This window comes from Anolis carolinensis, chromosome 5 (genome assembly GCF_035594765.1).
Source record: "Anolis carolinensis isolate JA03-04 chromosome 5, rAnoCar3.1.pri, whole genome shotgun sequence".
Taxonomy (NCBI): Eukaryota; Metazoa; Chordata; class Lepidosauria; order Squamata; family Dactyloidae; genus Anolis; species Anolis carolinensis.
Window position 1 is genome coordinate 184,168,472 of NC_085845.1, and position 144,179 is coordinate 184,312,650.

The window sequence follows — 144,179 nt, forward strand, 5'->3', positions numbered from 1 at the left end:
CCAGGAAGGAGGTGAATCCCACCAGTAACACTTTACTCACTTCTGTTTCATGGGATTAGAGTATTGCTGATCATTATATAAAGATCATCTGAATGCATCTAGGGAATTAATAGTCTGAATTATGGTGTGATATTCCTGCAATATAACATGGAAAGTAGTACATGGATACATATGCAAAGGCAGCTAGGGGAATATTTATTTATTTATTTATTTATTTTATTTAAAGCATTTATATTCCGCCCTTCTCACCCCAAAGGGGACTCAGGGCGGATCACATTACACATATAGGCAAACATTCAATGCCTTTTAACATAGAACAAAGACAAGACAAACATGGATCCGAGCGGGCCTCGAACTCATGACCTCCTGGTCAGAGTGATTCATTGCACTGCGCCACAGCCCGATATCTGTTATCATGGAAATGTCTGGCAGCTCCCTGACTGTCCCATAGGAGAGGGAACCATGTGACCCTCCAGAGATGCAACTCCCATCAAACCAACTAGCATGGTCTATGATGAGAGATGATAGGATTGGTGTCCAGCAATATCTGGAGGGACACATATTTCCACCCCTGAAGGAAAGCTTAGTTCATACTAATTTTTCTTAATGTGAACACACAATAATGTGAATGTATTTGATTGAGGAAACTAGCCAAGAGTTCTGGGTTTGTAATTGGTAAAGTGAGTCAGTGTGTGTTGGACCTGGACAATAAGAAACCAGAGTTCAAATTCCAGTCATCCATGGAAAGATTGCTGGGTGACTTTGGGTGAATCACAGTGTTTCAGTCTCAGAGGAAGGCAAAAGCAAGCCTCCTATGAACAAATCTGACCCAGGTAATCTTATGTTCGGTCTATCTTAGAGTATCTGTAAATCAGAAATGTCTTGAAGGTGCACAACACAGCCTGTAAATGTACATAATCTCCCTAATCTACTATGAATGTAAACTCCAGCAATAAAAGGGGTTTCAATCAAAAGGAGAAAAATGGAATAAGAAATTTTAAATTTTAAAAGGCATCAGAAAATAAGACCCGTCACTGTAAGAACGGACTGTTGATCACGTTCTCTTAAAATCAGTTCTGTTTTCATGATTGGTAGTAATTTTCCAAATTTTAGATAGACTCCTGCTCCAATCTACTGGAAGTATCAAGGAACTAAATTCAGTACTTTTTATCATTGAGTTATACCTCCTCCACTATAGATCAAAAACCAGCAACTAAAAGAATGGCAAATCGGATCTTTCAAAAAAAAATTCAAAATGTGGGCCTGTTCTACAGAACATGAGAAAAAGGAAGTTCTCAGAGCTGAGCACGTAATGTGTCATACAAGAAAAGGTGTTTTAAACATCATGTACTTTCTGCTTGATAAAAGAACAATGAAGGTGAGCTTCCAAAAGATCAAGAGATGAAATAGGCAGACCTGTTCATTACCAGAGGTAAAAAAGGCAAGAGACAATGAGAGGAACCTGCTGGAAGATATTGTTTGGTGGACAAAGTTCAGTTGCAAAATAATGTTTGCAGACATTTCCAGTTTTAAGAGAACATTGTTGTTGTTTTTAAAGAACTGTTTGTGCTTCTGTAGGTGATGAAAACCCTCAGGGTTACATTTCACAAGGGCAATTTCCTTGTGAGAAGAATACTACAGTCTTTTGGCAATGGTAAGAGTTAATAGATGCTTATGTACAAATGTCAAAAGTTGAGAATAAGAGAGCATCCAGAGACACTAGCTGATCTACAAATCTGCTACTGCTAAAGGCTATGTGTGTATATTTTTTTTTTCATTTTTAAAAATAGATATAATTGATGCTGTAACAATACAAGAAGGGAATGGGAGCTAGTGACATAGAATTACCAAAAGTACAGAATAAGACAAGTGATTCTGATTTTATTAGAATAGTATTGATTTAGATTTATAACCTTATAAATGTTTGTGAAATGTAAAGTCAGCCCTGGTAAAGGACACCATTTCACTACACCATTATATATAATAGATTTTTGAATGCACCCCGGATCCTGGAATCAAACTTCAGCAGATAAAAGTAATTTCAACCCCTCTCCTGTCAAACAGCTCTTTCCTGCAGGAAGAACACTGCCAGACTAGGCATTTATTTAATACTAGAGCCATCATTGTGTAGTGGTTTTGAGTACTGGACTAGGACTCTGGAGACAAGTTAAATTTCCACTCAGCCATGGAAACCCACTTGGACAAGTCATAGTCTTTTAGCCTCAGATGAAGGCCAAGACAAATCCCCTTTGAACAAATTCTGCCAAGAAAACCCTGTAATAGGCTCACCTTAGTGTCACCCTAAATTGGACAGGACATGAAGGAACACAAGAATAAACACAATAGGCCTGAATGTGAAAAGCACTTAAATTATTGTAAAAGGAATTTTAAATTCATTTAAATACTTTGGGGCTTAACAAAAGTCTTATTCCCCACATAACTTTTCCATTCAACTTTATGAGTTTGCTAAGATCAATATGCAAGAACAGCACCGGAACAGTCAAAGATGAGTGTATAGGGTTCTACCATTCTTATCATCGACTTGTCTAAATCTTTGAGAATGCTGTTTCAAAAACTGGGTTTAAAATTTGATTGCATTAATCTTATCAGAATTGAGTGAATAAATAATTCAGAGACCTAGAGACACCTAGCTTTGCTTGTAATATATTCATGGTGCTAAAAATGGTACCTTGAAATATTAGAGTTAGAAGGTTTCCATGCAACACTCAGACAGCTGTCTGGATTTTTACCAGTTCTAATTTCCTCATGAAATTTACAGGACGTGAAATGCTGAGCCTTGGAAAGTCAGGGCACGGAGAGAAATAAAGGGAAAGATTATTTTCATAAATGTACATTATTAAATCTTAAAATAAGCATTCTTTAAAAAGACTTGCAGATTCTATTTATATGAATCATAACCTAGCTCATATGTGTTGACTCATTATTAAAACTGCTCATTTATGTTGACTCACAAGATGGAAGTATCTGTGAAATTCACATTAAAACTCTGTATACACTTCTGTTTGAATACACAGAGCTGATATATATTTTCAAGAGCATTCAGGATGAATTCCATGGTCAGAAGGTATAGTGAGAGTAGGGGATTTAAATGCAAAGAACACTGAAATGGATCAATTGAAAGATACTGAAGCAGAATCAAAGAATGAGGCTAAATTCAGCACCCTGGACAGAGCCCAGAAAATGATACCATGTTTCCCCCAAAATAAGACAGTGTCTTATATTAATTTTTGCTCCCAAAGATACACTAGGTCTTATTTTCAGGGGATGTCTTATTTTTCCATGAAGAAGAATTTACATTTATTCTTGAACAAAAAATGAACATTTATTATATACTATGCAGTAGTTGTCATCACAAACCAGCATAACCAGACCAACTGGGAATCTCATCAAGAGTTTCTTGTTACTACCATTATTTCCATATACAACAATCTATGGTACGTATATTTACCGATTCTGCATGCTCTGGTGTTCTGTTCAACGGGTATGTTTCCAAACAAAAACTTTGCTAGGTCTTACTTTCGGGGGAGACCTTATATTTAGCAATTCCGCAAAACCTCTACTAGGTCTTATTTTCAGGGGATGTCTTATTTTCGGGAAAACAGGGTACTAGGTTTTCCAAAGACTGGTGAGTGGGTACTCAATGAGCCCCTTTCTCAACTTTTCACAACCTAGTGCTCTCCAGATGCAGTGGCTTCAACTCATCATTCTCAGACGTGGGTTGGTGGGATAATGGGAGATGGAATGAGACTGTAGTTTGAAATATGTTTTTTGTCTAGAGCACTAAGTAAATTAAAATATTTTGATGCATACACGCATGTATTTTAGAGCATACTCATCACAGAATTAGGTTTTAGTCACAGTTGTGTGAACACAGAGTCCTACATTCAGTTAGCTTTCCTGTAATATGTCAGATGGTCCATCATGCCTGAAAATAGGCTATCAAAGAAGCAGGTTAACTTTTTTGCCTATAGACAAACAATGTCAAGCAGCCTTCACCATCATCAAGTGTTGTTTCATTGATCACAGTTGTTTTAATGTGTTTCCTCTATTATAAATCAATTCTTATTTGAGGTGTGATAATTCAAAATTTTGAATAATTATGGAATTATTAACCTAAATGTACATATATTTGGTGCAATCTGAGGCTCTTACCTCTCCTTCCAGGTAGAGTCCAACAATTCAGATTAAAGACATGCTTATTTAACTTAGGTTTTATAGTTAATGGACAAAATATAAAGCATGATTAGAAAAACAGGTATAAAAGCTTGACATCACCTACTTCCTGAGTTAATTGATGATGATGAGTTAATGAAATCCTTCAATGGATCTTTTAATGCTTCTGCTGATTAAAAACTGAGTGCAAATTAACTATAAAAGGAATCTGATTTCTTTAAATCAACAATCTTCCTTTTATTCAGGTTTTGATTTCTGCTTTCTTTACTGCGACTAAGTTCATTTATCTTCATAGTGTGAAAAGAGGATTTTCTTGATTACTTAACTGATTAGAACATCCATTATCTAAGTGCTCATTTATCTGTTTTACAGACTTATTGCACACAGACAATGTACTAGCCCAAGCTTTGTTTTCCAAAGCTTGGGTGCTAATGTGTTTCTCTAAGATAATTATAGATGCATCTAAACTGTTAAAGTGATGCAGTTTTGGATCTTTTCTCAGCAACCTCAGAGCAGCAGCCTTTTTATCTAATTGCAGCACAGGAACCTTCCATGAGATCTGTTGGGAAACCAGCTTCACTGGGTCCACACTCTTCTTTAGTGTTTTCATTTTTATTCTAGATAGTCATTATGAGAATTACCAACTTTCAGTTGTTAGCCCTTGGCCTATAATGGAGATAGTATGGTATAGTGGTTTTGCATGCTGAACTACAACAGGAGACCAGGGTTCAAATCCCTGCTTTATCATGGAAAACTACTGTGTGATCATCAGCAAGTCATCCTCCAATAGCAAACCTGCTTTGAAAAGATCTTGCCAAGAAAATCCAGTGATTGGGCTCTTTAGGGCAACCATAAATTGGAAATGGCTTGAAGGCACACAGCAGTTTGACTTAAATACGCTAAATGCACCAGATCCTGCCTGATCTTGAAGCAAACTGAGAAACAACCCTGGTTAGAATGGGAGACTGACAGCGAATACCAGGTTATATTTCAGAGGAATGAGCTCACAAAGCCACCTTTGAGTATTCCTAGTTTATGAAATCCATGTGATCATCATAAGTTGACATATGACATGTAGCACATACACAAAACATTGTGCCATTGTGTTGATTGTAGCTAAGCTTCTCTGGCAGTTTTTAAGCTTTAAAAATATGCTTTTGGAAGAAGAAATATGAAGTTGTCTTTTACTCAGCCAGAAACATATTGAAAAGGTTTTGTTTTTGAACAAGAGTTTCAAGAGTCCCTCAGCCAACATGAGTCAAACCACTGGGATGGAAAGCCAACAACTGTCTATATGACAGCAGGGTCTTCAAGGACCCGACAACATGTTTTTCAAGAACTAGGAAATGCCATTTCCATGCCTGAAAATAGCATTTCCCAGTTATTTTCCTAATATCTTTCACTAATAATTCCAGAAAGTCAACCTGGATCCCTGGTGCATACATAAAGTGGTTTTTTTTCTTCCTATCATTGAGCTATTTGCCTAATTTGGTCTCTAATATCAAGCATGAGGTTGCCAGAGCTCAACTCAAATCTGGAAAACTGTCACCTCCCTCGTGAATAGCTGCAAAGATAACCTTTTCAATTCAAGTCGTCATAGGAAATGAGGTCATTACAAGGAAGCTGTTACAAGCATATAGGGAGAAGTGGTAGTTCACCTTGGTACATGGATTGATTATTATTAGTTCTGAAAATGAAGATATCTAGTTCGTCATCTTTATAACCATGAAAAAAGCACATATATGTCTAGAAAATTAGTTAGGCTTTCATGGTATAAATAAGGTTTGGGGTATTTCATGAAAAGAAGCATGAGCATAAGAAAAGTACTGGTTTAATAATGAGGACCCAAATTGAAGAGACCTCTGCTTCAGCACAAATTTTGCAAGGAATAGAAAGCCAGATTTCCTGCCCTCCACCTCTCTGCTGGGAACTAAATTTGGATTTCTGAGATACTTCAGAGAACAATATTCTTTCACTGTAAAACTTTTCTCTACTCCAGTCAGCAAGAGATCCAGCAGTCAGATGATTGTAAAGCAAGAGCTGTCAGGTAGCACATCCAGTCCAGGTCAGTCACAGGTTATCCAACAAGATAAAAGGCAAAACAAGAAGAAAATTGCCAGTCAATCCAGAAGGCATTACAGCAAGTCAATAATCCAAATAAGTGAGGTCCGCAAAGAGTGAAATATCATGCCATCAATTGTGGCAAGTCCAAGATCAAAAGCACACAAACACCAAGAGTACTGCTAGTAACCAAGGCAGAATGGTTGCAAGCAAAAAAGATGCCAGAGAGCTGCTGGGAGATTCTTAGGGGACTGTTTAGCCCTGAAGAAAAAAGCATACTTGCCCCATGTCTTATTAAACAACGTCTTAAATAGTCACATACATCCACTAGAATTCATAACATCTATCCTGTTATGTGGAGATGCACTAATACTGATATATGAGCATACTAATCTGCAATTATCTACACACACATTCCTTTAAAAAAAAATCAGCAGGTAATTAAAAACTAATTGTCACCCATCATCCTGGAGATGGTGTGAGAAGGCAGTGAAGGGAGCAGCACAAGTTGGTAGTGGAACTTATCAAACTTCCAGAAGAGAATGTGGAAGCACTTGTGGTTCTTGTCAGACACTTATATAATTGTCTGCTGGACACAGACGGTATGAACTATCAAATAGAATAACATTGTGATACACTGAAACTTTGGTTCTCTGGATTTCTGCTCACTGTGTGTTCAGTTGTTTCATAAACCAGTTTTTTTCTTTTGAGACAAATTCAATGTTAGCCTTCTTGAATTTCATTACGTAAACTGGTTAATTAAATTGAAAAACAGCAGGAAATGCAGAAGCATCCTGTGAATAATGTGACACGAGTTTTTCCCAGTAAACAAGCATTTGTTTTGCCAGTAAAGGTAGAAATAGCTATATATCTTGGTTTTGGTGCTGATATCCTCTGTGGATAAATCTAGATCACAGAGAAAGCATACAAGAAAAGTTTGTATACACAGTACAGTATTTACTTTACTGAAGTAGAATAGAAACACAAGAGGAAGCCTATAAATTTATATTGATTGAGCGAGTCAAAGCTGATCTTCTCAATTCATACATGGATCTATTTGATGCAATCAGACACAATGCAAGCAGGTTTTTGCTTATATAATGGACTCATCTCTTTTCTAGCACTTAATGTCCCATAAAATCTGCCCCAAAGGCTACCTCAACCCTCCAAAGCTAATTTTGATGGCACAGGAGGGTGTGTAAGTAGAAAGAACAAATTGCTCGCTCCAGCTCTTCTGATGGAAGCCATTCCTTTGGTGGAAAGAAATTGCTTGACTTCACTCATCCCATGTATTCTCAATTTTGGTTTAGATTTCTGTCATATGGTAATCAATTTGGCACAAATGTAAACTGAGGTTTGTTGAGCTTAGCCTGTTACACATCAGAAGTTATGATAGTTATGCTTAAATATTTGAAAGCAGGCTTGTTTTCTGCAGTTCTGGAGGTTAGAACTTGGAGCAATGGGTTCAAATAACAGGAAAGAAGATTCTACCTAAACATTAGGAAGAACTTTCTGACTGTGACAGTTCTTTAGCAGTGAGTGGAACTCTCTGCCTCAGAGTGTAGTGTAAGCTCCTTCCTTAGAAGCTTTTAAAAAGAGGTTGGAGGGCCATCTCTCAGGGGTACTTTGATTGTGATTTTCCAGCATGGCAGAGGGTTGGGCTAGACGGCCCATGCAGTTTCTTCCAACTCTTATTATGCTATGATTCGATGATTCTATGACTACAGCCTGGTTTAGTTTTATTTCATAGAAGTCATGCTGAGCCTTGGTAAGAGAGTCAACTTCCAGCACAAGAAAACAATTTTGCATCATTACTAAAAGAGACCCAGGTTTCATTTTTAGTGAGCTTCTAGGGAACAGTGTACTCCAGGAATGACAATTTGCATTCTTTTACTATCTGACTTTTGTGCAGAACAAAGAGCCCTAACTACATTTGATTTTCCTACTTTATGGATCCCACATGAAGCTCCAAACTCCAGATTTAAACAAACAGTATAACTGGAGATTTATGTTATGGCCACTAAAGTTGCACACCTGTTCCTTCTATCATTGATTCTTGCTTACAGACTGCAGTCTTTTACATCATTTTCCAATGTGTGCTATCACTTGCATGCATGCCAAATCATGGTCTTAGAAAGTTTAGGGTTGTATTAAATAATTGTTACACTAAAAATCACGGGACTGGTCATCTTAAAACAAAGGCAATTGCGAAATGGTGCATTTGGAATCTAGTGGTTGACTGCTCCTCACACCCAAATCTTTTATTAAGAAACCCCCTATTCTCAGTTCTATCACACAGATGGCAAAAGAGCAATTACATGTTTTGCAGAGGTGCCTGAATATTCATTCGTAAAGGAACATCTGTATGCTTTTTACAATGATTACTGTGAAATGTACTGGTTAACATTTTATGTTCTTGGATTAAGTGGAATTACAGTCATTAATTGGGATTTAATAAATTAATAATTCGACACCGCTTTAACTGCCATGGCTCAATGATATGGAATCATGGGAGTTGTAGTTTTACAAGGCCTTTTGCCTTCCTTGCCAAAGAGCGCTGGTGCTTTATCAAACTTCAACCCACAAGATGTCACTGGGAGTACTGACAGGCTGCATAGTTTCCAGCTGTGCCCTGAACCAATGCAGTAGCTACTGTGGAATAAAATGAAGAGTTAATATTATTACATCTTTTGCTAACTATAATGTGAAATAGCCCACACCAAGACTTTATTGTATTTCTACTATCTTCAGATCTAGGGGTGTGAGGGGTTCCAATAAGAGGTACAAGGTAGAGTCAGATATCAGTGTGGAAAGTTGGTACAGAAGGGCTTGCAACAGAATGTTATTGGAGAAGTTAACTTGGCATATAATAGGCACTTTGCATAAATAGTCACATATAAGCAAACCCATCTCAAATCAATCCAGGAATTCCAAGGAGTTTGATAAAGCCATGAGACCTGGCTTGTTTGATGGTGCTTCCTACCTTTTTAAGTTCTCCACTGAGCCACTGGAGAGAACATGAGGCCAGAAAACAACAGCCATGCCAATGAAAGTATAATGTGCTAGAATCAGCATGTGTTATTCATGGCAGTTTCCCATCCAGGTACTAACCAGAGCTCTCAAGATCAGCCAGGATCTGATGCCTTTAAGGCAGGTATGGGAAAACTTTTTTATCTTGGGGCCACATTGCGTGCCCAGCCCGGGAAGGCAGAGCCAGTAGGGATGGGGGCCGGGCACATGCTGGGTGGGGAGAGCCTGGGGGAGAGGGTCCAGGAGAGGGCAGGGCCAGGAGGGGCCAGGGCAGGGCTTGGGTCATCTTCAGGTTGTCCTCCCAGCATAAGGATGGGGCTGCTTGTCCTGTCATGTCGGGAGGAAGGCAGGACATGTGACAACTGCAACAATCCTCCCCCCTCCCCTGATCCCCTTCTCCATCCTCCTCTCCTGATCCTCCGGTTGTCCTCATGGAAGAGGGAATGACAGGCAGTGGTTGAGAGTCCTCCCGAGGGCTCTCAGCCACCGCGTGCCTTCTTCAAGCTGTCCTCCCCAGCAAAAAGATGCCAGGAGGAGGTGGCTGAGAGCACTCCAGAGGGCTTTCAGCTGCTACATGTCTTCCTCCTCCATCTTTTTGTCATAAGGATGCGTCAGGCCAGGAAGATCAGGGAAAATGAGAAGGGCCTTGGCCTTAGTCTGCCCATGCCTGCTTTAGGATATTTAGGCCTCCCCAGTTCTCCACCTATGACATATTTAGTGTTCCAAAAGTTCAACAAGATTTGGCATTAGCTTAAGAAAATAAGTTGAAATGGGATATCATCTATATACTGAACATGAAGCTGAATGCTTACTGTAACATTTTATTTTGTCAGAAATAATATTAAATGTGACTCTCGGGCTTTGCTACAATGTAGAGAGATATTGCTTCCAAATAATATTAACATAAATGTCAACGTTGCTCTTCTGGCAATGCTGCTGCTATTGTCTAAAATGCAGTCACCTCTTATTGCTTTTATTGTTCATGAATATGATCTAGAGTAACCTTTTCATCTTTGTGTGTAATGAAAGTCTACTTTTGCATACTACAGGGTTTTAGTGTTAGAAAAATGGGGACCTCCCCAGAGCTAGGGAAAGTTATTTTTGGGGACTGCAAGTATTCCCCAGCCACAATTATTCCTATAGCTAATTTATGGCTTACTCTCCTGTATTGCACAGATGAAAAACAGGAGGCATCTAACCAGGCAACACCAGAGTAAGGTCAAGATGTTAAACATTATTAATGAAGAGGAGCACACAAACCAGAAGAGAATGGAGCAATTTGCTTTTGCCTGAGTCCAGAGAGAAGGGCTCCTCCTTCTCCTCTTCTCTCCCCCACTGAGTTAATTGAGTGAACACTCATTTTACCCTTTGAACTTAGTTTGCAGCCATTGAGATAAGCTGAGGACAAACGAGGAAAGTTGTAGTATGAGATTAAAACTGGGACTGTTAAAGCAGCTGAAAAAAATGGGACAACAGAGGATTAATTGGGACTTGTCCTATTGAATCAGGACAATTGGCTGAATTATTATGGCCACTGAAGTTTTCTTATACTGAATTGCATTGTTGGTTTATTTCAATCAATACTGTTGACAGTGTCTGGCAGTGCTTGTCTGTGGCTTCTGACAGGGAACTTAACTAGTTCTTTCTTGAGACCGTCAATATTCAGAGCACATCTCCAACACTGAGCTATATCCCAAGCAGAGATCATTCTGTTCTAAAGACTCAAGAAGGATGTTGATCCTGTAGAAATGAATAACAGCAACATTTTAAAATACACACATATATTATTTATTGGGGAAATGTCTTGATGAAATTGCACCACTGAATTATTGGGTCCAGTTAAGGTAAAGAATTATATTTAATCAGAGGTACCTCAAGTCTCTTATGCAGGGGGATGAGAGATGATAATTCTTGTGATGGATTTCGCTCTGCCTTGCAGTGAGCAAGACAAATATTAAGTACTAAAATGATAAACATAAAATACACACAAACCAAAGGGACTTGAATTTAAATTCCAAATTTGCCACCAAGGGGCATTAGTTCATTCCAGATTCCATGAGTTGTCTTTAAAAGGGGTGATGATTGCAACTTAGCCAGTATAAAATCATAGAACAAGGATGGGTGTATCAAAGTAACAAAGATTTCCAACATGCACAGTTCATTCAGCTAACACTGGAAGTAAAGGTTTCTTAAAACCTTGCTTGGTACCAAAAGCCGACACACATCAGTATCATAACCAACATTTCACAGATGAAAACTGGGACACATGTGGCCAAACAGTAGCATGTGATCACAATGACAAAGGCTATGAATGAGGAAATACAGGGAATCTAGGAGATATTGTAGCAGTTTGCTTTTGCCTCAGCCTACTGGGAAGGACAGGACTCCACCGCCACCTCTTCCTTCTGCTGAACTGGGTGCAAACTTTGAACTCAACTTGCAGCAACTGAAGTAGAATGGGAACACAGGGAGACATGGAAGAAGAGAGAAACTTCAAAAACAGCTTAAAAAGATGACAGAAGATGGCAGTACCTTCAAATTGGTACAGTTGGAGCTCATGCCATTGCCTTCTTTTCAGGTTGACAAAATATGATTTCCACAAGATAATCCACTGGGTTTCTGTAGCTAATCCGGGGTTTAAAACCTTATCTCCCATCCTGGATCTACACTGCTTTATCCCAGATTATCTGGCAGTGTAGACTCATGTAATCCAGTTCAAAGCAGATAATATGAAGACAGATCCTGGATTTCCAGGTTTACTCCAGGTTAAAAAAATCCCTAGGAAGGTGCAAAGCTTTAGAGAGGGGAGGGGAGATTTACCTTTTCCCCTCTCCAAAGCTTCTGTCACATCATTTTGATCCTTAAAGTCATGCAAATCGAGGCAGGCCTTTAAGGTAAGTTTAATGAGTAAACAGGGGGCTGGGGGGGCAATACCCCCCCCCCCCCGTCAATCTTTGATTGACCTGCAAGGGTATCTAGCTGACACACTGCCAAAATAGTGGTGTTTTTTTTTCTGCCTGTTTGACTAGAACCCAGCATTTTAAATGCCAATTTCTACCAGGTTTTAGTCTTCTGTGGAAAGGATCTTAGAAAAATATGATAAATTGAGACAGTAATTAAGCTGAATGGTGGTAGCAGAAAGTTGGTAGAGAATCTTCCAAGAAACAAAACAATAGCAATGCTGTACTAAAATTCTGCTTATGCATAAGTCCCCATCTACACTGCCATAAAATGCAGTTCCAGGATACAGTTGAGCTGCATCAAATTGCATAATATGGTATTGTAGACTCATATATGGCTGTGTAGATGGGGCCCAAGATGAACATGGTTTACATCAGTGGAATCTTCCAACAAAGAGTATAAACTGCCCTCCACATTTTGGGGTTTGTCTTTTGAGGATTTAATTATGGTATTCACAGATTTGATTAAAATGTTCCCTCTTGGAATCCCCAGTGCAATGCTATGGCTAGCTTCCAGCAGACATTGATCAAAATCATGCAGGAAGACCTAAAGAGAAGTTATTTCAGGATTTTAAAAAATTGCTGGCTTTTCAATTTCAGGAGAGTCTTGTGTACCTAATCCCTGCAATTGTAGAGAACTGTATTCAGATTTTCTTCTCACATCCATGTAGGTTTTCACTAGGAGGTCTTCCCTACAGGGGACAGTTTAAGAAACTTCTACAAATTCAATCATACTCCATCAGGTCCAGTGACTTGTAAATAAATTCCAGTGATTTCAATAAACCACAATCTTTTTAAAAGTGCTTTTTCTTTGGGGTTTTTTTTTTAGAACTGCATCACAGGCATAAGATACACATTGCTAATTGTTGCTGGTTCTTTTCACTGTGAGTCAGCCCTGCACTTTTAAACATCTGTTTATTACTAAGATTACTTTTAATCTTACGCAATCTTGCTTTTTATTTTGAAAAATTGATTTAATTCTAATACCAATGTTTGCTTGCAGAAGACAAAACAAAACAAGGATTTTTCACCCTTTTTATTACAGATAACAAAATACTTGTCCACCCAAATTTCTTCCCAGCTCTGGGTAATTTAAGAAAATGGCTTAAAAGAGAATCCTTGGCTATTTGGGTTTTGGTGTGGCTCACTTTTAAAGCTGATTCATGACTGTAAGGATGTCAACTAATCAATACATGCTGGGCTGCTCTCCTTTATTATTGCACCAAATGCCCATAAAACACAGGTGATAAAATGTTCTCCTGCACAGATGAAATATTAGAAGCCTACCATTTTCACAGTTTTCATCTGGTTAATACTACAATCACTCTCTTTTGTCTTTCTCTCCTGGATGTTTTATTTAAAACTAGATTCATTTCACAATTTCTAAATGAGGCTATGGTTGTTACACCAGACCTGACACTATCCATTTAGACTCAGCTGTTGGCCCTCTATACCACAGATTCTGTATCTACAGATTCAGCCATCCACTTTTTTATTTTATTTTATATAAGGGATACCATTTTTCTATGCCATTGTATATAATAGGACTTGAGCATTCATAGAGAGTCCTGGAACCAAATCTCAGTGTATACTACGAGCCCACTGTATTCTGGCTGTCACTAGCACATATTTTCTACATGAAGGCAAAGATCATGACCACGCCTCTTGTCCCCATGAAAAAAATCTAAAACCACAGCTTTGTAAGACTCAATATATAGATGTCAAGGACATGGCTGGCATAGATTCCATAGATGTCCCTTGATCTCAGTGAGTCAGGTTCCTGTTTCTTCCTCTGTGGAAACCCACATGAAAAGGACTTCCATGAAAGGAGAACCCTATCTTATCCTAAATACCCAGATTCCTATTAACAACACATGGAGTGTGGTATAGGAATTCATCCAATCCAAATGTCTATCTGCAAATGCAACCATCAAGCTACATCTGAAAGCTCACAAGAAAAGCATAGATGTGGTAGATGAATTCCACTCTTTGTCCATGTTATGTACTATTAAGAGGATATGCATATGCAGACAGTCCCCAAGTTATGAACAAAATAGTGTCTGTAGGTTTGTTCTTAAGTTGAATTTGTATATAAGTTGTAAAAGGTATGTTTTCAGTGTAATTCCAAGCAAAAATATACATATTAGCTTTGGATAACATAGGGAAAGGTTAACACCCCTGTGGTGTTTGTTTTGCTGCCTGTGCCCCTGTTCAGAAGATTTCACCTCACTTTCCCAGTGATATTTGGATTTTGAAAAATTTGGGTCGTTGTGGAAACAAGGATTGGTGATAAAGCTTCAGTGGAGACACCTTTCCACCATGATAACTCTTTCAAAAGTAAATTTCCCTTCCTATGTGTAGATTTCTCTCCATTCCTGTTGCCTTGGTAGTATTAGGAATAACATGGAGAAAACAGAGATAGGTGTGCATGCCTCAAAAAAAAAAAGAAAAGAAAAGCAATTCAAGAGGTTTCTCCAGTCCTCATTCGCCATCTTCTCACTGCCAGTGTAGCTAAGAAACATCCAACTAGACACAAGGCAGGATGCCTAGGCAGGCTTAAAGGAGTTTATTTTAAAGAGAGATAGCTTCTTTGTTAGAGGCTTTGTTAACTGAAGTATGCTGGTATTCTGTGAGCCTCTATTATTATTAGGAGGACTACTTTAGAATTACTATTTGAGGATGGTTCAAAGGATAAGACAAAATTTCAAGCAGTGACAGGAAATGAGAACCATTTAGTTGAAAATATTAAGGGCTCTGCTCATTTTCAGGATGTTTCAGGCATGCACAATGTTTAAGAAGAACCATCAGCAACTGTGCAGCTATAGATATCTGAACATCACCAGAGGTTGAAAAGAACATGCAAATTTCACTCTCTGCGCTTGGTGTTTCTGAATGTCTGATTGATTGTTTTTCTTCTCCTTTTTATTTATCATTTGGGCAGGTCAGGACAGCCTACCATGTATTAGATATTCCACAAAGATTTGTGTTATTTAATATCTGTCCACATGTATCTTGATTCATTCTTTCCAAAGGTTAGTGGCTGAAGGACTGATGAGCTCTGACAAAATGCAATGGACTGGTTGCCCGGTAACAATACTTGTGGAGTATGAAGATTTTGGTTCATTCACGCTTCTTTGAAAAGACAAGATACGGGATGAACTCAATAGAATAATGACATTTAGTAAGGTTTGCCATGACACTCATGCCCAGAGAAGGAGAATGGCAACTAGTCATAGGTAAGTCCACCAAGTCAACCAACTGCACATTTAAAAGTCCACCCTGAAGTGGAAATAAATGTCACAATATTCACAAGGTTCTTGCAAAAAAAAAAAAAAAGGATGCCAATGGTGACTAATTCCCCCCATGCACATAAACAGGAACGCATGCATTCCCCTCTGTAACATTTAGTACAATTGCTGCTGTTTTCTAAGGTAATTTAACAATACATTTTCAGGTCTGAAGTTGTGTGTAATGGACATGCAGAGTGCAGACTTGGAAGTGGTATTGTGCTGCCTTTCTTTGTCCTAATTTCTACACATTCATCAGCTCTGTCCTTATGGTGGGAAACATGGAGTCAGGGACATCCCTTTGGTGCATGGCATTGGCCCAATCTAGCAGCCTTGCCCCTTCCAGCATGAGGGATTGCCAAAGAAGATTCACAGAGTAAACAAGTGCAGATCCCCCGCTTTCAAAATCCCCCCCCCCCACCTCCACCGCCTGGGTTGCCCGGGCAACATGTTCCCCATTTGAGCTGGGAGAACAGAGCACTTCAAAAATGTAGATCAATCGGGATCTAGGTTTTCAAAAGACCTGGAGAAGACATATAGTCCTCTTTCAGTCTTAGCAGGTAGAGTGTTGGCTCTGGATAGACATGTGAAAAAAAGATTATTGATGATAATGATGTTGAGCCAAGACACACCCCCCCCCCCCAGCAAAATCTATGAACTCTGACAGAGTGCTTCATTTGGATCATGCTGGGAAGTCCCAATGGCTTGCTGGAGGAGGACCAAGGAAGACTTGCAGCAACCACCAGTTCCAGAAGACACATTGTCTCCAAACTCCCCTTTATGAATTACAGAGTAACCCTTTAATAAACAGATGTTCCGGTGTCCTTTTGCCCTCATACTTGCTTCACTGTAGCCTTTATTGTCTTTCTTTTTGCATTCCTCTTTACTTTTACAGCCCACCCCAGCTTTTCTCCTTTCTCTTCCCCATTTCTATTGCCCCCTTTGCATGCCCCAATCCTGGGTCAACCTCCATACCTTAAAAACCCAGGCATCTTGAACCATGTGCTCAGTATCTGCGGATTAGGCAATGCTGAGATCCCTTATGTGTATGTTTTAATATTTTATGTTTCGTATTATGAAAGATTTTTGTAGCCCTTAAGCCACCACCATGACCTTGTTGACCTTTCACCAGCACTCCCAGACCTGGAATTCCCCGTGTGTCTTTCTGGTCTTCACATTAACAAAGGACTCAAGCACTCATCATCTTCAGAATCAATCCATCTCTATTGATTCCGGTTTGAACCGACTGCACAAAGGATTACCAGACCCTGAATTGGGCTAACCTTCTTTTGTGTGGCCATATGGACATAAAGGACTCATAATCACCTGGCATCCTTCCTGGAGTTTGGAAGGTCCTGCCACTGTTTTTCCTGAATCCCATCCTGTTTCTCTCTTAATCCCATCATTCTGTACAATATGTTGACATAGCCAGCAATAGACATAAGTGCCATGGATGCCAGACTTACCAATGGGTCAATGACCAAAGCCATAACCCTCAGGGACCTGATAGCCCCGCTTGGTTAGTCTCGAGGTTGAGACACTATAACCCATTCATAGAACTATATTCTCAATTGTTTTTTTCTGACCATCCTGCCCCTTGCCTGCCATTGGAGAACCAGAATCTGCTTCAGAAGTGGGGAAAGCTCTTTAATTGTCTACCAGGGGCCACAGCCCTCCCCTTGAGGGAATCCTCCCAGCTACAAAGCCAGCACCATCTGGGCATGTGCACGAAAGACAAAAGACTAAACTGTATAAAACTATATAAAATGTGTGTTTTATTTGTATAGCGCCTTTGAGTGGTTTACCGCTGGCTGTCATCCTTTCTGGCTGGATCGAATAAATTACCTTGATAGCTTCTGCTTCAACTGGTGAGACCTCTTTGATTGGGGAACATTGGGTTTTAGCTTTAGGTCTCACCGGGCACGGACTCTGGTGCCAGATTTCTCTATCTGCATGTTGGATCTCATTATCCGCATACTGGGTCACTGTCTGCAGTCCAAATCTCACTATCCGCTCATAGATAGATAGATAGATAGATAGATAGATAGATAGATAGATAGACAAATGACAGGCAGGCATATAGACTGGGGGGGGGGGGGAGTCACTGGGCCAGTGAGTCTATCCAAGATGTTTCATTTATTTTTGTGGATAGCTAATCAGTGTGACATCATGACTTCAGTGTTGAACTATGACTCTGAAAACCAGGGTTCAAATCCCCACTCAGCCATGAAAACCCACTGGGTAAGTCACACACTCTTACCCTCAGAAAAACCCATAATAGTTCTTAGAGTCACCATATGCTGGAAAGAACTTGAAGACAGGAGCAATATGAGGGAGGATGGATGGACAGACAGATGGCGAAATGTACCTCCAGTACATCAGCCCTGGAGTTGGAAAATATGGGCTTTAGATTTTCAAAGGTGTGATGTCTCATGGGCCTTGTAGTCCCGTTCCTAGTACTATTGTGGCAGATGAGGAGGAAAACATGGGATTTCCACCGGTTCAGCCAGAATCGGAGCCTCTGCACCTGGAGGATGTTTGCCCTCAAGAAGTCAGCCAAACAAGCCTTGGGCAGAATTCTCCCCCGTTTTCTCATCGGGACAATTATAATAGAGATAGAGGAACTAGGGAGGCGAATCGCCAGAGCGCCAGAATCGAAGCCAAACAATTAGCTGATTAGGTTTGCTTCCCTTGGGAAATTCTAAGGAGTCATGCATCTGGACACAGTTTGGGTTTCACTTCTTGTTCTCCAGGGAAAGTGTTCCTTGGTGGGAAAACAAGATCCTATATAGGTGTTTTGCCGCAAGGGGAACCTTGCGGAGTCAATTCGTCAGCTTGAGGAGTGAGATCGTGTGTGAACTACGCTACTCCAGTTCCTTGTTTCCAGGACCAAGTTCCAAGCCTGCCTTGTTCCCCGGACCTCGCCACGGACCTTGTTCTTGCTTCTTGTTGCCACGTATCAAGTCTTGTTTGCCAAGAATCTAGTTTGTTTTCCAGCCTTGTTGTCAAGCTCCAATTGACTAAAAGACCTTGTCATTTCCCCACACTTTGCTCGGCAAAGTGTGTGTTTCGGTTATTGGATTATAACTTTGGACCTTAATATCACCTTCTGGACATTATTTTCCTGGACTATATTTGACCTTTCCTGAAAGGTCTATTTCTGAACTTTATTCTTCACTTGTTTTTATTGACTTTATAGATTCCTTTAATAAAGATATTAGATAGATTCTGGTCTCTGCGCATGGTTAATGGTGCTCTGCAGCCTGGTTCCTGACAAAAGGAGGCTCTTCTCTCTATTCTACCAACTTCAATGATACTTTGCAAATTGAGTGCTCATGCAATAATGTGTTGTATTGCATTGTATCTATTGGTTATTTTTTTTAGTTGTTGTTTTCAACTTTTAAGAAAATTAATATTCTTCTTTATGTATCCTCTATATATCTATATATTTTCTTCTCTTCACCTCTATGTATCCAAGAAAACATGTCACCTCTAGGAATTTCTATGTCTTCTATGGCGTGCTTTTGACAAAGGTTACCATGGACTCTCCTAGAAGATTTAGAAAATTCCTAGAGATGATGTTGCTTCAGCAATTTTCTAGGTTCTCCAGCAAGTCTCCATAGTAACCTCTGACAAAAATCATTTGTTTCAATAAGGTTCACTACTATCCACAGTTTCACTTCCACAGTAAGTTCAGGAAAGGACCCCCCAGGAATATTTGTACCCTATATTTTAATATATACACACACATATACTCAGAAAACAGCCATCTTGTTTATTTATATTTGTATATGGAAATGAGCTAAGTTTTATTATGGTTTCTATGGTGTTTTTTTAAAATAATACTTTAAATTGTATTGCTAGTTATATACTGTTTTATCTTGACTATTGCATGTTTTAATTATCTATGAATTTATTGCAGTTTTCCGTCTTTGAAAGATCCACTATGGGAACATGGGGAATATGAAAAAAAGTGGTGAATGGACAGAATGTGACTAATTATAAACGTGAATGGACAAAACAGCTATAAAGACCTGGGGGTGGGTAGTAACATGTGCCTTGCATTGATACCATAATATATACATATATGTGGCAGCACTTATGTTTTGGTGCAGGGGAGAATTTGTAAATGCTTTAATTCTTCTTTGAAACCGAAGTTGGTGAGTGTTTCATTCCAATTTTCAAACTAATTTCATTTCCAGGTACAGTATAATGTTTTGTTCTAAAAACTTCCCCACGTCCCACTCCCTTGAGTCTCTTCAATATAAAGAAAGAACAAGCACAGTTTTATTTCCTTGAAAAATGTTGTACTTGTACTTTTTCCAAGTGTGTACTCTTCAGATGTGGCAAACAGATAACATAAGATTTTTCCCATCCCTTTTACTCAAAGCTTGTAACATCTTTAAAGACAATGCCTCAATCAGGAGGAGAGTGTAATCAAAAAGAGTCCTGAGTTTTTTGTTGCTCGAACAGTGAAAGAGTACCAGAGACAATCTTCAAATGATATTGCATATGACCACGAGGCACTCAACAAATCCTATAAAGAATTTGAGGTCACTGATCAAAGTTTTCTAACAAAGATTAGATCCAGATCAGATAATACCTGAAAATATCCTGTTCTCTGTGAACCAGAGTCAAGCAGCTACTACTATGTGCATCTAAAGCGGTGGTTCTCAACCTGTGGGTCCCCAGATATTTTGGCCTTCAACTCTCAGAAATCCTAACAGCTGGTAAACTGGCTGGGATTTCTAGGAGTTGTAGGCCAAAACCCCTGGGGACTCACAGGTTGAGAACCACTGCTCTAGATATTTGTAGGGCATCTAGCTCAGTGGTTCTCAACGTGTGAGTCCCCAGGTGTTTCGGCCTACTACTCCCAGAAATCCCAGCCAGAAACTGAGAAACTGCAAGAACCACTGATCTAAACTATAAACCTGATACGGTTTGACACCATTTTAATGGCTATGACTCAATGCAATGGAATCATGTTTAGCCTTCTCTGTCAACGATTGCTGGTTCTTCACCAAACTACAACTCCCATAACATTGAATCATGGTGGTTGAAATGACATTAATTATACAGTAAAGAAGCAACCAAAGAAGAGGGAGGTTCCTAGAGTCATTTCTTTCAAGGGGACAAAACCTGCATACTGCAAGATGTTGACTGTATGTTCCCCACAACATGTTAGTGTGCTGGTCATTGTTTCTCCCTGGAAAACACCTTCCAGCTTCTGAAGTGCCCCATGAGGTGAAGGTAGAAAAATATAATTTTATTTTCTTATTTATTGTCCACTTTGAAAAAGTACAAATAGATGTCAGGTTTTCAGAAGGTACCAGAACTGAGAAAGGAACTGCAACATCCATGAATAATGGCCACCATAAAAATAATAGTGGGTGGGATAAGAGCAGCATGCATCATTGTTTTCTATGAGGGAGATAATGTGTAATCTACCATCAAGCATATCACAGCAAGTTCTAGCACCACCACGTAATGCTGTTTGTTTTTCTGTATAAAAGATCACAGATTATTTTGATTGCATTAAAAAAAAACAGCTCTAATAGTTACTTTGCTGAAAAGAACAAACAACCTTGCCAAAGTTTATAACAGGTTGCTTCAAGCTGTGGAAATACTTAGTTTTGTTGCTGCTGTTTTCCTTTCTTTGTACTAAAGAATCTCAAAACTGAATCGGATTTATCATCCTGTCAAATAAGATATGACTTCTCATATGGTGACTTGTAAAGGAATCAGCATGAAACAGTGATTTGAGCACTGCCCTATGATGACTTTAGAAACCAGAAATTAAATCCTTGCTCAGCCATAAAACCCACTGGGTGACTTTAGGCAAGTCATACTCTCTCGACTTCAGTGGCAATGGCAAACCTCTTCTGAACCAGAAAACCCTGTGATAGATTCACCTCAGGATTGCCATAGCTTGAGAACACCTTGAAGGCACATAAAAACAAAAATATACTGCAAATCTTAAAGCCATCCTCTAAGGCAGTAATTCTCAACCTGTGGGTCCCCAGATGTTTTGGCCTTTAACTCCCAGAAATTCTAACAGTTGGAAAACTGGCTGGGATTTCCGGGAATTGTAGGCCAAAACACCTGGGACCCACAGGCTGAGAACCACTGCTGTAAGGAGTCTCGGGGGTCTTCTACACAAGCAGAGGAAACTGGGATAAAAGGGGGGGGTGGCTAAATGAAAGTTCACAAAAATGTGTGCTGTTTCAGATTAACAGCTGAAAAACACGTGTTAAAAAGGAACACTTAAAATCCAATATTGTCCGAAAAATGTACATATTCACATGACTGTATATTTCTGCAGTCAAGTAAAACACATGATTTTGTTTGTATATCCTGGTGTGGATTGCCCGACTGCATAGGCACATTTTAAAATTCTGAAACAGCTGATCTGGGCTGTAAACAAATAGAGCCATGGACACACAGATGGCTAAATGGAAAGCAGTTGTAATGAGAACTCTCTGCAACCATTTCTTTGTTCTGATCTGATTCTGAACTTGAATTTACAATAGGGTCAGGAGAGATAATAAGATAATAATAAGATACATTGAGATATCTGCATGAGCACATATGAGATCCAGCGCATCTCGGAGAGTCAATTTGTTAAAAAAGTAAACTTCTGCTAGATGTCCCCTTTCCATCTTGCAAATTTCTAAAATCCACTACAAGCCAAGATGTCAGGATGATGGGGGTCCATCTCTGTTTGCAAGTCTCTGTTTGGACTTGCTGTCAGGTCCCATGAATTTTTGCTCCACTTATTTGAACGCCATTTTGAGGCTGCACAAAAACACCTTCAGGGGTGTAACTACAAGGTATGTAAAATCATTAACTACCAAATAGGACTTCTATTCTCCATCCCAATGAATTTTCCTTCACTTCCAAATTTACCAGCATTGAATGGAGTGATCCCTGAAAATACCCAGAATTCTTACATTTGCTGTATTTGCATTACTGTCACGACCCAGGCTGCAGAGCACCAATAACCTTACACAGAGGCCAGAATCTATCTAATATCTTTATTGAAGGAATATATAAAGTTAATAAAAACAAGTGTAGAAAATAGTCCAGAATTAGACCTTTCAGGAAAGGTCAGAAATAGTCCAAAAAAGCAATGTCCAATAAGAAATATTAAGGTCCAAAGTTGTAATCCAATAACCGAAACACTCACTTTGCCAGGCAAAGTGAGGGGAGATGACAAGGTCCTTTAGTCCATAAAACCGGAGCGAGGCTAGGAAATACTTGATACTTGAAACAAGGCTTGAACGTGGAACAAGGTAACTAAGAACAAGAACAAGGTCCGTGGAATAACTTGATAAAATCCGTGGAACAAGGCAAGGAAGAACAAGGTCCGTGGAATAACTTGATAAAATCCGTGGAACAAGGCAAGGATTGATCCTGGGAAACAAGGCAAGGTCCGTAGATAAACAAAGGCTGGGAAGCAAGGCGAAGGCTGGAAAGCAGGGCTAGGCTTGAGCAGGAGCGAGGCTTGAATCGGAGCGCGCTGTCCAGACACAACTCGCTCCGTAGGCTGACGAATTGACTCCGCGAAGTTACTACGCGGGTAAAACACCTAAATAGAGACTAACTTTCCCGCCGAAGCAGTTCTCTGGGAATCAGAACCGAAAGCTAAACTCTGAGACCAGATGTGAGACTCCCCAAAGATTCTCACGAGAAGCAGACTTAATTGGCCACATTCTTAGCTGCTATCCTCGCACTCCTGCGCGAAGCTGATTCCAAACTTCTCTGTTGTTTACAAAACTCCCGGCGCAAGAACACGGGAGAAGTAGGCTCTGGGGTTGTTTGACATACTTCTGGGAGACAACTTTCTTGCAGGTGCAAGGTTCCCAGATCGGCCTGGGAAAGATCTGGCTGAGAGGAATCCAGATCAGACTGGGAAGGTAAAAAACCCAAGTTTCCATCTTCATCAGGGATTACAATGTCTTGAGCAGGACTACAAGGCCCATGGGTCATCACAATTACTTTGGTAACTTTGTCTACCCATTTTCATTAGACGCCTAAACTGTTTTTCTAATGGCTCAAATTGAAGCTTTGATACAGTAGAGTCTTACTTATCCAACACTCGCTTATCCAACGTTCTGGATTATCCAACGCATTTTTGTAGTCAATGTTTTCAATACAGCGTGATATTTTGGTGCTAAATTCGTAAATACAGTAATTACTACATAGCATTACTGCGTATTGAACTACTTTTTCTGTCAAATTTGTTGTATAACATGATGTTTTGGTGCTTAATTTGTAAAATCATAACCTAATTTGATGTTTAATAGGCTTTTCCTTAATCCCTCCTTATTATCCAACATATTCACTTATCCAATGTTCTGCTGGCCCGTTTATGTTGGATAAGTGAGACTCTAATGTATATCACAATTCTAGCAATTTGGGAACTGAATGGAAATTTAATGGGGGGATTCATATTGCCCTAATTCCCCCCCCCCCCCACAAAAAAGCTACACTTCTATAAAATCCATCTTAGCAATTGTTATGATATAACAAAGCTGCAGAAATATGTTCAGAGGCAAGATAATTTTTTTGTCAACCAAGTGCCTAGCAAAGACAAAAATAAACATTTCCCAAATGGAGAAATTGGGTTTGGATAAATTTCTCCTTGTCCAAAATTCTTTGGAACAACTCTACCGAATCACAAAGTGTTGACAAGTGGCAGAGCTGCAGGGGATAAAAGTGTAGCAGAGAATAACAGTTTTTCACAACAGAGTGGACTGGGGCATGAATTCTAGCCTTATGTTCTTTTATTTGTCATACATTTTCTGCCACTAGCAGCTAAGCCATCACCTCTTTCACTTTATTGCAAAAAGTCATGTTGGGGATCTAACCAAAGGGCAGAATATCCAGGAACAACTCACTCATCCACCTCTGCTGATGTTCTTTTTCTCTGCAAAGTTGCCCAAGAGTCACCAAGGCACAGAATCATAGACCATCAATGCCATCCTGTCCAACCTCATTCTACTATGCAGAAATACACAAACAAAGCACTCCTGACCAATGGTCTTCTTAGGCCAGAAGTCCTTCGTTTCAATATGATTCCCTATCCATGGTTTTGCATATCCATGAGAAGACATGGGAGCTGTATTATACCCTCCCAGCTGACAAAGGTTCACAGAGTATCTGAAAAAGTTGTCCCAGTCTACAAACACTTATGTTACAAGGTGGTACAAGATCTCTTTGCAAACTAGTCTTAGAGCTTCTGTATAGGACAGATATGGGCAAAGTGCAGCTCTAGGGCTCTATGTGCTCCACGAACTATTTTAGCTTTTCAGATTTCCTGGATTACAGGTTGAGTGTCCTTTTTCTGAATTCCAAAAACTGAAATACTCCAAAACCGTCCATATGATTTCTGCTAGTTTGGTGTACACAAACTTTGTTTCATGCATATATATATATATAATATTTCTGCATGAAACAAAGTTTGTATACACCAAACCATCATAAATCACATGAAAGTTTTATACTACACACACACACACACACACACACACACACAGACATATAGTATAAAACTTTCATCAGGCTATATATATAAGGTGTATATGAAGCATAAATGAGTTTATTGTTAAAACATGGGTCCCATCCTTAAGATTGCTCCTTATGTGCATATATGCAAATTATAACTATTCCAAAATCTGAAAAAGTATGAAATTCAAACACTTCTGGTCCCAAGCATTTCAAAGAAGGTCTATACAACTCTACTATATTTTTTCAAAAAAGGGGCAGAAGCCTTAGCAGCAGAAATTCACTTTGCAAAGAGATTGCTTTGTTTAACAATTTAAAAATAGCATTTTAAATGGATTTCTACATATTTTTGGATTTAATTATAACATAGAGGAGTATTCCAAGCACTCTCAACTACTGCTGGAGTCCCATGGGTAGAAATGTGGCCCTTGACCCACCACACTTGTCAATTTCTTGTATAAGAATTATCCAATACAGTAGTACAATACAATCCCTTATTTTCAAACACATACTTTTTGATCCAGAATTTGTACTGAGTGCCCTCTGCTGAAATATATGATGAAGTTTTAATTATTTGGTATCCAAAAGAGAAATCCTTACAAAATATATTACAGCTGATGCTTGAAGGGTAATTTTTATTAAAAGATGAAAGATGTGATGTGTTGGCATTTGCAGTATTTCAAGTGGATAGATATTGACAAAGCAACAACTACCTTCTATAAGAATTGTTGCAGTCCTGACCACTACCAATGATGAATGCATTTGTTAAAATGTTCAATTGTAGGCTGTAGAACACTTTAGAAAATCTAATTCTTATCCACCTTGGAGGCTCTTTTTGTACTACTGGGGTTTTGTTCAATGTGGGATAGGAATTAGTGGGTTGTAGTAACACCAACTATGGATGCTGAGTTCTTTCAAATTGTTTCCAACTTATGATGACCCTAGGGTGACTCTTTCGTGAGTTTTGTGAGGCTAAGAGTGTGTGACTTACTCAAAGTCACCTTGTGACTTTTCAAGGCTGAGAGCAATTCAGATTCTAATCTCCAGCATTGCAGTCCAATGATCAAAACATATTGACAAGTATCACAATATGGATACTGTTTCGTGAATTATGATGGAGTGAATTCAATCTCCACAATTCAATTTATGGTCATTACATCAGTCAGAATTCTATGCAGGTCTATAAAATGAGCCAACAGCAAGCCCACTTAAAAATATCTTCGCCTTGTCACCAGTGCAGCATCATCAACATGGCCATTTCTGTGTTATTGGAGAATAAGGGGGATACATGGGGATGCCTTCATAGAATAATAGAATAACAGAGTCAGAAGAGACCACATAGGCCAACTCCCTGCCATGTAGGAAAAGCACAAACAAAATACTCCTGACAAATGGCCACCCCACCTCTGTTTAAAAGCTTCCAAGGAAGGAGCATCCACCACCTTCAGCTGTACACAACACAGGATAACTGCTGGATACATCCTCACTCTCCACCCATTCTCTAACAACACAAAAATGCCCATGTTGGGGAGAAGAGCAATGTTGGCTACAAGGTGATTCTTTATGTCATTGTGGGAACATAACTATGTGATACACATAACAGTTGCCAATGCAGGATCTCTGCCAAGGAGGAGGGCAACCTGAAATGTACATCTGGATGCTATGCCTCAAAAGCTAGGGAAATAATAGTTAATAGTATCTACTACCTGGTAGATGAATTCTAGCTACTCCTTCCATTCACCAGGGTAAAAATGAGAGGTTACATTTGGACTGTGTGCAAATAAGAATGACCTTCCCAAGTAAGCACATAAAAGCTGGAAGGATCTTTCTCCGGGTTGCTGCTTCCACCACTACCTTGCTGCTTGTGATAACAAGTACTATTTCATACACACTCAAGACAAATTAAGTGCTTTACCCCAGGTTCAATTGCATTGTATGGATTCTTCAGGCTAATGCAATTCCCACAATCCATTACATGGAAGTGTAGATGTGGCCTTAGATTTCTTTGGAGTATATTTTAAATAAACTAAAAAATAGATGTGTGTACAAAAAGGGAGATAATAACATGTAGTAAACAAAACCAAACCTGAATCTGAACTGCAAAACCTCAACATTATTTTCTACAATAATAATTGATTTGGGGGAAACCAACAAAATACCACAGAACAGCACAATCTGGGAAATTGTTGTATACTTTTCTTCCATCTGTCTAATATAAAATGAAAAGGCTACTCTTGCTATTTATTGTAATTATTACCCAGAAAATTAGCCTGCTCTACAACATGACATATAAAGTCTGGATGTTAACAGCTGCCTAAATTATTATTCAAGTATTCATGAATAGCTCCAAGTTAATAAGGTTAAATCATAAAAACATTCTCATTTGCCCTGCAATCAGAAATGCCATGCCTATAAAATTTAGATCTCATGTCTTGTCTCTTGTGACCATGTTGTATTGTGCAGGAGAAGCACTGTGCAGAGCAATGTGACAGACTGATAATCTTCCACTGCTCTTACCTGATGGAATGAAATGTGATGCTTCAACTGGGGGTAAGAAAGGTTCTGCAGATAATAACAGTGCCTTGTGAAGTTGATAGAATCATAGATATGGATGGGGCTGCAGGATGTCCTTTCAGATATTTAAAAATGACTATTTCAGCATTATTATATGGTAGAAGTCAGTAGGAATAGATGGAGGACTGCATTCCAGATGGATAGACTCAACACAGCCTTATGTCTGCAAGAACTGGTGGCAGGGTGACTTGGAGATCAATCATCATAGATCCAAGTTAACCTTAATGGCAGTTATGCCAATGCCCAGTCTTTTTTCCTCTAAGTTCAACCTATTAAGACCTCTAGGGGTTAGTTTTTCAAAGGGCATGGTTGTCAGGCCTTTTATTATTGTGGTCACCCGCTTCTGAACATGCTCTGGATTGACAATATTTTTTTTTCAGATGTGGCATCCAGAACTGGACACAATATTCCAGATGAGGCTTGGCTAAAGCTCAATAGAGTTGTTCTAGTACTGTTCTCAATCTTGGTGCTCCTGTTGATGTAGCCATGAGTCTTCTAGTTCTAGTCTTCTAGTTCTTTTTCACATATACTGTAATCACACCTGGTGTCCCCCATGCAGCATTTATACATAGTTGTCCCTGCACCCCACGGGGCCGGGCTGTGGCACAGGCTGGTGAGCAGCCTGCTGCAATAAATCACTCTGACCATGAGGTCATGAATTTGAGGCCAGCCCGTGGCGGGGTGAGCACCTGTCAGTTTAAAAATTAAAAAATGGCCCCTGCTCATTACTGACCTAGCAACCCGAAAGATAGTTGCATCTATCAAGTAGGAAATAAGATACCACTTATAAAGTGGGGAGGCAAATTTAACTAATTTACGACGTTGGGATGAGGAAGTGCCATCACAGTGGATGATGAAGCAGCTGCTCCCCCCTGTGGCCAGAATTGAACATCCCCTCAGGAGAAGGTTAAATTGCCTCTGCATCCGTCTCTGTCTCAATTCTATGTGTATATGGGCATTGAATGTTTGCCCTATATGTATATAATGTGAGTCCCCTTTGGGGTGAGAAGGGCAGAATATAAATACTGTAAATAAATGAATAAATAAATTTGTTTCAGCCAATTTCTACAAGTTTATCTCTGCATACCTAAACATGAGGTCAAATGTTTCTAGACTTTGAATTTGTGCAGGGGTTGTGCAGGATAATGAAACCTGTTAAAAGCTAATGTCAAATTCTTGGTGTACTTTTATAGTTATAGTGCAGTTATAGTGCAGTTAAGGACAGTCTTGCTCATTTTATTAAATGAAGCCCTGGACTTTTTCCCCAAGGCCCTATCCTTATGGCACCATTTGCTTTTGTCTGTAACAGACATTGACACAGAGTGGCATCAGTGCTCTTCTCTTTTCTCTACCAAATATAGGCAGTTCATAAGACACAGATAATCTATCAACCTGCAGCCATACATAAAGCACAGTCATAATGTATAAAAAGCAAAACAGAACAAAGCTGGTTATTATGTTGAGCAACATACCAAATGAAATTACTGTCAGAAGCAATACATTCAGAAATGATCAGAAAGTTAACGCAAAGCACACCACTGAGAAGTGACAAACCTTGTGAAGAACGTGTTTCCTTGGAATGGTGATGGTTCTCCGGATTTGTTGGATTCCACTTCCGATAAGACCTCAACTTTTTCTATGGTGGCTAGAGCAGATAGAATGTACAGGCAGTCCCCAAGTTACAAACAAGATAGGTTCTGTAGGTTTGTTATTGAGTTTCTATGTAAGTCGGAACAGGTCCATTAATTAAGTGTAACTCCAGCCATAGATAGATAGATAGATAGATAGATAGATAGATAGATAGATAGATAGATAGATAGATAGTTTTGAATAGCATAGGGAAGGGTCACCCCTGTGGTATTTGTTTTGCTGTCTGTACCACTCTTCAGAAGATTTCACCTCACTTTCTGTCCCTATAATAATTGAATTTAGAAAAAAAAATAAGATAGTTGTGGAAACAAGAACTGGTGATAAAGCTTCAATGTAGACACCTTCCTAGGGATAGATTTCTCTCACTTCCTGTTGGCTCACCCCAATTTGTTGTAAGTCAGATGTCTGTAACTCAGGAACTGTCTGTATAAGCCCCCCCCCCAAAAAAAATCATTTTAAAATGTAATGGCTTTTCATTCTGTTTATTGAATTTCAGGTATCAGGATGACATACTAAAATTATAACTATTCGTTTTCTTTAATCAAATTCAATACTTGACCCCCCCCCCCAAATGTCTGTACATTTTTATAAAACCAGAAGAAGAATTGCAATCATAAATAAATAATTAAAAAGACCAGATTTTCCCAGCTGTCCCCTTTTTCTTCCCAAATAGCCCTCTGTAAACGCATTTGCCATACTTTGAAGATTTCAGTGCAAGTAGTTTAAGACAGAATCTTGAAAAACATGTCTTTTGACTTCTAACTCATGTAAATTTTAAAAATTGTGGAAGCATCCTTGCATTTCTCCCATTAACATTGTTTTATGAGTGAGTAGGTCAGAAAATGATTTACAAGAATCTTTATATAATATGACATTGTACAGAGAAATGTATGCAGCATGTGTTTGTTCTTATTAGCATCTCCAGACCATGCAAAATTCAATTTTAAAACCAGGGCCAGGAAAGGGAGTCTTGACTTCTGCTGAAAAGGCTGGAGGATTGGTTGGTGGGGGCCAGGCTATATCTGGCTACTTCCATATGCAGGGTGCCTGACTTTGTGGCAGTAGAGATAATTAAGAAATAATGTCAGTGGACTAGAACAATGTCACAGGATAATGCTGTCCTGCTGCTCCATAAATGTTGTAGAGCAGTTCATTCATCAAGAATAAATGTCAAGGCAAAAAGAAATGAATTTTAAAAACTAGCATAATCCTTTCTTTCACAGTGTTCAGCATTCTCTGTCCATAGCTCTGTCAAAAAGAAATCAGTTTTCATAAGTATGGGTAGAAAGAAAATTGTTCATATTTTGAGGATCACTTGATGGTACAACTGTAAAATAATGCAAACAAGCAATAGTTCTTTGACTCTCAAAGCACAATGGTAATTAGAGTAAACAACAGAAAATCCAGAATGCCCCACAATATCCCCAACACTCAATTGAATGCTTCCATTGAGAATTAGTGATGGGTGCAATTTTTGTCTCACTTCATTTTTCATTAGAATGAACCAAAATCTACAAATTTATTCATATTCAAGATGAAAATAATTTGAGGCTTACAAAAATGCAAGAGAAACAAAACCTAGATTTGTTTATCAAAACCTAGGGCTTTTGAGCAGTTTGAGCAAATATCAGTGTCAAATAAGCATTGCTTTCATCTCCAAGGTCGAGTTGTTTGGATTTTGCACAGAATAAGTTCTGAATTTCATAACCATCTTGAGAGCCACACAATTTGTTATTGTCCTGTTTTGTTCCTGAAACACCTTATAACACAATTAGAAGTAATTTAAAAAGCTTTACTTCGGGAAAAATTAATAATAATAATAATAATAATAATAATAATAATAATAATAATAATAATAATAATACAGTAGAGTCTCACTCATCCAAGCTAAACGGGCCGGCAGAAGCTTGGATAAACGAATAACTTGGATGATAAGGAGGGATTAAGGAAAAGTCTATTAAACATCAAATTAGGTTATGATTTTACAAATTAAGCACCAAAACTTCATGTTATACAACAAATTTGACAGAAAAAGTAGTTCAATATGCAGTGATGTTATGTTGTAATTACTGTATTTACAAATTTAGCACCAAAATATCACGATATATTGAAAACATTGACTACAAAAATGACTTGGATTATCCAGAGGCTTGGATAAGCGAGGCTTGGATTAGTGAGACTCTACTGTAGTAGTAGTAGTAATGCAAACAGCAGTAAAGGAAATGAAAGATAAAGTCCCAAAGCAATGCAACGTCTTACAGCAGGCATGAAACAAAAGTCTTTGACAACAAGTCTTCAGAGCAGACAGGAGCAAGAGTCTTTGGCAAAGAAACTTACAGTATACAGGAACAAGGGTCTTTGGCAAGAGGTCTTTTGCAAAGCCAACACTGGAGGTGTAGCACAGAGACCGTAACACAAACGTACCAAGTAGGTCAGTTGCAGACAGCGCTGACTACTGGCTTCACTGCTAATTTATAGCCCTGAGCTCCCAGCACAGATGTTCCTAGGGTGAGGTCTGATTGCTCAGCACTTTTGTCATAATTCTAACTGACCTTCTTTCTTCTTTTGCCCTGGAATGTATGGACTCGTAGTATATTTTCCTCACCTTCACCTTCCTCCTCAACACGTGGCCTCTTCAGTAGTCCGCAACAGTTATGCATTAAAAATAACTAAGTTCCACTGAAGCAGGAAATCACATCTACACATACGTGTTGTCCTAATACTTTTGGGAAAAACTTAAACAAAATATCCTGCTTATGTGTATATGTACCTGAAGGGCTTTTCCAGCTCCCCACATACCACAAGGTGAGTCCATCAAGAGAAGACAATACCAGTCAGAAAAGTTAATCTTATCAACAGAAACTTCAATCTCCTAAGGGAGATTGCATGGTTACTACATTTAACAAACCCAATTGCTCTCAGGTTAAAGGGCTGTCTGGAACCAACCTGACTGTGTCATCTTTGATTGAGCCTATCTACCTGTCCTTATTCATTTTAGATGAGCTCTGGACTTTTCTTTTGCATCTGAGCATATCAGCAGCTGAATATCCTTTCAGTCTGAAACTAGTTGCATTATTAGATCTAGCACTATTTATTCTTGTTCCTGGCTCTTATATAATTGCGGAGGAGAGCATATTTCTTAACAGAAGGATCTGGTCTGACAGGAGGCTCAATACCAAAGCCCCACTAATCTTTAAAGTTAAGCAGATTCAAGGCCTGATTAGTACTTGGAAGGATAAATGCCAAGTGCCTTAGGCTGTATTCAAAGTAGAGAAATGGCAAACTACCTCCAAGTATTGCTAAGAAAACATTATGAAATTAATAGGGCCACCATAAGTCAACAGGTGACATTGTCTGATATGGGAGTAAAAGGTTTGTCAAGTGTGTGCACAAATGGAAAATACAAGATCCAATAACACAGATTCTAATGGTACAAACCCAGATGCACCTTTGAAATATGGAGTCAGAGAAAGCCTTGTAGGTGAAATAGTTCAACTTCATACTTGATGCACTAAATTCAGAACTCATTCATCCTCAAAGGCGACTGTCCAAGTTTTACTTGAGATGACAATGAAAAAGAATTAACCAACATGTCAAATTGTATCAAAGGTACTTAACCTAAAGTTATCCTAGAAGTGAACACCTGGTTCACTTTTGATCCCAAATATGTTTGACCAGACTCTGATTAAGAATACCAGTTACAAAATAAAAGCCAGTGATCATGCTGGCTGAAGAAATCTGTAAGCTGTAGTGTTTTGAAAGTATTTTTCAAGCTCTGATAAATTATTGTTAAGAAAACTGTGCAATAAAATTATCTTTTAGGAGATCGCAATAATTTTCTATGTTGCCCTAATAAAATCTCAGCTTGATGCTCAACATGGATTCAGAAGTTGTGTATTAGATTAGTTTCACCTGAGGAAACAGCTCTGCTTATCATACATGCTTAAGAAGTATATGATGTATATTTAATCTCTGAATCAACAAATGTACAGTCATCTGCAATTATTAATATTTTCAGTCGGACCTGCATCCTATTACGAATATGGGAGAGAGATAAATTAATTTTATGCTTGAAGATGCCAGATGTGGGCATCTGTGCAAGAAGCATTTTATAGAAAAGAGACAAGACAAGAAGAAATTGTTAACTTATCAAGATCTCCTACAAAATGTACAGAGAGAATACAGGATTAAAGAGAACAATGATTGCAGAGGGTTTTGGTTTTCAGTAGTTTTCTCATTTACAGTTAATGGAGGGATTCAGGTAAGACAAACAATTACCTGGTTTTGAACTGAGTGAGTTGGAATTTGAGGTGCCATTATGTGCTAATAATTAACATTTAATTGCTACAATGTACAAGATGTTATTGAAATGGGAAATGGCAGATGAACAAGTTAGAACACATCACAAAATGGACACAAATGTTGGGCATAATATAATGTTGGACCAATGGGAGAAAATGTGGAACGAGGGATTTAAATGTAAGTTATGTTATAATTTGAACAAGAATTTTTATAAAATGATGTATCGATGCTATATGACTTCTGAAAAGCATAAGGTAATTCAGAAAGTTTTGTGGGAAAATATCCAGTTAAAACCTGATAGTTTTTTATTTGGTCTGACTGAAATAAACTACAATAAACCGTTGCAGTATATGATCACAGCAGCCAAACTGTTCTACATGCAGAAATGAAATAACCAGCAACACCAACAACAGTGCACTGGATGATAAAAATGATGGACTTGGCAGAGATGGACAAATTAATATGACTGGAAACCTTCTATTCACTTTTTGCACAAGAAAGAGAAGGATTTGACAATGTTGAGTTTTGAAGAATTATTTGAGGAAAGTGGGTTGTTTGAGAAAGGAGTAAACATTGGGAGGCATAGGGTGAAGCTTATGTTATTTTCCATTGGCCAGGTGAAGATCAATCAGAGGTCATCTATTTTTTCTTTTATTTTTTCTTTCTTTTTTTTTCTTGGCATTTTTTGTTTTTGTTCTGTATTTCTTTTCTTGATTCACTTTTTTGACTTTTAATATAACTTTTAAAACTTTAAATAAAGTTAATTAAAAATCAACTTGATCAGGCTAAATTAAAATTTCAATAGAGCTACTGAAAAATCTATTGGAAAGAGTTCAGGACAAATTACAAAGGCACTCCCATTGTATCTCCATGTTGGCTGGCTAATAGCCTGTTAAGTTTACTACCATCCTTCATCCATTGCCTTGTACTTTATTTGTTAGAAGCAGGTAAATCTAGGTTTTCCCCCACCTGTACACAGCAGCTGATAGGAATTGTTGTTCTCTAACTTCAAAGTGTTTTTGAATTATAGTGAAACTTAAGGTAAAGCTATCACGGGGTTTTGTTGGAAAGATTTGTTCAGAGGGGTGATTGCCTTTGCCTTCTTCTGAGGCTGAGAGAATGTGGCTTACCCAATGTCACACAGTAGGTTTCCATGGCTACTTGAGGATTCATATCTTGGTCTTCAAAGCTATAATCCAAACCTCACTATACCACACTGATTCTCTGATAACAAGACTATAACAATAAGCTGAATCAAAACAGCTTATCAAAACATACTAGAGTTTTTAGTTGTTTCCTTTCCCTGAAAATTACTACCACCTCTCCTCTAGAGTAGAATAAACCCAAAGCAAAAAGGAGATTGAAGCATGCCAAGAAAAAAGAGCGGTTTTTAAGGAGACCCAGGGAGGATAGCTCCAGGAGGTCATTGTTCTTCCTTACCTGGAAATGGGAAGTCTCCTTAAAATGCCTTGGAAAGAGTGTGTGGTGTGGTGTGGTGCAGGCCCTGGAGAGAAAGTGCACGTGCCTGGTGCAGCGCCTCTCCTCTAGAATAGAAACAGCTTTGAAAAGCCTCCTTAAAACCCTCATGCCTGCCAGCAGGACCTCTCCTCTAGAGTATAAGAAACAGCTTTAAGAAGCCTCCTTAAAGCATGTGTGGCTGCCTACAGCACCTCTCCTTTAGAGTGAAAACAGCTTTAAGAAACAGCTTTAAAATGCCTTGGAAAGAGCATGTGGTGTGGTGCAGGCCAAGGAGAGAAAGTGCTCACACCTGTCTTTATTGCCTGTCCTCTAGAGTAGAAACAGGATATAAGGGCAAAAAATGCCTAAAATGATGGGAGGGGGATCAGATAGAAAATAAATCTTTCATTTTTCCAGATCGAAAACAGATTTCTGTCCTCCCAATTCTGGGTGGCTCCTGAAAAATGGAAACAGGAAAATGGAAACCGAAACAGATCATGGTTTACCCGGATTGCACAAGCCTAAAACACACTGTATTTACTATTTATAACATACGTGTGTACCTTAAAGTTGCCTGCAGACTTATGGCAACCACATGAATTTTCCCATCATTTTAGGCATTGTCTTATGCAAGGAATACTCAAACGTGGTTTTAAACAAGTTTCTTCTACTTAAATATAGCCTTAAATATGCAGTATTCATTGACTTCCTCTGAAATTAGAGATAATGCAGGGTCGTCATAGGTGTCTATGCATTCAAAATTGTTCATCAACTTATAGTGACCCCATGATTTTTCCATGGGGTATTCTTATTATTTTGCCAGTTTCTTCCTCTGAAATATAGTCTACATATAGCACCTGCTACTTGTCTGTCTCCCATCAAAATACTACCTGGGACAAAACCAGCTGCCTTTAGGGTGAACCCATCAATGACTTTTCACATTTTAAATTGCTATGCAAGTTATAGATATATGACTTCAATCATGTTTTGGGTTCCTTGGTCAATCTAGACTCCCATCATATTTTCCATCTCCTTCCATGGACAATTACCTCTCCAGAACCCCCAAGGAATGGGAATTCACCTTTGTTGTTGGGCGCAACCTATATCTACCCACCAAATCCACATCCACTGCACCCACATCCTTTTCTCTTTCTCCTTCAACTCACCCTTGAGGTTTCCTTATTAGGAGATCTTAAGGAGCAATATAATCAGTCTGGGAAATGATTGCTGTCTGTGTCTGGATCAAATTGCTACTACATTTTCAGAAGTGTGTAGATTTGGTCCACTTATGAAGAACATTGCTTTGATTAGGACATCTCCCAAATCGGTTTTAGCCAGCCAATTTGATTCAAGACTCAGCAGAATTCAAAACACAACCTTAAAGATTACTGACCAAAGGCCATTCTCAGTCTTACATAAGGAGGGATATGATAGAGATTTGTCAAATTACGAAAAACTGAAAACAGAGAAGATTAGATTTTCTCTAATAGTAGCATTCAGGCTTGTCCAGTGAAACTTATTTTAGTGGCGATGCAAGACAGACAAAATGAATTTCACACAGTCAGGTAATTAGCTTAAGGAATTTGTAGTGACACAAGTGATACAATAGTTCATACAATATCTATCTATCAACAGCTGCTAGATGTGATGACTATTTACAATCTGAAGTCAGAACATCCATGAACATCAGCTGCTAGATAGTAAATATCTCATCTAGGTGGTTTTCCAAAGCATCAGGCATCTTTGTACAGCAAAGCTGACAAACTTTTTTTTTTAGAGTTGTGCTCTAATTTTCCAAAGCTATGCTTTCCAGAGGCATATGAAAAAGGATCTATTAAACTAGACCAACTTAATTGCTGGTATTTAAATCCAATTCATTCCCTACCATGCTAGAATATTTTAGATAATGTTGTAGAACTGTTGGTCTTTGCAACGGTATGGGTGGTTTTGTTTGTGTTTTTTGTAGAGACTTACCCATATTCCTAGACCAACCTTGTTTACCACAGAAATTACCATTTCTTTGAAGCCACTGGAACAATTAATGTAATGTCTGGAGTTGATTTCCATTTGTAAATTGATGGTTCTTAGTTCTGATTCTCTTTGAGAGGTAAATTGAATATGTTTTCATTTCTCCTGAATGTGGTTTTTGATCTAGAATTGGATGACATGAGGATGGCCTAAATGTGGATGGAATTGTATGTGTCAAGCATTTCTGGTATCAGAGTGGTAGAAATATCAGTTGGTGGCTTCCATTTAAGTAGGATGATGATCTGCTCTGGTTTTTAATCTGAAATTTAAATGATTAGACCCAAAGTGCTGAATGCTGCCCTCAAAATAGGTAGAGGTTTCCCCTGACATTAAGTCTAGTCGTGTCTGACTCTGGGGGTTGGTGCTTATCTCCATTTCTAAACCGAAGAGCCAGCATTGTCTGCAGACACCTCCAAGGTCATGTGGCCAGCATGACTGTATGGGAGCACCATTTTCTTCCCACCAGAGTGGTACGTATTGATCTCACTCACATTTGCATGTTTTCAAACTACTAGCAGGGCCGGCCCAAGGAAATTTTCAAGTGTAAGCGAAACAGGATTTTGGTCTCCCCCCCCCCCCCCCAAAAAAAACCCAATCACCGAGAAATAAAAGGTAGAAGGTAGAGATGAATAGAATGGATAAAAGAGTTTACCTTACAACCAGAAGTTTATTAACAACATTATGTTCATATAGTAACATTACATAGAATTAACACCAATCTTGCATTTTAATAAATAAATATTTTAATAAACTTTGCAACAATTTTAATTTTTTTGTTATTTCTAGTCTACAAGTACTACACAAAGGTTTCCTGGTCATGATATCTCTTCAGAAGAATTTTCAGACTTCGGACTAGCTTCAGATCAGTTTTGTTTGGGAGAACGCAGCCCCAGGAGAATAGACACTTCCTTTCTCAGGAAGTGAACTCTTTTCCTTCAGAAGTGCCACGCCAGCGTGGACCATTGTAATGGGTGTAGCAAAGCAGGGGAAATCCAGTCATGAATCAATCAGGGCCAGCTAACACCACCCAACAAACTATTCCCATCATCAAAGTCTGGTAAATCCTCTGTTTTCCAACGGCCACAGACGGCAGAAGCACATACCATATCGCAAAGAACACCACTCTGAAAACGGGAATTCCAGACAGGAAACAATCAGGGCCAGCTAACACCTCCCAACAAAAAATTCACTCAGAGAGGAAACAGCCTGGCTGTAAATCTGCAAAGCCATTACATCCTTATCATTTTTCCTAATTGCAGCATTCATACTTGCCTCTAACAGACAAAAAAAAACAATCAGAAATATTGTATATTCACAACCTTTAAGAAATAATATCCCCTGATGGCACAGCATGTGAAAGCACTGAGCTGCTGAAATTCTGGACCGAAAGGCTGCAGCAGGTTTGAATTGGGGGACCAGAGTGAGCCCTCACTGTTAGCCCCATGCAGTCATCCCACATGACCTTGGAGGAGTCTACGGACAACGCTGGCTCTTTGGCTTAGAAATGGAGATGAGCACCAAACCCCAGAATCAGACATGACTGGACTTAATGTCAGGAGGAAAACATTTACCCTTTAGGGTTGTTGTATGTCTTTCGGGCTGCGTGGTCATGTTCCAGAAGTATTCTCTCCTTACGTTTCGCCCACATCTATGGCAGGCATCCTCAGAGGTTGTGAGGTCTGTTGGAAACTAAGCAAGAGAGGTTTATATCTGTGGAAGGTCCTGGGTGGGAGAAAGAATTCTTGTCTGTTGGAGGCAAGTGTGAATGTTGCAATTAATCACCTTGATTAGCAGTGAAAAGCTTGCAGCTTCAAGGTCTGGCTGATTCCTACCTGTGGGAATCCTTTGTTGGGAGGTGTTACCTGGTTGTTTCATGTCTGGAATTCCCGTTTTCAGAGTTTGTTTCTTTATTTACTATCCTGATTTTAGAGTTTTAAAATGCTGTTTGCCAGATTTTGTTCATTTTCATGGTTTCCTCCTTTCTGTTGATATTGTCCACTTGCCTCCTCCTTGCCCAATTCTCCCTTCCTGGACGCGGCCGCAGGTCGCCAGGGCGAGCTGCGGCCGCGTCCAGGAACTAAGGGAGGATTGGGCGATCTCTGCTGTGTGCGTGCACACAGCAGAGATCGCCCAATTCTCCCTTCCTGGACGCGGCCGCAGGTCGCCAGGGCGAGCTGTGGCCGCGTCCAGGAACTAAGGGAGGATTGGGCGATCTCTGCTGTGTGCGTGCACACAGCAGAGATCGCCCAATTCTCCCTTCCTGGACGCGGCCGCAGGTCGCCAGGGCGAGCTGTGGCCGCGTCCAGGAACTAAGGGAGGATTGGGCGATCTCTGCTGTGTGCGTGCACACAGCAGAGATCGCCCAATTCTCCCTTCCTGGACGCGGCCGCAGGTCGCCAGGGCGAGCTGTGGCCGCGTCCAGGAACTAAGGGAGGATTGGGCGATCTCTGCTGTGTGCGTGCACACAGCAGAGATCGCCCAATTCTCCCTTCCTAGACGCGGCCGCAGGTCGCCAGGGCGAGCTGCGGCCGCGTCCAGGAACTAAGGGAGGATTGGGCAATCTCTGCTGTGGCGCTACGGGCTGCTGTCGACGCCTCGACAGCGCCCCTAGCGGCCAGCGCCCGAGGCCGCCGCTTCAGCAGCCTCATACGTCCAACCGGCCCTGACTACTAGGTTGGCAGAAGCTGGGGTTAACAGCAGGAGCTCACCCCACTCCCCAGATTCAAGCCACCAACCTTTTGGTCAGGAAGTTCAGTAGCTCAGTGGTTTAACCTGCTGTGTCATCAAAGGCTTCTCAAAATAGGTTTAGCACTTTGGATATCTTCTTTAAAGTTGGCACTAAAGCTCAGAGTGGATCTACCAATTGCTATAAGTTATCAATTTCCACTCCAAAATAACCAGGTTCATAACCTGAAAATACCCTACTTGAGACTTCTTCTGGCTGCTCAAATTGAGATAGTGCCTAGACATTTGATAATAAAGATGTGGCCATTGTCATCTTGATAACCTTCTGTCTTAATGGTTGTAGTGTCTGTTGTCGATGGTAGTGTGCTTTATCTGAACTGCTCTTTAAATTTGTTTTGATGCTCATTCAGCATCTGAAAACTCTGGTTCCTGGTTTAGCCAAAGAGTCAAAACATGGTCTGATGACAATACCAGCTTTGTACAACCTTTATTTTTTTTATCTCTTTGCTTCCTGACTAGACCAAAAGTATTCTTATTTACCTTTAAAACCCTTTCTGATCTGGGTCAGATCCCTGAAGGAGTATTTTATCCCAAATAAGATCTATGTAGTACTGAAAATCCCTTAACAACCTAGCCATTTAAAGACTTGCTTATTTTGACAAGCTTTTCGTAGTTCCAGTAACTGTTCAGTGGTATTCCTTTTTAAGTCATTTATAAACTCACTCTGAACTCCAAGGGTTGCTAAACACACAAAGGGGGAGAGAAGATTGTGCTTGTTGGCTTGGCCAATAACATTCATATTTTGAGCAAAAGGTGTAAACACTGTGCACATGAAAGCTTTATACCTGTGTTCAGGAAGCTTGACTGTAAGGTTTATTTTATTCTATCCCACTTTTCTTCCAGAAATGGGATCTCACAACAATATTAAAAATTAGCTATAATGAGAAACAAAGTATGTTATCATAACATAACGCAATGAAACCAATCAGATTAGAATAACAATTAGATTCAAAGTGAAAACACATCAGACACATACGAGAGGCCCCTTTTTTCACAAGGCAATCAAGAGCCAAACGTCTGCCTGAATAAAAATGACTTTGCCCTCCAGCAGAAAGGAAACAGAGAGGAAGCCAGTCTGGTTTGGAAAAAGTCACCTGCTGTGCTTGTGAGAGTGGCAAGACCAGGATCTAAAGGGCCTTCCCTTAAAATCTTAAAACCTTCATAGGAAAATATGGTATTTTCATAGCAAAATACATCCAAGTTTTAGTAGGCTTTGTAAGCCACAAAATGCCTAGAAATAGACTGGTAGTCAACTAGTGATGTTGTAACTATGAAACTTGTTCCTACCAGCTATGGGAAACATTCTCATTTCAGCGCTTTGCACATGTATTTCCCACCTACTCTAAAGTCTATGCAAGTATAGTCGGATGGATGAGCAACTCTGTTTGCACCTCTGACTGAATGAGCACTCAGCTGTAAGTGCAATAAACATGACCTTACTTTTCACACATGCTCATATATGAAGACATTTGCAAGGTTAATGTCTTTTTGTGGTTGTCATTGGTTTTTCACTGCTATGGACAGTATGGATTGAGGCTCCTTTTTCCAGAAATCAGAAGACTCCAGAAACTTAAAATGTTTGCTCCTGCCACAATTAACCACATTGTGCAACATACCATATCAAATACTCACGGAATGTTTCTCAAGGAGCTGACTGTATTTTCAGAAATTTAACGGGAGAAAGTGAAGCTCTTGGTCCTGCGGCTTGACTTACATAAAGTCCCTGTAAAAAACAGGTGTCAGGGAGGGAAAAGACCAAATGCATTCAAATGCCTTGGACACAGGCCCCTTCCACACAGCTGAATAAAACTCCACATTATCTGCTTTACATACAGCAGTGTGGACTCAGATAACCCAATTCAAAGCAGATATTGTGGGATTTTCTCCCTTAATATTCTGGGATATAGGACCGTGTGGAAGGGCCCTTGTGGGATGTCAGAAAGCTCTGGGTGTCCAGACAATCCAGGTGCCTTGGAAACTGGCACAAATGGTGTGAATAGGCTTCTCATAGGCCCAAACCTATATGTGGTCCTCAAACCCTCCCCTGGCCCAATTTTTAATCATCCACTCCCTGGCTTCACTTTCAGGGTTTCATTTGGACAGCATGGAGCAATCACCAATGAAGACAGAAGTCAGAAAAATGCTCCAGAATTGCCTGATTTGTCCATGTGGGTTAGATGTTCTTGGGTTTCTAGACTGGGAGATACCGTTCATAGTTCTCCAGAGATCTATCACCAGTCAGATCAGCCAGCCCTGGGGACATCCACACAATTACATAATTACACATGTTACACAATTTTGATAATTTGCTAACAGCGATTTCACAATACAGCCATGGCTTTGTTGCACAGAATTTACAGTTTGGTAAGACAAGCAGAATTCTGTGAACTGTAGCATTAGAGCTCCCTGGCAAAAAAAAAAAAAAATAGATCCCAGGAATCCATATGATGGAGCTGTGGCACTTTCAATGGTATCAAAATATTATAATTGTGCAATAAGCTACACTCTGGGAATAATGAGATGTGTACTAAAATTAATTTGGTTCTCTAGGTGATCTGTCTCTGCCTCCCAGCCAGAGCTACCTCAACAAGTTTATTGGGAGGATAAGAAAGGTGAAAGGACGATGGAGCAGCTCCTTGGGAGAAAGGCAGAACTAATGTCATATAAATAAGTTCAAAAACTTAATGTCCTGATTTATTTCATGTGTAACTCCATCCTGTTCTGGCTAATATTTTTAGTACAATACTGAGTGGAGAACCTGAAGAAATATTTCATGTTTCCCAGCAACTAGGATAATTCCAGCCCACTCCTTCCAATATCCTCTCTTCAGATCCAAAATGACTAGCAGGTAAGAGAAACTGACATCTGATTCCAGCAGTACACCATCATATGTAATATGCTGATCTTTGCCCATAATAAATTTTACATTGCCTGATATGTAAGAATCCCTTGGAGCTATTCATCACAATTCACTTGGTGTATTGTTCTGGGCTGCTTTATGTCAGGCAGCCTGAAATTAAACAACAGCAAAAGCAGCTCAGATCCATTCAAAATCATTAGGAGTCTCAATAGGGCATAATGTAATGATATCCAATTCACAGAAGGATAGCCACAATATGGTAAATGAGCTGTTCAATTTAATATGCAAAATCACATGCATTATTTTAAGGAAAGGAACAACCAACAAATTAATTAACAGATACATTCCTGAAAAAAACTAGTTTGGTTTCAACCAAGCTTAATGGTTTTTAAAGAAAAGAATTCTGCAATTTATTTATGCTGGAGGAAAGTGAGTTAAGAACATATTTGCAAAACATTTATCATAAATGGATGAACTGTGGCATTGAAAAAAGGTTCAGGGTTGACACTTGGGAAGCTCTGTCTCGAACAATGTACTTTTCAGTTTAGATTGCTGCCTATCCTCAACCATCAATGTCTGAATAGGTTGGCAACAGCAAAATGATGGTTTAAAGAAAAACCAGTGGGAAAAAATTACATGTTCATTAAAATAGAAAATGCAGCATAGCACATAAGAGTGGCTCGTTCAGTGATGTATTGTGCAGTAAAAAAGAAGAGAGGGATGATTTTCCTCCTTCTCATATCATACTAGAATCTAGAGTCATTCAATTAAGTTAACTCGCAGAAGATGTGAGACAAACAAATGAAAGTACATCTTAACACAATGCACAGTTAATCTGTAGATTTTGATGCCACTGCTGATAATCTGTAAAATGACAACATGGATCTATGGAGGCTAAGTCTATCTTATGTACTAATATTGATTTCATTCTCCAAATGTGGATCCTTATACAGCCAAAACAACACCATCTATGAACAAGAGAAAGGCATCAGCACCCGGAGGAGGAGGAAGCTTGAAGTATAAATGGCTTTCAGTGGGAATTTATGCTCAGTGATGCTAGAATTTTAGCTGGCAAAACTGAAAAACTAGCAAGAAGGAACAAAAGAATAAACTATCCTGGATAGAGACAAGAGGGATTGGCTACATGCTGAAAACGCAATATCCTATTGGAGGTCCCAATTCTCACCAACTATATTAAGCATGGTGACTTCTGCACTAGAAATATATCGTTCAGAAGTAGAGCAGCAGTGATTATTTGGAGCTATGGGTGAAAGGGTCATTGCTTCTACACCCTGCTCATGTGCTCTCTATCAGCATCCACCTGGGGAGGAATCTCCTTCTTTGGAGATTTTTAGGCAGAGATTAGATTGCCATCTGTCAGGAGTTACCCTGGACCATGCTCTGACTTACAAGAAACACTGCTAGACTATCAAGCAAAAAGTGGACACTAGAAATAATACCATACGAAAACTGACTGGCACAACCTAAGGATCACAACCAGATACAGTGAAGACATCTGCCCTTGCGTTTTGCTACTCTGCTGCTGAATATGCATGCCCAGTGTGGAACAATTCTCACCATGTTAAAACAGTGGATGTGGCTCTTAATGAGACATGCCACATTATCACAAGATGTGTACATTCCATACCACTGGAGAAATTATACGGTTCAACAGGTATTGCACCACCTGAAATCCACCGAGAAGTAGCAGCCAATAATGAAAGGACAAAGGCAATGACATCTCTGGCCCATCCTCTGTTTGGATATCAGTCAGCATGCCAATGCCTTAAATCAAGAAATAACTTTCAATGATGTACAGTGATACCCTCAGAAACACCTCAGCAAGCAAAAGTGGCAGGCTAAAACCCAGAACCTCAATCCATGGCTGATACCGAATGAGAGACTCCTGCCTGTTACTGGGCGACTTGGAAGGTGCTGAACAGATTGCACGCTGGCACCACGAGATGCAGAGCCAACCTTAAGAAATGGGGGCACAAAGTGAAGTTCATGATATGTGAATGTGGAAAAAACCAAATTACAGACCACCTATTACAATGCAGTCTGAGCCCTGCCACATGCACAATGGAGGACCTGCTTATAGCAATACCAGAGGCACTCCAAGTAGCCAGCTACTGGTCAAAATGACATTTAGTAGAATGCCAAGTTTATAACTTTGTTTGTGTTTTTAAATACATTACAACTGTACCTTCGGTTCGCTTCTGACATGATAGATAGATAAATAAATAAACAGGAGTGATTTGATTGTATATTACTGCATGGCAGGGGATTGTACTGGATGACACTTGTGAGCTCTTCCATTTCTATGATGTTCTATAACTATAACTGGCCCCTCTAGGAAGCAGCTTACTGCAAGTGATAAGCAGTAAAAAAAAAAAAAAACAACAACAAAACAACAACAATGGAATGGCTAAACCTTGCTCCAAAGCCAGGTCCTCCATCTTTTCCCCTGATCGCATGGAAAATACAACTCATATACACTTTATTTCACGTATTCTAGGGCTGAACCCAAATATTCCAAAGTATAACATGATAGTAATGCTCTAATGCTATTCTTTCTGGCATCAACAAGACTGGCCTGTGGGAAATCAATAAGCATGCAAGAATTGTCTTGTTGGACCTCCTAAGGTCCATCTAGCATAGCATTCAATTTCCAATGCCATGCCTCTTGATTTATCACAGGCAGACTTTCTCTTTGGTTTGTCCCTCCAGCATTCACTGTCCAGATCCAAATTGTTATGATATATGGTTCTGGTGGGGTCGTTCTAGCTAAGGAAAACCCATCTTCAGCAAAAGCTTTCTTCAAACCTGCTGCCCTCCAGACATATTTGACTATAGCTCCCATTTTCCTAACTCCCCAATGCAGATAATTTTAAGATCTGACAGCCAGCACTCCCTTTTGTCCATCCTGAATCTATTGGCTCACAGCTTCCACAAGTATCCCTGACTAATGGTATTATGAGAGGAGACGGCTGGGACTAAAGGTGTGGTGATCACAGCTATTTTGTTTGTGCGAAAACACCTCTTCTGGACACAAGCCAGCCAAATGCAGGGCTTAACACTCCTGTCCTGAGGCATATTTCTGCCTTGTTCTGAGTGTCATCTCCTCCCCTTTATTCATTATTAATAATCAATTATTTATTAATGATTTGTACCAAAGATAATGGCTCTCATTGTTTCCTGTATGTCCAACTGTATTTTGAACTAAAAAAAACTTAGGAAACAGTTTTTTCGGTTGTTCAGGTCATCTCAAATTGAGATAAGATCAGGGAAAACAAAGAACTAATGCCATTGTTTCTCCTCGTCTTGCAACTCCAAAAGCAGGGATGAGAAACAAATGGCCCTCTAAGATATTGGACTACAACAGCCTGAACACACTATTATTCCATTTTAATGACAATGGAAGCATTTTATGGAGTGCTGGAAATTGTACAAGTTACTTTATCCAAAGTGCTTTGGACCATAATTGTTCCATATTTCAAATTTGTTCAGATTTTGGAATATTTGCAAATCTAGGAGCTAAACCTAAGCATGGAATCTACTTATGTTCTATAGACAACTTATGTGCATAGCTGGAAGATAATTTTGTGCATGAAACCAAGTTTGTGTACATTGTACTATCAGAAAGCAAAAATGTTGGGCAGCCCTGTGGACAATTCTGGAGCATTTCTGACAAGGACATTCAACTTGCAGTTTAGTTTAATGAGGCCCAAGAGCTCTCTGGCTGAGACTTCCCTAAACTGCAAATCCTGGGATTCCATGTAAATGTACAATAGGATTGAGATCTAGCTCTGTCCGTGACAGGGGATACATTTCCAAGGTAGAATGAATGCAGCTTGACACTACTTTAACTGTCATCACTCAATGATATGGAATCATGGGTTCAGTACAGGCATGGGCAAGCTTTGGCTCTCTAGGTGCTTTGAACTCCAACTCCCACAATTCCTAACAGCCTACTGCCTGGAGGGCCAAAGTTTGCCCATGTCTGGGTTAGTAGTATGGTGAGGCACCAGCTCTCTTTGGCAGAGAGGGCTAAAGATCTTTTAAAACTACAACCCTCATGATCCCATAGTATTTTGCTAGGGAGATAAAATGGTGCCAAACTGAATTCACTCTACAGTGGAGATGCACCCTGAATTGGTCACACAGCCTCTCTCATACTCTGAGGGTCCACCTAATAATAATAATAATAATAATAATAATAATAATAATAATAATAATAATAATAATAATAATAATAATAAATCTTTATTTATATCCCACCCCCTCTCCACAAGAACACTGCAAGATCCAGTTTTTCAAGTCCCTGAGGATGGTTTGTTTTTGTTTTTCTGTGTCAGGAGCGACTTGTACCAAGTCACTTCTGGTGTGAGAGAATTGGCCGTCTGCAAGGACGTTGCCCAGGGGATGTCCAGATGTTTTGATGTTTTACCATCCTTGTGGGTGGCTTCTCTCATGTCCCCGCATGAAGCTGAAGCTGATAGAGGGAGCTCATCTGCGCTCTCCCCGGGTTGGATTCGAACCTGGCAGCCTTCAGGTCAGCAACCCAACCTTCAAGTCAGAAGGCTTTAACCCACTACGCCATTGGGGGCTCCTCCTGCAGATGGTCGACAGAGTCTAATCTAATTTCCCTGTGGAGGAAGTTCCAGAGCCGGGAGGCCATCACCGAGAAGGCTCTCTCTATGGAAATATGGGAGTTGTAGTTTCACAAGGCCTTTAGCCTTCTCTGCCCAAGAGTGCTGATGTCTCAAAAAAACTACAACCCCCATGGTTCCTAGCACCGGGAATCGTAGTTCTACGAGGTCTTTAGCCTTCTTTTCCCAAACTTCAACCCTTAAGAGCCCACTGAGTCATGTGGTATCAAACTGCATTAATTCTACAGTGTAGAAGCACTCCTGGAGCGCATGGAGGAAGACTTCCCCGCAAATAGCACCCAGAGCGAGCCACGCCAGCCAACAACCCCCTCCCCTCCTTGCCGGGCCCCGACGGCTCCTCCTCCCTCTCCCCTCCCTGTTTTCTTTCCTTCCTTTCTTTCTTCCTTCCTTGCTTTCCCCCTTCGCCGTCCCTTTCCACACGGCGCTGGGCAGAACACCTCCACGGCGCGCGCATGCGCTCTCGGCCTGCACCTGTAGCCGCCGCATCTCCAGCCCCGCGCGGGTCTCCCATTGGCCAGGCCAAAGACCCCCCAAAAGGAAACCTCTCCCGCCGCCCAGCCATCCCGTGGAGATCCTTCCCTCCTCCTTCCTTCCTTCCTTCCTTCCTTCTTCTTCTTCCTTCCTCTCGACTTTGGGGTCTTGTTTCGGTGCCTGCGTCTCAAGCCCATCCTTGGCGACGATGCCCGTCCAAGAGGAAGGAGGGAGGGGGAGGCGACGGCGACTTCTTCGCTTGGCCAAGAGGAGAACCATGACTTAGAGCAAGAGGTTCCTTAGAGCAAAGGAAGAAGAAGAAGAAGACAATAGTAAGGACCTCCAGCAAGAGCAACAGCCCGCCGGGGAAGATGAGTTTCCGCAAGGAGGACGGGGTGGGCAGCCTGTGCCACAAGGCGCTGCAGATCATCTCCGAGCTGTGCCTGGGCGGACAAGTCGAGCTGGAGAAGTGCTCCGGCATCTTCCCGCTGGAGACCACCAACCAAGGTATAAGCCGCCCAGGTAGAGTCCCGACGCCTTTCCCGCGCGCGGTTTCTCTCCCCAGTTCACGCCGCTTGACCAGCCACGGCTCAAGGCTGTGGGATCTCGCTCAAGCAAAGGCAAGACTTAGTTGAGCGACAACTCCCTTGAGCGGGGCAGGCCAAGCGGTGCGGAGCGGCGTTCCTTCCGAGGTGCACCCTCTGCCTGCCGCCTCTCTCCCTCCGTCTCCGCGGCGAATATCCCTGCCTCTGCCTCGTTCGGAGAGGCGTGGGGTGAACTGAGCTGGAGGGGGGCACTCCTCGGAGGCGCTTCCTCGACTAATGGCAGCCGGGCTGAGTGGGCGTTGGGGAAGTTGGGCTGAACTTTCTTCCTTCCTCTCCTCTCCTCTCCCTGGAAGCAGCGCCTTGGCACCGTTCTGCATGGGTTTCTCTCAAAGGCTGCTTATTGTTGAGTGGTTGTGGTTGTGCTGGTGCTCTGTGGGGTGCATCTGCCAATGTGGAATGGATGCAGTTCGACCGCAGTGCTATAGGATCTTGGGATTTATAGTTTGGAGAGGCACCATCGCTCTTTAGCAGAGAAGGCAGAAGTCTGTAAAACTACTCTCACAGGGTTGTTGGGTGTGTTTTCCAGGCTGTATGGCCATGTTCCAGGAGCATTCTCTCCTGACGTTTTGCCCACATCTATGGCAGGCATCCTCAGAGGTTGTGAGGTATATAGGAAAAAACTAAACAAGGAAGATTTATATATCTGTGGAAGGCCCAGGATGGGAGAAGGATTCTGAAAACAGAAGAGTTCCAGGGGCAGCTAATGACTCTGAACAAAGTATGCCCCCAGGCAGGAAAAGCCAGGAGATGAATCTTTTCAATGCTAATTAAGGTGATTCACTACAACATTCACACTGACCTCCAACTTACAAAGAGTTTGTCTCTCGCCCTGGACCTTCCACAGATATATATAAACCTTCCTTGCTGAGTTTCTCCATACCTCACAACCTCTGAGGATGCCTGCCATAGATGTGGGCGAAATGTCAGGAGAGAATACTTCTGCAACATGGCCATACAGCCCAGAAAACATACAACAACCCTGAACTCCTATCTGTTGGAGGCCAGAGTGAATGTTGTAATAAATCCCCTTGATTAGCATTAATGGCCTTGCTTGCTTAATGTGTTGTCGAAGGCTTTCATGGCCAGAATCACAGGGCTGTTGTGCGTTTTCCAGGCTGTATGGCCATGTTCCAGAAGTATTATCTCCTGATGTTTCATCCACATCTATGGCAGGCATCCTCAGAGGTTGTGAGGATGCCTGCCATAGATGTGGGTGAAACATCAGGAGAGAATACTTCTGGAACATGGCCATACAGCCTGGAAAACACACAACAACCTTGCTTGCTTAGTTTTTTCCCATATACCTCACAACCTCTGAGGATGCCTGTCATAGATGTGGGCAAAATGTCAGGAGAGAATGCTTCTGGGACATGGCCATACAGCCCGGAAAGCACAACATCCCTGTGATCCTGGCCATGAAAGCCTTCAACAACACATATAACACTCACAATTCCATGCTATGGAGCCATGGCTGATAAAGTGGTGTCCTACTGCATTGATTCTACAATCTATACCAGTGGTTCCCAACCTTTTTTTGACCAGGGACCACTTGACCCAGGATCACGCTCCAAAAGAATTATGAATCAGTTTTTGGTCAACTTTAGATTCAGTTTGGTTATTTGAGGTGATTCAGAAAATTGCATTGGATAGACTACATCAGTAGTCGCCATCTGCTCACCCACAAAAAACCATATTTAGTAAGCCTCTGCACTATAAGAGAGTTTTGTGAGACCAGTCACTCTTGTTGCAACAGTGTAGTAACAGTGAGTTCACAGACGATATTTTAGTTCTTGCAGACCACTGGTGGTCCACAGACCACAGGTTGGGAACTACTGTTCTAGATGCATCCACTATTGTTTCGGGGTGTCATTGCATGTGTATGAAAAAGGGACCGCAGAAAGTCTATGCATAGATCAGAGAAGCATATTGGGGTTGGAAGTAATATTGGGGCTGGAAGCATATTGGGGTTGGAAGTAATCACAAGGACCACCCAGTCCAACCCCTTGCCATTCAGGAAAAGCACAATCAAATCACCCCAACAGATGGCCATCCTGCCTCTGTTTAAAAGCCTCCAAAGAAGAAGTCTCTGCCAGATTCTGAGTTATAGGACTACAACTACCGTTATTCTGATTGTCTGCCCTTCTTGCTGGTTCTGCTGGCAAGGGGCTCAAAAATAGCCTAGCCTTTGGTCCCAGTCCCAAACCAAAGGCATTCTTTCAAGGCTACTTCTTGGAAAGGAGAAGGAGAGGGCTTGAAGGGATCTGCCAAGGTGGGCAAGCATTGTGGAAAGGTTTCCCCTGCCCCTGACCATGGGAAATGGGAGGAATGGGAAGAAGGTCTTGCCAAGGTTCTCCTGATGTTGCAGGAGTTCATTTTCTTTCTCCATTCTTGCAAAAGAAAACTCTCCTGCTGGTTGACACATAGAATTGACATAGTGTAGTAGTTTGGGCACTGAACTGAGTTTCTGGAGACCAGGGCTCACATCCCCTCTTGGCCATGGAAATCCTCAGATGAGAGCAACAAATCATGTCAAGAAATGATTCTTTGGAAGCTTTTAAGCAGAGGCTGGATGGCCATCTGTCAGGGGTGCTTTGAATGTGATTTTTGTGCTTCTTGACAGGGGGTTGAACTGGATGGCTCATGAGGTTTCTTCCAACTCTGTGATTTTATAATTCTATAAAAAGCCAGTGATTGGGTAGCCAAAAGTTAGAAAATCACACAAGGTGACTTCAGAAAAAAACTTTATTTCTTTTATTTTCATCTGTCATCTAAATTCTCTTTGTAAAAAGGGGATAATATGGTTTAGATTCCATAGAAGGCAGGAATTCTGTGGATCCTTGATTAATTTGATCAGAAAAGAGATTTCAGGGGTCAATCATAAACCTGCTCCCTATATATGAGAGTTGGTACCATCATGTCCTTTTCTCTGCAGAAGTTCTGCCTCCTGTTTGAATGGTTGCAATAAGCAACAGATAGAGCAGACAAGCAAAGAGGGAAAGTTGTACTTGTTGAATTTTGTTTTGCTCTGTAGCCCTTTATAGCACCAAGGTTCTTCAGGGGGAGAGGGGGAGATTATTACCTTCTAAGAGGAGTTGTGATGAGCATACCCCATGTTTTGTAGTTTTAATCCCAAACATGCAAAAAAGTCAGTGCCTAATAATATCTTAGAGAGTCATTGTCAGTCAGCATTGGCAACACAGAACTGGAGAACTGAATGTTTTTGCTATGAAGCATGTTCCTAATGTTCCTATGAAATGTAGTGTGTATGTCCTCAAGGGCACCCTTATTCAATGTAGCTGAGTCTTGGGGCTCCAAAGAGAACTCTCAGAATAAATGATGGGTTTTTAAAAAGTAAATCCTTACCTTTTCTGCATCCACATTTGATTTTCTGACTACACAAACAGGAAAGCAAAGGAAGGAAAATTCTACTCACATTACCTGGGGAGAAGGAGAGATTTTAACTTTTATTATAAAACTCTGCTGGATGTTGGTTGGTCAGGCATGATAACGGATGTCATTGATTTAAGTTATTTTATGATCAGTGACTCTCTAACAGTGTTGTCTTTTGTAACATCAGAATCTGATGCTCTTCTCATGCTTACGGACAAGGCAACTGGTGGCAGGAATAATAACAGCATCAAACTACCTGTTGCTGCAGACAGACAGAAAAAGTTGCCTACAAGAAGAGGGAGAGATATGTGAAATGTGTGTGCATGTTTTGGGGAGATGGCCTTGTCCTTGTTGCTTTTTGAAGGAGGAAGAGATGCTTTGTTTTGTTTTATTATATTGCATAAGGACTTACAAAATACATTGATTATTCAAAGCATTGTCTATCCAGCCCAGTATTAGGCTGCTAACTGTGATCAGAGATGTGCTTTCCCAGCTCAGAAGAGAAGGGGCAAAGTATGTCCTGTGCAAATTGAGGATCCCAGATTTAGTCCTTGATTTTCTGCATATAATGAGTAACTCACAGGGAATTCAGGGGAAACTGGGTCCTGGCTTCCATGCAGTTGCCCATCCCTGCTTTTAAAAATGTCACAAAAATTTGGCAGAGAGCAAATGTGGTATAGTTGTTTGAATGTTGGTCTGTGCCTTTGGAGACCAGAGTTTGAATCCCCGCACAGCCATGGGAACTTATAAATAACCATGATTCAATCACCCTTGCTCAGCCTCAGAAGAACAAATCTTCTGAGGCTGAGCCAAGAAAACCCCATGATGGCTTTGCCTTGGGGTTACCATAAGTCAGAAATGCCATAAAAACAAACAACAGCAGCAATATTTTTGGCCAATGCAGAGTGTAGTATTGTTGGGACCAAGTTGTTGACAATTCATCTCTGAATACAATTTAAAGTTCTCTTATTGCTCATCCAGTTGAGACTCTTTGCACTTTTAAGATGATAAAGTAAGACTCTTTTCATTTGCTGTGCAGAAAACACTTAGTTTTCAACAGCCCCCTCCTTACTTGCTTTTAGGATGGCTCTAAAGACAAATTGACTATATTTTTTCCTTATATTAAACCCTCTATGAGAGTGCACTTGCTTGTTATAGCTGCATTTGCTTATTAGTGTTAATGCTTTTATTACATAGAAATGTTGGTGGTAATTTTTGAAAGCTGACTTGGAAGGATTTTCAGTCTTAAAAGCAGGATATAAAACAGTGGTAGCAACCACCAATGTGCACTGCCACCCTCTGAATTTTCACATTTATTCTTAGGATTCTTAGAATAGGGACAATTTTACCATTTGTTTAGCTCCTTCTGGTCTGCAATGGACTTCTAAAGTGACCAGTAAATGAACAAAGCAAGCCTGAACTCTCCATAGAAGTCAAACTGAACAAACTGAGGCTATTATACATTGGATATATCATGAGATGACATGACTCATTAGGAAATATGATAAAGTGGGAGGCAGTAAGGTAGATGTAGCCTTTCCAGTAAATTGATTATCTCAATCAAGGAAGTTACAGCTTTGAATTTGCCCAGCCTAATTTGGGCTGTTAATTACACAGGGTGTTTTAGAGCTCTCTCTTTCATAGGGTTGCTGTAAATGGAAGCCAACATGACAGCAAGTAACAACAACAATGGGGCCATTTTAAGCCCAGGAGTCCCCCCGCCCACCCCCTTTACTTGGTGTAGTGGTTTGGAAGGAAAGGCCTTTCCAGGATCTAAGAGGCCAAGAAGACATGATACAATTGTCTCTGACACCAAATAGGTGGGATAGCCATTCTAGGAAAAATTGTGGGACTCTTGAAACGTCAAATTATTATTATTATTATTATTATTATTATTATTATTATTATTATTATTGACACAACGACGTTGTATGACACAGCAAACAAGATAGATATGCTGGATTTTGTTTCACAAAATCACAAGTCGAACACTTCCCAAGTGTCTAGGACTGTGTGATGTATTTTCGGATGATGCGTGCAGATCCCAGTAAGGTGGCCTTTTGTAGTTGGCAGATCGTAATTTTGTCAATGTCTATTGTTTCCAAATGCCGGCTGAGACCTTTTGGCACGGCACCCAGTGTGCCCATCACCACCGGGACCACCTGCACTGGTTTCTGCCAGAGTCTTTGAAGTTCAATCTTGAGGTCCTGATAGCGGCTGAGTTTTTCCTGTTGTTTTTCTTCAATGCGACTGTCACCTGGGATGGCAACATCAATGATCCAAACCTTGTTCTTTTCCACAACTGTGATGTCTGGTGTGTTGTGTTCCAGAACTTTGTCAGTCTGGATTCGGAAGTCCCACAGTATCTTTGCGTGTTCATTTTCCACAACCTTTGCAGGTTTGTGATCCCACCAGTTCTTAACTGCAGGGAGGTGATACTTGAGGCATAGGTTCCAATGAATCATTTGGGCCACATAGTTGTGCCTCTGTTTGTAGTCTGTCTGTGCAATTTTCTTACAGCAGCTGAGGATATGATCAATGGTTTCATCGGTTTCCTTGCACAGTCTGCACTTTGGGTCATCAACTGATTTTTCGATCTTGGCCTTGATTGCATTTGTTCTGATGGCTTGCTCCTGGGCTGCAAGGATCAGGCCTTCTGTCTCCTTCTTCAGGGTCCCATTCGTGAGCCAGAGCCAGGTCTTCTCTTTATCAGCTTTTCCTTCAATTTTGTCAAGGAACTTTCCATGCAGTGTTTTGTTGTGCCAGCTGTCAGCTCTAGTTTGTAGTGCGGTTTTCTTGTACTGGTTTTTTGTCTGCTGTGCTTTGAGGAGTTTCTGATTTTTGACTTCAATCAAAGCAGGTTCTTCACTTTGTTTTACATATTCTGCCAGGGCATGTTCTTCTTCTTTGACTGCTTGTTTTACTTGCAAGAGTCCTCTGCCCCCTGATCTTCTAGGCAGATACAGCCGGTCAACATCACTGCGAGGGTGCAGTGAATGATGAATGGTCATGAGTTTTCTTGTTTTTCTGTCCAAATTGTCCAGTTCCGCCTGTGTCCAATTTATAATGCCAGCAGTATATCTTATGACAGGTATGGCCCAGGTGTTTATGGCCTTGATGGTGTTGCCTCCATTGAGCTTGCTTTTGAGAATTTTTCTGACCCTTTGTGTGTATTCTTTACTGACCACAGTCTTCACATGTTCATGCTTGATGTTGTCCAGCTGTAATATGCCCAGATATTTATAGGCCTCTGGCTGGTGACACCTTATTGTTTGGCCATTGGGCATATTGATGCCCTCACTTTCAATTATTTTTCCCTTCTTCAATGCCACTGTCGAACATTTGTCCAAACCAAACTCCATGTTGATATCAGTGCTAAAAATTCGGACAGTGTTGGTCAGAGATTGGATTTCAGTTTCCGTTTTCCCATATAGCTTCAGGTCATCCATGTACATCAAATCTGAAATTTTATGGGAATTCTTAGATGTTTGGTAGCCGAGATTTGTTTTTTGTAAGATTGTTGACAGAGGGATCATGGCAATAATGAAAAGCAGAGGGGACAATGAGTCTCCCTGGAAAATTCCTCTCCTGATGTTGACAAGTCCATAACTTTCATTTCCAACAAACAGTTCAGTTTTCCAGTGCTCCATCATGTTTTCAATGAAGGTGCCAACGTTTTTACTAATCCCGATGGCGTCCAGGCACTTGATGATCTAGCTGTGTGGGAGTGAGTCAAAGGCCTTTTTGTAGTCAATCCACGTCATGTGAAGATTAGCTTTTCGGCTCCTACAGTTCTCCAGAATCATTTTGTCAATCAATAACTGGTCTTTTGTGCCCCTGCTTTTCCGTTTGTTGCCTTTCTGTTCATCTGGCAAGATGTTTTTTTCTTCAAGATAGTCTTGAATTCTGTCAGCTATGATGCCAGTCAGTAGTTTAAACATAGTGGGCAGACACGTTATTGGCCTGTAGTTTCCTGGTGCTGCTCCTTTTGCTGGATCCTTTTGTATCAGGTATGTTCTTCCAGTTGTTAGCCATTCGCTGATACTTCCTTTCTGCAGCATCTCATTAAATTGTTGGGCCATTTTTCCATGTAAACTAATCAGATGTTTGAGCCAAAATCCATGAAGTTGATCACTACCAGGCGATGTCCAGTTCTTGACTTTTTGCACTCGTTTGCTGATCATTTCAGTTGTTATTTCCATCTGTTCCATTTTGTTCTGTGAGAATTTTCCTTCAAACTCCTTTATCCACCCAGCGTTTTTGTTGTAGTTCTTATTGTTTTCCCAAAGCTCTTTCCAGAACTTCGTTGTTGCAGTTTTCTCTGGCTTTATGGTTACTGTGTCTGTTTTTTGGTTCAGGCTCTGATAGAACCGTCTTTGGTCTGATTGAAACAGTTGATTTTGTCTGTACTGGATGATTCTGGCTTCATACCATTCAATTTTTCTGGCTGTTGCTGTAATTTGTTCTTTCACAATTTCCAAAGCTTCTTCAACTTTTCTGGTGTTCAGCCAGTACTTTCGGATCAAGTATTGCTTGATTTTGTCATTCTTCAGTTTCTTCTCTTTCATATTTTTCAGGTTACTTGCATCTGATCTAAGCTTTTTGATTTTCAACTCTAGCCTGACCTTCCACTTTGGTTTTCCAGTCGATTTTCTTTGGGGCTGCCTTGGTTGTAGGAGCCCAAGCTCTTCTGTTACTATCACTGCTGCACTGTAGGCAAACTGGTTTGTTTGTTCAATTGATGTTATTTGGACAGTGGAGAGTACTGCATTCACATCTTTCATGAGAGGTGCCAGGTGTCTCTTGGGCACTGTTTTTAGAGTTGGGAGCCGCTTTCTTATTGCATTTGCTGCAGCATGAGCCATGATCTTATCCTTGAGCTCTTGCTGTCTTGCTGTCAAGGTTCCTGGTGGTTCAGCAGATGTTTCAAGTGCTGGTTCATGAAATTCTTGCAAAAGCTCCACACTTTCTTCTGGTTCAATCTGTTCCACCATTCCAAGTGTTGCTGGAGTCTCTGCTGCTGTCTGTGCTGTGGTCTGATGGTAATTTACTTTGCAAATTTTCTGGATTTCTTCGAGTTCAACTTCACTGAACACTTTGTTTCTGATTATGAATCTTTGTTGGTCAGCCAGTCGGGGTTCTGTTATCTGTGAGTCAGGGTACTCTGGTTTCCACAGTTGATGCATCCTTTTTTGTAGCCACGCCTTTGAGGTTCACGTCACGTCAACGTCAAGGTGGCACCTGCGGGGGGATTATTATTATTATTATTATTATTATTATTATTATTATTATTATTATTATTACTTTGCTTTATCTCTCCTGGAGGAGACTCAAAAACAGCCTTTCTTGTGTGTGACACCCATTAAACATATTTAATGAACAAATAAATGCCCATATAGTGTGACCTTAAACAAGGCAGCCTCTTTCTTATATCTCCATAAAGGTGATAGCCTTTCTGGATCCTGTGTCCTTAACATCTACTGTAAAGATGTATATCACACTTTATGAAGAGGATCTATTTCATGAACATAAAAATTACACTAGTACATTTTGAGTAGGAAGCATGAAATATCTATACACTAAGCACTGTAGGCAATATTCAGAGGAAGGCAATGACACAACTGTTTTGAATATATTTTTGCTAAACACCCCATACATCCAGGTCACCTTGATGGACCCAACATCCACAGCATCCATATTCATGTTTTAGAGCCACCATGGTTTGAGTGTTGTATCAAAACCCCAAGAAGCCAAGATTGAAATCCATCTTAAGCAAGTCACACACTTCCAAGCTAAGAGGAAAGCAATGTCAAACTTTCTCTGAATAAATCTTGAAGAAGGTTTACATATATTGGAGTTGACTTGAAAGCACACAATAACAATAATAAACTTGTGAACATCAAACTATCAGAAATTGTCAGTGATCAAGATGATTTTATTCATGATTTATATTCTGACTCTTCCTTACTTACTTTAGACATGCTTTCTCTTGTTTTTGTATACCAGAATCTGTTATTGCTTTGTTACATTTAGTCAAATATAAGTTCAGGAGGAGATATATCTACTTGTTCCATTGGATCCAATGGAAAAATCTTTTAAGATCAGGCTATGAATGTGCATTTCATGGACAAAGTGATTTCTAATCATTTTTGAGGAAGAATGTTTATTTACACACATTTCAAAACACAGCTGATGATATTTGTCAATAGTGTTTGTGCTCAGAGGCATCAAAGTTCTCTGAATTTAAAAACATCGCTCAAATAGAATTAAGCACTTAAACCACACAATACAAGGAATGCAAACTGTGAAAGCCATGAGTGGATATCACTGTCTAAAAGCATTTATAAATCCAAAATACTTAGATGAGAAGAGATGTCTTCACAACATCTGACTAATTTGCACTGAACTGGAGTAATTATAGTGCTTAGTTGGAAGGAGTTATCCTTAACACCAAAATACATTTGCACTTTTCCTAATTATTACACAGCTCTTTTACAAAGTTGGGAGTTTGTCTGTTTGAAGAATTGGGCACCAAGATTTCACAATAAATTTAGCAGAAGTTTTTCATGTGTTAAGGAAAAAAACCTTCCTCCCCCAGGGTCTTTTTCCAAAATACTAGATGTGTACCATCTCCCATATTGATTTCCTTTTAAACAACTATTTTACATATTTTTCATATTTAATGGGTTTATAAAAACTATGATCCATCACTGAATTTGACAGTTAACAACAAGAACCACAGTTATATGGTTCTTATTGTTAATAAGGGCTGGGCTGTGGTGTGGCTGGTTAGTAGCCAGCTGCAATAAATCACTACTGACAGAGAGGTCATGAGATCGAAGCTCAGGTCAGATTGAGCTCCTGACCATTTAATAGCCTAGCTCGCTGTTGACCTAAGCAACTTGAAAGAAAGTTGTATCTGTTGAGTAGAAAATTTAGGCACTGCTTTATGTGAGGAAGCTGCTTTCCCATCTCTCTGGCAGCAGCCTGACTTCCCGACCGCACTCTTCTCTGCCTGGGGAGACAGTGACCCACCACCTTCCCAGGCGGAGAAGAGGAGGAGACAGGCCATTGCCGGAGATCTCCCCGGGAGATCTCCCCGGAAGCAGCTTGCCTTCCCCTCCATACCCTTCTCTGCCTGGGGAAACGGTGGCCTTCCCCTTTCCCAGGCATGGAGGAGAGGAGACAGGCCATTGCCGCAGATCTCTATAGTAGCAGCTTGCCTTCCCCTCCACACTCTTTTCTACCTGGGGAGATAGCGGCTCACCACTTTCCCAGGCGGAGAAGAGGATGAGGAGACACATGGATGGTGAGAGCTCTGGAGGGCTGAAACAGATGGGGCCCAGACATAAGACTCCAAAGGGCCACATCCTGCCTGCGGGCCTGAGTTTGCCCATGCCTGATATAAGTCCTACTGTAGCGGAACCTTCGTGCTACGGTTCTTGTTGGCGCAGTGGAGGAATTTGAAGACGGACAACTGAAGGAATTTCCCAGAAAGCAGTTTTATTTCGCTAATGGCCACTAGGGGTCCCCCTAGCACAAAGTAAGTGCTTCTCCAGGGGAACCGACCAGTGGCATGCTGAGTGAACATTTATACACACTACAGGGTTCGGGTTATGCCCGCCCACAGCAAATTCATTGGCTTAGAGTTGTGACGCTGCCCAATCAGTGCTGACCAGCAGGCCGGCTGCACCCTTTTTGTGCCGTGCTCACAAATTACAAACAGCGCCTGCGTACGCATGCGCTGTTTGTTTATCTTTAGCTTTCATTTCTTCAGAAACACATGATTTCCCAGAAGTCACATGTTTCTGTGAGTTTATGCACCCGGGTCGCTAGCTGTCGCCATCTCTGCCCATATATGGTATTTCCTGGGGTTCCTTAACCCCCCCCCCCGCCTCACTCCCCCATTTTCTTTTTGCGAAGCGCATGTACAAAAGCTGAAGCAAAGCATTATGGTTCCATCCAATCCCGCTTGGCTTGGAGTATGGCTATCTTTTTTTCAGGTAAAGATTGTGTGACACACCTAGTACACATTTGCATCATTATTGGAGTGCAACACATAACTATGAGAACAATGAACAATCCTAAAATCCCTACCAACAATATGTTCTTCAACCATTCTTCTTCCATCACAGCTGCTGCAGCTATCACCTCTCTTGCAGGAAAAGGTACGTAGTTCCCACGTCCTCTTCCCCTTCCTGGGTTTCTTCCTCTCTCAGGCCTTCCTCTTTCTCTCGGTCCTTCCTGACTTCCTTCTCTTCCTTCTGGGCATTCACCTTTCCAGTGTCCAAACTTCTTACATTTAGCACATTGGTCTCGACCTAACCTCCGAGGGGGCCCCCTTCTTCCTCCTTGTCCCCCTCTGGCATATCCTCCTCTTCCTCTCTGTCCACTTGCACTTTGTTCCATCATGGTAACTAATGCTTGGTATTCCTGCTTCTTCTTTCCTCTGATGTGAACAACATATTCAACAATTGTCTGCAATCTTGCCAGGTGGGATTATGGGTTGCCATAATCCCTTCCAATAGCCTAGCCATAGCTTGGGGTTCTTCACTATAAGGTGGAGTATTATTTTTCCAATTCAAAATGTCACTACTACTGAAAGGCACTACCTGGTATGCTTGAACTATCTCATTCCTGTTGTTTATCACAGGCACCGTTCTCAAGGGCATCTGGAGGGCCGGTCCGGTCGGTGAATCACCAGACCACACCGGAGCTCCATGTCTCCGAGTTTGTGCCGGAGAAGCATCACTGGGCATCCGTTGTGACTTCTTCTTTTCCTTTGTTTCCTCCTGATATTTTTCTAGGCTAGGATAGTGTTTCTTGGCCGCTTCGGTTGACTCCGAAGAGTAGGGTGGGGGTCTCGTTCCTAGTGTGGGGGCTGTTCCCTGGGGTGGGGGGGGGCGGTGGCAAGGGTGGCGGCAATAATTCCTGTTGTCTAGCCTGTACACTCAACTGTAAATCTGGGTAGTCCTCCTCATTGGATTGGAAAACTTCCTTCTTTTTCCCCTCCTTCTTCACCACCATACATTTGCCATTCCTGCACTGTCGAACCCAACCTGGATCTTCTCTAACTACCCGTTCCCACGTAGCAATATAGACCCACTGGTTCGGATGATTCACAGCACAATATTCTTCCACTGTTCGGATCAGTTTCAGATCCCACGTTCCTTCTACTTGCCAACCTAAACCAAAATCTGGCCATTCTCCCTGACACAAATTTCTCAGTCTATAATCTCTTAGGTCCCTTGGATTCCCTGCTACGGCTCTGCTAGCAAAAGAGCCAAAATTATCTAAGATGCATTGTAAGGGAGTGGAGCTCTTTGAATTTTTCCCTCCCATCCTGCCTAATAGAGGGGACTGTCCTGGCCTGGGCACCCGGCCACTCACGGCATGCGTCAGGAAACACAAGACAGAACCCCTTTCTACCTCCCTGGGAACTTTTTTTGTCCCTCCCAGCGCTGGCGTTCCCTTAATATCTCATGCAAACCCCTATACTTGCCAGATTTCTGTAGACGTCGGACCAACCTTCGCCCCTGGGCTTTTTTTTCCCCTGGATCCTTTTCCTCCTAGCCGGTTTCTGTGGAACCTCGCTGATGTTGCAGCTCTCACCGTCAGTCGGCGTTGGCATCAGAGGCAAGCACCGCAGCCGGTCGTGTAGTATTCAGGGGCCCCTTCTCGTCTCACGGTAGTTGCCTCAGGCCCCCACCGCTGAGTTGAGGCCGTCCCGCCAACGGGATCCGTCTCCAAATCTCCTGGCCCGTCTTATAGGAAAAAATCACGTCGGGGTCACCAGAAAATGTAGCGGAACCTTCGTGCTACGGTTCTTGTTGGCGCAGTGGAGGAATTTGAAGACGGACAACTGAAGGAATTTCCCAGAAAGCAGTTTTATTTCGCTAATGGCCACTAGGGGTCCCCCTAGCACAAAGTAAGTGCTTCTCCAGGGGAACCGACCAGTGGCATGCTGAGTGAACATTTATACACACTACAGGGTTCGGGTTATGCCCGCCCACAGCAAATTCATTGGCTTAGAGTTGTGACGCTGCCCAATCAGTGCTGACCAGCAGGCCGGCTGCACCCTTTTTGTGCCGTGCTCACAAATTACAAACAGCGCCTGCGTACGCATGCGCTGTTTGTTTATCTTTAGCTTTCATTTCTTCAGAAACACATGATTTCCCAGAAGTCACATGTTTCTGTGAGTTTATGCACCCGGGTCGCTAGCTGTCGCCATCTCTGCCCATATATGGTATTTCCTGGGGTTCCTTAACCCCCCCCCCCGCCTCACTACCTTAGGTCTCCCATGAAATATGAGGTCCCATGAGATTAGAGCCGTGGTTCTCAACCTGCAGCAGTGGTCCCCAGATGTTTTTGGCCTACAACTCCCAGAAATCCCAGCCAGTTTACCAGCTGTTAGGATTTCTGGGAGTTGAAAGCCAAAAACACCTGGGGACCCCAGGTTGAGAACCACTGGTTTAGAGGAAATGCTTATCAAGTTTGCAGATGACACCAAATTAAGAGGAATAGTTAATACTCCAGAAGACAAGATCAGAATTCAAAGGGACTTCAACAGATTAGAGAGCTGGGCTAAAACTAATGAAATGAATTTCAACAAGGAGAAATGCTTCACTAAGGCAGAAAAATGTACATAATGAATTATAGAGAAAATAAAGAAGACAGTTAAGAACATTAAATTGGAAAAATATAGAGTTAGAAAGAATGTTTATTGGGAAATGGTACAGGACATCAACTCAATGATCAAATATGGGAATAGGATTAAGCCCAATATGTTGGCACTGTAAAGCAGATAAATGTTGTTACGCTCACATGTTGTGAGAATGCCTAAATGCAACAACTTTTTGGGGAAAGATAATAAAGAAAATGGAGAAATTATTCAAAATACCAATTCAGGTAAACATGGAATTTATGTTAATAGAAATAACAAGAAACGATAAGATTAGTGTATAAAATCAAGACTTATTCAAAGTAATGATCCTAGCAGGAAATGTGGTAATAGTCTGAGGGTGGAGAGAAGAAAAAAATGGAATCTGGAAAATTGGAACTACCTATTTGATCAAACCCAATAGGAGATTATAGCAAGGTACACAGGAGAATAAAACAGAAGAAATTAAAGAGAAATTGGCAATTTATATGGAATGGGTAGAAAGTGGTGAAGCCAATATAGATATTGTACAAAGATGAAGAAAATTATGTTCATGATTAAAGATAAAGATATAGAGGAAAATGTGGTGGGACATGGTGAAAGTGGGGCGGAAGGGGGCAGGAAAAAAAATAAAAAATGTAAAAAGAAGAACTAATTTAAATACTTCAATATTTACAATGTATACACACAATAGATGTTTATTACCTATTCACTTATTGTGCTACCGTGTTTCCCCAAAAATAAGACAGTGTCTTATATTAATTTTTGCTCCCAAAGATGCTCTAGGTCTTATTTTCAGGGGATGTCTTATTTTTCCATGAAGAAGAATTCACATTTATTGTTGAACAAAAAAAATATGAAAATTATTATATACTGTATAGTAGTTGTCATCACAAACCAGCATGACCAGACAAACTGTGAATCCTATCAAGAATTTCTTGTTACTACCATTATTTCCATGTTCAACACTCTATGGTATGTACATTTATCGATCCTTCATGCTCTGGTGTTGTGTTTGGCGGGCATGCTTCCAAACAAAACCTTTGCTAGGTCTTACTTTCAGGGGAGGCCTTTTATTTAGCAATTCAGCAAAACTTCTACTAGGTCTTATTTTCTGGGGATGTCTTATTTTAGGGAAAACAGGGTATTATGTACTCAATAAAAATGTATTAAAAAGAAAGCAAGCAAGAAAGAAAGAAATTTAAAAAACAAAAACAAAAATCCCCACAAAAATAAAAAATGGGAGATGCCTGTCTCGACAACAGTTCCTGTGAAAAAGATCTTAGAGTTTTTGTGGACAACAAGTTGAACATGAACCAACAGTGTGACACAGCAGCTTAAAAAGCCAGATGGGATTTTGGGCTGCATCAATAGGAGTATAGTGTCTAGATTGAGGGAAATCATGGTGCCCTTCTATTCTGCTTTGGTTAGACCTCACCTGGGATACTGTGTCCAATGCTGGGCACCACAGTTTAAAAGAGATATTAACAAGCTGGAAGCTGTCCAGAGAATAGGTAAAATGAGCAAAGGTCTGGAGACCACACCCTATGAGGATCATCTTTAAAAACTGGGCATGTTTAGTCTGCAGAAGAGAAGGCTGAGAGGAGACATGATAGCCATGTATAAATATGTGAAAGGATGTCATAAGGAAGAGGGAGCAAGTTCTTTTCTGTTTCCCCAGAGACTAAGACCCAGGGTTCAAATTACAGGAAAGGAGATTCCACCTGAACATTTGGAAGAACTTCCTCACCATGAGAGCTGTTCAACAGTAGAACTCTCTGTCTTGGAGTGTAGTGGAAATTCCTTCCTTGGAGGCTTTTAAACAGAAGCTGGATGGCCATCTTTCTGGGGTGCTTTGGTTCTGTTTTTCCTGCATGGCAGGGGATTAGACCATGTAGGTGGCCCATGTAGTCCTTTCCTGCTCTATTATTCTATGATTCTAAAGATTCAGATCGAAGAATTGTGTAAACAGACTCATGTAAAGAGTACACAGTTCTTTGATCTGACTACTTGAAAAGCATCTAATAAAAAGTGAATGGCCTCGCTAGATACTGTTGATACAGGCTAATATTCCTTGCTCATTATTCCTGTAAATGGAGGGGGGGAACTGAAGAACTAGCAAAGAAGAAGCACTCTAGCAAATTCTCTTTTAAGTTCACCAACGTCCTATTTGTTTTACCAATCACAATGTTCAAAAGTGACCTTGACCTGGAACTCTAGAAACTCCCTTTTGAAGATTTATCGGGAGGGTTATGTGAACAGCAAGCAGGCTGTTTGATTGATTTGGTACAGCATGTCCACTCCTTGTCCCCTGACATTCTAGTGTACTGTAGTTGCTAGGGAACTGAAGTGTGAATTAGGAAGTCCTTATTTCATAACTCTCCATCTGCAGCAAATCTATTAGGGTTACAGAAGGATATCAGCTCAGTGACAGAGCACACACCTTGCATGCAAAAGTCTTCTGGTTCAATCTCAGACATCTCCTTAAGAAAAAAAGAATCAGATAGTAGCTGAAAGACCATTCTCTTCCTTTGATCCTAGAGAGTTACTTTCAGTCACAGTCAGATCATGGAAAAGTTATTCTTTTAGATCACAAGAGCCTACTAGAGATCATGTTGGAAAATTATGGGAGTTGAAGACTAAAAAAGTAAGCTTTCCAGATGATGGATGGCATTTTTTGGCCATTTTAGGCTGTAAAAATGTTTTTGAAAGACAACTCCCAGTATCCTTGCCTTGACTAATGCTGATAGAAATTGTAGACCAGGACAGTGGGAAAACACAAAGTTGAGTCAGACGAAACAGCTAATAACTGGGAGACTATCCACATTGCAGAATTACAGCAGTTTGACACCACTTTCATTGCTGTGTCTCCATTCTGTGAAATCCTAGGATGGTTGTCAGAGCATCAGAGCTCTCTGACGAAGAAGAATAAATACAAATCCCAAAGCTTTATAGCATTGAGCCATAGCAATGAATGTGGTGTCAAACTACTATAACTACAGTATGGACACAGCTTAAGTTAGACATTAGGCTTATGCACAGATTCAGTTTGGTCAGTTCCATTCGGCCAATCTGGCTTGTTCGGCTTGTTCGGCTGGCCATAATGGTAAGGGCTCAGTGACTGAGCCAAGTCCTTCACGAGGTAGACCCGAATAAAGTCAGCCTCAAGTCTAATGAAGAGGAGGCCTTTTATGACATTTTTGGGCCTTCTGTGATATCTCTAATCCAGTAGTTCTCAACCTGTGGGTCCTCACATGTTTTGGCCTTCAACTCCCAGAAATCCTAAACTGGCTGGGATTTCTGGGAGTTGTAGGCCAAAACACCTGAGGACCCACAGGTTGAGAACCACTGCTCTAAACTTTCATCCAAGTCATTAATAAAAATGTTGAACAGTACTAGGCCTGGGACCAAACCCTGTGGCACTTCACTAGTCACTTCTTTCCAGGATGAAGAGGAACCATTGGTGAGCACCCTTTGGGTTGAGTCACTTATCCAATTACAAATCTACCTAACAGTAGTATTGTGTAGCCCATATTTTACTAGCTTGTTGGTAAGAAAATCATGGGGGACTTTGTTAAATGCCTTATAAAAATCAAGATATGTTCCATCCACAGTATTTCCCACACCTACCAAGCTGGTAAACCTATCAAAAAAAAAAGAGATAAGATTAGTCTGGCATTACTTGTTTTTGAGAAATCCATGTTAACTTTTAATGATTTAGTAATTACAGACTGCCTCTTTAACGATCTGCTCCAGAATTTTTTCTAGTATTGATACCAAGGTGGGTCTTCTTTTTTCCCTTCTAGAAGATAGGGACAACATTTGCCCTCCTCTGCTGGGACTTCTGTTCGCCAATTCTCAAAGATTACTGCCAGTGGCTCTGAAACTACTTCTGCTAGTTCCTTCTATATTCTTGGATGTGGTTCATTTGGCCTTTTAATTCATTTAGAGTAGCCAGGTATTCCTGGCCTACTTCTTTACCATCTGCATTTAAATAAAATAGGAAAATAGGAAGGAACCCAATTAGTTCAACAGTTAAACGAGACACAAATATATATTCCCTCTGAATATAAGGGTTCTCTTTTGTCGCTGCAGAATGTGGTCTGAAAGAACCAATTTGATTCAACAATTTTGCTGAAGTTAATCTGATGTCATTGACTCTAAATGGAAGATGAATGAAATGAAGTGGATGGTTCCGGTGTCAATAGGTTAATCTGCTCTAGCTTTTAGTTAGAGCTTTAGGTGACCATTAGATTCTAGGGCTTAGCTCAATACTTTGGATAGCTAATTTGAAGTTTGAACTAAAACCAGATGTCTTTTCACTGACCATCATTTTCAATCACTGGGACTCTAAAAGCCTTCCATGTGGAAAGTTAATGATTGTGTGAGATGTACTTCCAAGCACCATGCCATTATTTTGGGGATAAAAAAGAACAGTTGGCTACAACACTTAACTGGGAGCAACTCTCAGAATATGCTGAAATAAGTCCATCTTCTTTTTTAAAAAATGAAATGCCAATTATGCACAGCGTGAGTCAATTCTGTGAGGATAAAAGCCATTGTGCAGTGGTCCACCAATTGTTAATAAAAGAGTCAAGAATTGTAAGCAGTAATGTTTCAAATGCATTCACTAGTGTTTTGGAGGTGTGAGGAAGATCAAACTGTCCCAATCTGACTTTGACTACAGATCCTGTTATTTCTACCTTTATTATCATTATCACTGTCATTGTTATTAGGAACAGAGGAAGAAGGAGAGAGTATTACTCACAAGAAACATTAGCAAATACATGGTTGTGTTTGAGCTAGAATAAAGAAATTAGGGCAGCTCATACAACTCCCATAGTACACATCATCAGATGGGATTGTTTATCATCCAATGAGAAGAATGGACGGATTGCCAAATTTTGGTGATAAGGCTGCCATCAAAATAAATACCCAGGAAAGCATCCGGGACCACCTCTTCCTATCCATGTTGAAGGACAAACACAAAATTTCATACCCAGAGGTAGACAAGACTGGTAGTCAATTTTTACTTTAATTCTGGTGGTAGGACACTTAACTCCATAGCACCTAAGAGAAGCCAGTTAATTTATGGAATCTGACACAGGAGAATGGCCAGAATTAAAAAAGGAATTGTGAAAAAGACTGTAACCAGTACCGCCCAATATTTTCCATTGAGTAGTTGCCCCAAACAGCCTAATTTCAGGAACAGTCCTGTCTTACTCATTGATTAACACTCAACTCTTTCACTTTTCATAATAGATAATAATGGATGCATCTGTAACTATCATAATCTCATCTCCCAACTCATGAAGATAAGTGTAGATATATGTGTTAGGTGCCTGTAACAATATACATATGCTTTGCATATATGGGCATATACAGGTTGAGCATGCCCTATGGTAATTCTCAAATCCGAAAATTCCTGGAGAGGACATATTTTATTGCATGTGAGTAGGTGAAACTATGGTAAATATCCAGGAAAAACAATTTGCCTTTTCAATTGGGAGAAAGGAAGGGTTCACACTAAAAAACCAAAAATAGCTTTCTAGTAATTTCTGTTTGTTTTTTTTTTACCATCATCCCTCCCCCACCCCCAATTTTGAAGGGGTTATTTTTAGCCATCATACTGAGGGAGAAAGGTTCCAGGAGCAGCAAATTAAGCCCTGGAACAGAGGTACAGTCACTCTACCTGTTGCCAGATGAGACATTCAGTACTGGCATTCTTCATTGTATGGGCATTTGCATGCACAACATCACCATACATTTATAATCCTCCACTTTTCTCCCCATATTCCCCTTTTTTCTTATGCTGAAACTCCATTTTTAGAAGGGATGGAAGAGCAGCAACATCTCCACCATCGTAACTACAGCATTGTTCTTCTACCTTCTTTAAGAAACATTTTAAATGTGGGCAGTGATGTATTGGGCATATGAAGGTATCTGATTTCATCAACCTTCACTAAAACATGGGTGTCACTATACAGTTGTTTATGGTTGTTACTGTTATTTTCTAAATTAGTCTTTTGATTAGTGCTAAAATGAGTTTCCAAAGGGCAGCACAATCCTACTATATCACTGTGTTTTAAATTTTTATAGAAGCTATTTTAAAGCATTTTATCAGACTTCACTACTTTATAATAAAGTGGAGTGCTGACTAAGTATATTTACAATTATGTTATATGTACAATTATATTGTTATTGTTGTTATGGAAGATGCACATGACACTGTTGTACTTTTGTACTTCTAAGAAAATCAGCATAAGGGACTGGACTGAAAATAGTTTATTTTGCCAAGTAAACCAACTGTGCCTTGGATTCATCCACCAATTAAACTGATTCAAGCTGTTTGGACATTTCTCTTTCCTTCCTTTTATTTGCAGACATTTCCGTCAGTCTGCTTGCAGTTGTCGTCAGCTTCTGTGGGCTTGCCTTGCTCCTAGTCTCACTCTTTGTCTTCTGGAAGTTGTGTTGGCCGTGCTGGAGGAGCAAGCCGATGGCTTCGAATGTAACAAGCATCCCCCCAAACACTCCCAGCGCTCCACCAGAGGTTTTGGAAACTAATGAGAAAAAAGAAGTCATTAAAGAAAATGGGAAGCCCTCGACCAAGTTCCTGGAGGCCGCCATGAAAATTAGCCACACCTCTCCTGACATTCCAGCGGAAGTCCAGAATGCGCTCAAAGAACATCTCATCAGACATGCTCGGATGCAAAGGCAAATCACAGAGCCTACATCCTCATCAAGGTGAGACCAATCTGGCCCTTTCAAGAGCAAAAGCCTAAAGGGCAGAGCATCTAGCTAAGTAGTAAAAATGTATGACTGCTTATGATCAGATCCATAGCCTGCTGCAAGAGAATATAACATATATAGACAGTAGAGCAATCATGATTTGCTTTTTGTTTTTTTTACTACAACTCCAAGAATTCCTAAAGCCAGCATGGCCACACTAGTTTGGAGGATTCTGGGAACGACAGTCCAAATATTAGCTATTCCTGTTTCTGGATAAAGATATGTATTAGATTATCCAACAATTTATTGAAATGGTTTGCCTGTTAGTTTACTATGCTGCATGTGCATTTGAATATGATACATTCAAGTAGGGTAACACTTTAAAGCATATATATTTCAACCATAACTCTGTACCATACAGCACTGACTCTCTGATGAAGTTTTTTTTTACAAGGAAGGAAAATTAGGTGTAAACTGAGCTTTAGTGCATACAAATCAAATGTGTTGTAGAAGGCAAATCTTAGCATTGCATACAAGAATGAATAATTTCAGAAGTTTTCTTCCCATTGGACCAAGGGATTTTCTGCATTTTTCAATGATCATTTACATTTTGAGACTTTTTGTGGCAAACTTGTTTCCATAATAAAACCTGGATTATAGTATAAAATGCATAGCTTGTGATAAATTTGACAGCCCCTAAAAGTTGCAAAGTGTGGGGAAACTGTCAGTGTATCACCATTTCATGAATAGAGCATCTTGGTGTGTTCAGGACTTTCTTTCTGTTGAAGATAAGAAAAAAGTTTTCACATGTGTTTGGTCATAAAGCATGTTCATGCAGATATTAAAAACAGATGAGAATCATATAATCATAGAGTTGGAAGAGACCTTGTGGGCCATCCAGTCCAACCCCCTGCCAAGAAGCAGAAAAATCGCATTCAAAGCACCCCCGGCAGATGGCCATCCAACATCTGCTTCAAAGCCTCCAAAGAAGGAGCCTCCACCACACACTGGGGCAGAGAGTTCCACTACTGGACAGCTCTCATGGTAAGGAAGTTCTTTCTAATGTTCAGGTGGAATCTCCTTTCCTGTAGTTTAAAGCCATTGTTCCGCATCCTAGTCTCCAGGGCAGCAGAAAACAAGCTTGCTCCTCCTCCTTATGACTTTCCCTCACATATTTATACATGGCTATCATGCCTTCTCTTCTGCAGGCTAAGCATGCCCAGCTTTTTAAGGTGCTCCTCATAGGGCTTGTCCTCCAGACCCTTGATGTGTCTGGACACATTCCAGCTTGTCAACATCTCCCTTCAATTGCAGTGCTCAGAATTGGACACAGTGTGATTCCAGGTGTGGTCTGACCAAGGCAGAATAGAGGGGTAGCATGACTTCCCTGGATCTAGAGACTAGACTCCTATTTATGCAGGCCAAAATCCCATTGGCTTTTTTATCCGCCGCATCACATTGTTGGCTCATATTCACCTTTCTGTCCATGACAACTCCCAAGTCCTTTTTCACACGTACTGCTGTCGAGTCAGGCATCACCTATTCTGTATCTTTGGATTTCATTTTTTTTCTGCCTAAGTGGAGTACCTTGCATTTGTCTCTGTTATACTTTATTTTGTTAGTTTCAGCCCATCTCTCTAATATGTTAAGATCTTTTGAATTCTGCTCCTGTCTTCTGGAGTACTGGCTATCCCTCCCAATTTGGTGTCGTTGATGACAATAAGGATTACCATGAACAAACTTCTGAATACTTGCCTCCAAACAGTTGGATTTTGTAGCTACTGTAATTACATAGCTACCAAAGAGGACATGAACAAAGGAAAGGTGTTTTCTAAAACATGCATGTACCCACAAAGAAGATGGTTTGTGGTGTTCCCCTGCTGATTGCAGATGTGCAAAATCCCATAGTACATTCTTATCTGGAAGACAGCTTTGGAGATAATGATGTTCGGTTCCTAGTACATTTAAGCGTTAAGAACTGGATAAATTCATGGTCAAATTCAGGTAACAAATAACAAACCTCTGGGACATCACCCTAGCAACTATTAAAATACACTGCAGGGTTCTTTGATGCAGAGTCTACTTTAATCTTGAAATGATGCTCTTGAAAACTCTCGCCATTCAGGCATGTGTTAAGTGCAGGGCCCACATTTAATGTTATGCTAGCAGACATCTGATAGCAGAACAGACATTCTTCCCCTCCCCATTGCACCATTCTGTGCCAGCTGAAAACTGGTTTTGGAGATTTTTCCAGCTCTCTGCAGCAGAGCTGTTCAGGTTGTCTGATGTGGGAGACCACCAACCTGTTTTTACTAATGTGCCTGGGACTGGTACCATATTTGTCTCCACTCGATACAATTGTTTATTTCTTTTGTGGAAACTTACCAGGACTTTGAGTAGAACTGCTCTATAGGTAGCTTGGAGAGTTTGCATGGAGCTGCAATGAAAAACAACCTTCTGGTTCTACTGCAAGAAACAAGGCCATTAGTGATACTACTTCACTGAATCCTGAGCAATTTTTTAAAAATATGATAAAGTGTAAGGCATATTAGACATGACATGAAATAGGTAAGGGAAGACATACCATATACACTCATGTATAACTTGACCTCATGCATAAATTGAGGCAGGTTTTGGATTGGATATGACCTATGGATAGGTTGAGGGTTATTCTGCAGAGAAAGGGAAGCACCAGTGTTGGTTCAGGTGGGTAGTATTTCCCTAATCACACATTCAAAAAGATCAGAAGTTGTGCCATGGTGGAGAGTGTAAAGGGAGTCAGTGCTTCTTTTAGATTCTTTCAGCATGGAGTCAGCTCTGAACTTTTGCCATTCTACTCAGAGAAAGGAAAGTTTCCCATTTTTTGTAAGAATTAAGGTACAGTGCACTGACCCTCAACTCAACTAAGTGAATTCAGGTTTTTTAGGTTGGTTTTTTGGCTAATTCTTTTAGAATCATACATGAATATTAAGATAATAGTGTAGCAACTCCCACCTTAATGCCATCAGCTGTCAAACCATTTCTGAAAAATGGCAACTTTTATCAAAGAGTCAACTATTCCATCCCTCCCTGAGATTATGGATTGCATCAAGACACAGCAGAGAACAATACCTTGGCACTTAATGTAGCCTGTAGCATCAATCAAGGAATGATTTTATGAATAGTGTGACAGAAGCATCTAATTTTAATATGCTAGGAACAGTGAGGAGTGAAATTCACATGTCCTCCCCTGCACCTGAATGAATTCAAGTAGTGCCATTTCAGAAACAGAGAAAATGACTAGGAAGTGACAAGTGTCATGAATTACAGAGCAAAAACAAAACCATAGATGTTGAGGGCAGAACCCTACATTCCTTCTTGGTAAATCATTTGCATGATGGCACTTGTACAACAAACTTTCTCTGTAATGGTTGAACCACAGATTATCAGTGGAAATGCATCTAAGTAAGTACTGTAAAATGGAATTGGGCAATGCATGCCCCACTGGCTTCAGGCAGCCCTTTCACATTAGTCTTTTAGCCCTTCATGAGCATCAGTGTCCCATTTGGACACTGTTTGGTGGCACCGCAACACAACAAACACTGTGCAAATGACTCCCCTTGCCTGTGGACTATTTTGGCATGCATAGTCAGATGCCTACACCTTGGTACTGGAGGCCTTAGCTCAAGTCTCTTGACACTCTATTCTAAGCAGCGGAATTGTTTTGTACCTGAGCAATCATTTTGTTTGTTAAGTAAGGCACTCCCCCTGTTCTGTGATTGGAGTTGAGCTTTGAAAGGGTATTTCTTTTGACCACAACCCCTCAAAATCCCCCCTTTTAGGTGAGTAGCACCTAGTAGTTTTGAATTGGAACATACCTGATTTGAAAACTATACTTTGACCTTAAAAGAAAAATAAGTGGTTTTGAGATCATCTCAATGGCAGTTATGCAATATCTATTTTTTTAAATAGAAGAGCTATACCAAAAGATGAAAGATATTTACAATATTATTTGTCTTGTTCAGAGAGAGAAAAATACTGAACAAGAACCATTATTATCACTGTCATCATCAGCATTAGCATCTTCAAAAGCTGAGCTCTTTGCTTTAATGAATCTAGCCCTCCGTGTTTTGTCTCCCAAGGGAACCAAAGAAATAAAAACATGGAACTGATGTAAGTCTGTAAGTTCTTCCCTTTAAATCTTCCAGGTTATTATTTAATCCCTGGAAAAGTGTATTTGGGACCCCTTCAGATTTTCCTGCTTTAATAATAAACCTAAATTATTCCAGTGGAAAAGTAAGGTGTTAGTGGAACCTCATATCAAGATTATTCAGATTCATTGTTTAATATGGAAGCTCATTGGTGTGAGGTACGAGGGGGGGGCATGAATGTGAGGACTCTTAATTGGAACATTTTGTATTCTCCTTATCTTTTGTGCTATTATAAAAGAGGTCTGCTTATGAAAATAAAATCATTTTTCAAGTCTCTGGATCCCAAACAAGCAATAAATGACACCAGAATAAGTATTTCCACATCACTGTTGTTTACCTCCAGAGTGCAATTTAGCTTCACTTCAGAGTCTGTTTCAAGCAGAAAAATATCCTTGTTGATATGAAAAAAAGAAGAAGCAGAGAGCCACACAATTATCTCTGAAAAGGGCTTTCATTCTGTATGGTTTGGACCACACCATGAAGGATATCTGGTGCCATATGGTTTAGTCTACTACACCTAGGCAAGAACTAGGAGTGAGGAATTTGAATTGTCAGGGCTATGCAATTGTCCCCACTTGTTGTAGCCTACATCTTCCTAATCCAGGTGTGGTATCCTTGGAGGTTACAGAATTGTCCCAAGTACCACCTAGCATTTTGACATGTTTTTGGCTTTCCTAAGTCATGAAATTTTAATTAAATTAGTTGCCTTTATATAGTTATAAGAGTTTTTGTTGTTAATTGCTCTCATACTGGCTTCAACCTATGAATGAGACACTTCCAAAAGATTGTCTTCTTAACATACCAGCTTGGATCTTGCAAATTGATTAGATTATTCCACATCTAATGTGGACTTCCTCTTTTCTGACTGCTTTCAACTTTCACAACCATATACAGAAATTGGAAATATAGTTGTGTGGTTGATCCTGGCCTTATTAAGCAGTGGTATGTCTTTAAACCTCAAGGCCTTATCCAATTCCTTCATAGCTGTCTAGCCATGTCCTTGTCTTCTCATTTCTTGAGTACAGTCTCACTTTTGATTTATAACTGAGCCAAAGTATAAAGTGCCTGGCTTTTTTGATGTCTTTGTCATTCACTTTAAAGCTGTTGCTGTTCCTGTAATGTTGCATAATTATGCACCTCCCCATTTTAAGCTCATAACAATCCCATGAGGTAGAACTATGACAGGACACCATGAAAGTGGAAAAAATGAAATCAGAAAACTTTTTTTACTTTAAGTGAACAACTTTCTTGGGAATCTTTAGGTCCTTCAATGCAATTCTGTGGTCAACTTCCACCAGAAGGAATTGTGCTAAAGGTCCTACAATTGTCTAGAGAAATATTTTCTCTATCTCCCTGTCTCCCAGCATAAAATTCAGTAAAGAAGTTGACCACAGATTCCAGAAGAACATGTTAAACAAATCTATGAATTATCAATTCTGTGAAACTGTATCCTAAAAATGGAGGATTGAGAGTATGAACTTCAGAATAGCTCAGTGGTTCTCAATGTGGGGTTCCCAGATGTTTTTGGCCTTCAACTCCCAGAAAGCCTAACAGCTGGTAAACTGGCTGGGATTTCTGAGAGTTGTAAACCAAAAACATTTGGGGACCCCCAGGTTGAGAACCACTGATATAACTATCCAAGTTGAAGAACTTTCTCTTCAAAATAGGTTCAGCACTTTGGATAGCTCAGTGCCACTAGTCATCGCTGAGTAGCCATGCACTAAAGTTCTTCAGCTAATGCTGCTTCTTGAATCTTAGGACCCAGTTTTTTCCCATGAGATATAGGATTTTGAGAAGTTTTTTTTTGTTTTGTTTTTTGTACTACAGCTCCTAGCCAGCCTGACTGAAATTCTCAGTTCTAGTTAATTAACTGACCTCAATGGTCCTTCAGAATCATTCGGCAGTTGTGTACGGTCATCTGCAACTCCAGCCTTGCCTGTACATAAGAAAGCTTTTTCAGATACCATTACTAGCTAAAGTATTTTTTAATAAAGAAAAGGTTAAAATGAGTTTTCAAGCTTCAGCATGAGGTGAAAAAACAATACCATGAAAAAATATTCTCATAATTATTGCAAATCCACTGAACTTTTTGTCCTCTCTCTTAATAGAACAGCCAGGAAGAAATAAATGAAGATCAGAACAGATATTAGAAAAGTGATATTAAAATAAAATTATATTAAATAATACAAATTCATGGGAGAGGCAGGCAACTTTCATAAAATACAAGGAAACAAGTTATGTTTATTTTAAACTTGTAACAATGATGCAGCAGCTATGTAGATTAACAGCATCAGTTTGACTCTACTGGTCAAGCTATTTTTCAGGTTGATTGTTTATTAAAAGGGAAGTAACAAATGCCTCTTTGTGAAAGGATGTTTCCCTTGCTTAAGAGATGCAGAAATAAGTTGGAATATATGGATCACCTACAGGTCTTCTGGATGGATGGATGCTTTCATTCATTCCACCAGATGAACCAACTACTATTTCCTCCATTTACAAGTTTCCACTGGTTAAAAAAAACCATACTTTTACATATTTCAGTGCATATACTTGTGAGAAAGTCATTTGTTTCTCAGAACGCTAATCTGAACGCATACTGCTTTAGGTCCTGGTTCTGGAGAAAGGATAGGATATAAATGCAAAGGAGGGGGAGGAGCAAATAGTAATGATGATAACAATAATATTTTTTTATACTTCTTAGCAAATCAGTTTCTAGGGGGTACCAGATTGGAAAGCCTTAAGTGGACTCCAGTTTAGTTTGTCTTTGCACCTAAAGTATCCCGTCATTAGCAGCAAAAGGGCAGCAAGAACTGATAAGGGTTGCTGTGAATTTTATGGGCTGTATGGCCATGTTCCAGAAGCATTCTCTCCTGACATTTCACACACATCTATGGCAGGCATCCTCAGAGATTGTGAGGTACTGTATATTGGAAACTAAGCAAGGGAAGCTTGTATATCAACCAGAGCTAAACCGCTAAAATGAATTCTGGTGTTTTTAGGGAATTTAGCCCTAAACTACATACTATACCTAAAAATACCCATCATACATTCACAGTTAAATAGCAAAACAAATACAGATGTCATAGAATGTAACAGTTAAATGTAACGGAGATAATACAATGCAATCCTGGTATTTAAAGTGGGATCATAATCCTGCAAAGGTGTAGTGTGAAAGGGTCCCAGGCTTTGTCATCTAAAATGGGTGGGGGGAGTCCAAGGCTCTGTCCAAATGTATGGAAAGTACAACCAAGTCTGTGCAAGCCATGCAAGCGCAATTCAGTTGGTAGTTTTCCCTTCTGTTGCTTCCTCCAACCCGCTGCTCCAGCTAGCAATGAATTTTCTTTGCCTGCATTGAATTGTGGCTGCTTTCTCTGGATTTCCAGCCAATGCTGTGTCACCGATTGTCTGGATGCTTCTGGTGTGGTTATATATTTTTTTAGCTTACCCAAGAACCAGAAGAGATGGGCGATAAAATAAATCAAAGTGCAGAGAGAGAAAGAGTGCAGCAGGTGCAAGCCATTAACTGTGCAGCCTCCCAGCAACCTCATTTGCCGACATGCGCTTCTGATGCTTCAGCATGGCAATCATTCTAATCCCATTGTTCCTACAGACCAGAAAAAAACATTCCCAGGTTGCCATGGGTACAAAAACACATTTAAATAATTAACACATCAATTAAGTGTCTAACTGAAACGTTGTGACTCAGAAACAAGGCAAAGTACATGTGATACCAGGACAGTGGCTTACTAGATCCTGTGTTCCATTGTATATAACTCCTTCTTGGAGTAGAATCTAATTGACTGATTTTGACTAACCAGAGAGAGAACCAAAAGACATTGCAATCCAGTGGTTACAGTCTTTTTAAAAAACAGGAAAGAAATGGAATGGGGCATTTGGGAACTTGAAAAAAATCTCAATTTTCTTTTTCTCTCTTAAAAAAAAAGGTATTCAGCAGCTATTATCTGTGTGATGTAGTAGTTTGAGTGTTGGACTGTAACTCTGGAGATCACAGTTTAATTCTCTGCTCAGCCATAGAATCCCAGTAGGTGATTTTGGGCAAGTCACACAGCTAAAGAAAAACCCATGATAGATTCACTTTAGGACTGCCATAAATCAGAAACAATTTGAAGGCATATAACAACAGAGTAAATTATCCTGGTTATACACACTATGAAAGGTTAGAAACTATAACGTTTAATGTTCAGCTTTGTCCATTTTACATGCTTACATTGAATAATGTTCCATAATCATGATCAATGTGGTCATCATCATCATATGAATAAACAAGACAAACTATTAATCAACATTTCTGAACTGTAAAAGTTAAAATTGGAAACTCTAAAACAGCATAAAATGATCTTGGATTAGGCTGAAGCTTTCCTCCGCCCCTTTTGTCTGGCATGATGCCAAATAAGATCGGAAATGCTTGTTTTGACTTTAGCTAACTGCAAATCAGTATTAAATCCAGCCATGAGCAGGCTGTAGGTAACACTTAGAAATGTTACTTTTGGGACTACAACTCCCAGAATCCCTTCAGCCAGAGTTTAGTGTTCTTGTTGCTTGACCCTATGAGTGGGAGACTTCCAAGATCTCTAATCATAAAGTGCCCTGGTTCTGGTCTTGCAACCTCAGGTCTGGGGCTTCCTTGATTGAACCAACAATCCACAATGAATCATGTTGTCTCATGATGTGTCCAAAGTATGGCAACCTTAGTTTAGTAATCTTTGTGTCTAGTATTCAAGCTTGGGTACTGTTCCATTATCTGGGCAGAAGCCACTAGGGGCACTAAAGAGAGAATAGTCCAATTTATTGAGGTGGAGGGAGGGTTGAAGGAGGAAAACCATTTCCCTCTGTTTTCCTGTTATTTCCCCACCCATGTCCCCATCGTTGAAATAACCCTCGTTTATTATATTGGGGGGGGGGGGGGTGAAATAACCAGTAAAAATGGGGAAAATAGTTTTCCTCCTGTAAAATGGACTGTCCTTCTCTCTCTAGCGCTCCCTAGTGACCTCCTTCCAGATAATGGAACACTACCCAGGCTTAAATTGCGAAATTGTAAAGGTTGCTCTTACATAAAACTTCTATTCCCAAAAAAATTGACAGCCTTTGTCTCCATAAAAAACTCAATGGAAAACTATTTCTGAAAATTTTATCCAATTAATCAAAGAAATTTTAACCTTGTGGGCCGATTAAGTTTTTAAAAGAACACACTTAAAATATATTGGTATGTTGCATAACCTTCTCCCACTTTGCAGTTATTTGTATGATTTTTGGTAACCACAGTCTTTCCATAACCGTCTATAATGCCTAAAAAAGTAACCCAATTCTGACAGAAAAGGTACAGCCATTTGTTGTTTTTAATACTGTTGGACAGCATGCATTTAAAATTAGGTTACATTTCAGCTTCAGCTGTACTAAATTCACAGTCAGCTTTTAGATGGTATGCCTTTGGCAGGACCCACTGGTTTGGGTTGCTTTACTTGTAATGTGCCACATGCATTGATGGCCCAATATAAATAGAAGAGGAGGAGGGCAGCAATACCAGCAAATAGTGATAGCTGGTGGTTCTCAGTGAGGTAGAGAATCCACTCAAGAATTTTGTTTGGGTGGAAAAAGCACTGACTGGGATCAGGAACCAGAGAGAGAGGAGAGAGGGGGCTGTTTTCTGGCATGGAGCTGCCATCCAGGCCAAGAATGGAGATGGTCATCAGAAGTTGCACTGCCGCTTCCCACTCTAGACCATGTTCTGTGTGGAGATAGTAGTGGAGGAAGAGCAGCAGTTACATAACCACTACTTGTGGAAAGTTTGGTTGCAAACACCCCTCTCCTCTCCCCAAAGATGAGAGATCCTGGAGAATGTGCACTTCAAAGCTGGAGCTTTTTGCCACCTCTGCTGCTGATCTATACTATCTATGCATCTATATAAAAGTCAAAATATACAGGTGTTTTTGTTCGTAGGTTTGTACCACAAAGGCTCTTACATGGCCTGGTGGCTCTGGACCAAACGTAGCTCATATACTCTTCATTATCCAACAAACACCATTTTGTCTGGGGTGAGGGGCCGAAAAAGGAAAAATGGCAGTTTATATGCAGATGCAACCATAAGAGTTTATAGGCAGAAAGGATGAGCTACCAGTAGATAAAATGGGCACCCCACGAGGCATGCAACACAGCTCTGAAGGCCACAGTCAGGTCATCCACCCCATAAAGAGGTAAGCAATCCATTTTGGAAAGTGTGAGTGGGTGCCTGTGCTTTGCTCTGAATTAGAGAGACTGTGACTTCCAAGAAAAAGCCAGATGAAGGAAAGAAAAGGGGAATGGTATGAGTGGAGGGGAGGAAAGAAAGAGAAAAAACACAAAATAAAAGAAAGGAAGGGAAAAGGGAATGAAGAAAGAAAAAGAGACGACAAAGAGAAGGAAAGAAGGGGAAGGTGTATGAAAGAAAGCATGGGAAGAAAGGGAAGAAGAAGAAAGAGAGAAACAAGGTGTACAATGGGAAGGGAGAGAAAAAAGAAAGAGCCACCAAGAAAATGCCAACCCAGGCAATGCCAGAATACCTGTACCATATTCCAAAATTCAATATATTGTGAATACCTCTGACCTCAAACATTTCAAGTAAGGGATACTCAACTTGTGTTACGTAACATATTCCAAAATGCAGTAAACCACCCTTGCTGTGTTTTATACCCTTCTGATCATCCTGCTCAGTGGGACCTTGGACCTTGACTACAAAGTCTATCACAGGAAGCATTGCAATGTAGGGGTGTTTTAGTGGAGCATGAAATCTTTATCATGGTTCCTTGTCTAATCTCACCCCACTTACTTGATTCTTCAGGGTGTGCTTCTGCTTCCCAAATGCAGAGTAACCAAAAATAGCATGTAGATTTCTCATTAGTTGTCTTTTCTCTGCATTCAGCATGACAATTGCATCAAGCCTGTTCTCTCGGGGCCTTGCCTTCTAAATCTGTTCTAATTTTTGCTATAATGTAATAGTTGAGCTCCTTCCTCAGTGCCCCTCCTGCAAATCATTAACGTTCTTCCTGAACCAAATTATAGAGTTATCGTCTTGGATTACTTAAGTGTTGTTGGTAATTGTTCTCTCCAGGAAATTATAACAATAATGGAAACTTGTTAAATGCAAGCTCTTGATTTACTTCTTTCATTTTTAGCAATATGGAAATTATTTCCTTTCCCTTTGAGATAATCAAAGGTAATTTCTTTGTCTTTGTGTATACAGGCACAATTCTTTCAGGAGACATTTGCCAAGACAAATGCAGGTGTCCAGCATTGATTTTAACATGGGGACAGATCCGGTTTTACAAAGAGGTGAGACAACTACCAGCATTGGAAGGATAAAACCTGAGCTTTACAAACAGAAGTCTGTGGATTCAGAAGGAAAGAAAGAGGATGTGAAAACCTGTGGGAAACTTAGCTTTACCCTCAAGTACGATTATGAGAATGAATTGCTGTTGGTGACCATTGTCAAAGCTTTGGATTTACCAGCAAAAGACTTCACTGGTACATCAGATCCTTACGTGAAAATCTACCTTCTTCCAGACAGAAAAAAGAAGTTTCAGACAAGGGTTCATAGAAAGACTTTAAACCCTGTCTTTGATGAAACATTTCAGTTTCCTGTAGCCTATGATCAACTTTGCAACAGGAAATTGCATTTCAGTGTCTATGACTTTGACAGGTTTTCGAGACATGATATGATTGGGGAAGTTATTCTTGACAACTTTTTTGAAGTGTCCGATCTCTCTAGAGAGGCCACAGTATGGAAAGATATCCATTATGCCACTACAGTAAGTATGGCATCTCAACATATTACACTATATTAAATAATGATGTGTGCGATACCTTTATGACAGTGCTGTCCCATGTGGAAAATTCATATTTATCAATGTAACAATTATCAATGTAGGACAATTTCAAATGCCGCTTTTTAACTTTGTGAACTGCCACATATATACTCCACTCTGTATTTTTTACGTGTTACTCAAATTGATTCTACCTTAGATTTTTAATTGTTTCCTATAATTAATTCATGATTTAATCATTATGCATGTATCCCACCTTTCCTACACTGAGTTTAAGACAGCATACATAGCTGTCCTCCTCTTCATCCTAAACGCTAGATGAAGAGCAAAAGGAGAAAAAGAAAGAAAGCAACATTGGACCAAAATTTCCAATGAATGTCATGGTTTATTGGACCTAGATCTTTCAAGCCCTGGTACAATACCTTAATCCCAGAACCACACTGTACCTTTCTCAGTTCATATCCCAATAGATCTACTGTTTATTCTGTCCTAAAAATATCCATCTGTTCCTAATCTTTGCTACCTTTGAAACTATTACCATCTTTAAAAGTAGCTTGGTTTCTCAGCATTGTTCAGTATTGTTGGTTTGTTATAAAAAAGACAGTCTTGAAGCTGTTAACAAGTAGTTATTATTTACCAGGAGCTGGGGAAAGTGGGATGTGGAGGTAATATCTTTAGAAGAGCAAATGTCTGAAACAGCTATGATTTTAATAAACCATTTGCCTTTTGAAAGTAGCTGATGTTACACTTGACTTCAAGAAATATAACACAATGGCGCTAAAAGCTGTAGACAAATATTCAAAGAAGAATAAAGATTAAACAAAGAAAAACATTAACATAAAGTATTAAAAAGCTGCCTTTTATTATGATGCCTTCCCAAGGGCTTCAGTAGTGCATGCATTGCTAACCATACCTACTTTAATAGCAGATAGTAAAGAAGAACAGGTCTTAATGGTGGACTGGGTTGCATGGGTAAAGTTGGAGTTTCAGATAATATGGTCATAAACCATTTAGAAATTTAAAGGCTCAAGAATCATTGCTACAAGCTATGGCAGTAAGCTATGTACTAGAACAAATTTTCTGCAATATGTCTATAATATGGAGTAAATCAATTCTGAGATAATTAATTGGTGTTCTTCAAATGCATTTTTGTTGTAGAAATGTGATTGGTGACGGGTAGGCCTTAAATTTTGTAGTTAAGAGGATTATGAACTGGCTGGAGACATGTTGAATTTGTTAGTTGCAATGGTGAACATTGCTGAATAGCTGAAAACTGGACCTTCCAAGAGCAGCAACTGGATAGGCATCCTGCTGAACAAACAAGAACGAAAGGGAGGAGAAATGGTCATTGTAATGTGCCTCCAAATCAACATATGGCAACCGTATCATAGGATATTATTGGCAAGATTTATTCAGAGTAGGTTGCTATTGCCTTTCCCTTGGACTAAGAGAATGCCCAAAGTCACGTTGTGGGCTTCCATGACTAAACAGGGATTCAGTGCCTGCTCAGTGATAACACAAAGTGAGACGGCCACCAAATTCCACTGACTGCTCTTGGTTGGAGGAGCAGATTTGTACCTTTACACTGACGTTTAAACCAGATTACTATACTGCAGACAAATAAAAAACACTTGCATAATGGGGCATTGGATATCTCCTTATAGAAACATATAAAAAGTCAATTCCTGACATTGTACTCTAGCATCATGTTTTCACTCTTGTTATGTACCTTTAAGGTTGCTCCAAGTTGTAGTGACTTATAACATGTCAAAGGAAATACAGCATTGACTTTTTCTTATGTTGAAATACTTTGAAGCGCACAAGGTCAACCAGTGAGTTTCCATGGCTGAGTGGGGATTTGAACCCTTGGCTTCTGGAGTCCTAGCTTCATGGTCAAACTATTGCACCTTGCCAGTTTTCCATCATGCTATAAATCATTACACATATGTAAGAGAATACAGTACTGTGAATATCAAATAAATTTCACAGTAACTTTTTTTGTCTGATCCCTTGCAAAAGTGAAACAAGGTTTGGCAATGTATATGTACAACTTTAGCATGAAGGGGGAAGTAAGAGATTTTGCAGTTATAATAAAATTTTAAGATGTAACTATATATCTACCTTAATCCTGTGTAGCTAAACAATCTGAACAAGGTATTTACACTTCCTTATAGAGCTTTGAGGGCATTAAGTTCCTGTGGTAAACTATGAAATTTCTTTGGCCATTCTTACTGAACTAGAGATGTGTAAGCAATATGTTCCCATGGACCTTTTATGCAGACATCTTTTCATCTATATTATCTGAATTGGAAATACATTTCATTCCGAAATCTGTATATAAAAGTACACCTGCATATGCATCATTTAAAATAACTATGTATGAAAAAGCATGTGTAAAAAATTCACACCACTCAAAATAGTGCAAAGAGACAGCAGAAGCACATCATAGTTTCTTCAGGGATGTCTGCCATCAATGCACACGGGCTAGAAACAGAGGTCCCAAATGTGCATTTTTTAAAAACTTGAAAAAGGATATACATTTCAACCCATTAAAAGATATAAAAAGGTTATCTTCTAATGCAAATGTAGACTAGATGTGAAAGTGGAAAAAGAAGGACATCTGTAGATCTGAACTTGATAGGTAGTCACATCTAAAGTCCCCCCAACCAGACCCTGCCCCATCGTGACAAATGGGTGATCCTTTAACTAAGCCAGTGACTGCCAACTGTAGGAATTCACTACACTAACAATTTCCCCCAAAAATAAAATTTCCAAGCTCTGATTACATCTCCACATTCTTGAAACACTGATGATAAAAAGGTAAATGAAATTTGATTATTGCAAATGGAGATGCTAAAAGGGAACCAAGTCATATAGTCTTATGATTTAGAACAGCATCAGAGTCCGAAAGTTGCATGAGCTGGCCAGCTCTGCCTTCTAAAAAAGATTTTTTATTGTTGTTAACTATCTTCAAGTTGATTTTGACTTATAGCAACCCTATGAATAAGTCACCCTGTCTCAGCCCTGTTCAGATCTTGCAGACTGAGAACTATTGCTTCCTTGATTGTGTTAATCCATCTGGAATGTGGTCTTCCTCTTTCCTGATTGCCCTCCCCTTTACCAAGCATTATTGTCTTTTTAGTAAGTCGCCTCTTCTCATGATATGACCAAGGTAGCTTCAGATTAGTCATCTTCCATTCTATGGAGAGTTCACGTCTGATTGGCTCTAGGACCCATTTATTTGTCTTTTTAGCAGACCACACTATCCACTAAACATGTCTCCAGCACCACATCCCAAAGGTACAATACCACTGACAGAGCTTTGCTAATTTGCATGGAACTGAACATTAATGTTTTCATGGCCTCTGACATTAGTACAAGTCCCTTCAGCTTTTGGAGATACACAGAGACAATTAAAGTCTGTGGCTTACTGCGATTATGACCTGATTTACTGTTAATAAAATGTTGTGGGGTTTGTTTTGTTTTTAAAATGTGAAATAATTAACTAGTCATTTCACAGTAGTGGAGTCTCTGTGGAAGCTTACAGAAAGTATGTTTCTATCTTTAGGAAAAGTTTGGGGAAATGTACTTCTTTGAACTACTTTTCCCACAGTCCTCCAGCCAGCATGCCATGCATGGAGGATTAAGTAATGAGAATTTAAAATAGTCTTATTTTCTCCCAGATTCGCTAGCTATCAAAACTGTCCGTTATCTGAAGAGCTACAGGCAGACTTTTAACCTGGGACTTGGCTATAACTCACTTGTTGCAACAGCTCTACTGGCTGAAAGTCTGTTTCTGGACACATTTCTTAGTACCGGTTACAACTCTAGACTAGGCTATTTGAAGGACCATATTATCTCATATGAACCTGGGTTTTGAGATCTTCTAGTAAGACCCTTCTGTCTGCCACACCATCCTCACATATACAGTATGTTTGGTAAGACTATGAAAGAAGGCTTCTCGGTGCTGCCCTCAGAGAAATTAAATGGCCATCCTTCCAACTACCTTTCCAGAAGTAGGTAAATACTTTTTTAATTTGGCAGGCCTTTGTGGCTTGATTACTTAGAGGGAACAGTCCTTGTATCAGGTGCTGGATTTTCTAATTTTTTTTTCTTTTTAATGGTTTGTCTTTTCAACTGCTGTTAATTACTTTTTGACTTCTATATGCTCTGAAACTATATCTGTTTTAAATGTTTTAAACTGCTTTGAGTCCCTAATTAGGAAAAAGTAGAGTGATTATAGTAACAACAACAATTGGCCATCCAAGGCTATGGTATGTCTGTCTACATATCAGTGTAGTTCTCATTGTACAGCAAATTCATAGTTTGCTTTTGGGATATTTTTCCAAATACTTTGAGCCACTCTTAGTTGAATCTGTGGGTGCAGAACCTGTAGATCTAGAGGGCCAGTTGTATATAATCTGAGAATTAGCTCAGTGTGTCATGAATACTTTTAAAACAAAGGTTAAAACATCCTGCTCAGACTGAACAGAATATCCCACTTCTGACACCAAAAATGTTATGAATAACTTTCAATAACTTTAAAAGCATAGGTTCTTTTTATTGCAGTTTCAGTGTGAGAGGTATATCAGAACCTTTACAGAACAACATCTAGACATTAGACATACAGACATACAGATTCTATGTAACTACACTGGATTCACAAACAACTTACAGTTACTTTGGCTAACAAACAAAGGGGGTTTCACTCAGCATTCACACACATCTACATGCATCCATCTTCATGCACCCAAATATTATCATATTCTTTATCCCTTCTTGGAGAAGCACCTGCTTAGGCCAGACCCAGCTTCCACTGCAGCCTGCCAACATATAGTTCAAAAGGCCAAATGCCAAAACTTCTCCTTCCCTAAGAACAATGCCAAGGATCAGACCCTTGTTTTTCATACAGCAGAACTGACTCCCTGCAACACGTTTCATGACTCCAAAATGCACTCCTTCCTCTTCCCTTGAGAAATGGAGGCAAGTGACTAGACTGCTTCCCTGCAAATCTACCACTTTTCCATAACACCATCTCCACTGAGCTTGGCAGGTGAACAGTGTCTCTGTTTGTCACAATTTTGGGACTGTCATAGAGTCACTTATATAGCAATATTTTGCTGATGTTGTTCCAAAGTTGTAAATGAATGATAGACATCTTCCATCCTGGTATATTCTGGCTCCATCTCAGTTTCCTGGACCAGATGTTGATTCTTCTTGATTGGTGTTGACCTTGTGTTGACTTCCTTCTTAATAGTTGTAAACATTCCTTAACTTGATGAAAACATTTCTCTTATCATTCACAGTTTTTATCACAGTTTACCAGGCAGGTTAACTATTTCAGGTCTCATTAGCAACTTTTAATTACAGTTCAGCAAGCAAGTAGTTGGAATGGTGTCTTCAAAATTACTAGCTCTCATTCAGTCATTTTCCATTCATACTCACACATAATATATTCATATTTTTGTCACAAGTGCCTCTTACCTTATGTACTCAGCCTTAGGGGCATAAGTTTAAAGGCCTGGGAAATGCTTGATCCTATCATTCATTAGCTGGCCTTGCATCTGATAGTTGAAAACATTTTAGGGTAAATGTGCTGTTTGTAGGATGCACGTAACCAATAGCTATTTCTGTGGTCCCATGCCACAACTACCATTATAAAAATTATCATTTGCATGTTCAAAACAAGAAGATGCATACTCCTGGAAGTCTCTGGGGATGTTAATATATGGGACATGATTGCATTCACAGCTATTTAAAATTTGGAAAGTAGAACTTAAAGGTCAAAGGTATCTAGTGAGCAGACCTGGTCTTAATACAGATTAAGCATCTTTTATCCGGAATTCCAAAATCCAAAATAATGCACACAGGTGGCTAAGATGGTGCCGTCTTTGCTTTCTGATGGTTCCGTGTATACTAACATGGTTTCATGCAAAAAATTATAAAATATATATAATTATCTTCAGACTATGTGTATCAGGTATCTATGAGGTATAAATCAATTCCATGTTTAGACTTGGTCCCATCTCATATATGCAAATATAGATATTCCAAAATCCAAAAAAACCTAAAATTCCATGTTTTATTCCAAGCATTTTGGATGAGGGAACCCCTGGTAGCACAGTGAGTTAAACCACTGAGCTGCTAAATTTGCTGACTGAAAGGTCGGTAATTCGAATCCAGGGAGCAGGGTGAGTTCCTGCTGTTAGCCCCAGCTTCTGCCAACCTAGCAGTTCGGTCAATAGGTACTGCTCTGATGGGAAGGTAACTGCTCCATGCAGCTATGCCAGTCACATGACCTTAGAGGTGTCTACGGACAATGCCAGCTTTTCGTTTTAGAAATGGAGATGAGCACCAACCCCCAGAGTCGGACACAACTCGACTTAATGTCAGGGGCAAACTTTACCTTTTACCTTATTTTGGATGAGAGATACTCAACCTATACATCTCAATATGAGCATGAAGATCTCCAGATAAATCTTTGCTATGATCTGCTAATGTTGTCATGCCCATCCAAAATTCTGGCCAAGGAGAAAGATGTAATTCTTTGTGTATAGTTTTCCCCTTGGCTGAAATTTGCTGCTATTAACGGCCTGAGGCTTCTATTGATTTTTCTCAGAAGAGCATGCAGGCAACTGTATCACATAAGGGCTAATAGACAGTATGTGAGCACTGACATCTCAACGGGTGAAAAAGTGCAAATGGAATGAATTAAAATCTGTTCCTATTAAAAGCACACCTACTGACCAACATGGGGCAGCTGCTTTAGAAGGCAGAAAGTTGCCAAGAAACCTGATCACATATTTCATGCTTTCCATTTTTAGTGGTCCTAAGACTGAGAGCTATTTGCACACATTTAGAGTTATATAATCAGCTTCAGGTTAATATGCAATAAGAGGAAACAAAACAGCCCCATTCCAGTCCCACATGGAAGAGTCTTGGGAAAGGAGGCCTGAAGTGGGCTTTGCAGCCATCTGCAGCTGAACGTGACTATAAAGTTCTTGGGATGGCAATCCAGCCTTATCAAATCTCATTAGAGTGTTGTAAGTGTGTTCAACCAAACACAATTACAGAGCCTTATTCTTGTCTTCTCAGGCCCCTTCCACACAGCTGAATAAAATCCCATATTTTCTGCTTTGAACTGGAATATATTTATTTATTTATTTATTTTTCAAACTTATATGCCGCCACTCCCCTAGGGCTCGGAGCGGCTTACAAGATATATGGCAGTGTGGGCTCAGATAACCCAGTTCAAAGCGAATATTGTGGGATTTTCTGCCTTTATTTATTTATTTATTTATTTACAACATTTATATCCCGCCCTTCTCACCCGAAGAGACTCAGGTTGATATTCTGGGTTATATGGCTGTGTAGATGGGCCTTCATTTAACCTATTCACTCAACTTACTTCTTGGTATGTGTGCATGCTATGTGCCTTCAAGTCATTTCCAATTTATTACAACTCTAAGGTAAACTTAGGGCCCTTCCACACTGCCTTCCTCTATGGATGAGAGAGTGAATTGTCCATTGGGTTTCTACGCTGGAGATCTCTTACTTCTTTGTAAGAGCAGGGCTTACATGTACTCTGGTGTCCTTATTCCTAGTTTTAGGACTTTATTACACCAACCTGCTGTGCCATCGTAGACTGGTTAGTGTCAATAATATATACATATGCAGTTGGACACCTTGGATATTATTATTTTATTGGCATTGAATTTTTGCCAGATCTGTGAATCCATTCGGGTGAGAAAGGCAGGATAGAAATGATGCAAATAAATAAATATTACACCTCTCTTCAATAGCACAAGTGTGCTGGTTTGACAATCCATGGTCAGTCTTCTGTGCACCTTTGTAACTCTACCTCTTTTACTATTCCTTACTCATTTCATTTTTATTTTTAGTGTAACTATGAAGTAATAGTATTAAAAATGGCTGGCTTGCTGGATGTTAATAGAAGCAAAGCAGTCACCTTTAAAATAGTGAAGGGAAAGGGGAGAGAGGAGACAAATCATGCCCACTCATGTAACATGGCCTCTGGTATGCCAGTACAGAAGTGAAAGTGACCCAATGCACTACCATCAATAGTGGAAACAGTAGGATAGGGAGCTATTGAATTATGTAGCTGCATCTTTAGATGAAAAGATACTCTTGCCAGCTTATATTTCAATGTGTTGTTTTATATTATATTATGTTTTCTGTGGATCATGCTTCTGTGGATCATTCACACTGCTTAACACGGTGGAAATGTCATTGTTGCTTGCAGTTTCTTTGGCACGTATTTGGAATGTTTTTGTCACATTCTCAGCAGTCTCCCAGCTGGCAAGTCATTTCTCAGCAATTTCAGGGCAAAATCTCTCTTTCTTTCTTTTCCTAACAGCTTCTGTTTGTATTTCATGTGACTCTGATGGAACACAAACAAAGCTGTTTTGAAGGTCTCCCAATAAGGTGGAGACAGACTGACAAGGACTTAACATCATATTCAAAAATTATTAACATTACACCACAGGATATTTACCACTGATTCTTTAATCACCCACAGGGTATCATTAAAAAGTAGTAGGTTTACAAAATCTTGATTATATTTTTTCCACTAAGACTATTAAATACATTCACAAATTTTCTAATATATTCTCTTTTTATTTATTATTAATAACAAATATTTATTTTTAAAAGAGAATTTTGGCTTTAAAGCTAATTGTTGAGAAAAGAATTTGTATACAGCCTAAGCTGTAAAATTTCATTGACATCTGTCAAGCCACTGTTGTGTGCCTTCAGGTTATTTCCATGACACTATCTCAGGCAAGCTTTGTATAGAGGAAGTTTGTCCTTGCCTTCCTTTTGAGGCTGGGAGATTATTACTTGTCCTAGGTCAGACAAGGCATTTCCATAACCCTGGTCTCCAGAACTGTAGTCCAATATTCAAACCACTGCATCCACTTAGTTCTATCCTATGCTTTTCCTCTTGGAGGAAATTTGGTTGACCTGCATGGATGTGAATCAGGGTCAGCCCTGAAATAAAACAGTGTCTTCACATTGGCGACCTCATAAGATGGGGCTTACATCAGTGGCATATACTGGTTGAGCAATCGTTTACTCACAGAGACTGCCGACTATCATCCCACAAAGTAGAGCGGTGGTTCTCAACCTGTGGGTTCCCAGATGCTTTGGCCTTCAACTCCCAGAAATCCTAACAGCTGGTAAACTGGCTACGATTTCTGGGAGTTGTAAGTCAAAACACCTGGGAACCCACACGTTGAGAACCACTGATGTAGAGGAACATCTGGTGGATAAACTATCATGGAACCAGCGTATGCCACTGTGATGGGGAGAAGACAGGTGGTCAATGCTTCCCCCCATGGGATGGGAAGTTGGGTGAGTTGAGTGATACAGGTTCCCCACAACTCCATATGGGCACCGCCAGATTCGCCACAATGCATGATGATTCTGGCGGCCTGACTGATGAGGTCTTAGATAATGTCGTAAGCTCAAGAAATAGAAAAAAAAAATCTAAGATTTCAGGATTTCAGAATCTTTCAGCTTTTAAGGAATTTCAGACTTTTTCAGACATGTGATAAGCAACAGTTGCTGAAATGCCCATTTCTACACCACCATTAAAGGAACAGGTGTTCTGTCTATTATTTCACCTGACAATACTACATCTGTCCCAGAAGAAAATTTTACACCCATGTTAGCAGCACACATTATCTGTGTGCAACTTTAGGCTTCTCTCTTCATGAATACCATGGAGTTCTTGTCTATTGGCCAAATCACAACAAAAAAACATCTGTTTTGATAAAGCTCTCCTAGGTATATAAGGATGGACCCTTTATCACAGCTTCTTCCCAGTGATTCTAATAAAGACTGGTTGTGGTAACTCATGGGGAGGGGGGTGAGAGAAAAAGGTAGGTCAATAAGTGAATATGGGTATGAGTTCATGTGTGAGAATGTGTAGGTCATGTCACCACCATCTGAGGTTCCAAAAAGGTCAATATAACTCCCCAGAGGTTGTTCGCCATAATGTAAAGGAACCACTATCATGGATAAAGGACCATAGTATGTTGAAAGAGGGACAAGGTTATATTTAGCTTCACCCCAATGTACTGGGGCTCTGCTTTGATACACCTTTGAAAATTCAAAGTGCTAGTTATGACTTATAAGGCCCTATATGGCTTGAGTCCAAAGTGTGTAAAAGACCATATCTTCCTGTATGGTCCTGTGACCATATCTTCCATGTTTTAAGATCTTAGGGGGACTTAGTTCTTAGGTGATGACCCAGAAGACAGCATTCATGTTTTAAAATACAATGCAAGATGCTTTGGGCTCCACATGAGAGAAAAGCTGGCCATAAATCAAATAAATAGAATAAAATAGAATAGAATAGAATAGAAATACTTCCCTAGCTCTCCACAGGGCCAGTCCTGGATGGTACACGAGGCACAGTTATGCCTTTTGCCTTGGATGTCTTGAGGTATCCTAGATTCTGTCTATGAGATTTGGATTTGTACCCCTTCCCACCCCAAGGTTTCTAAGCTCTGATTCTTCCCATGCCTTCCTGTCAAAGGATGACACCTGGCTCAGTGTTTCTTCAATTAGGCAAATATAATTTGTGAGGGCAGGGGCTTTTCTTTTCCTTTAAATGTTGTGCTATATTTTAGAATCAAGGCAAAATGAAAGCAACAAAAAGGAAGCATGCATATCACAGGACAAGAAGGCCACTAATTAAGGGGAAAAGAAAAGGCTCTGATTGTAGCTCTGGTATATCAAGTGTTCGCTTGTGCGGCAATTAAAGTAAATCAACCAAAACAGAATTATACTTATTATTGAGAGTGCTTGAATAAGTAAGTTAGCTGAACTGTAATTACCCAGAAAAATATGCATCTACATTTGATTTGAATGTGGTCTGAAGCTTAGTAGTCTTTCAGGTAAGACAGGACTAGTGATTCTTTCCACCAATCCTTTGCTCTTACGCTGGAAGAATGAATTCCATGAGTGGTGCCTAGATTCATTCTAGGTCTAAATCTGAATCTCAGTTCAGAAATTTAAATGTTCACACAGTGTGTTCACTATTGTTGAAGACCAAAAAATGGTTATACAAGTTGAATTCCCCTTATCTGGAACTCTGAAATTTAAAATTGTCCTCATGAGTGGCTGAGATAGTGACATTTCCGCTTGCTGGCCTCCTGGGGGGGCGGGGTGGCAGCTCTTGGATCATCGGTGGGGGACCCGTGAAGGTTTAGCTGACCCCTGGGTTTCAATCCACCCAGGAGAGGGGGCGAAAAACAGACCTACCCGGTCTTTATGAGAGGCTGGTGCTTGAGAGCAAAGTTTTATTAAAATATTATATAAAATATGTGAAATGTAAATGAATTTCTGATTTGACTTGGATCTCATTTCCAAGATATCTCATTATGTGTATATTTGCAAATACAGCTATTCCAAAATATGAAAAAATCCAAAATGGAAAACACTTCTAGTCCCAAACATTTCTGACAAAACCCTTTTTGTGTTTATCACATGATTTCAGGCATAGCATCTCTTTAAGAAGGATTATGCATGTCAAGATATTAGACAATAGGTTCAAGGCTTTTTAGTGCTCCTTCTTGTTGTGTACTTTCAAGTCATGTCTAGTCTATGGTGACTCTAATGTGGCCTTATCACAGGATTTTCTTGGCAAGAATTGTTCTGAAGAAGTTTCCTTTTGCCTTCCTCTGAGGCTGAGAGAGAGCGTAACGGTGTGTCTCATGGCTAAGTGGGTTTTCTACGCATCCTAATTTTGGTGCATTTTAAAGGGAAATATCTGTGCACATATACATACATTATATTTGGGCTTGAGCTGGAGGACATTTTTAAAAATAGTTGTCCTTCCTGGAAATATTAAACCTAACAATATATTTCGACTACACTGAAGAGATGGAAATTCAGGCCATTTGAGGGCCAGAGTCTCCTCTTCTAGAAATGATATAACGTTATTTAGCAAAAAGCAGGCACGAGAAAGCTAATGATCAAAACTATTATGTCTAGGTTTTTAAGTGTGTCAATAATATTGAACAGTATTTGTAAGATATTTTTCTTCTGTTTTTTTTCCAGGAAAGTGTTGATTTGGGGGAGATCATGTTTTCCCTTTGTTATTTGCCTACAGCAGGGAGAATGACCCTCACAGTCATCAAATGCAGAAATCTCAAAGCAATGGACATCACAGGCTCATCAGGTGATCACATACCGTCCAACTTACCCCACATGTTCTAAATACATGGGGGAATATCAGGATTTCAAGGCACTTGATTTTGAGTTTATGGTCAATAAGGTCTAAATCATTCGTTAGCGATCTGTTTGGGGTTTCTAACCTCTTGATCCCACTATCACGTCTTATTTTGCATTTACTCAAAAGATATACAGAAAGAAAATATACAGAAACACACCATGCATCTTAGGAAATATACAAAGGCTGTAGAACTAATTTGACACCATTTTAATCATGGGAAAATGTAGTTTGGTGAAGCCCCAGCACTCATTAGCAGATAATTTAGGCTGGAGAAGAAATCATAAAGCAGAATCATAAAACTGAATCATTTTCCAAATTCACTACATGAATATAATCGGTTTTATAGATAGTGCAAAACATATAGCACACTATTAAAATCATATTATGTGTTGTTGTTCATTCACTAATGTGGAAGGAATCGTTTGGACAGCTTTGCTGAGCACTTTTTCATCAACCTAAATTATGTGATGCTCTTTGTAAACTTGACTGTTTCAGTAATTCTTGACTCCATGTCATTCTAAAGAGGTTAAATGGTATCATTAGCTCCTATATCTCTGTCTAAACCTGACAGATTTCATGGATATTAGAGTTGGGCCTGGATACCATTTCATCTGTTTCTTTCATGTTTTTGTACTGTTCCGTCCATTCATTATATAGGCCTGCCAGGCCTACGAGCGTTCAGCACTCGGCGCTAGACCCAGCAGGCAGGGCCTATAGGCCCTAGCAGGCCCTAGTGCTTTGCCACCCAAGATCTGAACATCTTTAGTTTTTTCTGGACCTTGGGTGGAAAAGTTCATTTGTATAGATGCCCATTTTCGGAGGCAGCAAATGGAAACAGAAACTGAGCCATACGACTTGGGCAAATAGAAACAGGTGGTGACTCCATACAAATGCACGAGACTTATGGATATCTTCTCTCCATTGGAGTTTCAAAAGAAATAACCAAGAGGAAACATGAACACATGGCAGCCATCCATAACATAGCAATGGTAGGATGATCCTCTGGATACCAGAATATCATTCTGCCAATGCCCACACATGGAGGGCTTGATCATTTTTTCTTAAAAGTAATTTTCCAAGCTATGTTTTATCGTGTCCCTGTACTCCCACACTTTGCTTCCAGTTGTTAAACTCCCTTCTTCTAATCTCAGATCCGTATGTCAAAGTATCCCTCATGTGCGATGGGCGGCGACTGAAGAAGAGGAAAACAACTATTAAAAAGAACACTCTTAATCCAGTATACAATGAGGCCATTGTTTTTGACATCCCTCCAGAGAATGTGGACCAAGTCAGTCTCTCCATTGCTGTTATGGACTATGACCGGTAGGTTCATTTTCTAGAGATTTTAAGATTTTTTGCTATATTTTTTTAATTATATGGGTTAGATCCAGTTGCGAACATTTCTCTTCTCCAACCAGCCAGTGACCCATTCCTTCTAAAGTTTTTCAGACCTCACTGGCCTTTTTCCTAAAATAAGCTTGGGCACTTTTAAGCCACTCCCACACTCAACCAGTGTTCCTATATATAAGAATTCTAATTTGTTTAAGACCTGTTCTATCTTGTTAGTTTCCATTATCAGCTATAAAGTGTATCTAGTTCTTATGGTTAATGGAAATTATTTGATAAATGTTAAAAGGACACATTGAAAGTGTGCACAAAAGGAGAAGCCAAACAATAAATCCAGAACTTCCTCTGTTGCTGCCAAGGTTACCTATGTGGGTTCACAGTGCTGATAAAGTGTGTGTGTGTGTGTGTGTGTTACAATTTAGTAGAAATACCAACCTTAGCAGGAACTGTAGAATTCATCATACGAGGAATCTCAGCTTTTGTCTTTACTTTTAGAGCAAGTTCCTGGGCCTTATGGACATGAAAATATGCATGAAATAATATTTTCATGTCCATAAGGCCAATAACCAGGCCACTTGACTTATCAGGTGACCTGGTTATAGGTTTGCTCATGAAAAGGAATTTATTACTATAGTAACTCCAGGAAAGATTAGAAAATCATGTTGGTGAATCAGCTTTACATTTACACAAAATGCATTCTGTCCCACATTCTGACAGACCAGAACCTGAACAAAATAGACCCCCTTTATTCAGCATCCCTTCATTGTAATATAGAAGGTGTCAAGCAGAGTTACATTGAGCATCTGCCAGAGTAACATTACATCCAATTAACATTCCTAGCTGGATGTTTGCATTGTTTTCCCAGGAAAGGCATCAAAACTGACTTTCCTAAGTCCCCTTACTATTGGAAGGTCTTTAACACTTACATAACAAGGAGAAAAAGACATGCTGGAAATAACTCTAGCTCTCTCAGCTTGTTTTTTGAAATGAAAGACCTTGAAACTGAAGAACACGCCTCTAAAGAAATGAAAGCATTTTTCCAAGTTAGTCCAGAGAAAGCCATGTCAGGTTGAATCTACACTGCAATATAATTCAATTTCAGAATGCGAATTAACTGCATTGAGCTGGATTATATGAGCCTACACTGCCATATAATCCAGTTCTATGCAGTTAATCTGCATTCTGAAAATGGATTATATGGCAGTGTAGATCCAGCCTTAGATGCCCTTTCCCCTTAAATGGTGGTATCCTCTTCCTCAAGAATAACTTCCTCATCTTGTTTCTGGGGAACAGGGACAATCAGTAACCAAGATGGGCTGGCCTTCCTTGGCTAGACCTTCGGAAGCATAGGCGTCATTGCCCAGAAGGTATAAAAAATATCCCCAGCACAGTTCTGGCAATTTGGATGTCTTTCTCAACCCCCAACCTAAGTTTTGAAGTTGCTTGATTGCTTTGATCACTTCTTGTTAGAATGTCTGCTTCACCGTGATTTGTTTTGTTATTGTAATATGTGGCCAGATCCAGTTTTGGGAGAGACAGGCCCTGTGCATTCATCTAGCTTTGTTTACAGGGTTTCCCTTAAGAGATATTTGAGTCGCAGACTACCAAAGCAAGCCTAGTCCAAACCTGACTTGCCTCATCCCAGCCTTGCCACTCTACCTGGCAAAATGCCTAGGTTGTTGGCCATATCAAACAACAGGCAAATAGTTTGATATTTGAATCCATTACATCATGCCAAGCTACATCGTTTCAGTGAATTAAGTTGTGGCCATGTGTTGTTTCTCTACATCCTTGTGCAGGTTTGGTATGCTTGCAGGCCCACCACTAGATTGAACCTGGAGTTCTAATGATCACGATCAGACATTTGAAGCTGGGCCTGCAAGTATATGACAAATGTTTGGTGAAATCCCACAAATTGTAGTGGAGTTTGATGGATATGATTGCCATCTTTGGTTGGTTTTTAATGTCTAATTTCTCTTTGACTGCCAGATGAAAAATATATTCTGAAAAATACAAAGTGTCCAGGGAATTTGGAAATATGAGTGACACAAATGGATCTCACAAGCCGAGTAATGGAATTGATCTGACAGAAGTTGAACAACAATCAGCCCTATGCCTCGCACTCTCCAGTGCATAAGTTCTACCATAGAAGCAAATCTTTGTAAAGATGTATATTAGCTTTACTTTCAACACTTGCCCATAAACAAATATTGAGCCTTATGGAGGAGAGAGGGGGGTAGAACAACTGCAGATTAGAGTGATGCAATAATAGTAAAATAACCAACAAAAATCCAGGAATCATTCAATCTAACAATATGCATAAGTATGCAAATGTTCATAATTCTAGCAAAGGGATGGCTTAGAATAATTTGTTGGATGAGAAAAATGGCAAGATATTATCCTCCCTCATTCCATGTATAAAAGCCAATCAGATTGGTTGCTGTTTCTTGCTTCTACACTGACAATGAGATAGTCCTGAAAGAAGTAGGGTTGCTTACACTGGGCATAGAGCAGAGCACATGGTAGACCCAGATCTGCCTTCAGCATTTTACTCTTGCTTCCTGCATGTGTTGCTTGAGATAACTGCTTCACTATATCTAATAGAGTCATTAGAAGAATGTTCAGCTTCCATAACTTCAAAATTGTCATAATACCTACATAATGCCCTCTCACCTTGTTGGATGAACTTTATAATTCCCGCTGCCTTAAGAAAGCTCAGAGCATTTTGGAGATCCATCTCACACAGCATTCTTTTAAAATTATTGCCATTTGGCAGATGGTACACAGTGACAAAGACAAGGGCAAACAGACTGAATGATAGTTTTTTATCCCAGAGCTGTGGCTATGCTGAACTCTGTAGTTTCACATTGATGTGGCATTGGGGGCTGTGTGGTGGTGATGGGGGGGGGGGTGTTGTTTTGTAGTGTGTTCAGGGGAAGGCTTGTAAATAGAAAGCTATCCTATTGTATTCACAAAACCTAGCATAACTTATTGTTGAGTTGGTGTCCTCTTAAACATGTAAGAGCAAATTATGGATAAAGGTTGGAAAATCCTTTCTCCTTCTTCAATCCTAGAGTAGGACACAATGAGGTGATCGGAGTGTGCAGGACTGGACTTGATGCAGATGGACTTGGAAGAGACCACTGGAATGAAATGCTGGCATATCCCCGGAAGCCAATAACCCACTGGCATCACTTAGTAGAGGTAAGAGTGTTAGAGCACCCACCTATTGAGACATTGTTGGCTAGCACTCTGGTAGTGACATACTCAGGCATAGACATACACCAGTGATTTTGGTTGTTGATGATGCAGAGATCCAAGTTATCTTTCTCCCTCATGCAACAACTAAAAGTTCATGACAATGGACCTTTTTCCTTTCTCCCCTCTCATGAGGGGTAATGGCTGGTGAAGAAATAAAGATGCCTGACCAGTATATGACTATGTTCAGTAGTGAGACACACAATGATGAAGGCATCTTCTGAGATTCTTTAGGATTATCCAGCCAAGTGAATGCAAATTCAACTAAGTGAAAGGGGGGAAATCAACATTTTTTAAAAAAGCAGAAGCCAAGTGAAGGCGGCCTGATTTTTTTAAAGGCTCGGGTAGAACTTGTAAAAATATTAGAAAAGAAACTGAACTAAGGATTGGAAAAAAAAAATCATTATTATTCACTGCCAGGCTTTTTAAAAAGCAAATTTACTGAGCCTTGTAAAATGTTAGCAAGAAGATATTCTTGTATAACTTCCTCCCACTATACAAATATTCTAAACTGTTGCAGAGGAATTGCTATATTCTGCATAGGGAAAATGTGGGGAATTGCACACAAACTGACATAATTATTCTTGGAGAAAATACTTAATGATTTACAAACGTAAACTTTACTCATCTTCTGGTTCAATATCTTTAACTACACTCTGGTATCTTTCCCTGACAGAAAAATTCCAGCCCAATAAATATTGATCAAATTAAATTAATTAGTAGCACAGACTAAAGAAAAGCCAGCATAAGGTTGGACTGGGATTTGGATTAACACTGAACTGAGGAGACCCAAGACCTCATTGAGCCATGAAACTCACTTGGTATCCCTCAACCAGTTACACCCTGTTAGCTTTACATATCTCACAAAGTTATGAAGGAACAGAGCCATGCAAACAATCTTGCTCATTAGAGAAAACTCTGGTAAAAATATAACTAATAAATAATATTATAAAAAGAAACCACCATTCCCAAACAACTCATAGTTAATTCTTGGAACCTGCTGCCAGTAAATGCCAGGATGCCCTCTAGCTTAGACAGTTTTAACAGGGGAGTAAATATTGAAATGTTTCAGGATTTTCCATACCTTGGTTCAGTCAGTAGTCAGAATGGAGGCTACACCCAAAGAGATTGGAAGGCTAGAACTTGGAAAGGCAACTATGAAGGAACAAGGCATGACCCTGAAGTGTAAATATATATAGAATAGACATAATGCCTGATAAAGAAGAAGGTAGTAGAATCATAGAGTTGGAAGAAACTTCATGGGCTATCAAGTCCAACCCCCTGCCAAGAGGCAGGAAATCGCATTCAAAGCACCCCCGACAGATGGCCACCCAGCCCCTGCTTAAAAGCCTCCAAAGAAGGAGCCTCCACCACACTCCAGGGCAGAGAGTTCCACTGCTGAACAGCTCTCAGAGTTAGGAAACTCTTCCTAATGTTCCGGTGGAATCTCCTTTCCTGTAATTTGAAGCCATTGTTCTGTGTCCTAGTCTCCAGGGCAGCAAAAAAATAGCTTGCTCCCTCCTCCCTATGACTTCCCCTCACATATTTGAGTTATAGTAGGAAAGATGAAGACCATATTCCAGATGGATAGACTCAATCAAGAACGCCATGGCCCTGAGTTTGCCAGACCTGAGCAAAGCTGTTGGGGATAGGGTGACTTGGAGGTGTCTCGTCTATAAGGTCGCCATAAGTCAAAGTCAAGCAACAGTTAACAATAGCAAGACAGTACAAGGTGAGAGGTGACTAGAAGTGAAGCTGACTATAACTCACTATTTGGAGAACAACAAGAGATTGTTCCTTCATGTTCTCATTAGAGCTTTTCATGGTTGTCTCAACTAGACTCCCACAGCTAGCATGGTTAACAGTTCTGAACTCATATGCATAGTGTTAACATGATAGATGTCTGAACCCACAAAGGCTCTTCTTATGTTCTGATTGTTTTTTAGTTGCCAGGCCGAGCAACCAGTTTTGACAGTCAAGGATCTTGTTCATCACCTAAACCACCACCTACACCTTAGACCGAACCAGAAGTCCTGATGATCAGTGTCACAAGGTCATCATACTTAACACACCACTGAAGGTTTGGGTCCTAATGACCTGCATTGATATCTTCGCATTTCTGATCGGTCATTTTTCTACCGTATCTTTGTTTGCGATTCTTAATTTTCCATTATATCTGATCTGTGTATTGGACACAGGATGTCATGAAACATGGTCATGCTCATTTCTTTCTTTGAATGAACAAGGCATTAAGAAGAACAAATATATATTATAAAAGCTTTTGAAAGCAACTTCACCTTCGTGAAAGCACAGCCTTTGTCAATACCAAATTTTCTTTTGTATGTCCCTTTTTGGACAGTTTGGGTCTAACTTATCAGCAATTTTCCATAAGGGTAAATATCAGATTTGCCACTGAATGGATGAGTACCTTACAGGGAACTGTAGTCACCCACATATCCCGGATGAGTCTACCACGCATTTTTCCTGATTCATACTGCATCTTCAATGTACATCTAAAAGTATAATGTGTAAACTGGCACTTGTTAGGATCAAAATAGACATGATGCTAAATGTTTCTTTGCTGTTACTGTCAATAGTAGCTCTTTCTGTTGCTAAGTATAAATAAGTAATAGCTACCAGGGGGTCTGTTATTGATAGTTATTGATAGTTATTAATCATTTTTAAAAGAAAAACACTTTCCATATCTGCTTAAGTCATTATGGAAATTATTTTTCCAGGGCACCTCTTTAAGTACCTGCTATTTATTTGAGTGTCCATCTGTTTGCATTTTTTCTGTTTGCTCTTTAAATGCAATAGCATTTGAATGTCATGTCTAGTTTGATCCATGGTTTGGCACTTCAGCCTGTAGGGCCATTACTAAAAAATACATAGACTTTCTTTTGCCAGATAAAAGTGGCAACTAATGGGCAATTGCTTTTCACCCAGTGTTGTTTGTGGTATTGATGGAAGCATTTAAAAGATGGCTTGAAGAAAGAAGGAGATAAGCATGAAGAATTGGTTTTTCCTCATCTTGCTTCCTTCTCTTCTGAATCTAGTGCATGAAGGAAAAACCCGGGCTGGCAACAGATTTATCCCAGCCCCAAACAACGAAACTACAAACATATTCTCCTAATGATATTTTATGTGATAGTACCCAATCTTTCAATATTCTGTCTTGGAAGACAAATCTCACACATTTGGGGATAGATAGATGCTATTCACTATCAGTATAGACGGAGATTTCTCTCTTGGTGCACCTGGGTTTAACTCAGTGTAAGCACTCTGTTTATTACCATTTCAAATTTATAAGACATCATTATTATAAAGAAAGACAGGTAATATGCAAGTTAACCTTGCATGATTCTTGTGATGCATCTTGTAGGCATGCTTTCCTTTCTAATTGCCCTCACAAATATTGTGAAAGCACTGTTTGGTTTGACAAGGCTCATACATATTGCTACAGACTCTCTAGAGATTTCAAAGCTGTTCTCATTATTTCCTTCACATACAATCTACAACAAAAAGGATCATGTACTTTTGATGCTATGTTTTTTGTAGTGAGGTACTGTAAGATTACTCTTAAATATATTTTGCACTGTTTCTGCCTATTGTTCCATCCTAGAACCCTATCAAATTTGCAAACAAATGTAGCATAGTGTTCTGAAAAGGACATATAATTTTTGAAATTATGTTGTAGTTTTCTATTAACAGTCATGACTTTTATTATAAGTTGGAAGGTATTTTACATCTCATGTATTTATTTAGATTATTATCAAACACCAAAGGAATACTGTTTCTATTAGTGCTTTTCCTTGTTCATTTAATGTTGCAATCCTATCTGTGCTTATTTGAGTGTTGGTCCCACTGAACTCAGTAAAAGTGATTTCTAAGCTCCAAAACACTTAATCACAAAAGAGTTCACATGGTGGAGTAGGAAATGGAGACAGACATGGCAAATGACAGAAAATGATATCCATCCTTTCATTTAAAACCGTGTGAGGAGGGTACTACATAGAGAGGATTCTATATATGTATACTGGCTCAGATGGCATATTTTTCCTTCTCAAGTAAAGAATGGGAAAGTTATGCAAATAGAGCCATCATTCATATGGATTTTCACATGGAATACCTGAATCTCATGCTTTTTTCAAACCAAGGGAGAATAGTGGATGGAAATAATACACACCTTCTCTTCAGCCATATACATGCATCAGGGTATAAACATGCATAGGCTCAGCAAGAGAACTGCAATTGTATACAAAGTTGTATGCACTGCAAACAAGACAGGTTGCTTATAAAAGTCCTGATGCCTTGGCTCAAATGCACATGTGAAGTTATAAGTGCTCCCCCAGAAATATGCATGAACAAGAACTTCTTCATTCGTGTTCCTTGGAGAATACATCATGCATGGATTTTCCACCAAATTAGAATATGTAGATACTGTGCTGTATATGTGATTTACCCTGATTTTTCACCTGCTGGAATATACATCAACCATTGGACTCAAGCCTATAAATGGGGCCTATGTGTGACTATTTAAACAGTTAAAGAGAATATAAAATACCATAATCCATTCCTCCACCCAGGCACGCAATATTCTTTTGATCCATCTGATCCCTCGTAGTTCGAGGATGATGGTCCTCCGTCTTCGCTATCTTGGGGATGGATCTGTAGATGGCTGAAGAGACCTATTCTTGATCTGCATATTACTTTTTTCCAAAAAGCCAAATACATTTTGCAAGAAGGATTATTCTTCTTGGTGTAAGCATTTGGCCAACGTTCTTTTGTGGCAATCAGTTTCATATTCCAAAAGTATTACATCTTGTTTGATCAGAGGTGAGAATGAGAAAATTAGCACCATACACCAAAAGGGAAATGATGTTTACCTCCAGCTTTGTGTTCCCTTGAACATGAGTCTGCCTAATCTTTCTATCCAGATTTGGATATCAAATGGCAGTTGTAAATTACTTGCTATTCATTCATCTAGTGTTGTGTTTCAGTAACGTAGCTGTAGGATTTTTTCCCCAAAACACCCTGATCTTTGAGCTTAGTCATGCAAAGATTTATGCATCTAAGTTGGCTCACAAGAGCAAGTCTGTTGATAGCTGTCACCCTGCTCATTTATTGCATGTCAAACCTTTATAGGATACATACATTCATCCCAAATTGAAATTTAGCCAATCCAAGTGGAAAAATTAATATTTCTTTTGTTGTTTTGAAATCATGGACAGGGGCAAATATATATCTTGTTTCTGTTTTTGTATTTTATTTGGTGCTATACAAGCAATCTTAAATACATTACAGATAGACAGATGTGAGTTGGGTGATACCGTGTCCACTCCATCTTATTTACATGCAATAATTTTATCCTTGTCCTGGAAATCTTAGTAAACTATGGTAAGGGTCCCAAGTAGCAATGGGGTTTACTTGATGACATTGACTTGCCATTCAACTATCAACTCAGTAGATCTACTCTAGATATAAAACCAGTTAATTTAGGTATGCATGTCCCATAACTAGCTACCAAATGAATCCTTTCTTTTCCCAATACTTCATGTGCAGATTGTTTGCTTGTTTCACTTATTTATTTCATACTGATTCATTTCCCATGGCACCTTATTAGATAGTAAATAGCTTCTTTCTTCTTCCCCTTTGTTGTTGTTGTGTGTCTTCAAGTCATTTTGACTTACAGCAACCTTAAGGAGAACCTTAAGGGTTTTCTGAGACTAAGAGTGTGTGACTTGCCCAGGATTACCCAGTGTGTTTTCATGGCCAAGCAACAATTCAAACCCTGGTCTCCAGTATTGTAGTCCAACACTCAAACCACTACACCACACTGGCTCTCTTCCCTTCCCAAACTCTAAAATCCTAAAAGATTGTGAAGCTTAGCATCTTGTGAAATGATGACTGAATAGAGATTTAAGCCTGCATTTTTACACTACAAAATCCACTAGTTTCATCCCAATGTTGGTTGGGGATGTAAGGAGTTGTAATCCAACAAATCTGGAGAGACACCAAGTTGGGGAAGACTATTGTATCCATTACACCACAGTGGTGCAGTGCACTTGATATGTTCTTTGTCTCCCAGCATCCACAGTATCTGTATTCTAATACCATCACAATCAAGGAAATTAAGAATTTGGTAGATTTCTGTGAACATTTCTAACAAATGTCCCTTGATGGTAGCCTTAAAAAGTAACTAAAATATAACTAGTAACTAGGACTGTAACTAGAAATGTCAGACAACACACCAATAAAATACATTTCTTCCCACGTACTGAATGGCTTATGAAATTTCACTTGTCTATGTCCCCATTAGACACACTGCAGATAAATTGTTCAGTATGAACAGGTACATAGACATTTGTACATGAAAAAGCTCCACTTATGTGATGAGGAAGATGGCTTAATAAAGTCAGCAGGATTGCATCTTCCACATCAGGAATGTGGTGTATCTGTTTTTGGTTTTATTAAAGGCTTCTGATGAGCTATCCAAGGTGCTAAACCTATTTTAGGGATAAAAACTTCAGGTTAAGGGCACAGTCACTGCACCCTTGGGATAGAAACTGTAGATTGTCATTTAGTGAGGGCTTAAACATATATATAAAAGCATCAGCTCATACTAAAATTTCTTGTCCAGGTAATCTGTTTTGGCTTGCATTCCTAACCAATCCACCACCACATACCAGTAGTGGGCCAGTCCAAGGCATGAAGTGGATGAAGTGTAAAGGAAAGTAGCAGAAACCCATTCTTTTGAACAAATATTTAATGCCCATAATTTAAACATCACATACATCACATAGATGTGTGTATATAATATATATATAAGTTTTGGCTACAGTCGTATACACAGTCATAGTAAAATGACAGTCATACCCCCTTCGTCCGTGAGTTTGTTTTCTATTCTCATAGTTGCTGCTACCAGAGGTGTCTGTGGGCATTTATTAGACCTCCAATACAATTCTATAGTATGCTTGGGCAGGACGTTGACTTCCCATCTTCTTCTTGTGCAAGAGTTTTGTTGAGGAAGCAATGAGACAAAAGTTGGGAGCAGATTGGTTCCAACATTTTCTGTGGCATCAAGGGGGGATTGGTTCCAACATTTTCTATGTCCTACCAGCCACAGAAAGTGAAAATGTAGAGATATGGCACTATCTATGGTTTCTGGAATCCACGAAAGGGCCTTGAAATGGACAAAGAGGCCTTACTGTACCTTTAACAGTTATAATCATTTATTTGGGAGGAGAAAATGAAACACGTGGGTCAGTTTATTTTTCCACACACCCCACACCACAATTATCTATTGTTTCCTTTCCACTGTTTGTGCAATTGAAAATAGTTTCAAAGAATTGCTTGGACAGCATCAGTTCTCAGGTCAAAGGACTTGGATTCTTATCCCATAGATAGCTAACAGGCTGCATGTGATTTTTAACAGCAAAAAGAAATACTGTAATTTTCATGGCAGTTCAAACATAGTAGAAAATGCTTAGTCCATTTTACTTTTGAAAAATACTATACATTTGAAAGGTAACATACACATTTTTAAAACATTCTGCATTGGTGCAGAACTGTTACAAACCCAAGACTATTCCCAATATATAGAAACTGTAATATGACTTTTAAACAACGGCTTTTTAAAGTCTCCTTATTGCTGTGCTTTCTCTGTTTTCAGTAACTGTTTTGTGTTAAATAACAATGAGATTTTAAAGTATATAGGTAATATATTACTTGACATATATTTGTATGCTGCAAAATGAATGTGTGCTGAATGGCCAAACCTAAGTGTAATTGTCTATTGTGCCAAGTGCTCAAACAGCACCATGTGCTTGATCGCAACAAGAATATGATTTGATAAGATGAGGTATTAACTGTTAAAATTCAATAGCATGGTATCTATGCTCAAGAAGTTAAAGCTTGAAAGCATGATCTGAAAAATGTTTCTAATAAATGTCTATATTAATTATTGACATTTGAAATTATAGGCACCACTCCTATACAGCACGTTCATTCATCTCATGGAGCTTCAGGGAATCCATCTGTGTAAGCGCCATTGAAATGAAAGCGGTTTGCTCAAGAGAAGATCATAGCCGATTATTGCCACAAAGCCCACATTTCTGCTCATGCAAACCATTCATTCCAATGGATAGATCTCATCTGCACAGTAGTGGATGGGCAGATTGTTTGCCTCCATATGAATGAATGAGAAGCTATTGTGGAAAAGAGGGCTCTGTGGAAGAAATATACTAGAGAAAACCAACACAAATGGGGAACCCTGGATGCTACTTGAAGTGGCAGGTTGAGCGTAGAAATTTTGAACTGAAACAATATGAAAGGTATCTGCAACCCTACTGGTATTTTTCCCTATTTGAAACATTTACTGGGAGGAAAATGGTGAAATCTAACAGCATCACTTTTTCCCACACACAATTGTTTTCTTCTAAAAGAATCCTCGAGTTCTTTCTGTCCCAAATATGAAGACATTTGCTAGTGTCAGCAGATTCTTCAAAAAAATGAACTGAAAAAAGAATTCTCTCTCTGTTTGCTCTGCCTAAAATAGATACAGCTCTTTCTAACATGGAAAAGCTGTACTGCCAGCTATACATGTGCTGTGAAAAGCATTAATATAATTGAATGCCCAAGGTGCAAATCCAGTCCTGGGCCAGAACAGACAAATCTTTCACTTTGGATGTTTCCCACATCTTTACCTTGATCTTCTTTTTATCCTGAATAAGAAGAAATTTACATATTCTTATGCAATTCTAAATAGAAAATACTTTTCAGAATCAGAAATTGCTGTTTGCACGGTTTGGAAACATGTATTTCAAAAATCCCTGTCAGTCGAGTTTAAAACAGGTTTTTCATGAAGGCATAGGTTGAAATATGTTGGTCTGTTTCTTGGAAGAAACCTTTATTTTCTTTTTCCTTTTTACACCCATGGATTCTATTTCTCCTTCATATATTTTCCAACCTGGAAATGTCAGTGATAGGACATGGAATCTTGTAGTTTCAGAGCAAAAGGAATGTGTTTTAAGTCTGAGACACCCCTTTCCAAAGAGCATGAAAAGATGCCTTTTGCCAGGTCAGACTCCTTGTCGATTTATATCAGGCATGGGCAAATTTTGGGGCTGTTAGGAATTGTGGGAGTTGAAGTCCAAAACACCTGGAGCCCCAAAGTTTGCCCATGCCTGATTTATATTAATCATGTCTATTCTGATTAGCAACAGTTTCCCAAGGTCTCAGATAGAATTCTTTTCCATCATCATCTACCTGATCTTTCATGAACTAGACTAGAATAAATACAATATTTTCTGCATGCAAAGCATGTGCCGATTCACCAAACTGTATTAATTCCCCAACTTAATGGGAGAAAAGTGCCACATAACCACTTTGGCATTGTGTGGTGGAGAAGTGACAACTACAGTTCCCTGGCATTTCTCTGCCACCGTCAATATAATTCTACTTAATGCATACACTGACATTCACACACCTGGAACAATTTCCTGGATCAAATATGTGCCTATCGTCTGCAGTGCATGTCGTATTTTATTCATCATAACGGATGTGAAACAGGGATACCATCCAGCAAGAAATGCTTGCCTCGCTTGCTTAGAATGGTAACAAAATGATGATATAGCTGCAGCATTGCCAGATTTCGAATTAAGGTGTGATGTGTTACTAAGTCTGTTTGGATTTTCCCTGTACTGTATGGGTATTGCAATCTCTTGTTTGCGTTATCGGTTGTCAGAGTGCCTGTCTTTATTGTACTTTACTGCTCCCTTGCACATGAAACAGCTATATATTTATATGGGAAATGAAGAAACAAAGTTTACTTTTGATAGAGATAAGAGGATTGAAATTATTTCTCAGCTGAAAGATAAATAAAATATATAGATATAAATATATCAATTTCATACAAATTATACTATTTTCTTCTAAATTGTTAGCCATGCTTTGTCCACTTCAGATGTTCATGCAAGTAGAAACAGCTATGGTCACGCCATGTAGCACAGTGACCCTAGTTGTATGAGAAGGCTTCTCATTGTCATCTATGGAAGTTATTAAATTGTTTGCACAAAAGGGCTTTGCTTACTCAATAAGATTATACTTTCATTGTTGACAATGGCAGCCTCTTGGAAACATAAAATATCATATCCATGGTCACACTGCATAAACATAATCCCTAAGTGCTTTAATGCCCAACATAGAGCTCAGTGCCCATTCTGGCTAAAATGTTCTGGGAGTGGTAGCCCCCCAAAATAAACAATTTCCAGTTCTGGTCCAAAATATTTTCCAACACAATTTTTACTGTTGGTAGACTTTGTCTGGAATAAAGAGAGACATACAATTTCACATTCTCTTCACTTCTTGATCTTGAAATCCCTATAATATATCCTGGAAGAATTAGCTCTTCCAAGTCAGTGCTTGCAAATAGCTATCTATTTGACATTATTATTTTTATTATCTATATATCCCACTTTCTCTTTCCATAAGGAGACTAAAAACGGCTACAATACAATTTAAAATATACAAATATTAAAGCAATATTCTACATAATTAGTATTAAAAACAATTCAGATTAAATCCATAAAAAACATATAAAACTACAGCAGTCCCTTGACATCTTTCTTCACAGAATGCCCCTTCTGACCCCACAGTTCTTTCCAGGGATGGAAAATAGAACTGCCAAAATTCCTCAGCAAAAAAGGAAGATATACAATGTTTCCCTGTTGTGTTCAGAATTCTCCAAAGACAGGGTGTTCAACTTCTTTCCATGGTCTACTGAGCATGTGTTCCTTCAGAAACACTATATATTTCTTAAAATGAAGTGTGTGGATCTTTTTAGCTCACGAGGACCATATTCCCTGGGGAAGGGGGGTAATCTGTCATGATCCTCATACCATCAGTAAGGGTCAGAACTGAAGACCTCATTAGGTGGGACCAGAGTAAAAAGTAGACAGAATTGCTATTTTTGTCAATCTCTACCTCCCAACCCTTTTCCTTTGTCTCTTTTGGATAGATTTGTATTTAATGCTCTAATTTTTCTTCTTCCGTATCCAGTAGATTTCTGGGTGAGTGACCAAGGCCTTTTGCCAGGAGTCTGTTCAGTTGATTTGCAGAATGCTTCTCAACTGGGGCCTCACCTACACTGCCATATAAAATCCAGATTATCTGCTTTGAACTGGATTATATTAGTCTACACTGCCATATATTCCAGTTCAAAGAAGATAATCTGGGTTTTATATGGCAGTGTAGATGGGGCTTAGACTGAGGACCATTTATGGCTCTGAGATCATAGCTTGCTTTAAAAAAGAACTGCAACTATCTTGGTATTCTTTAAAGGCCACACAGTACAATATGATCCCATTGTCATGATGCTGTTTGTCCTTCTGGCCTTTTCCAATATGTGGCAGCACTAAGACCCCATCCACACAGCTGTATAAAATCCACATTGAACTGGATTATATGGCAGTGTGGACTCAGATAATCCATCAGATATTGTGAATTATCTGCCTTGATATTCCGGGTTATATGGCTGTGTGGAAGGACCCTGAGATAAAGCTACCATGGGCTTTTCTTGGCATGATTTCTTTAGAGGGGGCTTTCCTTTACTTGAGAAATTGTAATGGGCCTGAGGTCAAGGAAACATCTATGTCCACACAAGGATTCAAACAATGAGTCTTAGTCCAACACACAAATCACCACATCACACTGGCTTCCCAGTGTCATAATTCAGTTTCACAATTCTCCCAACCCCAGATTTATTTGATAATTTGCCTTTTGTAGTGTAGGATAGGGACTTGTCAGGAACAGACCTAAAAATTGTCTTTTACTCAACTACACAGAACTAAGATGTACTGGCTCTTTACCATAATAATGTACTTTTGCCACCATTGTGCTCTATTTTCAATATTATATTCAGGGAATCTACTCCATGGAAATGAAGTGGACAAAGTCTGCCTTTTGATATTATATTTTATTCACCTTTTTTGTTTGACATACAGAGATAAGTAACTGTTGGAAAACTTGAAGATGAAAAATTGTAATAAAGCACTTTTTAAAACCTCTTTTTAAAATTAAGTACAAAGTTTCCACATCACCAATTAGAGCCTGATGAAATGCATACTAAAGACTTCAGAAATTTATAGTAGATACATTAGTAAAAGTCCTTCCGATGAATACAACAGACACATTCCTGTCTATAGCTGCAATCCATAGGTTTGAATTTTTTGGCTTAATGAAACTGCGTAAGGAAAAATGCAAATATTTTTAACATGGGTGCATATGCACTGAAACTCTATCCACCAAACGCTGCTCAAGAATTAGAATAGGCCCATTGAATCAATGGGATTTACAGAAGTGTTTTGGCCACCAAGTTTGGTGTTAACTGTGTGTCAAGTTCAACCAGGCACTCTGCATCATAATGGAGCTTGGGCAAGGCTCAAGGGAAGTATTATCATGACCTTTGGTATACACAACTGTATCAGGCTCTAAACAGCCCAAATTCAACTAAACTGACTATCTGTGGAATAATCTAAATGACAAGCTGGTCAGGTCAATGTAGCCTATAAGAACGTCAATATTCTTCAAACCATCTGCCTAGTTTTTGCTATTTGATGTCAGCTGAATGGGATCGTGTAGGGTACCCTTTACGCAGTGTTAACTATGTGACTTTTGCAAGGCAGTTTGTGATTTGGCATTTAGCCACTGTTCACGTAGGTATCTTTGGCTTCTGCATTTGATCGGCAGAATTTTTTAAAAGCACACTCCCTCCCCCGAAACACACCCCCAGCAACACATGTCCCTGGCTTTTTGTATGCGCTAAATAGCCATTTGTGGAAAACTTGAGAGTATATAATTGTTATTACTGAGATCGTAACTGTTTTTTGCACTAGCCTTTGAGAAATGTACAACATGTTTCTGTATTTTTACAATGTAACATCTAGAACGTGTGAAAATCTATTTGTCAGCTGAGAGAGGGGGAAATATCAAAATATGTAATGACAACACCTCAAAAACATGTTATGAAGTGTACAGTTTGTGATAATTTTATATCTTTAAAAAACCAAAAAACAAGAGACATTTGATATGATTTTATTCTATTTGTTTCATATGTATTTTGAACAAGAAATAAAGTGATCTAAAATTATATACTATGCATTTCTTCAAATCATTCAGTCCTATTCGTTTACTAATTTCCTAGCACAATACATATGGAGATAAACAACTGGAGTGGGCAACATCTGATGATCAAGGGCAGCATTTGAGCCTTCCACTGGACCATGGAAGATTGCACCCACCTGACACCTCTCAATGGCTACATTTTCTGCATTGTAATAAGGGATACATGATGCAAGCCTTTATTGCACTGTCTAATGACCTAATCAGACTGGGTAAATTTTGTTGGCAATCTGGTTCCTCTTTATTTTTTTTTATGGAGCCCGCTGGCTCTCATCCCATGATGTACAACTTCTTGTCTATGGGATCTTTGAACTGGAAGCCATTTCTTCAATTGGGTTCTCTATAATTTGGGATTTTTACTAACCACAGTAAATCCATTTTATGAGGATCTAATTGTACTCAGTAAAGATTACTTTACTTAAATGTTGTTTTCAAAAGGAAATGTAGCAAAATAATAGATATTACTAATCATAATAATACAAAAACAATTGAACAATAATTACTGTCTTATTGTTCATAACATGTGGAATTAATAATAATTGTCAGTGCTTAAATTATAACTTACATTGCATAGCACTTATAGAAGGAAGCCATAAATTATTGAAATTAATCATTAGCAATTATGAAGAGAAATATTTGTTCAGTTTACAAGATAAAATGTAAAACTATAATTATGCAATATCTCTATATTCTGTCCTTTCTCCAAATAATCCAAAACTATAGGTTTGGTCACAGCAATCTATTTATCCTCACAAACCTGTGAAAATGAGCTTTACCTGGCTGAAGTAAATGAGTAAGCCTCAAGACTTAAATAAGTCTGGCATTGTAATTATTACAACTACCAAAGTTAATTTATAGAAATATGAAGTAATGTAACATAAAATTGGTTCATTTATACATGTCAATATATATCTTCTAATAACTGCTCTGCATTTTTATAAATATGGTGTAGCCAAAGCTATAAAAGAACTGTGGGTCCACCTAACTTCATGTAATCTGGCCTTCTTGATGTTTTTTCCCTGGAGTAACCACTGAAATAAGTTCCAGATCTCAGGAAACCCCTACATAAACAAAACTGTATTTCCAGCTGCAATTTTTGTGTCCCACTCCCATTCAATCACAATCCCTCACAGAAGCCCTAACCAACCTTGTGGAATGATATGGCATCCTGGCTGAGAAATCCTGATATAAATAGTTATAAAACTGCCAAAGAATGTCAGTGCCTCACCAAAATACAATTCCTGGATTTCGTAGCATTAAGCCAGGCATGAGCAAACTTCGGCCCTCCAGGTGATTTGGACTTCAATTCCCAGCCGGTATGAGAGTTGAAGTCCAAAACACCTGGAGGGCCGAAGTTTGCCCTTGCCTGCATGAAGCCATGACATTTAGAGCAGTGTCAAACTGCAATAGTTCTACAGTGTAGAAAAGGCATGGGAAAACTCTGACGTTTGCCCATGTCTGATGTAGAAGCACTCTAAATGACACACTTCAGAAAACTCACCCCTCACGGGGTGATGATTTATTGGTATAAATGCAGAAGAATTGCCATTTGCCAATCTCAAGTCACACACCAGGAAAGATCCGTGAGTGAAAGATCTAACAATGAATTGTTATTTAAATTAATAAGAAATGTTAATATTCTATATTGTAAGGAGCAAGTGAATAGAGAAAGGAATTACGTTCCTTCTCATATTAACACTAGAAATTAGGACCGCCCAGAGTAAATGAATGGGGGAGATTCAAGACAAACAAAGTTCTTCACACGTCTATTAATAACTTATGGAATTCACTTCTATAGTATGTGCTAACAGTGGCCATCCACTCACGTGGCTTTCAATGTGGATTAGACAAAACCTGCCAGCAATTACTAGTAATAGTAGCTATTTGTTAAACCTTGTTTAGAGAGAAAATGCTTCTCGCTGGGAACAACACTGAGCGAGCACTATTGCCTTCATGTCCTGTTGTCCATTTGCCATGTAATTGAGCACACTGGGAAACAGTGTTAAAGTGCAGAGGCTGTAGTCTGACCCATCATTGCTCTTCTTGTGTTCTGAAATGGGAACTAATCCTAGCCCCCCTTTTTTGAGAGAAAGAGAAAACATCTGCTATGGATTAAGATGTGATCAGAGTCAGAACCATCACACAAAAGCAGATTCAAGGTTGGTCACAAAGTCATGTGTCAAAATGGCTTTATTCTGTACGATGGGTAGATGAAAGCCACATCTTCGTGTGATTGCAAGTACCTTCTGCAGCCTCTGTGCAGGAGAATCCTAGATGCCATTCCATATCCCCAGGAATGTAGACTTCCCATGCCTCGGCATGAAGTTCCAAAGGATCTGCTTTTCTTCTGTGTGTGTGTGTATGAATAAAAAGAATATTAAAATATTGCCATCTTAAAACTATATTACATTTTTAATGTTGAAAAGTTCTAATGGGAAGGACCCTGGGCTAACAAAAATCTTCACCAGTACTCATTTTGTGCAAAATTCACACACGGTTGTTTTGTGCAGAAAGAGGCATTTTGAGCTGAAAACAAAAAAAATCTGTAGAAAACAATATTAATTTTTTGTGTAGAAAATGGTCATTTTAGAGCAAAACACCCTTGTGAAAGCTTGGAATCAGAAAACCTTTGCTGCATACCTTGTTTATTATTATTATTATTATTATTATTATTATTATTATTATTATATTTTTATGCCCCGCCCCATCTCCCCGAGGAGACTCGGGGCGGCTTACATGGGGCCAAGCCCAGGCAACAAGCAATATAAAACTCAACAATAAAAACAAATCATAAACAAATAAAATCACATATACCAATAAACAATAAGCACACTTTATTGTTATTTCAGAATACACTGCCAAAGACTTATGTTGTGACATATTTTTTGTAGGAGATTTTCTATCCTTCGTCAGAAAGTACAGATCCTTTGAAATACAATCTCAGATCTTGTCACAATCAGAATGTCTTCCTATTGTCAGTAGGAATTTCAACTGTATGGTATTGTTTCTAACTTTGGCTATTCAGCTGAGTTAATTTTTCCCAATTAAAAAAATAATTTTGTGTCCAAAGTAAGCAACAGATTGGTGAGCTATTGGGGAGCTATGACAAAAGGATGGGGAAAAAACAGCTGAGATGAGCAATGAGCCAAAGAGGTGGTGTCCATTACTAAGGAAAAGATAAGAATTTTCACTATAACTTTACTTGATTCCACAGTGGCAAAGCTTCTGCAAAGAGTTGTCGAAGGCTTTCATGGCCAGGATCACAGGGTTGTTGTGTGTCTTTCGGGCTGTGTGGCCATGTTCCAGAAGCATGTTCCAGCATGCTTCTGGAACATGGCCACACAGCCCGAAAGACACACAACAACCCTTCTGCAAAGAGCTTCTTCAAAATGTCTGAGTTCATATAAAACGTGTGGAGTCTCTATGAAAAGCTATAACAAACCTGATCACCAGAGAGGAAATAAGCCTAACACTTCATCAATGCAAAAACAATCAGCAGCTAATAGAAAGCTAGGTAACATATTTCACCGAGCATCAGTTGCAGCAACAAGTTCTAAAATAATGTCTTTTTGCTCTGCATTATTCTGTGTTTCAGGATTCAATTAGCCACTGGTAGAATGTGAAACCCCTTATGGTTGGCTGGCAAAGGGCCTGCTAAGGCCAGAATATAAATCAAAAGGCCCCAGGAAGGACTCAGGAAAACACAGCTATATTTTCTGCAGCTGCCTCACCCAGGAAGACACAAATTCAATGAGTTTTGCCATCCATCTTCTGTAACATCACTTGAGAACTGCAACAGTCGGAATAATTTTCTTTCCTACTCTGTGTTGCCTCATGTTATATACATTTCATAAAGTAACACAGCTTTAAAAAATACAGCTATTGTTTTCCTGGTGCCACAAATATTGTTTGAATTGTGTAAGCTTTTTGAAGTGCCAACAGATGAATGAATTTCTTGTAAATCAAGCTACAGAAATGAAGACCATCTCAACAAAACCTGAAGTTATATTTTCAGTTGCACAAAGTGTTTGTTAACAAACAGATGATGTTTAGTTGGGGATACAGAGATGCATAAATTCCTTCCCTGTTCTTCTCCTTGGGCTAATTCCAGTTGTCAGTCCTAACAAGAGTAGAATTATTGAATAATTCAAGACTTATGAACATCAATATTCAATTTCCCTACTGTAGTTGAGACTGGATTTAGGTCCTTGCTTCTTGACCTTTCTCAAGTTTTTTTCTGACTCTTCCCTGCCTCAAAATTTCCTCCCTTTATCTCTTTGGTCCCACATCCTCCATACAAACTTCTTCACTATAGAAAGAGATATATTTATTTTGACCACAGAGGCACACACAGTTAGCCCTCCATATTTGTTGGTTTAACTTTTGTAGATTTGATTAACATACTCTCTCTTGGTATCTCTAAGTCCTAAAGGGTGACTATAAACTCTATCCCCCAAATAGGTTCATCACCTCAGGTAACTCCATTATCCAGACAAGTTGGAGTTTTCTTGCTTCATTGACATAGAAGTCAAAGAACCTATTTTCCATCAGTATAGAGATAACATGCAAGGGAATGAAGTAGCAGAAAGTTATGTTGCAACCACTAGGAGAATGTTGTATCTCTTGCCAGAATATCCGTGAGAAGAGTAGACTAGATATGACACAAAAAGTATCTGATCCATCCTTTTTTCCGCTGAGCACCTTATGTCCCACATAAAAGTGGATGCCTTAGTTCTTGAGCAAACAAAGCACCCCTTCTGTTATCAAGGTCATAAACTCTTTAGGCCTTCAAATACTAGAATCTTGAACTGAGACCGGAAATGCACTGAATGCCAGTGCAATTTCTTTAGAATCTATGTGTTCTGTTATCAGTCTAGCTAGCTACTATATTTTGTACTGGCTGCAACTTCAGTGTGATCTCTGAAGGCAGCCCACCACAGCAGAGCCAGTCCAACAATGAGGCGAATTAAGCAGTCGCTTGGGGTGCAAAACATACGGGGGCGCAGTCGAGACTGCTTTTTCTGTTGATTTCTTGTAAAACATGATGTTTTGGTGCTTAATTTGTAAAATCTTGATGTAATTTGATGTTTAATAGGCTTTTCCTTAATTCCTCCTTATTATCCAACATTTTCGCTTATCCAATGCTTTTATTTTTCAGTGATTGGTTTGGGGGGGGGCAAATTCTGTTCACCTACACTTGAAAAATACCTAGGGCCAGCTCTGCACCACAGACAGCATTGAAAAAGACTCACTGTGTGTTTGTAAGAAATATTCTCCTCAAATTATGTCTGTCTGGGAAAGACTAATAGTGAACTGATTAATGCTGATTCCAAAAGGTCTGATCTCCAAAAAGTCTTGGCCTCCAGTGCCAGAGATGAACCTAGACTGACTCCCAAACTACACAACTGTATTTTCAGAGACAGAATATATTTCTATCCAGGACAGGTTGCCCGCCCAATTCCCAGACCTAGGAACCACTGGTCCATGCAGCTTCCATCCTATCAGGATTACATCTCAGATTATTGACCCTGGTTGCAGCCAAGTAACATTTATACAGCCACAACTGACTCAAGCAGAGTTGAGTATTGTCAGAATACTGATGGCACCCAACCCACGAACTGTTATAGCTTCTTCAGCCCTCCCTTCCATGCTCCTAATGTTGCATGGAACGAATGGTAGTGGGAAGCTACAGTTTCTCTGACACTTGCTTGGCTTACACAACACTTCTGTCATCATGCGGGAAGCAAGATAAAGATAGGTGAAGCAGGAGCGTAGAAGGTTATGGGCTCACTAATCCCTGATCAGTTCTCCCTTTCACACTCCATACATGACTTAGAGGCGAGCTAAGTGTAACCACATATAAATCCTACTATTTCAAAAGAATTAGAAATCATCCTGATCCCTCATCTCTATTCTATGGGAACAACTTGGGGAAGGGATGTTAATAGATGTGGTGTATCACTGAAGGCGGATTTACTCAAAAATAAATCCCACTGTTTTCTATGAACTTAAAGGTAAGTCTATTTAAGAAAGAAAGCTTATTCATATATGTTTACTAGGCTTGCTCAAATAATTCGTTTTCCCCGTTTACCGTTATTGATTCGTTATTTTTGATTGTTTTGAAGCAATATCGAACCTTGGTTGTCCACACGTCTGGATATCGCGGTTTCGAATCGCGAGAGGCCGTTTTTTCTAATTTCTTCGTTTTTTTCGTTAAGAAAAAAGAGCTTTTGCAAAGCACCCAAACTCCTTTCCTTTTGCCCCTCAGCCAATGGGAGGCTCAGCCAATGGGAGGGGGCGAGGGGGAAGGAGGCCGAGGAGGAGGAGGAAGACGGAGGGGGGAAATGGCCGCCGCCGCCGCCGCCTCGCCTCAGCTCAGTGCATTAATTAATTGGGCCTTAATGAGCCCCCTTCCAAGCCAAACCCACCAGAGAAACACCCTCAATGCAAACCTTGCAACGTCCTTCTCTCCTTCTTGGACACAAAGGCAAAGGGAGGAGGCACTTCGGGTTCCCAAGCGACCTGAAAAGAGCCATAGAGAAAGGGAGAGCCAGTGCGCATGCTCCACCCTCCAAGGCACACAAGGGGGGAGTTCGCATGGGAGCCGGAAGTGTTGGGGCCTCCGTCCCTCCCTTGCTTTTCCTCTTTGGTCTCCCTATCTTGAACACAGAACACGCATGAAAAAAAACACACCATAATTTCACAATATATAGTTTAAATAACAAAAGGAAGAGGAAGGAAGAGGCCCGGGATGCGAGGGGGTGTGGGCCAGGCCCGTCCTCGGCTGCTCCCAGGGGCCCAGATTCGCATCCTCCCTCCCCCCAATACAGGTCTCCAGTCCATACCACGCTACATGAACTTGAATGGATACTGTGGTTGTGTTGTCGAAAGCTTTCATGGCCGGGATCACACTGTTGTGGTATGTATTCCGGGCTCTATGGCCATGTGCCAGAAGCATTCTCTCCTGACGTTTCACCCACATCTGTGGCAGACATAGAGGTTTTGACGTCTGTGCGAAGCTAGGCAAGTGGGGTTTATATATCTGTGGAAGGTCCAGGGTGGGAGAAAGAACTCTTGTCTGTGGGAGGCAAGTGTGAATGTTGCAATTGGTCACCTTGATTAGCATTGAATAGCCTTGCAGCTTCAAAGCCTGGCTGCTTCCTACCTGGGGGAATCCTTTGTTGGGAGGTATTAGCTGGCCCTGATTGTTTCCTGTCTGGAATTCCCATTTTCTGGGTGTTTCTGGGAAGGTAATGGCACTCCATGTAGTCATGCCGGCCACATGACCTTGGAGGTGTCTATGGACAACACTGGCTCTTGGGCTTAGAAATGGAGATGAGCACCAACCCCCAGAGTCAGACATGACTGAACTTAACGTCAAGGGATACCTTTACCTTTACCTACACACACACACACACACACACACACACACACACACACACACACAAGCAGGGACTATATATATATATATATACACAATATATATCACACACACACCAATTTAACAAAGTTTCAGCCACAAAAACAAAGTTTCTGAAGTAGAACAATGACTTTCACAGTAAAGACAACCCAATTTAACAGGAAATAAGACTTTCAAACCAGGAACAGATTACTGCAATTATTAAAAAAAGGTTTATTATAAAAGCTATGAAAATTTGCCAAAAATCAGAGGATAAGGGAAACGTTCCACATTTTGGTGAGCTATCAGTGTTAAATGTGTTCTACCACTGTACCAAGTTTGAAGAAGATCACTCAAAAAATGAGGGCGGGAGAGCCCCCTAAGTCCCCCCCCTTCGGGCTGTTTTTGGGCCACCGCGCATGCGCGTCCGCCATTAACGAATTAATTTAGAAAATAACGAATTTTCGTTAATTTCGAAAAATTTTGGGGGCCAAATTCGTTATTAGCAACAAAAACGAAAAACTGCCCCCTCTAGTTTTGAAACGAGTTTAGAATCAAATTTTTCATGGATCGATCAAGCCTAATGTTTACTTTCTAGACAGAGGAGAATCAGCAAGCGTCTGAAATTCTTCCATTCTATGGAGACTAATAATCCCTTGTCTATCACAGAAGCCATTGTAAAACCAGTTTATGGCAATTATTTCCAGCATACAGTGTGCTCAGCTTGAAACCATTTGTTAAATGCAGGATAGAGGAAGGGTCTTTAAGTTTCTGCTGTACTTTTTCTGGCAGCTTAATTATGCCTCTGTCAAATGGATCACAATTAACTGCTCTCTTTTATCTCATCTGAATCTGTTTTTGTCTATTTATTTGTATTTACCATGGATTAACTATGGGCAATCATAAGTGATTAAGCAGCAAAGATTTGAAATCACAAGGATCATTATGAACGGGGGACTGAGATGATTAAAATGGGATTTTAAAAGATATATGAAACTGTTTGAAATTGCTTTAATGGTTGAAAAGTTGAGCAAATTTAATTTTAAAAAAACCCTAGAAGCCAGCAAATCTCAATTCTGAAATGAGTTGCAGTACTAAAATGGGCTCCATATCCTCCAATTGTCCCTATTTGACAGGACAGTTGTGATTAATCCTCTCTCCTTCCATTTTTAAGCGAGATCCCTTTCATAGGTATTGTTTTAAAGTCACGTTCATCCATCCTATATTTGTGTACTTCATTTTTCTAGCTATATGTACTTTTACAATAATCCCCATTGAGATTCAAATTCTTAGTTTTTCCTAGTAATACAACAAAAAGCACACATCACAGTTTCCAGCACTGCAATGACCAATTGATAACTTTCCAAACCCAGTTAAAAAGTAACAAATTACTTGTTTGAAGAAACGGTTTAGCTCTGGAGCTAAACTCTTTCTGAGTTTTCCTGGCTATTTTCTAGCCCAAAATGTGGCTTAGACACAGTTAATGAGATTGACATGGGTTATGTGAGGATGCTTCCATAGACCAGGACTGCACCGTGGTGTGCCATTCAATCAAGAAATCAATTGAACAGAAGTGAATTTCATAAAAATCTACTTGATGCTTCAGAAGCCATTCTCATAAATTCTACAAGGAATAAATAGCAAAAGCAGCAGCTGCAAGTTATTTGCCTTCCAGAAGATTTTAGTGCTATCCAGGGTTGTTTTTCTGTGTATAGATTCAAGCCCTGTTGTTGAAAAGAAATGTTGTTCTTTCAAACAATGGCCTGTTTAAATGTTCATGGGATATTACTGATAGGCCTCTTGAGCCCTTCCTTTACAGCTGACTTTTGGTTTTATGCTTAGATCAAGAAACCAAATTCATCTTATTTTTTTTAACATAAAGAGTGACTTTGCTGCAGGAATATACCATTGTACCGTCAATGGAAAATGCAGAACATGGAACATTAAAGCAAAGCAGCTTAGCAGATTGAGCAAATCTTTAGAGTACCTAAATATAAAATGCATACTTTCCATCTTCCTGGTGCTTTAATCTTTATAGGTTCTGCTTCTGAAAGGAATACAAGAAAACATGTCCATAAAGTCTTTCTTCTCTGCACTTGTTTTCAGCTATTCCCCTGAAGAAGAGCAATTTGCTCTAAATGTATTCATAGTTCTGGAATTGCTTTAATAAATCTTTGTAAACTCCTAGGAATCTGTTGGTAACTTTGGCAAGAGAGAGACAAAATTGAGCTAGGAGGAGGAGGTTGGGTAGAAACAGCACCATGTAGAACTATATTTTCTACCCCCCCAAAAAATAAAAAACTTAAAGGATGTTTATTAAAAAGTCAGTCTGTTTCGGAATAGATTGGTCCTTCTTCAAGAAGTGAAAACTGGGAGAGAGAAAAATAAAACAGGTAATTTTTAAGTGTGAATCCAGCCAAAGATAGATATACATATATTCGTTCTGGATAGCATAGTGAAGGGCTAACAACTCTGTGGTGTTTGTTTTGCTGTCTGTGTCCCTCTTCAGGAGATTTCACCTCACTTTCTGTCCCTGTGATAATTGAATTTTGAAAAATTGAACTTGTTGTGGAAACAAGAATTGGCGATAAAGCTTCAGTGAAAACACCTTTTGCTCATGATAACTCTTTCAGAAGTGAATTTCCTTTCCAAGGGGTAGATTTCTCTCAGTTCCTGTTGTCGCTCCTCTGTTTGTAATTATACATCATTTGTAAGTCGAATGTTTGCAAGTTGGGGACTGCCTGTATAATGGAGTCCCTTATATAAAACAGAATGCTCAAGATATGGATGGTTGGATCCATTGATACAGAAAGCTGTGAAATGGCACAGGTGTTATAAAATCAAGTACCTCCTAAACAACTCTGGTGCATTTTTTGTGAAACTGTTGCAAATTTTATTCTTGAGATTAGTAATTTTTAATGCTTTTATGCTTTTCCTTTTTTTAGCTCTGACTTGCTTTTGTTACCTTGTGTTGTGATTTCGTTAGTGTATCCCAATAAAGGCTGTTGTTGTTGGATACAGAAAGCCAACTGTACAATGAAATCCACAATATCCATTTTTATTAAGCCAACCATCACATCATGTTAACCTTTAAAACACTTTGGGTTTTTTCATCAGGGAAGAGAAAATATTGACTTCAGTGTTAAGCAAACAGCTTGCTTGTGCTGTTTGCTTTCAGGTGTTGTTTAACAATGTTATAACAAAAAGGCTTTAAAGCAGGCAGCCCCACATTTCTGCCGCCTGCGGAATTCTGATAAATTTAGGGCAAGTTTAGGGCAGGGCCTTTTGAATTCCCAGCTACAGAGGTCCTCACCTTCCCACTTTAAAGCCCGGTGTGATAACATAGTAAGATGATGAGTCAATACAGACAAAAGCCACATAAGGAGATTTGACAAAAACACATTTTAACATGTAACAACACTTCCTTTTCCTTTAGCAACACCTAGAACTCCTTTCTAGGTTGTGAGAGTTTTTGATAACATGATAGCAGGAACGTTTTGCATAAGGGATATTTCTCTCACACATGCACACCCCTCATGAACATATAACCTATGCTCAATAAGTAAAAACTGAAGCAGAAAAGACCACCAAGTATAGATTATGTTGAGAGAGGGGGAATTACTAGACTATTGATATAATGAAACCATTGTCAAAGGTACCAGGCAGCTCAGAACCTCATGCAGGTTAAGTATCCCTTGTTCAAATGACTTGGGACCAGATGTGATTTGGATTATGGGTTTTTCCCAATATTGGAATATTTGTATTTACATATATGTACGTAATGAAGTATCTTGGAGATGAGATCAAAGTCTAAATGTGAAATTCATTGATGTTTCATATACACATAGCTTAAAAGTAATTTTATAGAAAATTATCAACAATTTTGTGTATGAAACAAAGTTTGCTCAATCTGTTTGCTCAATCAAAGACTTCTAACAGTCTTTCTTAGCTGCCCAGTTGCACAGAAAGGGTTAGTTTGTATTGAGTAGACTAAATGAATTCACTTTCACCTGAGTTTGAAGGGTGAGAAGGCATCTACAAACAGGAATAGATAGAAAGAATAAACTTTTCATGTCAGCAACTTGCTTATACTATTTTCATAGCTTTTCTGAATGGGGGAACTATCATGCTGTGAACTCATATTTCCTCCATTTGTTTTTGAAACCTTTGGAAATCTTTTTTTTTAGCTTGCCTTGCCTGGTATGGGAATGAACTGTAGCCCAGGGAACCCATAGGCAGCAGTGGAGGTCTTGAATATCAGCCAGATGATAGTCTGGATAGAAATAAGTGCTACCACTTGCTGGGAAAGGATGCTGGAGCCAATCAGCTAAAGGACTATGATAAAGAGCTCTGCTGTGGACTACCTGCTCCATCATTTATATCAATAAGGCTCATAAAAGGGATACGTGTGTACCAAACAAAGTCTTGGCAAGGTTTGAAATTACAGCCATCTCAGAACAACTAGTAATATCACTTTTCTTTAAAGTCCAGGTGTTGGACTTTAAGTGTTGTTGTTGTTGTTGTTGTTACCTTCATCATTTATTTATATACATTCATCACTGTGCCTGATGCTTTACAAGTAAAAGAACAACAAGAGAGTTCCTTGCCCTCAGGATTAAGTAATACATGACACAGAAGCAAAAGGGGCTGCCACTGTGGGAGGGGATTAATTCCAGCAGATACTGCCTCTCTCCCTCTCCATCAAGGGCAGTGGCAGGTTGGATGGAAGAAGGGTCTTTCATCTGCTTTAGGTGTAGGCATGATGGAGTTGTGCCTGTCTCTTCTCGTCTTACATGACTCTTCACAGACTGGGATGCACTGGGTCCCCGATGCCAAGAGACACCAGAGCACTTTTCCATACAACAACTACACTAATGTGTGGACTCCTTAAAGACTGGGAAAGTTCCCTTTCTAGAGGACAATTCAGAAAAATACTGAACCTTTTCTATAGAGCGGCAAGGAAGACCATGGAGAATGATGTGGCTGTACACAAGGAAAGCCTGCAATATTTGGGCTTTTTGACTTACAACCTCACCAGATGGGGTGAATTTAGCATCTTAGGACGCTTTTACCCCATCTAATGGATGGGGAAATCATAAAAATGATGTGGCTTTTTAATAAAAAATGAGTTTAACACCCCATAGACTAGAAGGTTCTTTGGTCTGATCCTAGAGGTCTGTATTTATATTTTGACTATCATCTAGCTGACAATTGCATATAACTCTCTACATGCCTGAGTAACCCTTAGCTGGATTGATAGCAGCATAACTAAACATGTTTCTTGTAAAAAAAATCAATACCATTTTTTCCTAATTTAGAGAATATTAAACTCAGTTTACTGAGAGGGTCTTCAGGTCTGGCATTTAAACAGAGAAAACTGAGGATAGAAACAGGTCTTGGTCTTTGCCATGCTATAGATATGTGAAAATGACCCAAGGCAGCAATAACCTTAGATTGCCTTACTTATCAAGAAAGTGTTCATTACTCAGATAAATTTAGATGCAAGTCAGTATGCAATTATCCAGAACTTCCTGCAGAGCTGCTTTGCCAGCCCATTTCTGTGACAAGCTCTCTTCATTTTCTGTTGCCTTTATTTTAAGTAAATGGGAAAGAGGGGGCATGAAAGAGCCCTGTCATATAGCACTTTGCTAAGATTTGAAAGGAAATTACATTTTATTCCAGAATCCTAAAAGAGCACTGTTGACTGCTGTTATCCCATCAGTCTAGTCAACATGGTGTCCTTTATGTGGCTAAATGGGCTGTAATTGTAAGATGCACCAGAGCACTTCTTCATATTACAGGCAGTCATGAGATGGGTGCAACAAATACATTAACTTGTAGATTGCTTAGAAATTGGGAAAAATTCACAGTCACACAACCCCGTCTACAGAGTTGCAGGGAAGACCACATTGCGGATGGATAAATTCAATCGGTGATGCCACAGCAACCTTGGAATGGGGCTATTGATGATGATAGGGTGACTTCAAGGTCTCTCATACAAAGAGTTGCCATTAGTCAAAGTTAACTTAAAGGCAGTGAATAGCAACAACTGGGAACAGGCAAATTTAATGACCTGCCAACAAGATTATATTTATAGAACTAATGTTATGCCACATTATATTATACTTGAGAATCAGATACTATGGAAAAACAAAAAGGATTGAGTGTAAGATCCATACTCAGTTGATGAATTCCATGAAGGTGGAGACAACATGTTTATCTTCTTAGTGTGTAGTCTGATCTGATAAGACAATTTTTAGTGCTAATTCACTAATTGTATGTCCGTCAAATTTTCTTGTAAATTGTGAAAACCAGTTAGCATAAACTTACATTGTACAATCTAAAAGTATTCAAAATAGCAATCCTGAAAAGGTAAAAAAAAATCCTATAATCCATGTGTTGAAACAAAATTCAGGGTTTTGTAATATCTTCATTGGGATCACCAAGATTTTATTCCTTCCTCATCCGCTAAATTTTGTGTCCTCTAGCAGAAGAAGGGTTCTGGAGGGCCTGAAGGTTTGACATGTTTGTAATAGTGCAGCATGATTATCAGAAAGCTCTAACTCAGTGGTTTTCAACCTGTGGATTCCCAGATGTTTTGGCCTTCAACTCCCAGAAATCCTAAAAGCTGGTAAACTGGTTGGGATTTCTGGGAGTTGTAGGCCAAAACACCTGGGGACCCACAGGTTGAGAAGCACTGCTCTAACAGATTTCTGAAGTATTCCATATGTGGCCAGGCATGGAGTGAAATGATGGAATGAATCAATCTCTTCACCATCGCTATACCCTTTAGTATCAGCCAAGCGAACATTCTATGAAATAGTTTCAAAATAAAACTGGGGGGAATGAAAAGAACTGCCAATTAAAGGAGACTTCCAAGAATTTTTGATAATGACGCCAGGTTAGTGGCTTCTAAGATGGCATCAATATAATTTACAGTATTACAGGGCAGGGGGAAGGACTCATGGTCTATCCCTGACTCCCAAGTAAAGGATATAATTCACCAGTTAAAATCTGTGCTCTTGTTTGCAGAGAAGGGTAAAGATCTTGGAAAGCCCCAACTCCAATGACTCTATAGCACTGGACCAGGGCAGATAAAGTAGGGTCAAACTGCATTCATTCTACAGTATAAGAAAGAGAAGCCATTACAGAAGAAAGAAGTGAATGAAAAAGGAGCAGAGAAAACAGATGAGAAACTGCCGTTTTGTGTGAAACCTCAGTGACTTTCAGTTTTCTCAAGTGGGCCCTTGGGATAAAAAGACTGAGAACCCATGTCCTAGTGTAATTTCAGCCACTGCCTAGCAACATTAGCTGTCATTCAGGAACAAACAACAGTCTAGAAATGTTCCCACAAGCACTCTAATAAAATAGTGACTTGGTGTCTATGGCAATTTACAACCATTATCTGTCATTAATACAAAATCCGAGGGAGATAGGTCATTATTATAAGTGGTAAATAAAGAAGGAAACTCATGCTAAAAGGGCAATCCTTGCCCAGAGCTGCCAAGCAAATGCATGACTCAACACGAACATGACTGTGAATGAGGCTCATCTTAGAAAAGTCTGTTGTGTTTGGAATGGGAAAGGCTGCCTATGTAAGTCACCATGTCTATAATCCTGAATGTCTTAATCCAGAAGGAAAGGCCACATCCTGCAGATGAATTTCTGCAATGAAAATTGTGACTCCATAAATCTGTATCAGGACAGCCAATGAATTTTAGTAACTTGGGGTAACATAGGAAATAATGTGTACACACACACACACACAAAGGGTGGGAGGGAGGTTCATTTATGGGTTTTGTCGAAAACACATAAATGAACCTGTGTGTAGCAATCCCACAAATAAAAGGATTGTCCAGCACCCAAAACAAAGCCAAATTCTTTCAGCATGTAAATCCCACAGGCATCTCTCTCTTTTCCTGACAATAAACCTAGTAAATATCTATGATCTACTGGGCAGGGCCTTCTTTCTGTCCCACCACCCACTCAGGCGCATTTGGCAGGAACACAGGAGAGGGCCTTTTGGTGGCTGCTCCCAGACTGTGGATCTCTCTCTTAAGAGAGACCAGGATGGCCCCATCCCCGCTGGCCTTCCACAAGCCGAAAAAGACCTTCTTCTGCTAGCAGACATTTGGGGGAAAATAAGGAGTATGCTGCTAGGGAAGTGTGGGTGGGATTGGCAAAATAGCCTTTGTAAGTTTCAAAGGCTATTTTAAGTTTATTAAGTTTATTTGTGATGTTTTAATCTGGGTTGTTTTAACTTAATCCACACTATTATTTAATTGTATTTTATGTTTGCAGTGCACTTTTTAAACTATGCTCAAAGTGTGGAATTGTTAGATGCCTTAAGTCCCTGCAGAGAGAAAGGCGGGATATAAATAAAGATAATAATATAAAAATATAATATAAATGTTCAAGTGAATGCACACAGAAATATAGTTCCCTATACATCTTCCATTTCAACATGGAAAGATAAGGACTGATGGGATAGTAATGTCATGGACAATGTTTCATTAACTCATTTGAGCTTTCAAGGGTTAACATTAATGGAATAGAGTACAGGTAAACCTTCCTAGAGAGAGAGTTGGACAATTGCAAATTCAACTAAAGAAAAACCCTTTTTCTGTAAGCCATCAACCAGCCTTCCATTCGCTGCCTTAGCTGGGTATCTGCCAAGGTTATGGCACCAATCTAAGGTGGTGTCAATTCTTTCCCCAAGCAATGGTTGTGGGACCACCTGATAGTTGGCATTGTCCTTTGTCTCAGTCCCCACATAGCCAAAAGCAAGTGGCCTCTGCCTACACTGTGTTTCCTTCCAGATCAAGTAAACAACAATGGAAACAATATCTGAAACAAAATATAGCCTTGTGACTCTTTTACTTAATGAAGAATCCAGTAGAGTTTTGAAAACTTGCACGAGATATTTTTTTACATTTTTATTAGCCAATAAAGGTAACACTCTTTTGGAGATTTAAAATCAGTTTCTATGTTAGAGTTCCTATTCTTCTAAACAGCTGACAAATTCATCAGAAATGGTAGCAGTGGTGCAATAGGATCATAAGTCAAAGAAAACACCAACTATGTAGATTTCTTTATAGATCGCTGGATGGAGCAAAAATGTAATGTTCTACATATCTTCTCTAAAATAAACCTTATTACTATTTTGCAAAGAACTGAAAAAGTACTTTTTGAGACTACAACCTTCCCCCCCCCCCCCCACCCAGCTTCTGAAAGGCATAGTGCAAAAATGTTTTTTCCACATTTATCTTGAGTTACAGAATTCATTCCTATAAACATACCTGGGAATAAACTCCGTCTATGTCTATGGGGCATACTTCTCAGTAGACATGAATAAGGTCTCCAGTGTGATAAAGATCTGGGGCCCATCTACACTGATCATTTAAGGCAGGGTGATTTCAATGTGGAGCTGATTACACGTGGAGCACTGGAACTAGGTTGAGGCTTGGGCAGTGCTTATACACCACAGAAGTTTGCTTCAACCCAGTTCCAGGATGCTCAATATTCGCATCTGTGGAGGCTTTCTTCACCTATCCCTGCTGCAATGCACATGTGCAGATCGCCCAAACACCAGTCCCCTAATTGGTTTTGTAGTGATTTTGCTAGAATCATGGTTAGAGGGTCCATGCCTGGTGAGTGTATGCTAAACCAGATAGGCCAAGACAGAGACTCCAACTCACCAAGTTGAAAACAAGCCACAGCAGTTTCTTACGGTTTGGCCAAAAAGGATGCAAGTGCAGCAATTTGCTTCAAAATGTACAAGCAGAAACATATAGAGAAATACAAGACATCTTATACAGTTCTGACAGCTATTCAGACTTCCCCCTCCCTCACCTGATGGCTGAAAAAAAGTCATGCTCAGATCTGTACCAGGATTGGCTGGGAGGGAGAATGGTAGGCAGGGATCGGTCAGAGTGAAGGAACAATCAGCTGTAGAGACACCTCCTGGGAGGGCACAGTCTGGGGAAAACAAATGATAAAGATACGTTGATGGGTTTTTGATGAGCTCAGATGTCCAGTTCTGTGCCAAGCAAAGATAAAAGCTTCCAAAAACAAAGATGCATGGCTCATTCAACTAAAGGTGATGATCTTGGGCAATCAGAGCTTGACTGTTAATAAAGAGATTTAACAACTGCACATACTCTGAACTTCTGTTTCTGCGGGCAGCAATCTCTTAGCTTCAAGTGAACCATATAGCCGGGCTGTGGCGCAGGCTGGTTAGTAGCCAGCTGCAATAAATCACTATGACCAAGAGGTCATGAGTTCAAGGCCAGCCCGTGTTGGAGTGAGCACCTGACAATTAAAATTAAAAAATAGCCCCTGCTCGTTGTTGATCTAAGCAACCCGAAAGATAGTTGCATCTATCAAGTAGGAAATTTAGGTACCACTATGTAGGAAGGCTAATTTAACTAAATTTATGACACCATAAAACTGCAACCAGCATGCGGAAAGGAATGAGGAAGTCGGCTTCACAGTGGATGATGAAACAGCTGCTTCCCCTGCAACCAGAATCGAGCATACCTTCAGGAAGCTGGAAGATGGAGACGGTTAAATTGCCTCTGTGTCTGTCTCTGTCTCTATCTCTATGTTCATATGGCATTGAATGTTTGCCTTGTATGTGTACAATGTGATCTGCCCTGAGTCCCCTTTGGGGTGAGAAGGGTGGAATATAAATACTGTAAACAATTAAATAAATAAATAAATAAATAAAGCTATACAAACTGTTTCGGGTTTATGTGGACTGACACAGGAAGTCACCTATCTCTGCCTATACATAAACAATGGGTCCGTAATTACCTAGCTTGGGAAACAGCCAGAGGGGTTTGCCTAGCCTTCCTGTTCACGGGATTATCCTTGCTGAGTCATGGAGAGTAGACTGTCTGAGCTATGTCTTGATACATTTTATAAAGCAGTTTATACATTTTATATATAGATAAGAGATAGATGCAGTACACAAAAAAATACAAATTACCAAAAAAGTCAGGAAAAATACATACAATTTATTAAAGGCTTAGAAACTATAAAGTTTCGGGGTTTACAGCTGCTGTTGGTTCGCTCTCGATCTTCTAATACTTTGAACTTGTGCAAGTCCAGAAAGGGCCCTTTTAAAAGAAGAAGAAGAAGAAAGAAAAAAACATATATTTATTTTTGAGCCCTTGGTGAACAAGAAATCTTCGGAGGGGGTGTATTATGGCTCAACAACATTTCCCCATGCCATGTGGTTTATATCTAAGTGCACAAGTACTCATTATAAGCTCTATTTTGAAGTATTCCTTAATTTTGCTTATCCCAGCTTAAAGCTTCTAATTCACATTGCTGCACACGTTCATGCTGTGAACGTCATTTAAACACTGGGATTTCAAGCTGCCTTCAAGTGATTATTGTAGATATGCCCCTATTCACTTGCAGAGAACTTTCATTCTATCTATTTTAGCTCTCTTACCCACTTCTGTTTTCCTCTCATAGTTTGATCTCTCTCTCCATCATCATGAAGTCAGGTCCCAGGCCACAGTCCCTCTACCCATGCACGAAATAAAAGAACAATGGGATTTCTGGAAACTGCTTAAAGTTTGCAATTACTTCTTAGCATCAAAACATTATACCTTGAAGAGAAATCCATTGTAACCTAAATGGCTGCATAGAGGTTATAAACTGCCTCCGGGATTTTTTTTATTTTATTTTTTTTTGCTTTTGCTTTTGTTTTGTTTTTGTTTTTTTGTCTTTAGGACAGGACAAATCAAATGACTTTAATCAATCCAACCAACCAGCCAAGGAGAAAAGGGCAAGACCTACAGCCTTATAAAAATAGAAGGGAGGAGTAGTAAAATTGATTTTTTTCCCTTTTTTGCAAAGGGTATTCTAGGAGGCTAGCTTATGATAGCCATGTAGCAATGCTGTTGTGTTGATTTTTCAAAGCAATTTATGGCAATGCATTTTACTTGAGTGATTTTGCTTTTGATTAGTGTTTCATCCTCAGTGAAACCAGAGTGTTATACTACAGAGGCACAGTTGGTTACTTGAAAGGAAATTTTTAGCACTGAAGCCATGTGATACCAGTGAGTATTACATTACAATTGAAGCTGCAAATAACTGAAACACTTCAGGGGTTTGTAGACTTATGCGTGCTTCTTGATAGTCATGAGAAATTGCTGCATTGCAAGCAAAGTTTGTGTATGCTTGCCCCTAAGAAAAAACAGATCCAATGATGCACACGCTGGTTACTGAAAACTTTTCAAAACAGAATTTTCTGAAAGAAGGTTTTTTTTCCTAAATCAGAGAGAGCTTTGGGAGGCAATTGTAATTAGTTACCTAGGAAACAGCTGCATTCTTGTACTTTTTAAGACCTGCAGCTCTAAGAGAGGTAACAAGTGTTTATTTACAGAACGCTTAAGCCTTTTTGGCTTCTGTATGTTGGCAGGGACTACTATCAATAAAACTTCATTATTTCACCAAGCAAAGCAAATTATGGAATCTTAGTTGCTTTGGCAGATAAGTCAATGACGGCTGAATATTGCTGGACAAGAGAAAACCAGAGCACTAGTTATGCAGAGCAAAGTAACTGTACTGCTTTCAAAGGCAAAGTCTAGTGCAAAAGGAGAGAAGTTGTTAAAGGCTTGCTTAAGTGTTTTGTATGGATTGCCCAAGGTCCTAATTTCAGTTCCCAGTTAGAAAGATCTCTTTTGAGATCCTGTGGAGGTACTGAGTTTGGTGTCTGCCTTAGGGAATAAATTTTGCATACCATAAAGTGGCAAAGAAATTTCTACTTAATCTGTTATTTTGCCCAAAAGGTGAAAAGGGGTGTTTGTGGGATTTTCTGCCTCATTAGTCAAACTAACTGGGCAGCTTTCATTGCTTTTAAGCTTGATTCAAGGAGGCAGGGGTGCTTTTTGTTGCTCCACAAGAGGCAGCAAAATATCTTGCCTCACTCTGACTTACACAAAATACGTTGAGATCTTGAATGCTTCCCAATTCCCTATTGAGAAAGTCCAGGGCTCCGGTGTTGCTCTGGGATTTGTTTAGGAAGAAGTTCGTCTGAGTCTCCAATTCAAACTTGCCATGACTTCTCCATGTGGTTTTGCTTTCTCTCTTAGCTTCCTCCTATTTTCAAATATTCAGAGAAGCCCCTCCAAGATGATCTGAAGTGACATCTAGTGTTAACAACTAACAATTTAAATGTGCAGAAGCTGCTTGGCAAGCTTCTCACTTCACTGATTCTTTCATAACAGGAGGTGGATCCAGATTTTCAGTATGATTTATTCAAATTGTGTGATTTTCCTAGTATCGGACTCTACCGAGCTGTATGAATTAAAATGAAGAGCTGTAAAGGTGCCTGCGTAATAGCTTGCAAATACCGTCAGTGTGTTGCTTGAGAACTCTGTGTACTACAGAGCTGGTGCTGAGGGAGAGGGGGAAACGTGCATGTTTGAGGACAATACAACCATAAGAAGAGTACACCAGGCTATGCACGGTTTACTGCACATAAGAACAGGCTGTTCTGAATGGAAACATCTTGGCATTTTAAAAACACTTCCAAGTGTAGTGGAAGTAATAGTGGAGTTTCTGTCTCCTTACTGGGTTGAAATTTGAAGCATAAACTAACCTGATCATATTAAGCTAGTTAATTAAATATTTATATAAATCTTCTGTCTTAACAACAAACTTAACATTTTATTTATTTTTAGGGATGAAAAATAGGGCTGGGGAGGGAACGAGATGGCTGTGTGGATTAATGCAGTCCCCAGGTTCAATCCACACAAGGCCCACACCTGGTAAGATCTGGATCTTACCTTAAGACCCGAATCTTACCCTGGTTTGTTCTGAATTAATTTGTTTTTACTGGAGGCATCATTTGGACACAGCTATTTTCAATTGGACAAATGATGAAGGTACCAATAAGATGATGACGATGACGATGATGATGATGATGATGATGATAATAATAAATCTTTATTTTAATGCATTACATTTTAATGTTTCGTTCGGGCTTGGCCCCATGTAAGCCGCCCCGAGTCCCTTTGGGGAGATGGAGGCGGGGTACAAAAATAAAGTTATTATAGTTATTATTATTTATATCCCACTTTTCTCCCCCACAGGACCCAAAGTCACTTACAACATATTGAAATTACATAAACAACAATCATAATACATCAGTAATAAATATAAGTATCATAAAATAAACAAATTAAGAAAACAACTACAATGTACATTTGTAAAGGAGGCCCTAAGTGACTAAAGACTTTATCCCATACTGGCTAGAGACCGTCTTCTCTCCATTTCCCTGCCCTCCATGGAAGTCCATGGCAGCAGCGCAGGGAAACAGAGAAAAAGGTTCTGTTTTCAGGAGACGGGTTTTACCTGACTCCCAACTGCAGAAGCCGCAGAGAAGGTTGGGAAAAATACAGAATTGAAGCAGGATGGTTGGCCATCCCAAGAGAAAGGGGAAGATTGGAGGATACAGAATAAGATGGTTTTCTCCATTTTCCTCTGCTTTCCTGCCACTCATGGGCTGAAGTCCTAAGTCAAGCCATGGATAAGTGAAACTATGATATTGAATACAGGGTTTCATTTGTCCTTAGCTTCACTATTTTACTTAAGGCCTTCTTTACACACTACACCCTTTTATTGGTGCTCCCATCACTCATCCAGTTGAAAATATTAGTGTCATATTATAATAGTAGGAGGCAAGGAAGAAGCAAATACCTTGCCCATTCCAATCTGCACAGTTTCTCAACTCACATCCTTTTTCTTGACAATAGCTTCACTATTTTACTTAAGGCCTTCTTTACACACTACACCCTTTTATTGGTGCTCCCATCACTCATCCAGTTGAAAATATTAGTGTCATATTATAATAGTAGGAGGCAAGGAAGAAGCAAATACCTTGCCCATTCCAATCTGCACAGTTTCTCAACTCACATCCTTTTTCTTGACACTTTTTCAGATAAAATGACACTTGATGACTGGGGTTTATCTCTGCAATCTGCGAGCAATTTGCAAATCTGTCATGCTTTTGTAGTCCATATTAGTTTTTACCAGCTACTGCTTTTGAAAAGGGCGGGGGAGCAGTGTGTCTCTACTGTTGGATAAAACTTGTGAGGAGTACCAGGGTCAAGTCCCTGGATGTCAATACGTTTTTCCCCCCTCAGATGTGAGAATAAGACAATGGATGAAGAATAAGCCATAGTCCAATCACTTCTGAGCCTGGCTCAATATGTATTTCTGCCATTAGCATCTGGTCCTTTATCCAAGGTCTAGATGTAAACTTTAATTTTTTTGAGCTGCAGTTAAAGAGATAAATATTGAGTCAGTTGAAAGCTAAGCCAGCCAAAACAGTTTAGTTTACACTACCTACCTACACCTGCATTTTGGCTCCCAGAAGTATAGAGCAAGATATTCTTTTTGTAGCCCGTTTCCAGACTTAGTCTAAATATTGCTTCTCTGCTGGAATAAGGACCTCTTCTCACAGCCCTTTCAGCCCGTGCTGTTGCATTGGCAATCGTGGTGCCCTGCGCACCCTTCCTCCTCCTCTCATTACATGGAGGAGATGAGAGAGGGTGCTTTGGCACCGTTTCCCTTCTCCCATCAAATAGCAGAAAGCACGTTGCCCCGCCACCCTTTCTGCCATCATATTGCAAAAGAAGAGGAAACTGCCAGAAGCTCTGTCGGAGCTACCCAAACTACACTTTCCTCCCCATAGAGAAGAGAAAGCACCTTTCAGCGCTTCTCCTCCACTTTGGGAGGGATGTGGATGGGGCCTGCCATGCACCGTGTGATGGCACACAGCAGGCTCCATCCTTGGCATGCTTAAAATGGCAAAAATGCCTTGTGTGAAGAAGTGCAATACCTTTCTGCACTATTTTTTCTACACTTATGTCACCCAAAGACTTCTGACTTTGAATGCTAAGATAAGCAGCTTTAGACTGCGAACAAACGTTGTGATAAAGCTGAGCCTGCAATTGGGCTTCAAGCATTTTTGGTGTATTGTACAGAACAACCATAAGGAAAAAATTCTATTAAAAACTTCATGACACTTCATTCATCAACATCTGTGTACCTGTCAAGGATAAAACACACACACTTTTATTTCCTCACCTCCTCAGTATGTATCTTATCACAGAACTGTTCTTATATTTTAGAAAGGTGTACACTGTACTGAGGGATACATTTTATTGTACCTCTGATCATAGTTATGTGAGAGAAAAACATTATAGTATTGTATTTTCTGTAGAATTCACTTGTGCTTCCAAGATTGTAAACAACAGTATTGTCTAGCAGGTGGATCAATAGCAGCATTATCTTTAAGAACAATCTGAAGTTTTTGGAACTTCAAAAAACTTATGTTGAGGAGATTAAGTAAATTGTTTTGCATGCATTTGCATATTAGATAAAACAACCAGCCTTGTGGAGTTATATTTGAGCTTCTCCATCCACAGATTCCTTATCCACTGATTGAATCATTCTTAGAATGAAAAAAAATTAAAAATTAAAAACAAACCTTAATTTTGTTATTTTATATGATGGGCACAATTTTATGCCTTTATATATAATGGTACTTTAGTATCCATAAACTTTGGTATCCACATAGGATGATGGAGTTGGCATATAACAAGATTAAAGATTCAGCTGTTTTAATGAGCTTGATCAACTCCATTTTGATAATACCTGATATCTTCCCATGGTTTGTATTGTTTGCTGAGCTCTTTGATTTGTGTCATGTTAGAAGTGCTGTAATTTCAATATTACATGCCCAGGACCAACAGCCAGAAATTATGGTTATGTGCAACACCTGAAAACATCCTCTCATACAACAAACACAAATACATTCTGTGCTGGTCACAATGAACTCAGATAAGGATTACCATGTATGCGTTAGATATTGCTGAAGTGCATTTTGTCAGTGTTGATGTAACTAGTTCAATAAAATATTGATGCTTGAAACAAACTTTTATCTTTCTTTAAAACTGCTGGGAATAGGTTGGATTGAAAACATTTTGCAAGTAATCTTTATTCTTATAAGATATATTTGAAATAGTTCAAGTATATTTTAAATACATAGTGCTATGCTTTGGTATGACATTGTTTACATTATTTCAGAGCGTATTTTAAATTAAAATTCTGTTAAGGCTTTGGTGAACTCAGTCTTCTGCCCAGTCTATAGGTGAGCAAATCAGCCTGGAATTCAGCATCATCTCATGGCACATTTATGCTAGGCAGAATGGCTAAGCAGAACATTAAGTTCAGACATCATTTATAACCACCTCTCTCTCTCTGATTTGTGTATATACCTCAAAAATGGTCTTCTCTTCAAGATGTTACAGTTCCCTGTGATCATAGCATCTTTTAGAAATTGTGATCTGGCTTTTCCGATTTCTCTTCAGCATTTTTCCTCCAAAAACTTTCTGTAATCTACTGAATTACACATCTGGCCTTCTCTTTAGTCCCATTTATTGTCACTGCTAAGCATCTCTTGAACTCAACTGTTTCAAAAGAGGCCTTGGGCTTATCTGTTTTGAGGTCCACTATTCATTTCTGTTTCTAAGGCTGGGATGCCTTGGCATTCTTCCCAGAATTTTTGGCACTGAGAGGAATGTAAACACCCTTTATTATGGCTGTATATCTAGAAGGTCTCTGTAGTTTTGTTTCTCCATGTAATAGATGCATAAATATACAAGGTTTATTCATTATAATATGAATGTGTTTGGAGAGATCACAACAGTGATAACATGTAGCAGAAACAATTCCTTTCTGATTCAGCAAACTGTACTCAATAATATACTTATCATTTCTTCCTGATATGATGATGATAATGATGACGATGTTGCCCAATGCTCATACTGTATCTGAGCTAAATCCCTAAAGGCAGGAGCTCTACCTAAGATATCCACTTTGACTAATGCAACCAATTTGCTGATATGCAAAACCCCAAAGAATGAAATTGGAAAGGGACATCATGGAAAGGGACAGCCTTGTGCCTTAGGTAGAAGTGAGAAACTATACACCTCCCAAAGTCCTAAGAATTTGGATTATCATAATTTCTCTGAGATTTTAGATTGCATCCACGCTGCCAAAAAAATGCAGCGCAGGTACCACATTGGCCTGGTGTGTCCATACAATGCACACAGACTAATGTGAATTAACCGAGGTAAGCCGCTTAATGCAGCTGCACCACAGGTTAAAAAAATACCAGGAAAATTTCAAATTCTGCAGCAGGATGAACATGGTCCCAGCTAATGCAGGATCAGTATCATGTCCCCACAGCCACCCTGCACTCCCTGGACTCAGAAAATCTAGGGAGGTGGGATGGCAGTCACTTCCTGCCCCCCAGTACCCCATTCCCCTGAAAAATGCAAGGAAAGGGAAACCCTTTCTGGCACTGCCTGATCTTCCCTTCCTGTTTCTTCATCATTAAATGACCCCAGTAACTTCAGGGGAAAGGAGAGGGTTCGCTACTCCCAAGCTGTTTTGCTCACTTAATAACAACGAAAAAGAAAGGAAGAGTGGGCAGTGCTGGTAAGGGGAGATTCTCTTGCTTTTTTCAGGGAATGGGGGTACTGGGGGGGGGGGGGTTGAGATCCTGCCCCATGCCAGACCCTGCTGAACCAGCTCCAGCACAGCTGGGCTGTCAGGTCAATGTCCCACTGCCAAAGCAACTCAGGACACCCTTCTGAGTTAATGCAGCTCAGAACTGTGTTCATTATCCTATCCAGCATGCTTTGGAGACATTTATCTTAACAGTTTGCAGTGGCATTAACCTGAGTATGAGTAAATCATGATGTGTATTACAAAGGAATTTTGCGGGTAAGCTTATTTGAGAGAAATCATGTCATACAATTTGGCATAGATTTGGACTCTTTCATGTAAAACATAGCATGATTACAGAGATGGTGCATCAGATTGTGGATTACATGGAAGACAACATGGAAGCTACTGCATTACACCATGGAAACCCTTCTGTATGCTGGTTGTTATCCTTTTCCAGAAACTGTTCCAATTAATAGAAGAGAACCATCTCCTGGATTCTTCCATGTTGCACTTTGTTCTTCTCTCACAGTGATGAACCAGGCAATCTATCCAGAGTTATTGTGTGTTTTCCGGGCTGTATGGCCATGTTCCAGAAGTATTCTCTCCTGACGTTTCACCCACATCTATGGCAGGCATCCTCAGAGGTTGTGATGTGGGCGAAATGTCAGGAGAGAATACTTCTGGAACATGGCCATACAGCCCGGAAAACACACAACAACCCTGTGATCCCAGCCATGAAAGCCTTCGACAACACAATCTATCCAGAGCGACACATTAAGATGATGGCCACATCATCTCAGTGTGCTGAAAGAACCTGAACTTTCATGGGTCTTAAAGAACTGTGACTCAAGCTCCATAGACATCCAGTGAAAGGTTTCCCGTTTACTGTAAAATTGGATCTCTCAGAGGCCCTGAGCAAATGCAGGTATTGTTAATCATCAGCTACTTTTGACAACTTGAGCTAAGCATCACTGGCTGCTGGAGTCTGTGTCCAAACCTCTCATTTATCTAACCTATGAACATATTATATCTTCGTGTTGGCTTGGTCATGCCAGCACCGTGTTCCTTTCCTCAGGAATATACCATTACCCTATGCAGACCATGAGATAAAACTTTCCAAGGAAGAGAACAAGAGCAGATCTGATGTCTCTGGGAAGCAGATCACAGAAGAATTCCCAACATGTTTCAAACTACAGAAGTTCTCTTTTCACAAAAACAGTATTTCCCTCCCAATACTGTCTGGAAATGGGTGAAATCTGGATGACCATTTCCTAACCACACTAGCTATCAACTGTTGGTAAATTTCATTATTGCTTCAGGGCAGTCTACATTGATAGCCCTACTCAAAAAAAGGTCTGGTAGAAAACTTTCAGAATTTTCTTTTACTCCCAAAGCAAGCATTTTCATTGATCAAATTTAGAAATTCCTTTTTTGAATAATATATCTGGGACACTTAATCTGGCAAACACATCAGGGTCTCACTGTTAGTCGAAACAAATATGAAAAGCCTGCTTTATCTTTAAACACTCAGCATCCAATTTCAGTTCTGCATAATGACACATATTTCTTTAGAAGACCACTCTCTTGCTCATATATTTTTGTTACTAGGATGTATTATAAATCAGCCACCTTTTTAAAATTTAGTCCACACTTCTAAATCAAAGGAATGATGAATTAATTCTTCAACAGGCAGTGAACACATTTGTGCTTGTTAAAAAGCATGTAAATACCATTTTATGTAGCAGAATAACATGGCAAAATCCACAAGGAGCAGCTCAGTTCTGCTCACGAAGCTGGACTGAAAGAGAATTATGCCTCTGAGCAGTTACATCTCTGTGCCATTAACTGAGTGGCTTTTGACTGCTTTCTTGTGCTTGTCATAAAATAGATGCACACTCATGTCTTGAGAACCTCTTTGTTTGTTTGTTTGTTTGTTTGTTTATATATATATATATATATATATATATATATATATATATATATATATATATATATATATAACAATGTAGTGGAAATGGGATAAGAAGTATGTGTGGAACAGTTTTTAATTTAGAACACAATTTTTATGTTTCCCAATTTTATGACTAAATTGTGAAAGGGGCTTTTCTTACCTGTTGGTGATCAAATAGCTTGTTAAGCTCATGACTTTTTTTTCAGATGGAACTACTTTCAGAGCTTTTGGTAAGTTTTGAGACTCTTTGGTCTTCCAATTGATTTGTAGCATTATTTTTGGAGATATGGCTGGTAGCACTGTACATAAAGAAAGTGCTATAGTTTTCAGAGAAATAAAGGCTCTCCACCCATAGACATATGACTGCCCAGCTAAGGAAACAAAGATGTATTATTTGCTGTGTACTTTTTTAGAGTGCTGGGGTTTTTCATTTAAAAACCTGTCATATTTCAATTTTTTTGTATGTGTGGAACAGTTTTTTAGACACAATATTTTACCTATTCATAATGTGCAATATAAAGATACTTTTTTCTAATAAGCAGTCTATACAGCACCACCAATCAGAGTCGGTCCGTTTAGAGACCAGAAGTCCTGCAGGAACTCTTAGGGTGATTCTGCACAGACACTATAATCCAGTCAGATGCCAGCTCAAGAGCATGGAGTCCCAGAAAGATACAGTCCCGATTCAAGCTGCAGTGCACATCAAACCAGAAAAGGTATGTTAAAAAAAACTCACCAGAAAATCCAGAACAAGCCAGATAATGCAGACAGCCTATCAGAGTGTATCCCATGTGGGACTCAAAACCCAAATGGATGGTTTGGAAATCCCTACTTTTTGACAGTCGCCTAGCAGGTGGTTGAAAATTTGGTAACACATAACCCTATTAAGCCAGATCTAAAATATTACACCTGCCACATATCACCTGGTGGGTATGCAGATTGCAGTTAAACACTATTGATCAGTTTAGCATGATTTTGATCAAAGGGGCATTCACTTCAGAACAAACAGTCCTACTTGATAAAGACAACACTTAATTGGGATTTTTAAAAATTTGGAGTGCAGTGACTTCATACAACATTCAGTACACATGTGGATAAAGATTAATTCAGCTCTCACATTAAATGTTACAGTGCCATCAAAGGAGAAAAACATTGTTAAGGACAATGGGACTGGACTGTGGCACAGGCTGTTGAGCAACCAGCTGCAGCCAGCTGCAATGAATCACTCTGACCAGGAGGTCATGAGTTCGAGGCCAGCTCAGAGCCCCGTGTTTGTCTTGTTTTTGTTCTATGTCAAGGCATTGAATGTTTGCCTTATATGTGTAATGTGATCCGCCCTGAGTCCCCTTTCGGGGTGAGAAGGGCGGAATATAAATACTGCAAATAAATAAATAAATAAATAAATAAATAAATGGGTCAGTCTGTATTTGCAATGCAAGGTGATTTGAATCCATCCCTGAATAGTTACTTATATGTAGGGATAGATGGGAACTGAGTTAGGCAATTGATGTGTTAACTTTATCTCAAAGAGAAAAGATCACAATGAAAGTTGTACAATAAGATAGAGGTACTTTGATTCTGTACCAAAAGAGTCTTTTAAAACTCTATATCCCATAGAACACAGTTCTTTGTATAAATGTATGTAACTTCTGTAAAGTCAAATTAGTTTGGCATTAATTATGATAGTTTTCAACCAGTCTTAGTAAAGTCTATTCTCCAAAGTACCTACAACCTGGTTTGTAGTTTGAAGATGCTTTCAAAGGTCTCTGGTTGAAAATTCTAAAGCCTCCTTCTGCAGTGTAAATCCAAGGAGTCCATGGGATGGAACTTGGGGGCAGGTTTTTCTCAGATCTTAATCACAATTAATTCTTCAGCTCATCCCATAAAATTCTGCACCTTTATTTACCCCACCCCAGTCCAGGAAAGCTGCCTTTGCAAGATCAGGTGCCTCCTCTCAAACATGCCACTCTCCAATATATCCCCATAAATTCACAGCAGGGGGGCGAAGTGTCTTGGAGGATGTACATTTTGCCCAAGTCACTATCATTTTAAAATCTCCACCTCAATCCATGCCCTAAGATCACAGTAAGAACAAATTCTGCTGTAATCCAAGGGTCATGTTCTACAGTTGCTGGCATGTACCAATCCCACATTCACTCATCAAACAATACATGTTTTGCTCAATGTCTCTGGGCTTTTCTTCAGTCTACCCTTCCCTTGTCTCTCTTTTTTTATGACTATTTTTGGTGTTGACATCTTCATTTCCTCCACCTCTCCAATGGCCTTACTCCCTGTGCCCTAGCTGTGTCAGAAAAAGTAGAATAATAAAAAGTGTCAGGAATAAGAAATCTTGCCTTTCAAAAATGTAATGTATGTGTTCCAAATAGCTGCATGACAGCAGGAGAACATGCTAGGTAGCAGTTTAAATGTAAGGCTAGACAATTTGATAAATAACAAATAAGTACTGATAGTATAATGTTAACTGTTAGGCATTTAACTGACAAATTTAAAAATGGCACAAAATGTGGCATTTTTTGGACTGATATTAAAGCAGAAACCAAAACAGTAAAATCAAACGCAAAATATAGCATTGCTTTAGATTTGCATCATTTCAGTAAGGAGACATTCACAGTGTACATTTTTTAAAATATTGGACCACATCCAATGCTACTGGATAATAATTTTGGCAGAGAGTTGAGCTTATAAACACTTGAATCAAAGGATGAATAGGTAATGTTTTCTGCCTAATTAATTGGAAAGAGTACCAGCCCTCCTGGCCATTTATTGTTCAGGCTGCTTGAGAGAGATCACAGTATAACTCCTTGGCCTACTTCCATAACCATTGTGTTCAGTTCCATACATAATACCAAAAAAGGCTTTATTTGCAACGAACAAAATGCACTATTCATTTACTTTAATTATATAGCAACAGTGTTTCAATTATAAGGCATGCACGATGGCAACAGCCCTCTTATGGAAAGTACATTTTTAAAGTGCTTGCAGAAACATACATTATGCACTGAGATGATGGCTCTTCAGAATAGCTATGGCTTTGTTTAATCTTTTTTATTTATGTTAGTCTCAAATGCACTGTATTTACTATTTGTGTTGTTCCATGGTTGCCGCCATCCCTTAAGATTCAGGAACTTCCAGACTTTACATAAAACTTGCATGTACAAAAACTAAGAGGTGAGAGGTACCAGCAGTTTTTTTCACACAGTCCTAGGATAGAAATTGTAAAGTAAATCAAGAGGAAGATGGTGGATTCAGTATTTGGAAATAAGTATGCGAACACGCACAACCTTTTGAGGGGATCAACATATTTATAGTGGGCAAGGCTATAGGACTCAAATATACAGGTCTTATTTTCAAAGTAGGTCTTATTTTGGGGGAAACAGGGTAATTATCCATAACAATATATTCCTAGCTGGAGCAGAATACCAGGAACAAAATGCAATACCATAAGGCAACATCATAAAGTAAGAACAGGATGACACCTATTTCAACCCCACTTTAAATACAATATACAGATATATGCCCTAGGAAACTTAAATTAATCCAGTTAGCCTTTTACAGGACATGAAACCCAAAACTTTCTAACATGTGGTTTACATATTGGCTCTCAAAAGAACCTTGCTGAATATGGTCACCTTAATTTAGTAAGCAGGACAATTGTGCAGCTCGTCTGTCTGAAAACAGAAACTACTAGGCAAACAGACAGAGAAAGAAGATTTCTTTACAAGTATTCCTTCTTATTATGGAAACATCACCAACATACTTCTGCTGTTTATTTACAGAGTAATCCATACACAAATTTGCTACTTCTGAAGACATAACATATTCTACTGTCACCAGTTTCTCTACATTGCAATGGTTTTTACCAAATGGTGTTTTCAGCCGTGGATAGGGGATACACTATCTAGCTAATTCTATGGCACTAGATCTGTAATAGACAAAACTGATGGAGTGCGGGAACAGATTATTTATTTATTTACAGTATTTATATTCCACCCTTCTCACCCCGAAGGGGACTCAGGGCGGATCACAATGTACGTATACATGGCAAACATTCAATGCCATTAGACATATGACATATATAGACAAACACAGAAGCAATTTAACATTTTCCAGCTTCTGGCTTCATGATGGTATGCTCGATTCCGGCCACAGGAGGAGCTGCCACTTCACCATCCACCTGTGACGCAGAGTCCTTGATGAAGTACTTCATTATTTTTCTGTGTGCACTACTAGAAAGTCTTATGGACAATACATCTTATGGAATTGTAAATTAGTTAAATTAGCCTCCCCGCATAAAGCTGTACATAAATTTTCTACTCAACAGATACAACTTTCTTTCGAGCTGCATAGGTCAACAGCAAGCTAGACTATTAATGGCCGGGAGCTCACTCTGACTCCTTTCCCAATCTTGAACCAGTTTGTTGTTCCGTGGTCTGTTCTTACTGTGGCTACTTGGTCTTTATACAGATTTCTCAGGAGACAGACAAGGTGACTTGGTATCCCCATACCACCAATAACTTGCCACAGTTTATTATGATCCACACAGTTGAAGGCTTTAGAATAGTCAATAAAGCAAAAATAGATGTTTTTCTGAAACTCCCTGGCTTCCCCCATTATCCAGCAGATATTGGCAATTTGGTCTCTCGTTCCTCTGCCTTTTCTGAGCCCAACTTGGAAATCTGGCAACTCTTGCTCCATGTATTGTTGGACCAATTAGATATGATCTCACAAATATTCCCAGTGAATATGCAGTGGAGGTGAAGAATAGATTTCAGAAACTATAGTTGATAAATAGAATCCCAGAAGAACTGTGGACAGAAGTTCATAACATTGTTCAGGAGGCGGCAACAAAGTATCTCCCAAAGGGAAAAAAAACTAAGAAAACAGTGTCTGCTGAGACACTGGAAGTAGCCCAAGAAAGAAGGAAGGCGAAAGGACAGCGATAGGGGGAGATATGCCCAACTAAATACACAACTCCAGAGGTTAGCTAGAAAAAACAAGGAACTATTTTTAAACAAGCAATGCATGGAAGTG

The 144,179-nt window shown here is 39.6% G+C and overlaps 1 protein-coding gene across 4 annotated transcripts; it reads left to right on the plus strand.

Annotated features, from left to right (window-relative positions):
- The first annotated feature begins 47,667 nt into the window (after positions 1-47,667).
- syt10 (synaptotagmin 10) lies at positions 47,668-111,207 on the plus strand. 4 transcript variants are annotated; one of them, XR_010006895.1, is made up of 8 exons: positions 47,668-48,322; positions 68,839-69,199; positions 80,612-81,176; positions 93,279-93,399; positions 94,605-94,776; positions 97,875-98,004; positions 106,041-106,409; positions 106,699-111,207. XR_010006895.1 is itself a non-coding variant. In XM_003228605.4 (7 exons), the coding sequence occupies exons 1-7, from the start codon at positions 48,172-48,174 to the stop codon at positions 100,074-100,076; spliced, it is 1,572 nt and encodes a 523-aa protein (XP_003228653.1). In that variant the 5' UTR covers positions 47,671-48,171; the 3' UTR covers positions 100,077-103,453. The 4 variants fall into 4 exon arrangements, 1 of the variants encoding a protein (XP_003228653.1); XR_010006896.1 differs by having other exon boundaries at positions 47,672-48,307; XM_003228605.4 differs by lacking the exons at positions 106,041-106,409; positions 106,699-111,207 and adding an exon at positions 100,005-103,453 and having other exon boundaries at positions 47,671-48,322.
- Positions 111,208-144,179: the final 32,972 nt, after the last annotated feature.

Coding starts and splice junctions, on each gene's coding strand:
- syt10 (XM_003228605.4), top strand. CDS start 48,172: ATGAGTTTCCGCAAGGAGGACGGGGTGGGCAGCCTGTGCCACAAGGCG. Junction 81,177..93,278: donor ATATCCATTATGCCACTACA/GTAAGTATGGCA, acceptor TTTTTTTTCCAG/GAAAGTGTTGATTTGGGGGA. Junction 94,777..97,874: donor GCTGTTATGGACTATGACCG/GTAGGTTCATTT, acceptor CTTCAATCCTAG/AGTAGGACACAATGAGGTGA.